This window comes from Perca fluviatilis, chromosome 5 (genome assembly GCF_010015445.1).
Source record: "Perca fluviatilis chromosome 5, GENO_Pfluv_1.0, whole genome shotgun sequence".
Taxonomy (NCBI): Eukaryota; Metazoa; Chordata; class Actinopteri; order Perciformes; family Percidae; genus Perca; species Perca fluviatilis.
The window spans coordinates 18,253,132-18,397,310 of NC_053116.1; the positions used below are offsets into that span (position 1 = coordinate 18,253,132).

General features: G+C 40.2%; 4 protein-coding genes across 6 annotated transcripts; 3 read left to right on the forward strand and 1 right to left on the reverse strand.

Annotated features, from left to right (window-relative positions):
* The first annotated feature begins 2,760 nt into the window (after positions 1 to 2,760).
* opn7b (opsin 7, group member b) lies at positions 2,761 to 47,202 on the forward strand. Of its 2 annotated transcripts, XM_039799290.1 has the most exons (7): positions 2,761 to 3,106; positions 35,278 to 35,365; positions 35,459 to 35,621; positions 38,294 to 38,421; positions 45,289 to 45,294; positions 45,438 to 45,772; positions 45,859 to 47,202. In XM_039799290.1, exons 2-7 carry the CDS (start codon positions 35,278 to 35,280, stop codon positions 46,357 to 46,359), a joined length of 1,221 nt encoding a protein of 406 aa, XP_039655224.1. In that variant the 5' UTR covers positions 2,761 to 3,106; the 3' UTR covers positions 46,360 to 47,202. The 2 variants fall into 2 exon arrangements, with proteins under 2 accessions (XP_039655224.1, XP_039655225.1); XM_039799291.1 differs by lacking the exon at positions 45,289 to 45,294.
* Positions 47,203 to 82,269: 35,067 nt separating this feature from the next.
* spata2 (spermatogenesis associated 2) lies at positions 82,270 to 87,460 on the reverse strand. 2 transcript variants are annotated; one of them, XM_039799288.1, is made up of 3 exons: positions 87,367 to 87,460; positions 85,495 to 86,308; positions 82,270 to 84,615 (listed from the first exon to the last, which is right to left on the reverse strand). In XM_039799288.1, exons 2-3 carry the CDS (start codon positions 85,843 to 85,845, stop codon positions 83,263 to 83,265), a joined length of 1,704 nt encoding a protein of 567 aa, XP_039655222.1. In that variant the 5' UTR covers positions 85,846 to 86,308; positions 87,367 to 87,460; the 3' UTR covers positions 82,270 to 83,262. The 2 variants fall into 2 exon arrangements, with proteins under 2 accessions (XP_039655222.1, XP_039655223.1); XM_039799289.1 differs by lacking the exon at positions 87,367 to 87,460 and adding an exon at positions 86,410 to 87,326.
* A 1,118-nt stretch (positions 87,461 to 88,578) lies between these two features.
* Positions 88,579 to 96,182, forward strand: rnf114 (ring finger protein 114). The gene is made up of 6 exons (XM_039799292.1): positions 88,579 to 88,770; positions 89,372 to 89,522; positions 91,626 to 91,732; positions 93,072 to 93,186; positions 93,311 to 93,418; positions 94,324 to 96,182. Exons 1-6 carry the CDS (start codon positions 88,634 to 88,636, stop codon positions 94,387 to 94,389), a joined length of 684 nt encoding a protein of 227 aa, XP_039655226.1. The 5' UTR covers positions 88,579 to 88,633; the 3' UTR covers positions 94,390 to 96,182.
* A 39,303-nt stretch (positions 96,183 to 135,485) lies between these two features.
* On the forward strand, positions 135,486 to 139,348 carry mafba (v-maf avian musculoaponeurotic fibrosarcoma oncogene homolog Ba). Its single transcript, XM_039801256.1, has one exon. The coding sequence runs from the start codon at positions 135,990 to 135,992 to the stop codon at positions 137,223 to 137,225; it is 1,236 nt and encodes a 411-aa protein (XP_039657190.1). The 5' UTR covers positions 135,486 to 135,989; the 3' UTR covers positions 137,226 to 139,348.
* The last annotated feature ends 4,831 nt before the right edge of the window (positions 139,349 to 144,179 follow it).

Below are 144,179 nucleotides of genomic sequence, written 5' to 3' on the forward strand. Positions count from 1 at the left end.
TCTGAGGACCCCCTAGGGGTCCCGGACCCCCTGTTGAAGATCTCTGCCCTAAATCATTTAAATTATTTAATTTAATTAATTATTTGGCATTTAGCGCAGAGCATTTTGTGAGATGTGCTTAGATTCAGTGTAAGATGAAGAAGGGAGAGTTTGCAAGTCATGTTCAATGAGTAAGCATTGAATGATGGAGTGAACATAAGCACAAGCAAAAGGTTAAACAAGTGAGATGAGACATGAGATGCTGCAACAAGGAGAAGAGGGGGAAGGAGTGATTAGAGCAGGCAAGTAGTGGAGGACATAATCAGGCATGGAAAAATGAAACATAGTCAATACAACATGAGTAAGGGTCAACTCAAAAGAAATATACATTAAGAAAAGATAAAAGGCATCCAGCTGCAAAACTGGGATTTATCACCTACCACACAAACATGCAAGCGCATGCACACATACAATTCAATACGTTATGCTTAATTAAAATACAGAGCCATATGAATCTCAGTCTTCAGTCACTGTATGGGTCACTACTTTGCATTTAGGAGGGGAAAAATATCAGAAGGTGATCTACATTATCTAAACTGTAGCCAATTAGCCAATTTAAATTAAGGTTGTGGAAGAAAAACAGAACCACTTTTCAGTGTTTAAAGCTGTTAGACGATTCATGAAATGTGCTTGATGTGTACAAAGTCAATATGGCCGTGAGGCTTGCATGGATGATGGAATTTATGTTACAAGAGACTGCAGATACTTTCAGAGATTGTCTATCAGAGCATATAGACATATAGTGTTCTGCCAAACAAGAAATGCGTTATGTATATACAGATTATAGACCTCTCTGTAGTATTTATGGTACAGGCTCATGTATTTACTGCATAAATTACTTTGATAGTGAGTGTATTTGTTTGTTCATACCAGAGGCAAATGCATTTTCCTTTTGCTTGTTTACTGCAGCCCAATGTCACTGTTATCATTTTGTTACTTTGTAAAACTCAATTGGTCATTAATTACTTTGTTTCAGTTGGCTGAGCAGATAAACATGCTTCTGTGGGAGTTGACTCATCACTGCCACGACAAATGTGGCACGAGGAAGAAATCAAGTCTCGATTTCCAGTTGATGTGAAAGCTCAGGCTTAAACAACTCTTCGCTTGATTGCCATGACATTCTGCAAAGACGTTATGTTCTCCAGAGGATGAATCCTACTGACTTTGGTAATATCCTAGTTTTTTTCTGTAATGTCACCAACCAGTTAATGTTTTCCCTTATCCAGTAAAATATCTGAACATATATTTGATGGGTTGGCACAGAATTTTGTGCAGGCATTCATAGTGCCCAGATGATCTTTATACATGGTCTGACTTTTCTGGCTTTGAGTGAAATGTCTCATCAATTATGGCAACTACGACCTTCCTCTTCAATTTGGATCACTTCAATAGACCTGGCAACAATGGTGTGTCCTTGTCAACCTCCCTTTTAGGAGTACTAGATTTGTCAATAGTGTGTGCACATGTGTATGCATGTGTTGTCCTGTGTGGTCACAGGCTGTGTGCAAAATGTTCATTTCAAATCCCTGTAAACATCACTAGTGTCTTATAAGGAGTCACACTGGGCCACAAGACACAGCAGAGAGGGCCAGAGGGGTTGGAGGGGTATGGAAGGAGGGTGGTCTATCTAAACTGGATTGCTCCTCACTGTAAAAGACACAAAACAATGCCAGAACCCCTGCTAAGTCATAAATGGCTTGTGCTTTGCCCCCACCTGTTTTTTTCTATCCCCCTCTCATTTATTCCACATTCACAGCTCTGCACTGAATTAAGGCATATTTCTACATTCAAATATATACATGTATATACATGAATGGATGCAATAATACTATCATTATATTATTATTATATTATTATTATTATTATTATAATATATTAATTTAATTTAATTAATTTTTTAGGGTCATACATTAATTAATTTATTGTGTGCAACCTATTTTTTATGGATAATGCTCCCAGTAGATTGTCTAGTGTGTTGCATTCAAACAGACTAGCGAGCAAAGGTGTACACACACCAGTGTGCCTTTGCTGGTGGCGAAAAACTGTGCTCACTAGCAAATATTAACCATGACATTTTGCTGTCATTTGCACTTCAAAGCCAAACCCCTGCCCCATTCTCAACACCACCCTGCAGATCTCTTCACATCCAGATATCCATTTGATATCATGTCATTTTCCCATTGCCTCTTGTTGTCACTGTTATCTTTCTGTCTTGGTCTTTTCCTCTTCAGTGTCTCTATATCTTCCTCCTGTATACTGTACAGTGTACATTTCAAATTAAAATGAGGGGTTCACTCAGGTTTTGTGCAGCAAGGAGAAATACTGTCAAGAGAGTGCATTTCTTTATGTTCAGGGGTTGAGTTAGAATTTGTGAATAAAATGAATAAAACAGGCAGTTTGAAAAATAAGTGTACTATAAAATATATAAACCCTTTGAAAGTAATTCTGAGAAAAAAAAAAAAAAAAAAAAAAAAAAAAAAAAAAAAAAAAAAAAAATATGTGTGTGTGTGTGTGTGTTTTTTTTTTGTTTTTTTTTTTTGTTTGTGTGTGAGGAAAAAAAAAAAAAAAAAAGAGAGAGAGAGGGAAGAATGTGTGTGAGTGTGAAAAAAAAAAAAAAAAAAAAAAAGAGAGGGGGGGGGGGGAAAAGGGGGGTAAGGGAGAAATGCAGTGTGGAGAATGCATGTGTGTTCAAGAAAGAGAGGGAGAGCGGAGCAACAGAGACTGGGGGAGAGAGTGGGAGCTGCAGGCTGTTAGAAACAGAGCGAGAAGGAGAGACCAGCAGCACTAGGCAGCATCACGTCTGTCTCTATCTGTCGTCTATTGGATCTTCCTCAGCACAGCTGTCTGAGTGCTGCTGCCTGCGAGTGGATCCTCTCGCTCAGTGATTTTGAGGGAGTGCCTGAGTGCGTAGCCCACACTAGAGTGTCCCAGCGACTACGTACAAGTCTGTTTTGAACTGTTCTGGTTATGGTGTTGCCACACATTGGTGAAGGTCTGACCAGTTTTTCTCTGGACTTGACTCAACACCAATGATCCCCAGCCATCTCTGGCATACCCTCTCATTAAGGTAAGCAGAAAAAAAAGTGTTTTATTTACTGCATGCTGTGTGGGACTTGCGCTGGATACTTTTGTTCTCTAAAGATAATTAACTGCAAACCCCAGTGACATGTTTTGTTATGTAAGCATGCTGTTGATTTTGAAAAAAACAAGCTTGGAACCCAACAGCACAGTATATCACGTTGCGCTTGTTCTAGGCTCAAGTTTCACTGTTTATTGTGTCTAATTTGACCTGATTTATGTGTACAAACGTCCAAATGGACTTGCCTCTATAAAGTGGTGAACGCTATGCTATTTCTTCCCGGCTCTTTTGTCCATGTGATAAATATATGTTACTTTATTACTAAACTATATTTGCCAAAAGGCAGTTGGCTGATTGTTTTCATGTGGCTTAAGCAGATTGTGGCGATGTGCTTTTATTAGTCTGTAGAATTCAACCTCTTTTAATCACACGTGCTGAAGGTTAATCAAAGACGTACAGTACAGTTTATTGAGTGAAATTTACTTGGAATTTGCCATGTGGATTGCGTTAGCCATTAGCAGTCCTATCACGACTAAACAAACTAAATTTGAGTCTGGCATACATTTTACAGAAAGTGTATGTTTAATATATCATATAGATGCAGTAGTAAGTGTCAAGTGTGAGTTAGCATAGGAAGTGTTTTTTTAACTATATAAACTGTTTAAAATCTTAATTAACAGGCAACAAAGTGGTTCCCTGTCCCACTTTCCTGTCGCTCCTTTTCTAAGTGGATGGGGGAAGTTGCATTGAAAGTGCTTGTAATGAAGACTTTCATGAAAAACAAATAGTGTTAATCAAAAGTCTCTCAGCAGCTTGTTTTACATATACATGTTTCCTTTTGAAATGTGAACCTTAACTTTCTGAAGCTCTGCGTTGCGTCTCTTTGTATCATGCTCTTGGGGTTTTGTTTTAGTCTGTTTTATTTTGCAACGTTTTACTTCCTGTGATTTTCACGGCTGTTTACTACCACACCTGTGTTCATGCATTATCACCTCATTCCCCTCACCTGAGTTTCTCTTCCCTTGTCAGACTAGTTTGTATATAAGTCATGGTTTTCAGTTCAGTCTGTTGGATCATTGGTTTTGTTATCTTGAGGCCAGTTTTGCCTTACCTGCACTAACCCTGTAATAAAGAGTGGTCTGTTTTCTGCAGTCTACCTCAACCGTGACACATACGTGTGTCTTCTGAATGGATCTGCTTTTAGATGTTAGTTATTATGAACATTGCATACATCAGTGATTTTCAACCACTGTGCCACTAGTGTGCCGTGAGAGATCGTCTTGTGTGCCGTGGGAAATTATCCGATTTTACTTAATTGGTCCAACAAATTTTTTTTATTGAGTTGCTGCAAATAATTTGCCATTGTTGCGCATCTGTGCCTGCAATGCGATTACTGGCAGAGAAATGAAATACTATTTTGTGTCAGTAGGTGGCAGTATAGCGTAATAATGACCTTGTTGATTTAAGACAATAGAATTACAGCGGGATGCACGCAAAAGGTGGCAGTGACCAAGGGGGTAAGCGAGCGTCTGGAATGCGTAGCTCCAATGGTGCCATTTTGATGCTAACAAGTGATCACCCGCCATTAGCATTCCATTAACTGCCATTCATTTTGACGTCACTTTGACAGCGAATAACTTTACATCTGAAGCGTTTAAAGACTCTATTTGTCCATTGTTTATTTCTAAAGAAACACGACAATGTATAAAAGGCTCCATTACCTTGTACCTCACGTTATGGCTCCTTAGCAGACGTTTTTGTAAAAATAGGCTAACGATTGTGTCATAACCAAGCGACTTACTGTCGCAGAGTAGAGGAATTACCGTATAGTACAGGAGAAGCTTGCACGCAGTTTGGACTTAGATGAGCTGTTTAGGTTTAATTACTGATGTTAACTAGCATTTTAGTTAGCAATAATTAGCCTGTGCCCATGTTATCTCCTTACATATACCTACGCTCGCTGTCTCTGTAAGATTGGGAATGATTGAGATTTCTCTTGGCACAGCTACCAGAAGACTTACAACTTTCAGACACGTTGCTCACGTCACATTTACGTTGTATCTCTCAGTTGGAGGCTGCGCAGTAAAGCTAGCGATCACAAGAAAAGTGCTTCTAATAGCCTTCACTGGTCTCCGTCCAGAGCAACGGGATCTGTTGGTCCATTATATATATGTCAATGGCAGTGACAGGATGTAAGCAGTAGGGCCGAGATCATCGATGTAAGCCTGCAACAGCGATGGATACATTTTTAAAAAGGAAAAATGAAAATTCTGATCTTATTAGGCTACAATGTGTCATTTTGTAACATTTTTGGTTGGTGGTGTGCCGCGGGAAAAAAGGTTAAAAAACATAACCATGGCCACTACTTAATATGCATTAACATGCCATTACAAATGGTATCATTTTCATTAAGCTAAAAAGTTTAGCAGCTTTTCTGAGCATTTTAGGGATTTTTTGTAGCCTGACATGGTCATACTCTAGTCAGAACATCCCGACCTCGAATGTTGTGGGGCGGGGCTAAGTTCGGCTGGCATCCAGGCTAGATTTTTTGGTCATTCTAAGGATAATTATTTTATTTTGGAAAATATACTAACTGATTAGCTAACTGAATTGCTGCCTGGAATCAATAGATGTTAACTTGATTTATCTAGTTGGTTCTGCTTAGTTCAATGTTGCACAGTTAAACTGTTGTATAACACAAAAGCATGGTTCTGTGTGCACATAACTGATTCAAATTTGATTTTTTTAAGGATTTTTGTTCTGATTGAATCAGGGCAGAAATAAATATTGATACAAGATATTTAGGGTTCAAGGTTTTATTAAAAAGAATTAAGACTACAAAATCAATCCACTTGTGTGACTGGAATTTTAATAGTCAGAGGATGAATGACAGGACTAGAGTTGCCTGTCATCCGTGTTACAGTTGCAGAGGATTTATGTCCCCATATTAGGTTGAGGACTAGACATCCAAACATCCTATGCTGCTGATATTCTACACTTGCCCTGCTAGCCGCAAAAATAATCAAGCAACCTACATCCAATATCCAACATTCAATTTTAATTCAATTTGATTTATAGTGTCAAATCACAACAGGAATTATGATAATACACAGAATATATAAGGTATACAAAAGTCGGTATAAAAACTATATATTTTTGTTCTCGCTTAAAATTGGAGGCAGGCTACTTAGTAGGCCAAACCTCCGGGACCTCTTAACCTGTGGCCCTTGCTGTCATCAGGTCATCTGCTAGCTGCTATCATCCTCCTCTTTCCTGCCGCAACGGCATCACTATTTTATGAATAAAACATGGCGGAGGCCATGGGGGGGCTCAGCTTTTCTTAGACATAAGTAGGGGGGGCGCCAAGGAAAAAAGGTTGGGAACCACTGGTCTAAACCACACTATCCACACTAACCACACTAAACAAAGACCCAAGAGCCCCCCCTCCCAAAAGTAAGCATTTGGTGCGACGAATATCAACATGAGAGGTCTGGGATCTGAGGGTATAGACTGTGATGTGAACCGCTGGTTTGGTCCTCTAAAGATCTGGTATTGGTGGCTCACTTCATACTAATCATGAGATTGTTTTCTCTGATTTGTGACTTCATAAGTTAGGATTGATGAAGCCGGTCTGTAAGGGGATGCATATTTAGAATCAAATACAGCTTTTAGTGTTATGAGGGTCAGAGCCAGTGTAGACCAAATACTTTCCTAAAATTTTGATATTTTGATTTAGTATCTTGTATCGAGCTCAAGAACTTTGCCAATAAAGGAGACAATAAGTGCTCTCACATTTAAACAGAGCAGTCATTGACTTTTTATCAGAAAACCTTCATCTTTGAGAGATATGGTTCCATGGTAAGTTGGCACCAACAATGTTCTTACTGTTATGAATCAACTGGAGTCACAAGACACGCCTCAGGGATGATGCGACAGTGAACTTGAAGAGCACAGTTCTGCACAGCTGAAGAATATTGTGTACACTTGGTTGCTTCTTTGAACATATAAAGCTACGCTAGTCAATTGTTGTATACATAAAAAAACCTACAACAAAGAGCCTTTGAGCATCCTTGGCAGAAAGCACATAATCTGTTTGACAAAAAGGAGTCATTACGTTTGAAAACCAATTTGTCCTCCAAGTGGAGGTGAAAAACATACCATTTACAGTCCTCGTCATTCTCAGTCCTCAGGTATGTCTTGCATGTACTTCCATTCATACTCTACTGTACCTCGTTGTAGTCCTAGACCTTTTGACCATGTAATGCAATGCCATGAATTGATGATGAATTATCTTATTACAAACTTTACAATCCATCGTTTTATGAGAGCATAACCTATTTGTACTACTTGTAGACGTTTGGTATCATTTCGGGCATTATTAGTGGGGTAACTTACAAGATACAAACGTGGGTCCATTAGCCCCTGCGGTAAGCTATTCAGCTGATAACGCTACTCTACACTAACTCTCCCAATGTTAGACCCAGGTGAAAAAAGCTTCTGGGGGGGTGTTTGGCTCGAGGTCATGGTGCAAAGGACCCTAGGGTGAATTACTCCGAACCATCACTTTAAAGAGACTGTCCAAACACAACTGTAATAATCCAATTAACATTTTACAAGTCACACAATGTCAGAACAACATTATTTGCTGAATTATGAAATAATCTTCTACTGCTTGTCTAAATGTTTGCAGGTACAACTGCAGTGATGTTGCTCACACTCATTCCCACTGTGTTGTGGCTGGTGTGGGGTAAATCTTTAGCCAGCTGACAGAGAGCTGACTTTACATTTTCAAAAGCTGTGACCACAACTGATGCCAACACTAAATGATTACACAAAAGCAAGTGAAACTATGTACAGTGTGATTGTTTCTCAACTGCAACTTTGTGGAATAAACTACTAATGAACTCTGATTATAGCAGTTATATATTACCATAATTACCCATTGCCTCTTGTACTTAAATTAGAATTTTTGACTGTCCCATGCTACACCGTTACACCAAGTTTAATAAAAATTGGGCCAGTAGTTTTTTTCCCGTAATCCTGCTGAGAGACAACCAAACCAACAAACAAAAAAAACAGACAAACCCAGCCGAAAACATAATTTCTTTGGCGGGGGTAATTAATCTCAGGTTCATTAAATCCTTGCTCATTCCAAAAGAATCAACAAGAGATTGAAAAATGTAACCGGACGATGATTGGGCAGCCCTCCAAATGCTTTGTTGTGACAAATTCCCATCATTCCCCTCACTTGTGTCTCCTCACTGAACAGCCAGTTTAAAAATAAAAGTGTGTTTCCAACAGCTGAGCAACTGCTTATCCATGACTCTGTGGGAGCGTTAAGTGTGTGTCTATACTATGCTGTGTGTGTTTCAGTAGACTACATGGATTTGTAAAATAGGCTGGTTGTGTGCTGAATAAGGTGAGAAATGTAGTGTTGTCATACTACCAAATTGTCTGGCTAATTTTAGTCGATCCATGCCTGCCTCCAGTTAAACAACGTCACACAAATTCTCAGATTAAATGTAAGATATTTGACTCTGAAATTACCATTGTAACAGCATGTAATAAAACTGTGAAACTTCTCTGAACCCATATTGTATAGTGTGTAATATGTTAGAGCATGGAAAGCTTAACAATTGTTTGTATGTTATACAGAGATTGGGGGATTTGCCTCAAAGCTTACAGTTTTTTCCAACACCTTACACACGTTTTCTAACTATGTCTCCTTTTTTCAAAACTCTACACACAATTCCCCAAACTGCACACAAAATCCAAAATGCCTCACATCTCCTTCAAAATTAAACACTGCATTCAAAATACCATAAACACATCTCAAAATGAAGCATTTACATCAAATGGCAAACACTTTTTTCATAATAGTAAATTTTTGTACACAGTGTTGTTCTAAATCTAAAGCTCTTTTGTCTTTCATAGGCTTATATCTACATTTACAATGTTCTAGAGAGAAAGTAATCTGCTGAAAGTGGTTGAAAAGTGAACTGTAAAAAACAATGTAATGTTACAATAACACAGAACATATTTATTGGGCAATTGCATTGTATGCAAAACAAAGTCTGATTGATTTATAATGCTGAAATAGTCATTAGATGCATGCCTGTTCTCATTTCTGAAGGTTTGAAGTATGGACGCCACTCTCTCATGGTAAATCTGTGGTTAATCACATGATGAATAAGTGTGGCCCTGAGCTCATCAGAGATGGCTCTCCTTCTTTCTCTCCTCCTCCTCCTCCTCATTGTCGTCCCCTGTCTCTCCCTCCTTCTCCCCTTGCTCTCTCTGTCTATTGTTGGCATCCATTGTTCAAAACAGGTAATCTGATCTTTGACCTATGTATAGGCCTATACTAAAGCAGTGATTGGTTAGTGTTCAGTTACTGTAAGCATGTGTCTGCACATGTGAGGAGTGTGTGTGTGTGTGTGTGTGTGTGTGTGTGTGTGTGTGTGTGTGTGTGTGTGTGTGTGTGTGTGTGTGTGTGTGTGTGTGTGTGTGTGTGTGTGTGTGTGTGTGTGTGCCCTAGTAAATAAGTGTACCATTTTGATTGGTTGTGTTTGGAAAAGGAAAGCAAGTCACTCCCTGTTAGATTTTTGTGACTTAGGTAGATAATTGTGTGTAGTGTTTTGAAAAAAGTGTTTTATGCAATTGAAAACTGAGTGAAAGACTGAGAAATAGCTTATGGTTTTGGAGCTTTGGTGTGTAGTTTTGCACTTTGAGTGAGAGGTTTCAAAAATCTTGTGACATGAAAAGATTTTGTTTGTCAGCAGTTGGAAAAAACTGTAATCAAGCCTTTGACTCTTTACAGTACACTGAAGACAAATCGATTTGGCTTTTGTACAGTATGTGTTTGTGCATAAATACCCGCGTGTGACTATCTGCAAGCATGGACATTTCCCCAGGGTAGATACAGTATATCCTGAATGACAAGCAACCAAATGTCAGCTATCCTTATCCCCATGTACTGTGTGTATTATGTATTAGGCTGTCACAGAGATGCTCACAAATCTCTGAGCTAGAGTCCAAGTCATGTCTTAAGTCTCTCATGGTTATGAGTGTAGTATTTTTTGCAACATTAATAATTAACGTGTTGGCAGCAAACAGGACATAAATAGACCACTACAAGTTTGGCAAACAAACGCTCATTCATCTTTTTATAATATCTAGCGAACAACAGTCAAAGTTAACCTCCAGTAGGTCATAGCTAAAGCAAAAGTGCTTACACCTTGTTCTGCTGCTCACAATTGGCCAAATACATGAATTAATATGATCTTAAGTGAATTTTTATGAGTTTTTCACAGTAAAGTTATGCATTTGGTGTACTTTTTTCAGTTATTCCTGGTTTTTTCTCATTTGTTCTGTGTGATTGCTGCAATCCACTGTAATAGTTGTGTAAATGCTTTCCCATCAGCATTACACCAGATGCTTTGCCATCATCAAAGCAGTTGTTCTAATGCAAACAATTTGCAATCATGAAAGTTGCTCCCAAGTTGAATCCATGGTAACAGTCGTATAGTCACCATGTATTCTCCTTTATAAACCTCCCCCAATTTATTCAAACATTACAAAAGACTTTCATGCAAACACATTTGCTAGATTAAACATACACAATGAAGATACCTTCAGTGCATACTGCAAACTCTCATGTATTATGCACACAAGCACTCCAATCCCATTAACTTCGAAATGACTAATTTCTGTGGATTTTGGTTTGAAGTTAGTGGAAAAAGCCACATGTCTTGCTGTCTCTTCTCATCTCATGACTTTCTTTCTATGTTGAAAAGATTATATCACAGTCTCCCTCTCACTGTTACTCTCCCTCTGGTCCTCTGCCTCTCATGTCTGTCTGACACAGATCCTAAGATACAGTATTCTCAACACATACAATTATGCCACTGTGTCAGGTCTTAGGGTGACATGATCTAATGAGAGGACAAGTCATTTAGGAGGTGGAGTAGAAAAAGGTGTTTAACAGTTCCAGCTCATCAAATGAATTTTAAGTAGGTAAAGCAAAATGTAAGGGTAAAAGGATGAGAAGATAATTATGAAAGATGGAGGGTAAAAATAGCGAGCCTGTTAAGGAAAACAAAGGTAGAGGGAGAAATGCAAGGAAGAGGTGTTGCAGTTTAACAAAGGACTAAGGCTGATCCTAATTAGGAAATAGTAGTTAAAAGCCTGAATGGCATACCATTAAGACACGAGAGTCCTACTGGTGCCTGGAGTAAGGTAAAGTCATCTATCATCAACCATATTGTATGGTGAATTCTTGACAGGGTGGTGCTGAATGCAACAAAATTGAATTATAATGCTTTGGAAAATGTAATAAATATCACCTTATAAACTCCCTATAAATTGCGTAGTGTAAAGTCTTATACTTATACTTATATGTGATACTGCAGAGATATCAGACAGCTTACTGACCTCTATGCCTGGTTGGCCTGTTTGGTTATCCATCCAAGCATTTGGTTTCTGAAATTCTCTCAAAGACCTGCAGGATATACCACAGAAATAAAAATAAATTGATGGCCAAGCCAACAATGATGTGTAAAAAATTATCTATCTCTACATAATGATAAAAGACTTTAGGAATTATCTGTTGTCTTTCCCTCTTACAATACAACAGACTGAATATGTTCAAATCCACACACAAATTCAAGTTATTACAGAGGCTCTTACACTTCATTTTAAGTTCATTTTCATCTAGCGGCATTGCTCTAGAGATGATAGTGTTCTTCTATCAGTCGGTCGGTTGATCCACCACTTTGGTCTAAATTGAAAATATCTCAAAAACTACAGGATGGTTTGACTACTGGCATTTAGCTCAAAGCACCACTGTGCCTCAGTACAGCCTCACATAGACTATTGGTCTTGTTAAATTACCTGTGAGGCTAATTGGTATATGTTATTGAACTTTCTGTTATTATCTACTGATAATCTACTGAATTGTGAGGGAAGCGTTGGTTTGGTTGGAGGGGTTGCTTTCATGATGGTAGAAAGAAAAATCTCTTCCCACAGTCCTCTGAAGTGGAAATGCTTTGAAATTCTCCCTCAGTAGGAAAAAACAACTTATTTTAACATCCCTACATGAAATCTGCTGAGGGCTGTTTTTCTCCAACACAGGAGTTATCTGTTTGTTCTAATCCAGTGACTGCAGATTGGTGTGCGGGCTGTATGACAATTGTAGGCTGAATGGAAAGATTGTGTCCTAATATGAGGATTTACCATAGAGTGTGAAAGACAAATTTAGTTCTATAGGTGCATGTATGCAAGATGGGGCTTCATTGACTTGATTGGCTTGATTGATCAAGCCTTTGGGCTGTGGTCAGGCAGCAGAACTGTATGACAGTTTAAACTCTTTTCACGTACAGTAGGGTTGTAATTGTATTGGTCTTGCATTGCCAGACCAGTGTGAGTGTGCGGTGTCAGCTCTGGAGTATTTTCTGGCTGCATGAGTTAATATTCTGGTATCGGGGGGAAAAAGCACTGGTTGCTTTGTATTTCTTCATAATCACAATTGTCTTTAGTGGTGCTAAGCCTCAGATGCAGCGACAAAATAGATAGCGGAGATAGCAGAAGTGGAGGAGAATGCCTGACATCCGGCGCAATGTCAGGGTTTATACCCACACTCTACATCGGTAAACCAGACTAGTATCAAACTGGCAATATTTTTTTCTATTTGCGTGGATACTTCATAGTAGGTCATAATACAAGTAACCTGCTCAGTGGTGTCATTGAAGTGAATGTTTTTTTTGCTGCAGTGTCATTGGGTATTACTTTCTGTATGCTACACCTGTTTGTCTAAATCCATCCAACACTTAATTGCGTTTTACTCTGGCTTCTAATCTTTTCCTTCAACCTTAAATGATTGCTTCAATTTATTTTCTAACAAGAATTGATCCAGGTTTCATCGGTCTATCAGTCACATTCTCAGTCAATACAACCACAGAAAAGCCTTTGATGTGGAACACTCAAGCTGATATCGTGAATGTATCCTGACTTGTAGAGTAATTGACACTTTGTTGCTTGCTCTTGGGGGAATTACTGGAATTGTTGGGTCCTTGTATATTATAGAGCATGGTCTAGACCTAGTGTCTGTAAAGTGTCTTGAGATAACTCTTGTTATGATTTGATACTATAAATAAAATTGAATTAAATTGTTGAGAAAGACCCTTTTCTCCTTGTCTAGACAGACCTAAAACACTAAATAAATGGATTTAGGGACTGCAATGTTGGTCTGTCCGTTGGTCGGTCCACAACTTTGATCCAGACTGAAGTGTTTGTTTATGACCAAATATCTGCAAAACTGGCATTCCCATCAGCTTCAGCTGCCTTTGCCTTAGCATGCTAACATGCTAGACTGACAGGGTAAACAATATACCAGTAAAACATCAACATGCTACCATTATCATTGTCAGCATGTTAGCATGCTAATATGAACACAACTGTGTAATGCTGTATTTCAGCCTTACACAGTGTGACTGTAGACTTTTAGTCTTGTTAAATTATCATTTTATCAGCTAATTATTTTTTCAAAATGATGGACTTTAGCATTCTTCCACCAAACATTCAGTTGGAGACAAGTAGAAACATTACATCCTATAATGCTGCACAATTCAGTACTCTTGCAATATAATTTTCTTATAGAGAAATAATGTTGAATCAGATAATTGAGGCTTTTTGTTGGAAGTTCTAAGTTCACCCTTTCACACCTTGTGACACAATACTGTTTAACAGATGTGCATCGTTAAACTGAAATCGGATTGCAATACATTAAATTATGGAGTATGTGGGAGTTTAACATAGTAGTCAATTAATAGTCCAGCAACATGCATGCTTCATGTGCAACTTTCTAAGCGTGGTGTTTTAAGGCTTGTTTTAATTCCTAGTTGAAATTTCTGTACTCCATGCTCTCCTTTTAGTGTTTTTTCTCTGTTTTACCCAGCCACTCAGTAATTCTCAAAATCTTGAGTTTGAGAAGTCATCTTTAATAACAAAGCAGTAAAACACACTTAAAGGGATACTTCACTGATTTAGCATTAAGCTTTGTATCAGTAGAAACACGGTAGTATTTTCAAATGACCGTGCTTCCCTCCCTCATGTCCCCCTAAGACAAGAGATCTCTGTATTGTGGGTCTGGAAAAAAATCTTCCGATGACGTAAAACGACGATTTTTGCGTCATCGGAAGATTTTTTGCCCAGAGCCAATGGACTACAGCCAGTAGTAAGAGCTACTTCCGCATGTTTTCAACCCGCCCATGGGGGGTTGGACTGTCGTCTTTACCCGAAGCTTGCCGAAAGCAAAACAAGCGTCAGCCATCTTGAAGCTTTGCTAAAGTGGCTTTCGTCTTTTCAGCAGAAAACTTTTACAACAATTATGTGCATTCAAACTACTGCACATGTGTACCACCGGGATACATTGGTACAGATCGGAGAATATGCAGGACACTTTATTAAAGACGGAATACTCGAAACACTACGTGAGCTTCGCCTGCTACGGAGACCAGCACCTCAGCCTGCGGTGTTGCCCGATGCTAGCTAGCTAACCTAAAACCAACCAGATGCAGAGGAGCATGCAGAGACAACTCAAATATGATCTGTAACAATGGTATTGTATTAACAATAAAATGACCATTGCAGTAATAATGATTTAATGTGTAAATTATAAACTTTTTTTAATGAATGACAGTGTTACGACATCATACATACTTTCTGTTTGCAATAACCATTTCATAGGGGTATGGTTTCCCCCCTACCCCTTACCACTTCGAGGGACAAGGACTAGGCGATGAATGGGTAGGGGTAAGGGGAAGGGATAAGAAGAGAAATGAGATTCAGCCTTAGTGTCAACGGTTTATAGTATTTCTGAAATGTTATAGCTTTATTAATGGTGTCAGTGTAACCGTTTTTTCATTACTGTCAGACAAAAGTCTTACACAAGGCTCTGTGTCTTATATGGCATTTACAGAATGTGATCAGTTTGTTTTTCCCTTAGTGTTGGTCAGCTCAGCAGTTCACAGTTAAAAGAGGAACAAAAGCTCCACTGTATGTATTGTTTTTATTCTTTCTCGATCACCTCCTCAGTGCATCATCTGCCTGATGACAAACCAAATGACCAACCAGATGACAAGAAGGCCCCTGGTCCCACCTGAGGATGTAAACTCAGTCACACTGCCACATTGAAGAATGAAGCCCATTAGGACATTATTCAATGTAATAGTATATCACAAAGCATATAAATACGAGAGAGTGATAAGGGAATGGTTGGTGGGAATGGGAAAGTTTTGCCCTGAGTTACACAGGTTGAGTGAATTTTGTTCATAAATTTAAGAAATAAATACAGGCATTTTTAACCTCCTGAAATGGTATAATTTCACCCTCAAGTCTTTATTTTACCATTTTCTCTGTATTCAACCCATCATTGCTCTTGCTGTATTTTCATCTTTTAGTTTAACATTGGAAAGCAGAAAGGGAGACAGAAAATATAATAAAAAGGAGCAAAAGCTCTGGAAGAATTAAGTGACCTTGACCGATGGTGACATATGGATCTCCAGAGACAACAACCTTGAGAGCTGTTTAAGTGTGATTGAATGGGTGAAAGTGGCATCAGCAGAGAGTGTGTAATAGTCCTTGCAGTGTGCCTCCTGGGACTTATTTCCTTTGTAAGGCCAATTGCAGTTACTAAGTGACTGACAGCTCGTTCTAATGTTAAGGTTTTTTGTCATTTTTGGACATTTTTGGACATGTAAAAGCCTGCATGTATTGGAAAATGCTCTGTATCTTTCTTCTTTTTTGGTGAGTCTGAATATCTACAGTACAGGCCAAATGTTTGGACACACCTTCTCATTCAATGCATTTTCTTTATCTTCATGACTATTTACATTGTAGATTCTCACTGAAGGCATCAAAACTATGACTGAACACATATGGAATTATGTACTTAACAAAAAAGTGTGAAATAACTGAAAACATGTCTTATATTTTAGATTCCTCAAAGTAGCCACCCTTTGCTTTTTTGATAGCGCTGCAAACCCTTGGTGTTCTCTCAATGAGCTTCATGAGGTAGTCACCTGAAATGTTTTTCACTTCACAGGTGTGCCTTGTCAGGGTTAATTGGTGGAATTGTTTCCCTTATTAATGGGGTTGGGACCATCAGTTGTGTTGTGCAGAAGTCAGGTTGATACACAGCCGACAGCCCTATTGTACAGCTGTAAGAATTCATATTATGGCAAGAACCAATCAGCTAAGTAAAGAGAAACGAGTGGCCATCATTACTTTAACAAATGAAGGTCAGTCAGTCCAGAAAATTGCGAAAACTTTGAATGTGTCCCCAAGTGCAGTCGCAAAAACCATCAAGCGCAAAAGGGCTTTGGTCTGATGAGTCCAAATTTGAGAGCTTTGGTTCCAACCACCGTGTCTTTGTGCGACTCAGAAAAGGTGAACGGATGGATTCTACATGCCTGGTTCCCACCGTGAAGCATGAAGGAGGAGGTGTGATGGTGTGGGGGTGCTTCGCTGGTGACACTGTTGGGGATTTATTCAAAATTGAAGGCATACTGAACCAGCATGGCTACCACAGCATCCTGCAGCGACATGCCATCCCATCCGGTTTGCATTTAGTTCGACCATCATTTATTTTTCCACAGGACAATGACCCCAAACACACCTCCAGGCTGTATAACTTAAAGGTAAAACAAAAAGTGTAATCACATTTTGTTGAGAAGCTGAAAAGGAAGATGATCACATTACTAGAAAAATTTGTAATACTAATCGTAATGGGTGAATTGGTTGTTTTTTTTTTGCCGTCTTGTTTTCCATTGCTTTTTGCTTATAAAAAAAGTGAGTGAGGAGAGATGATAGTTTGATAAATGACAAATGTGTTAATGTCAGAGTTTAAAGAATCTGGGTGTTTTGCATTTAAAATTGAACAGGCTATCAAAACCCACCCCTAGGGATTATCCACTTCTGATTCATTCAACAGTAAATGTGTCATGAAACTTTGAAGTGATAGTGATAATCTGACCAACACTCATGGTTAGAATCACACCATGGGCTCCTCTGTCATCCCCATTTTTTTTTTGTGTGTGTGTTGCCATTCTCCCCTTTATGCACTCTGGCCCATTGCTCCGAATAAAACATCACCTGAGACTCGCTCTTCTCTCGGCTCCAAATGCCACTGCTTGTTTTCTTTCCATCATGCAATAGCTGCATGGCAGAAATCCTAAATCCCATAACACGTACCATAAAACAACCACCGAAGCACGGACACATGCAACATGCAGGCATACACAAATAAACCCAGATAAAACTGAACATTAAATACACCTAACAGAGAATGATCATCATAATAATGATGACATTTCTTTAAAAAAAAAAAATATTTAAGTTAAGGCATCAGAGCACAGAATGGGACCGCAGACAGTCAAGGATCTACAAATTCCATTTCACATTGACATAAGTCTGAATCAACAGAAGTACATTGCCAGGATAAGCCTTCCCAGCTGCTATCTATGTATCAAAATCCCTTCGCCATAAGAAACAACAAGAACAACCTCCAAGCTAGCAAGCTACTGTTGCAAGTTTTGAAGAACATTCGGATTGCGCATTACGGCAGGCCTGCATGGTTCTTTCAGTGAATAATTGTAAAGATTTACATACAATATGTTTACGGCACTTACTATCTAACTGGGACGTTTTGGGAACGATTGGTGGGGATTGCTATGAACGAAGTACATGCGCTGATACACTGGTAAGAGCAAATTGGGTTCAACCACGTATCCAGCTAATTTAAATAGCTCACATTACTGGAATTGTGTGAACAGTTAACTTCATTTATTATATATTATGTGGTGTTCTTTTGCGAGGTGCATATGTTCCACCAAAACAAGTTCCTTCCCGAGACTATTTTCCAGAGCCACCTTCACTGCACCTAAGGCTTATTGTGATTGCAAAATGCAAACAACCCAGAGCGTTTTTCCTCCCATCCTAGAATGTATCTGTGGTGTAGCCAGACCTTACTCCACAGCGCTGTGAAGGTAGGTCTGGCAATGCGAGATTACATTGGCATTGACTTTAATTACCATTTCTTACATTATTTATATTGGCTGTTTATTTAATAATTACTCAAAACCATGATATTACGGTATGTACTGCAGGCGTTATCAAGTCTGTGTAGAAAACTAAGAAAACTAGACAAGGGAAAAAACGAAGTTGCGTTAAGCACAGAAGCATTTGTTCAGCAGGATGAACAGTGGATATTCATCGCTGCACTTTGAAGTAAAGAGGTTGCACTCAACAGGTTCTTTCTTCGTAAGTATGCAAATGGACTCAAGTGCAGCAAGAGCTAAATACAGCTTTTTGTTAATGCTGCCTGGTGTACCTTGGACCATCTTCATGAGCCCCACATTACCAACACACACTAATTCTCACTTGACTTTTCTTTGTGCTGTTTGGAGTAAAAGAGTAGCACACATAGTAGTGGTATGACTAAATTAAACAAGGATATACACATAAAGACACGGGTACAGTAGTAACGCTGTGTTGTGTCCTCATGGAAATTACAAAACCACAACACCATACACTGAAAAGAGTGTGCAGGGATAGATGCTGAAAGGTGCTCTAAGCGATGTTGGGTGACGGCACTTCTTGTTGACGTTCAAAGTATTTTCAAACAAAACGAGGCTAGCTTGCCCCTCCCTCCTCCTCATCCCATTCCCTCTCCCTCCCTTCCGTGCTTCCGCGCACTAACCCCCCAACCCCCACCCTCAAATCCTTCTTGTCGGTTATTGGCTGGAATGCTGGAAGACTCTTTGTTATGTTTCATGGTGCAGGTTGGCACAGTTTGTTTTTGTTGCCGTTTGTGGAGCCTGGGCTGTCTACAGAGACCGCGTTTATTTTTTACAGTGTGTTCAGGGGCCAGGCAGCTCGCGGCCAGTGAGAAGGTTTTTGCTGTATGTGACAAAAAATGTTGTAGCTTAAAAAATGCGTGACAGCGCTTAGAGCAGCTTTAAATGCAGAACAACTAAGAAAGGAAGAAAGCAAGGACAGAAGTATGACAGTACTGTATGCTTTGAGCCAGCAGGAGAGATTGGGTCACAAGATTTGAGCGACCCACTTTACTTGCTTGCAATGTCCAGAACTGCATGGTCTCAGTTTTGGCAGTTTACATACAAGCTTAAAATGGGAGAAAATATAGATGCTTTGTATTTGACCTGGAATTGAAGTGTCATCCTTTTCATATCTGTATTTTATTTAAAGTCAGATCAGCTCCCAATGTAGCTTTTTCATTCAGCTAAATTATCTAAAATTGATCTAAAAAAGTATTGTAAGAGCATGAGTCTGACAGCCAGGTGTGGACTGTCCAAACTGCCCAAACCCCCTTTAGGTAAGGTTAATTATACATTATATATACAGTTTATAAATATAAGGTATATTAATGGAAATATACAATTAGAATAGATTTAGAACAATAGAAAAAATCCCAGCATTTCAGTCTGTTTGCAGTTCATAAGTGAAAGCAACAGGATCAAATTCAGCTGCTTTAGGTGCAATAGCTTAAACAAACACTTCATAAGAATATACAAATACCCTCTTTATTACATCAGATGCTGCCGCTTCAGGCCATAGATCCCAGTGTAACTAACTGTAATGTTGAGTTACAGAGGAGCTGTGTCTGTAGCTTTAAAGGATGAATCCTACCAAATCCTGCTAATCCCCCAACCTTTCATCAATTTGTTTGGTTTATGACTAATTACCTGCAAAACGAATGCCATCAGTGTCAGCTTCAGCTGTACTTTGTGGTTAGTGTAAAAATGCAATGTTTTCTTAAACCTGCATTAGACAATATTTGTGATATTGACAATCAAATAGCTCTATGTAGGCTAATGTGAAAGGGGTGACTCATTTTGTCAAACCACAGAGAATCAACACCAAACTGCAGTTTTTGAACGTTAAGCTCTTTTAGCTCATAGTTTTGGTTTTCCATCACATACAGCACTTAGAGAAATTGAGAGAGAGATTTGGGGGATTAAACAATCTTGGGTAACACTCTTGAGTGCGTGATGATTGTTTTATGTCTGTGAAGGTCAGAAGTCTTTAGAGAGATTGTCAAGACCAATAGTTCTCCCACAAAAGAGACACTCGAATGAAATGACATTTAAGTATCCTGTTCCACCTCAAAATACTTCTGCTCTTCCACTCATCATGTCTGTCACAGTTTGAGTGCCCGGTTAATCAATGCGCTTGTGTGTCTGTCAATGTGTGTCTAAGTATATGCTCACAAAATTGTTATGGCCACTTCCTAAAATTAAAAGTCACAATTTCAATAACAATCTAGAATATATTCAGTTCATGTAGCTGTATCCCTCTACTGTAATGATACATATTTCAGAAAAAACACATGAGAATGGAAGTGAAATGGAAAATGAAAATGAAATTATGGCATGCATGTTTTACTGTTTTCTTACAATTTATAGACCAAACATTTAATTGATGAATCAAGAAAATAATCTTTGAATTGCCTTGTTGCTAAAATGTGCTATATAAATAAAGTTGCCTTGCCTTGCTGCTATCTGTATTCATTTTTGATGAAGATCAAGAGGCCCTTACATAAATCCATTTAACTGCCTGAGTCAGTGGTGTCTGGGAAATAGTATGCCCTGGAGTTGCTTTTGTAAGGTCTCAGCTGTGGTGACCCAGCTTTTTTATGTGAGTGATTGAGCTATATTATTTGAAAACAGCTATATATTTCAACTCAAAATCAACAAGAAAATAGCATATAAAACATACAAATGCTTTGTAAGCCATCATTGTGTACTGAAAAGGTTTATGAGACACGGCCAATATGTAAATCTATTTATTCACACTTGCATAATATGAAAGTATTGAGGGTAAGTAAGGCCTGCTGTGACTGCTGCATCATAGCAGCGTATGAGCAAACAAGAGCAAATATTGTTCAGGTACTCAAAGTTAATAGATCCACATTTCATCGGCAAAAAGACCATGACAAGTAAACAATCCCTTAGCCACATATCTGATTAGTAATGAGACGTGCTTTTGATTAGTAACAAGTCGTTCATGGATCCCAAATTCTGAATGGAAGATGATAGATACATCGCAACAGGACTCGCAACAGACTCTTACAATATTGCAAGTGCCTGCTGTCTAACAGTGTGCGTGTGAGTGTGTCTGTCCCTCTGTCTGTCTGCCCTCGGAGGTCCTGCACCTGTCTCTTGACTTGGCTCACTCTCGTCTAACTGTTGAACTTGCCAAGCTAATCTTACCTTGGCAGGCTGCTACAGTACATCAGTGTTGTTTATATACTGTCAGTAGTGGAACCCAGGTTGAGAGAGCTTAGTTTTCTCTGAGGTCTTAGCGTGCAAGACAAGAGAATAAGAGCCCTAGATGGGCTACCGTCAGCCACGTACCAAACAGGAGCACAGACAAGCTGTCATAACCTTCTTGTCTTTCTTTCTTTTCTTACCTTCTCTTTCTGTTTTCTACTCTATGTGGGGCTACTTAGAAGATCACCAACCTCAGTCATAGTTTTCCCATGAGCTGCAGTCATGGTGCATTTTAGTTCTCCACGCCGACCCTGTTTATTGATTATCGCTGCTCCAACAGCTGCTCTTTGGATGCACATACATGTGTGATGTCATGGCAATTGGCTTATGTCATTTGATTAAGACAAGTGAGGGTTAAGTGTATATAAATCATTGAAACTTAAACAAACTGTGGTTTTGCTTTGTGCCACTGCAGGACAGCGTGATGCAGCTGGAAAGCCCATCTGAGATTTTCTGACCATGTTTCTGCTGTAGGAATGGTAGAATTGGTCTGAGGCATACTACATCCAACAAACTAAATGCAGCCAACCTTTTTTCATCTAAACTGCAGTTTCCCAACTCAAAAATGTATATTTGGGAGAATTTTGTGTGGTGCAAAAAGCTCTTCTGGAAGGATTAGTGGTGGCCATGAGATGAGAATGGGAGGCAAGAACGATTTGAAGCTGTAGTCAGTGTGAGAGACAGAGTAGTGAGCAATATATCCTTTGCTGTATATGCACTTAGCTAGTATTGTAATTTAGCTATTTCCATCATTTGCATATGCCAACATGCATGTCTCTCATCCTGGAAGAAGGATGCTCTGTTGCTCTTCCTGAGGTTTCTCCCTTTTTAGTTGGGAGATTTTCCTTATCCAAGTTACAAGTCTATGGTAAGAGGGTGTTGTATGTTGTTCCGATTGTAAAACCCTCTGAGTTAGGTTGACTTTCTCCATATTCACTTTGCAATTACCACTAACAATTTTGTAGTTTTGTTGACTTGCACCTTTCCAGACATGTGTTGAGTTTTAAAAAGGGAAAACAAAGTTATATTTTACTATTACGATATTTGATACCAATGTACTTTTATGTTTTGAGGTATTCACAGATTTACTTTGCAGCTTGCAAGCGGCAGAGTGTTGTTGTGTTGATTAGGTCGTGTCTGTCATTTAGCATTCTGGAAAAGACTCATTGTCTTCACAGGAAAGATACCTACTCTCCCAGCCTTCTTGGGGCCAACCCCCCTGCAGGCGAAGACGAGATTAGGACAAATGAATGTGTATTTCTGTAAGCTAGAGGGGGATTGACAATCACACGTTACAAACCTTTCATCTTGACCAGGAGTAACCTGAGAATTCAGAGGTGCGCCTTGTCTTGGGGGGCAACAGACCAATAGAGAGAGTTTTCATTTGAGGAACCGCCCATGACTTCAAGGGAAAATAATTGTGATACTGAGAAATGTTTGGGACTGTTAAATGTGACCCCACAAGGGGGAAGCATGTTTTCAGTCCACTGCAGAGTGCAATTTCATCATTTTGTTTATTAAACCTTTTGTTAATTCTTCATTGGACCAAGCCTCACTCCTTCCTCATCAATTTAAGAAACATGTCTTAGATTTTTTTTCTAACACATGCCAATGCCGTCTAACTTCACTCTTGTAAAAAAATATATTTATAAAAATATAAAGATACCCTCCAGATGTTTTAATTCATTTCAAAATATTTTGCTTTGAATAATAATGTTTTCCACACAAAAAAAGTTGATTAGTTACAAATTCTTGAAATTACATTTAGTCCTCAAAAATCCAGAATATAGGAATATGCAAATATTGTTAATTTCAAAGGTTTAACTACTGGACACAATGTGTCCTACTTCACTGAAAAGTCTATTCTCAGTCTATGTGCACTAGAGGTTTCAGATTGGCATTCAAATTATTGTGATGTCACATAATCATTGAGTATGTACACATCTTAAATTCAGATTTCCCCCGTCATCAGATGAATGTGAAAACTAGTTTCTTCTAGTATTACATTTTGCACAGTCAAAGTTGAATTCTCAAGTGAAAGAACAATAAGAAACCCATTTTTGAGTGGATGTGGACTTTTAACATTACCTGTCGGTAGGTCACATTGTCACTGCATACCAACAACACGATGAAAATCCTTCTGAAACACAATGCTGTCATTACGTTTTATATCACACTGATACAGTATATACACATTACACATACAGTGTATTAGAGCTTGTTTTGTGCCAACACATATCTTTTAACCCATCCATCTCTGTCAGGTATCCTGCAGTCACAGCAGCAGGCAGGTCCTGTGGAGAGAGTAAAGGTCTGGCTTAGCTACTGGATCTCTTTGTTTCCCACATGGAACCCTCTGTTGGCCTCGTGGGAGTCCTCAGGCAGGGCAACGGCAGGGCATGGAGGAGTCAGATGGACTTACATAGCTCCACACTTATCATCATTCACCTACAAATGCACAAAAAGACACAAGTTTAGGAATAGATTATCCGCATTTCTGCTCGGTTTCTTCTTTCTTTAGAGACTGATAGATGACTGTTTATGCCCATAGATTGTATTTTGTAATAGCTGAAATATCAGATACATTTGTATCAAATAGAGATCTTGTGACGCACTTTGTGGGTGGGATGTACGTGCACGGCTAGCGAGCTTAACACACTTCCAGTAAAGGTTGAAGAAAGGAGTTGGCCTCTGAAGTTTGTACTAGAAGCTATTGTAAAACTGAAAATAGTGTTGGAAAAAGCACAACAAATTCAAGGATAATGACTACAAACACACATGGGAGAAGTTGGCTGTCAGGGCTTTCTGCTAGAAAGCCTTTTCTCCCAGGATAATTCTTAAAAAACAAAACTACTTGGTTACGTTGACTAAAAAGATAGTGGTTTGGGTTAAAATAAACCCTTTCTGGCAGAAAGCCCTGAAGGCTAACTTCTCTGGTGGGCCCTTTGTACTCCCACCATTCACCACCGACCACCTCCCTATGTCTTGTGTGCAGTTAAAAAAAGTAACACTTCCTTCAACAACGTTGTCACTGAACATAATCCATGCAGCATTTACATTTGCATCAAAACATATTTGACAGCAACAAGTCTATCTTTAAATATATATAACAACAGAATTAGAGAAGTCCCCATAGGATGAGCAATCAGCAGCCTATTTAGCTGTATTTTTAGATTGTGTTCTTTGTAGGGAAAACAAGTGTGCTGAAGTGTATTGTTTATTTTACTGCTCATCTTCAGTACATAATCAGATAAACCAAAGATGCTGAATACAGTTTGCGATACAGCTTTGCAGAGCTGAGAGCAACATGCACAAAAAGCTGAACAGTGGATTTCAGACGAGATTTGAGGATTAACAACAAACATGAAAACTTCTGCACTACAATTAGGGGACTAGGATACAAAAAGATACAAGAAAAAACTAAACCTTGCTTTGAACCCACAGTTGAAATTTGATTTTTTTTTTTTTTTATTATTTCATTTCTGGAACTGTTAACATATTTTTGAGACATGAACAGAAGCAAATTTCCCCTGTTGATCGAGTGTATGCACTTCTCTCTGCATGTTATGAGATTCAGGTTTGAGGTTAGCAATTTATCAAACACCTGCTTGTTGTTTGTGACACATGCTGAACATGAAAATTACCTATCAAAGTGAAATGTTTTCCCTTCTCCGTATTTCATGCAGTCATCATACTTAAATTGCCCTATTTAAATGTTAACACCGGAAATTATATACATACAACATTGCACTTCTAAAAGCTCCTACAGAGAGAAGCTGAAAAAGAATGGAGAGAGCAGGAAATTGTTAGCAAATGGGAAGGATAAGGCAGAGACATACAGTACATACAGTACATACATACATACTGTCATACATACATACATTCATACATACATACATGCAGTGTAGCAGATAATATATGGAGGAGGAAGGTGTGTTGTCCTTTCACCCCAAAGTCTTTAGCACACAAAGAGAACAAAAGTCCTGCATGATGTAGCTTGAACCCTGAACATTTTTCCAAATAAATAATTAAAACCTTGGCTGATTCCTTTGAGTAATGAAGCCCAAGTGCAACCTGTATGTTTGACACGCATATATACATATCATCGGTCTGTTTGTCACAAAGCTAAATCCCTCTATGAGATATGGAAATGTTGAAGGCTTGTGTTTGGAGAGGCAGCTGAGCTTGAGTTGAACAGATGAGTGAGGGATGAGGGATTTGAGTCGCTCTTAATGTTAAAGGCAAACCAAGAGATAATGTCTATGTTTGAGCATTTTGCTAAGATGCGAAGAGGTGAACAGATGGATGTATAAATGATAATGAGACAGGGCATGTGGGAATGCAAGAGACTACTGCAACATATGTAATTTGCATGAACCTGAGTAAATGTTTAGATTAAAAGGAGAGTTGTTGGATCATGGCTGTATGACTGGAAGATGGAGAGGAGTGTTTGGACATTGGAGCAGGGATAAATGAAGGGACGATATAAACTACTGTATAAAGGTCTTCCTCGTAATTCATTTTCAATGAGAGGCGAGCAGGCAGGTAGGGGGGCCCTGAAGATGTACGGACAGTTTACAGTATGTTATACAGTATAACCACAATCATCTCCATCTCCCTTTTATACTGACTGAGAGGGAACTGCAGTGACACCTCACTCTTCAATAATTTAAGGCCCATTTTGTCCTGTCATTTTCTACCTGTTTAACCTCTGAGGCAAGGATTGATTTTACTACATTAGTGTTCATGAGATTGACAGGCAGAATATTGCCACTTCTTTTCTTGAGGTGAATTATAGAAGGCCTGTCAGCAATTGTTAAGTGTCCCAGGGAACAGGTGCTTGTCTTCCAGGATTCATCTGCACTTTTAAGTGATTACAGAGCAATGTGTTCTCATTAACAGGTCCATATGATATCAAACAGCAGCAGTCATTGTGGTGCATAAAGAGAAAATAATGTGGAATGCTTACAAATTTCAGTGCTTAACTTTTCATAGCTACGTATATGTACGTAGTGGTTCATGAGAACAGCCTGTACAGAGACATGTTGATATGTTTCCACTTGGAAAGGTTGCTAATGCATGTATTACAGTTTTTTTCGATTGCTAAACGACAGTGGGCACAACTGGAGTCACATGTGCAAAACGCTAACTACAGCCTGCACAGCAGCAGTTCATGTGGACCAATCTCTAGTTCGTTTTTCATTGCTTGAACACAGTTTTCAAAACTCTACACACTTATCCCATGACTTTAACCACAATGTGCACAACACTGTAGATTTACAGCACTTTGTTCAAATGCTAACACACTGCTGTCAAAACTGTTAACCACACATTCAAAACAGAATAGATTTCAGTCTGGTGCCTATCAAACACTGCTGATTGCAATTTTAGCTGAAAGCCTAAGCAGGTGTCTTGTTTTAGACTAGTTAGTTAACATATATGGTATTTATACAGAGAAAGCTCAGAAAGTCTTTTTTGTAATACAAACACCAAATAAGAATGAAACAATTATACACTGTACTGTTTGAGAGAAACAGGTAAAAGAGCAAAGATACCAATATGTCCAGGTAAGATGTCTGAGGTTATATACACAGCTATAAAAAAAAGTGAAAAACATTATATCTTTACAATAGTAAAACCGCGTTCTTACTGTTTTTCAGAAAGTAATGGAGGTGAAAGCAATAGAAACACCACATTCATTTGTATTTAGAGATGATGCAGATATCCAATGTGATGAAGAAAACTTGCCACATGATGCTGGAGAGAAGCAGGATTAGTCACACTATTCGTTGGTACTGTTACGTATGTACCTTTAGTTTTTTTTCCCCAGTAATTCCATAAATTACTAGAGACAAAATACTTTATTGAAGAAAACTGCTGATTTTCATTCCTTCTTATTTACCTTATGTAAAAATTGGTATGCTATACAATCTATATTTTTTCCTTAAATAAACTGTTGAGTAGTGTCAAGTCACTCAAATTGTTCAAACTGTAAAGATGAGAAAGTTTGTAATTTCTGTATTGGTGTTTGATGCTAGTGTTTTTACCCTCAGTGTGTTCTGAGTGACAGTGTGTGTTATCTCAGTGAGGCCTGTGCATACTGTTTGAGACGTGTGTTAAGAGTTGTGTTGCTTTGAATGAGTTTTGCAGGTGATGTGAACTGTTTAGCTCAGGTGACTGTTGGTAGTGCAGACTGTAGTTTGAGTTTTGCACGTGACTCCAGTTGTGCCCACTGTCGTTTAGCAATCGGAAAAAACTGTAAATCATTTTATTATGCACAAATGAAAATCTGTCATATTCACATTACACTGACCTATTAAAGTGTTATTTTGTCCAGAATTATTGAATACCACTGTACATTTAAAACTATAGGAACGTTTCTTTTTTCTTTACCATAGTAAGTAATTCTGCATGTTTCATACTGTATGGAAGATACTGTATATGAAATGAAATGCCACTGGTGCAATTTAACAAACCAAAACATTTCAAAATAAAGAAATACAGCACGTAGACTGGCACTACTCAAGTGAGAATGTGTGTTTTAGAGATGTGGACACTTTGATGGTTTTAGGGTATGGTATTTCAATCTAAATCATTAAATAGATACAAAGGCTTTAAATGGATTGAACAATTTAAACTAATTTGGTGAAATGTGGCCTAACAACCTGTGTTTCTGAAAAATTAAATAAAGGATTTATTCATTCAACAAATGAATGAATACCCTGAGGGAGACCATGAGGATGAAATATGAGGACATGAGACAGTGGAGGGGAAGAAGAGAGATGGGGTGGATCTAAAAGCATTTTCACTTTTCCTCACTTTCGTTCTCTCGCTCACCAAGTAGCAACTAGCAGGAAGTGACAGGAGGTTGAGGAATGAAGGGAGCGAGCCATAATGGAGGCCATTTGGAGCAGTTTATTTTCCAGTTTATATTCCACTCCATCATCAAAAATAGACACGTGTTAATAATGAAGGGGCCCTGTCAGAACTGAGACCATACCTGGAATTTGACTCACAGCCAACATAGTATACTACTGATGCTAACTGCCAAGTTAGAAACTACCACTGAGTTATGATATTCATTATACTCATATTTTTGATTCTCCCACTGTTTTTTAAATTCTTCCAGTGATTTGCTGTTCACAGTGAGCTTGTGTCACTTTTAAAAACTGATATGACTTCCTGTGAAGGGTACTACCTGTATGTCCTACTGTAAAGGAGTGATGAGTCTTGATCGTAGAAGGGTAAGGGACACAAGATTGAGGAGGAAAATAAAAACGTGTGAGAGAGGGATTCTCATTCTTCTGTATCTCTTTCATCAGTAATATCTGGGGGAAACAAGATAATCACTCATGCCCTGTTTACATAATCATGGTTATTTAATAGAATTGGCTTACACTGTATAATCTCAGCTCTTGAAGATACATCCCTTTCTGGTCGTTTCTGTTCTATTTTTTTTTTTGCCCATTTTTCTTTCATAGCACTGTGGGAAAAAAATATTTCCTGTCTTCCCTGTCATAGTGTAGAGCATGCTTATGTTGGGGATCAATAAAGTATCTATCTATCTATCTATCTATCTATCTATCTATCTATCTATCTATCTATCCATCCATCCATCCATCCATCCATCCATCCATCCATCCATCCATCCAGAGAAAATCAGGCTCAGTTGCGGGTAATGTGTGTTCCCCCCTCCAGAGGGCTGGATCTTATATCATGCAGTTTAGGTTACTGACACAAGGTTTAGACTATAAATAGAGTAACTTGTTTTCACACTGTAATATTGGAGTGTGTGTTTGTGTTTACAGTACACACTTTAGATCAAAATTCAGTCTTTTCTATCATTTGTCGACCTTAAAAAGTGATCCAGGACGATATTTTATCACAGCTGGAATAACATAACACCTGCAATCGGGATTCAGAAAACCATTTCCCAGCTCCAGATAATTCAATATGCAGAAACTCAGCTTCATCGTAATCTGACAGCCGGGATCATGTTACATCTATCCTTGCCTGTGAACCTTTAAAAAATTATGTTAAGATATCACCGATAACATTCAAAGCGGTACAGGCCAGGTTACATTTTGGATTTGTTGGTTCTTAATGAGCCTGAGGGCCTTTAGTCAGGCCCTATTGGTTGTTTCTAAAACACACATCATTAGTGAGGATAAACTTCTGTTTGCTGTCTGGGTCTTCCACCTCTGAAACCACTTGATTTCAGGCTCAAAATGTTATGTCTTAAAATCTAATTTAATATGCACAGACATTTTCATAGTGGTATTATATACCAAATATATTCTTTATATTACTTGCAGTAACCATTGTGAATCTTTTTGCTTTTCCCGGCTATGCAGCAGCTACTAATATATATCTTCCTAGACATACATAATTATATAATTCCTTGAATATCTCTTTTTTCTTCTCTTTCTGTCTTTTTACAAAAATGTGCACCAGAAATTATACACTACAGATTTATGACAGTTGAAGATATGAGAAAACACTATTCCACAGATATAAACAGATTTAAAATGTGTGTCTCTTCTACTTTATTTCAAATTATCATGGAACTGATCTGTCATTGTTCCCCCTGACTGCACTCTAACTAGCATTATGCTTACTTTGTGTCTATCTGCATACTGGAAAAAGTGCTTCTGATGAATAACAGATATGATGAGTGATGCCTTGCGGAAATGAATGGGATGATAAGCATTACATTTACATAATCACACACAGTATCTTGGCTTAATGTAGCAGAGAAAAAGGTGGATGAGTGAATTAATTTATGAGATTTGTAGTCAAAATGTGTGCCAGTATAATAAAACTCCAGCTTTCTGTGTTCTTAAAGCTGTGCGTGCGTGCGTGCGTGCGTGCGTGCGTGCGTGCGTGCGTGCATGTATTTTTTATGGTGTGCTTGGAATATTCTGCAACCAGTGTTCATCATTGACCAGAACTTTAGTATCGGAAAATGTGATGATCTTTAATGATTTTCATATGATGCATGGGTACAATTGAATTACAGTTTTTTTCGATTGCTAAACGACATGGGCACATCTGGAGTCACATGTGCAAAACTCAAACTACAGTCTGCACTACCTACAGTCACCTGAGCTAAACAGTTCACATCACCTGCAAAACTCATTCAAAGCAACACAACTCTTAACACACGTCTCAAACAGTATGCACAGGCCTCACTGAGATAACACACACTGTCACTCAGAACACACTGAGGGTAAAAACACTAGCATCAAACACCAATACAGAAATTACAAACTTTCTCATCTTTACAGTTTGAAAAATTTGAGTGACTTGACACTACTCAACAGTTTATTTAAGGAAAAAATATAGATTGTATAGCATACCAATTTTTACATAAGGTAAACAAGAAGGAATGAAAATCAGCAGTTTTCTTCAATAAAGTATTTTGTCTCTAGTAATTTATGGAATTACTGGGGAAAAAAACTAAAGGTACATAACAGTACCAACGAATAGTGTGACTAATCCTGCCTCTCTCCAGCATCATGTGGCAAGTTTTCTTCATCACATTGGATGTCTGCATCATCTCTAAATACAAATGAATGTGGTGTTTCTATTGCTTTCACCTCCATTACTTTCTGAAAAACAGTAAGAACGCAGTTTTACTATTGTAAAGATATTGTGTTTTTCACTTTTTTTTATAGCTGTGTACATAACCTCAGACATCTTACCTGGACATATTGGTATCTTTGCTCTTTTACCCGTTTCTCTCAAACAGTACAGTGTATGATTGTTTCATTCTTATTTGGTGTTTGTATACAAAAAAAGACTTTCTGAGCTTTCTCTGTATAAATACCGTATATGTTCACTAACTAGTCTAAAACAAGACACCTGCTTAGGCTTTCAGCTAAAACTGCAATCAGCAGTGTTTGATAGGCACCAGACTGAAATCTATTCTGTTTTGAATGTGTGGTTTACAGTTTTGACAGCAGTGTGTTAGCATTTGAACAAAGTGCTGTAAATCGACAGTGTTTTGCACGTTGTGGTTAAAGTCATGGGATAAGTGTGTAGAGTTTTGAAAACTGTGTTCAAGCAATGAAAAATGAACTAGAGTTTGGTCCACATGAACTGCTGCTGTGCAGACTGTAGTTAGAGTTTTGCACATGTGACTCCAGTTGTGCCCACTGTCGTTTAGCAATCGAAAAAAACTGTAAATAAGCCATTTTGGAAACTATTTACTGCATATTTCCTTATTTTGATAACATTATTATTTTGCTGTTTTACCTCTGTTCATTGTTCATGTAGCAGTGTGCTCAGATAAATGTGATTTATTTAGTTCCTTGCTGTGGATCTTAATGGTGAGCTAAAGTTCTGATATAAATCATTATTTTTTACTAGCTCCAACTGTGATTCATCGACTGCTGCTTAACACTACAACTCCCAACCTGGAACCCTGTAAATTAAAATATGGGTTTTGCCAGTTTGATTCCATTGCTCCATAAACACTGAGGAGGAGGATGGAAAAATAAGAAGGCAGCTGCTTTTGTTGTGATAGAAGAAGATCAGTCTTTTTGTTTTTTTTATTTGTTTATTTATCAAGGACAATGCAGCGCACATTATTACATACGATTATCATAATCAAGCCATAACAATGTGAGTAGATGTGTTGCATAAAAGGTTTCTAGCCAGTTGGCTAATTTACAACCCCAGTCCTTGGTCAGGCCTTTCTAAAAAGTTAATCCAAATATAATTTTTAAAAAGAACTACATAGTGTGAGTTACACAATCATGCAGCTAATATGTTGTATACTAATATATTACATATATATACTGACAGTGAAGTTGGTGTCTAGTCTGTGTACTGTAGCATTGGAGACTCAAGGGATTAGCGTATGTGTAAATATCACTACAGTTATCTGTTTCCCAATTTTACTCTCACCTTGCATTTCCTAAGGGTATTCATTGATAAGTGTGGATGATTTCAGTTTTACTGAATTTTGACATTGTCCCTTTGTCCCATTCGGCTTATGAGTAATCACCATCATTCTGCTTTCAATCCCGACTTCTGACAGTTTTAGTTACATTATTTCCATCATCCTTCATTTGTCCTCGCTTATTCATTCCAGCCTCCTATTCATTTACACCAGTCTCTGTCTCCTTCACTCTCCTTGACAAGTTTGCCCTCTCTTTCTGTTTGTACTGATATAGGCAGATCCTCGAAGAGCATTTCTGGCGTAATGCATAACTTTTTAGTGGAACGTCGACTATAAGTTAAGAATATTTATAAAAAATAAGTAGTGATGGAGTAAAATATTATAGAAATATATCCTGGCGTAAGAACATGCGACACACCTTTTAAGTTAACAGTACCTTTACCTTCACTGTCGATCATTACCTTTCATGTTTGTTCGGAGATGTAATTGCCTGATGATCTGCACAAACACTTTAAAGTTACCTGGTTCGACATAGAGAAAGTTAAGTAGCGTTATCAGCTGATTAAGCGCAAATATCGTTAGTATTTGTAGGTTACCCCACTGGTTAATGCCCGAATGATACGCGCCCATAGGCAAAAGTTGTTCATAAAACTGCGTGGATTGAAGTTTGTAAAGCACACCAGAAGTTTATGTAAATAACACTTGCCTTCGCTGGCTTCGCTGTACGTGTTTTAGTTAAGTATCGCTCTAAATTAGCCACCGAAAAAGAGATGCAACAAAAATATTTTTAATTTAACTTTTTTAAAGTAAGTGCTGTAGTATAACTAGCAGGAGACAAGTTATAATTGAGGTAAGTTTGGAGACATTACCTTATTTAATCATTAAATTAATAAATATTTTTGTTGTATCTCTTTCGGTGTAGTAATTTGTAGACGGCCCTAAGCACTCGCGTCTAACTGCAGGTAGCAGCAGCAGCAGCAACAGAGAGCTGAAGAGAGCAGGCAAGTGGTTCATAAACTTCTGGGTACTTTTACAAACTTTCCAATCCATCGTTTTATGAGAGCATAACCTATTTGTACTACTTGTAGACGTTTGGTATCATTTCAGGCATTATTAGTGGGGTAACTTACAAGATACAAACGTGGGTCCATTAGCCCCTGCGCTAAGCTATTCAGCTGATAACGCTACTCTAGCTAACTCTCCCAATGTTCGACCCAGGTAAAAAAAGCTTCTGGGGAGGTGTTTGGCTCGAGGTCATGGTGCAAAGGACCCTAGGGTGAATTACTCCGAACCATCACTTTAAGAGTTACCATAGAGAATGAATGGTAAAAGTTAAGAGAGTTAAAGGTACTGTTAGCCTTAAATTTGGTGTATTATAAGTATTCTTGCATAGGATGTATTTCTCATTATATTGACACTTCCATCACTACTTGTACTACTTGTGTATTCTTTGTATAGTCTATATACACGACGTTCCACTTACAGGATTGCTACGGTACTGCCAGAAATTCCGCAGGATGTCACTCTTTTCGGCAGGATGTCCTTTACCTTCTGCTTTCTTTGTGTTGTTATTTTAAACTCTGGTCAATTTAAGAGGACTATTGTTAACTGCTCCTCAGAGGGTAAATCCAGACAGCTAGCTAGGCTATCTGTCCAATCTGAGTTTTCTGTTGCACAACTAAAACAACCTTTGAAAGTACACGTTCCACCAAAACAAGTTTCTTCCTGAGGCTATTTTGCAGCAACACCGTGGCTCTGTCCGTTGCTTAGCACCGCCCAAGAGAATTGTGATTGGTTTTAAGAAATGCCAATAAACCAAAGCACGTTTTTCTCCCATCTCGGAATGTTGTGTGGACTAGCCAGACTTTCCTCCGCAGCTTTGTTGAGGACATATACAAGGACAATGCAAGCAAATACTTGCATTTGCACAGAAACCTGTGCACGGAGGCCACATCAAATTGTAATAGAAGGTCCATATAGGAAAATATTAAAATAATTTCCTCACCTCTGGTTCTCTTTGAAGATGATCTCCTGAGTTTTGTGTAATAGGGATTTATCTACAAGCAGCTACACTCTGAACCCTCAGGTGATTTAATGTGTCTCTTCCTTTTGTTGGCTCCCTTTAATATGTAAGTAGAGGTGAAGTCATTGAGTAAATAGAAATGCTATGAATACATTTACATGTTATCTCCACCCATGAATTCCTTTAAAAAAAGATTGCCTCAGCAACTTGCCTCGGCCACAATGAAAACTGCATTGACCGCAGGCCATACTGTGTATGCAAATGACTCAATTTGAAGTGAAGGATGGTATTGGATTTGTACATGGGAGCAGCCTCTGCACTTTGATGAGACTGTTTATAGCTTCCAAATTTAAAAAAGAGAAGGAGGTGGAGATATTGTAAACATCCCTCATGGTTTGTTATGTCACCACTCACAAAACAATTGGTGATAGAGCTAACAAGTGACAGGAAGTGCTGTGTGATGTGATGCGGGTTATTATGCATTATCTCAAGTTGTACCTGGTAGTAAGAGATATAGGCTACATCACTGTGGGAGAAAACCTCAGCAGCATACATCCAATGTGGGCTCTGTCATTGTGAAAGCAGTACTAATGAGGCTGGTAAAGTGAAGCTAAACTGAGTTTATCATTGCAACTCGGTTATGGGGCATTGTAACAGTAGCTGTGGTCTGATCCACAAGTCACTTTGTGTTTTGTTCTGTCTGGGGTATCAGGATGTAAATCTGAATTCAATCCAATTCAAAATTGAATTGAATTGAATTGAAATGAAGAAATTGGTTTTGCTTTACATTTTTTGCTGCCTGAAGGCGAAAACTTAAGAACAATAGCAACAATTTTAACGTAAATAATTTTTCTCTCCCTATCTGTTTCGATGTTTGGTCAAGATGGGAAATGCCTCTGAAACATTTCTGCTTGTGTCCAGAATATCAAAAGACCTTGACTTCCTCATGGGAACTATCTACACCATTTTTGGTAAGTAATGTGATTTTGTTTTTCTCGGTTTACAGCCTTTATCTGTCAGAATGTGTGTTCAAAGTTCAAGTTTCCTGCCACTCTGTCTCCTAGGGATGCTATCGGTGGTGGGAAATGGTATCCTGATGTTTGTGGCCTATAGGAAGAAGTCCTCCCTGAAGCCGGCAGAGTTCTTTGTGGTTAACCTGGCTATCAGTGACCTGGGCATGACCATAACCCTGTTTCCACTGGCTAGCTCCTCAGCCTTTACTCACATGTAAGTGGCCATTTAAGTTATCACCACTCTTTCTTCTTTCATCTATCTAGAAGCAGGGCTGTAGCTGCCATCAAGGATACCAATGTCATGTCTTCAGCACTTTGGTCAACTGTTGTTGTTTTTAAATGTGCTCTATAAATAAATTTGGATTGGATTCATTGTTTTCGGAGAATCAGGGGGTTATAACAACCTGAGCCGGAGTTTACATTACCTAATACATTACAAATAAAAGATCAATATTAGACAATCTGAATTTGACTGTTTTTAGATTTAAGCAGATAATAAAGTACATTTATAAATCTGCATATTCAGGTGACAATTTTGAGTTCAGGTCCACACTATGAGCGACTGTCGTGGACCAAGCAGTCAAGAAACACAGGAACACAGGTTTAAAGTTCAAAAGGTTGGGTTTATTTCCCCCCAAACAAAGATTCACAAGCAGATAAGGCAAAGAGCTATAGGGCCCTTAAAAAGGTCAACAAAACATAACTCTGATAAAAAATTAGGCTAACATAATCAAGATGTTAAATTAACAGAGCTTTCAAATGAGACATGAGGGACACACATATATATACACACTGACCAAACCAATAAACAGAGGGGAGGACAACATGGATAATAACTCAAACATGCAGGAAGAAACCCTGATTCCCTACTGCTATCAGATCTTTTGGAAAGGTCCAAGACTGGGGCCTCTGCATAAAATGTCCCATCTTTTGTTCAACAGGAAGAGAACTGCAGCCAGGTAACTTAAATGCAAAGAGAAATTAATTAATACAAAATTAAATTGCAACATGACAGTGCTAATACATTAATTTTAAACCAAACAAACTAATGTCTTTAATGTACCATTAATGTGACGGTAACTAAAAATAACTGAACATGTGGTGTTGTTGCTGAGTGTGTACAACCTTAAACCTTCAATTGTGTGACTGTGACCACCACAGCGACCCCTTTCAAATGGTCACATTGCTTTCACATAGTCACTTGAAACATTGTATTAAAAAAATATTGATCACAGCAGCTTTAAGCTTTACAAGCAGTACTGTGTGATTTGGGGTTTTCCCTCTGCATATTGCTGATCAGATTTTATGAAGAGCACCCCACCTTGTAAAGGTGGTTAAGACCATGTGCAGTCGTCCTCTTAATTAGGGTTGGACATCGTTTGGATTTTAACGATTCTTCCGTAGTGAGTAGTATAAAGAAATGGTGGCAGATGGGTAAAACACAGGACTTTCACCCAGGAGAGCTGGGTTTGCGTACCGCGTGTGGCAAGTTTTTTTATTTTTTTATTTGTTTTTTTTCAAGCCTTACCCAATGTTTCTTTCCTACACCCAACCGTTTATTGTTTTCCTAAGCATGTTTTTGTCGTTATTTTCCATGTTTTTGTCACTGTTTAGTTACTAAAGCCTTTTCCTGTGTTCTTTTCCTGAACCCAACCTTTTTGTGTGACGTTCTTCTCGCCATAGTACATCGCGTTCTCGCGATAACACGCAACGTGGCGAGGCCACGTGGTGGGCGTGTTTACATCTGCTGTATACAGCGTAGACATACATGTGGATAGCTGAAAATGCGTACAATAACACGCCATTTAGGAAAGTGGCGTGTATGTTTACGCAAAGTCATGATGCCATGTTGCGATTCCGGTTCTTATCGATTCTCAATTCCGATTCTTTGAGGGGTGGAGTTGAAACGGGTCACATGCTTATTGCACCGCTTACTGTGCTCCATGGCTGCAACACAACAAGCACCTGGTCGCTACGGAAACCAAAACTTGCGCATGTTAAATTTGGAACCCATGATCAGATTTGAAACCAAATCCTCCAAACGATTCCAATAAAGAAACGATTCCAATGGAATCATAATTTTTTAACCGATTCCAAGTAGGAATCGGTTCTCGATGCCCAACCCTGCTCTTAATATAATAAAAAATCTTTCTAAAATACATTTTATATCATATTCAATATCTCCAGATCACTACAGTGTAAAGACGGACTTATTTTTTTGTGTAGGAGCAGAGAAAGGCACCATTTCAATGAGGTCTTCTGTGCGATTGTAGGCCTTTCAGAAGCTTTTTAAAGCACAATAACCAATTTCATCATAATTAGCTTTTTTCTAGATTGACATAAATGTTTATAAATGGAGGAAAACGCATTCACGTCTTTACTTCTTATATCATTGTCTTCCCTTCGCCTTTCACTCTCAACGTACATCCTTCATTACACAGTTACATGAATAAAGAGGATGAGAAGAAATGAAAATTTTAAAATTAAAAACAATTATTGTAGATAGTCCAAAAAATCTTTTGAAGGGTGGGGTTGTCAGTCCTGTAGGAGCATTATATCTCCATTAGATATTTAAAAAATGCAACGCAAATAAAGCATTCAAATGGTTGATGAAACGTTGAAATACATGGCACTTTGTCCCTCATATTTCTCCTGCTTCATCCCGTGGCCTTCCCTGCTTGCTCTAATCCCTCGAGCTGATAGATGTCATATGTGCCATGATTGGGTCAAAATGCATCACTGCTCACTACAGTTGTATTTGACCCAGGGAAAGGTCAGCAAATGTATCACCTATTTCAGCTACTGGGTGTAAATCACCAGAAGGATCTTGCAGAGAAATCAGTCAGTAACAAATTAATGTTCTCTTCTGTTTCTCTCTCCATCCAGGTGGCTGTTTAATGAGAAGACCTGTATTGCCTATGCCTTCTGTGGTGTTTTGTTTGGACTGTGCAGTCTGACCAATCTCACGGTGCTCTCCTGTGTCTGCTGGCTCAAGGTCTGCTGCCCAAACTATGGTAAGACAACCACTCTTTATGCTTTAATTAGTTAATTAATTAATTAATTAAATTTTTTTTATAGTGTGTTCAGGGGACAGGCAGCTAGCGGATAGTGAGGAGATGTTTGCTGTATGTGACAAAAAATGTTGTAGCCTAAAAAACACGTCAAATCACTTAGAGCACCTTTAACTACTTCAGTTTCACGTTAAAACTGAGCCTTTTTAAACAGAATGCTCACATGATTACGGTCACATGATTAAACCACCACCTTGCAACAGTAACCAGAACAGTCATATGTGTCGTTTTGGGAGTCTTTGGAAATGGACCTTCCGTGACGTTTAGGTATGAGGTGTGTGTTTTTTGACAATCATTTATTGATAATAAAGAGATTTGATTCTCCCCTGAAACCAACAAACCTTGAATCTAGAGAGAAATATTATTGCAGTTAGGCCAGCACCTTAAGAGCTTGTTACTTGTTGTTAACCTCTTAAAACAGCAGGATCTGTAAATGAGGAGATGTTTACAAGGCCTTATAATGTACTCCCTTCCATTTTAATGTATTCCCCTGCAGGGTTGCATTTGAAAAACTTACAAACCATCCAATTATTGGAATTGCATGTTTCCATAGCTGCATGTTTCGGCTACATCCACACTGTCAGTGTTTACTAATGAATTTCAATTGGTCTGCATTATCAAGAGCAGAGTAAAAAGAGTAATTTATTTAGCTAATCTCACGATAGCCACAAATAATCTGTAAGGGACTGTATGACGAGACACTTAATTCAATTTAATTGTATTTGTTGTGTCAAATCTTCATCAGAGAGAGAGATAATACCTAACTACCATAAATAATATTACCTAACTACAATAAATACATACAACTTATTAAAATGATTATTATTATTAAATGATATTGGTGGCTTTTTTGGCTTTAAGGTCATCTACTCTTCTCCTTATGTCCATCCCTTCTTCTTCTGGTAACACTGCTAACATGTGACTATTAGTCAGGAAGAATGTATGCTTCTTAATAATTTCTTAACATTTACTTTAAATTCCCATATTAAAATTTTTTTTACATTTTTAAGCAGTATTCAAACATGTAATACTGGTGTTATAACACAGTATAATTAGTTGTATGCAGCTATAAGAACATGTTAAACTGTTAATTAATGTATAATTATTTGTCAACAATTATAACTTCTCTTATGAAGACATATTTCACATTATTATAAACTGTGATTTACTATATATTTTTTTGTTTTCTGTTTATACATCAGCCTCCACTTATGGGTGCCCCAAGGATAGTTGTTGACAAATACATTAATAAATTACAACTACATTATACTGTGTTAATCACTCGTGTAAATAATTTATTCGCAAACAGGTTTTTGTTTAGGTTTAGTTTTCATTATAATCCAGTGGAGATACATGTAAACTTTTCTCAATTTACATTTCAAATATAACATTTAAAGCTTTGGTGCGTAACTTTTTGTAACGTCCGTTACATTAAAGCCATTGCCAAATGAGTTGCTACAAGGCTAATTAAGACTATCAGCTCCACACAACTCTCTCTGTATTTCTCAGTATGGCTGTGTTCAGAAGATTGTATCGTCAGGCGACTTTCGCACGCAGAAACTCGAGTGAATATAATTACCTCTTCTGAAGAGTCATCGTGTTTTTTAAATCTTCTGTGTCCTCCTTGGCTACTAGCAACTGTGTGGAGGAGGGGTGGGGGCGCATGCACGATCACGGAAGGCTTGTATCATGTGGACGCGCCGACAGTGTTGTTGTCATTACTTAGAATTCCTCATGGGGGAGACAGAAACTATGCACTGTAGCTTTAAATCCACCATCAGAGCTCAGTAGAAGAAAAACAAAGATGAATAAATGACAAGGATGAATCTGATCAAACACAGCTGGAGATTAAATAGATCTGATGCTAAACATGTATATGCCATTAACTAATTTAGGCTTTGAATAGAATAAGAGGTCTATACCAGACTTCCAGTAGGTTCAACAATTGCTGCTAATAGGCACAGTGTATTTGAAGTCAGGGCTATGTTTTTAAAGAGCTCCTATTCTCGGTTTTCCAGAGGAACAGTCTCAAAATGCAGAGCATAAAACCCAAGAGACTGCAAGCATTTCAAATAAAAGTGTGCAATGCAAATGAGCATAAATAATTACGCCTTTATGAGACTTCCCTACAAGGAACCTTGTCCAAATGTATGCAGCTTACAGCAAACTGCTGTCCTCTTGTTTCTAAACTAGCTTATACACTCTAGTGGACAGCTCCCCTATTCAGACACACAGACATGCTCATTCTCACAAATACAAAATCAACAGGGACACACGCCATCATTGATGCAAAGATCCAGACAGTAATTTCAGACCTGCAGCGCCAGCGTGTTCAGACAAACTCCAACTGAAAAACACGATCAGCAGCAGGTTAGACATGATTTAGACACGCTAATGTACACCATCAATAAGGAAAACAATTACTATGCAATAATTATGCAATATTTACATGTGTGACACAAACAGGCAATGAGGCACAGTTCTGAATTTTTTTTATAGCTGTTGTGTGAGCTGTTTTGCATTTTCTCACTGGTTTGTCACTATTGCTGCATCTCCACTGCATGGTATGGCACTGCATGACTCTACTGAACTCAACTCGCTTGAAACCCTTCTTTTTTTGGTTTTCCATTAGCAAATGTTTTGGATAATACCTGGTACTTTTTGCGGTACCACTTCGGTCAAGGATCGTAGCGAGCTGATGCTAGAAGGTGTAGTTAAAACACTGCAAACCACTGATTGGTCAAAGAGAATCGTCACTAGCACGACACGGGACATCCTGCACAAACTCGCCATTTTAAAAAGATAAGCTACCATCAATAACGACCAGAATTATTTTATTCACTTCAACAAGATTTAAAAAAAATGTCAGCCTGCAAAACTACGCCGTACACTACACCGAACAATTGACGAATTTCAGACGTTCCTCTGTTTGGTTGCTGAACAAAGGATCTGTGGTGTCGCGCTGAAGAGGATGTCACGGCAGTTCCGCATGCCGTTGTTTTGATGATAAGCTAAGAATACGGCCTACACAGAGGGGGTACCAACTGCAGTGGAAAATGAAATTGAGAAAAGTACTGGTACCAGAAGTGAATTGAGTTGAGTCAAACTATATGTATTTGTCCCCTGTCATCAAACATTGTTTCTGGGTACTCTGGAGAGGTACCAATGGATGGGGCATGGGATACAGATTTCCCCTTGTGAAGAATCTGCCAAACATGAATGAGTGGGTTTGTGAGCAACCAGTTCCATGGAGTACTTCGCATAAATATGAGAAAAGAAACAAAAGATATAAGAGCTGTGTTTATGGAGTAACACCAAAAATGTCCGGGGATTGGGTTACTGGGGGGAAGGAGAGTACAGCAACAACAACATTTATGGGCTGATGACACAAGGTTCAGATTCCACTTTGAGTTATTACAGAGCAGTTATCTCTTTAAATTCAAAATGGGCAACTGTTTCAGTTGTCAAGGGACAATAAACTCTGGTTTAATTGGATTGAACATGTGTGAACAAACTCATTGAAATCAGAATTAGAAACATTCAAATTGTTTTGAAACAAATTGTTTCTATGCTGCTGTGAAAAGAGGAAAAATGTTAAAGAAACTGACTATGTAAAAATATATCCTACTGGGAATATTATTTAGAGCATGGAGTCTACAGATATCTTCAAAGAAATGATGAGACAGCAAACTGTTTCTACAAAGATTTCTATTCCAATTTGTAAAAGAAATTGCTGAGTCTAAATATTCAAACTACCAAATGAGAAGAGAAAACAAGACTTTGCAGTTTTGGTGCATGGTTCAGGGGCAGGTTTATCTGTACAGGTTAAAATGCTTCACACACCTACTAACTGCTACTAAACACATGCATGTTTAAAAAACATATAAACCCTTGTAAAAAACTAACTTAAACCATTTGTTCATATAGTGTAGGGTGGCCTCATTGTAAACGCTCATCTAATGGAAACTTTATGCCATATTCAAATTAAAATATCCTTGAGCAAAGCACTATAGACTGTGCTTTAATGTGCAACTGATGAAATAAACACTTAAGAGATGGAGAATGGGTGATGGAGAGTGCTTCTTCCTTCCTGTCTTTTATTAGTTTTTTTTTAGAGACAACTTAGGTCCATCAACCAATTAGTGATCCAACAGCAGCACGTGAATCTACAGCCACTGACGCCTGCTGATGAACTTGTTTGTTATAGATCAAAGTCAATTAAACAAAAGTCTGAGGGTGGATGACTCTTCCTCATTAACAAAATAAGAGGGGTCCAGAGGTGTCAAGTAATAAAGTACAAATACTTCGTTACCTTACTTAAGTAGAAATTTTGGGTATCTATACTTTACTGGAGTAATTATTTTACAGCAGACTTTTTACTTCTACTCCTTACATTTTCACGCAATTATCTGTACTTTCTACTCCTTACATTTTAAAAATAGCCTCGTTACTCCTATTTCAGTTCAGCTTGTTTTCATTCCGGCTTGTCATCGTTCAAAAAAACACAAAAAAAAAACCTATCCAGATAAATTGCGCCATCCAGAGAGAGTGAAGTCTTTTCAAACCCTAGTATCTATACTTCTACTTGAGTAATGAATGTGACTACTTTTGACACCTCTGGAGGGGTCTAATGAGAAAAGTGGAGAGATGAGGTATGAATAGAGGAGAATGAAGGGTGGCTCTGAGGATTTGCTTTACAGTTAAAGAGGACTGACACTGGTGGCAACACAATCAGTGTGGGCTATCTCACTTAATGTTAAGTTGTGTTGGCTGTGAAAATTGACACATTTCATCATTTCCGGCACAATTGAGCCTTAATAGATCTCAATCACAGTCAAAGACGACATCGCTCACGATATATAGAAGAACTTGTACATTTAAATTTGGGGACAAAAGGGAGAGCTGGTATTGGATCGGTAGTCATACCATCAAATACCCTGAGTTGAGGTATCGGAATCGGTATCAGGAGCAAAAAGGGTTGGTACATCTCTAAATACAATGTAAGAACACATGCTTGAAGGCTTTTGTTTAAAATTGAGTTCAGCTATGTGAAAAAAGAGCCCAGGTTGAATCATTTAAAGCAACACTATGTAACTTTTCCCTCTTCGGTCCCCCTACAGATTGTCTCATTGGGACTAAAAAGTTGCACGGCTCGCTGCTTCGGTCAGGGCACCAAAGTGGGAAAAGTTACATAGTGTTGCTTTAAGTGTTAATCACCCCCCTTCACCCTCAGCTTGAAGGGTAAGAGGGGCTGACATCCAACTGAAGAGGCTGTGTTGTATCGTAGCTTAGGTTCCCTGTTCTCCTTCTTACTTATTCTACACTAAAGAAGCCCTCGTCTAAATCAATTACAGTAGACAGTTCAGTGTTTCCCATGGGTCCCCTTATTCACATTCACGAGTGTAATGACAAGCGAGTGCTCCACCACTAATCGTGCTATAAACAAATGTCTCATAAATGTAGTATACTCACATTTAAAGCTATAGTGCGTGGATATTTTATATTAATGAACATCCGTTACATTCAAGCAATTGCCAAATGAGTTGACACAAAGCTAATTAAGCCCATCAGCTCCACAAAACTCTCTCTGTATTGCTCAGTATGGCTATGTTTACAAAACTGTGCAGTCCGGTGACTTTCGCGAGCAGCAGCTCGACTAATGCGTTTTACATCACCACTGAAAAAGGACAACAACAGCGTTCAGCTTTGGAGACGAAGACGACTGCTGCAACAGTTGAAGGTATAGCTGAAATCCCAAAGAAGCGCCCATAAAATGCTTCAGTTAGTAATTGAACTGCTAAGAAAACACCTACACAAAAGAAAGTGACAGACGGACCAACCGCATTTCTGTTGCATACAAATTAAAAGATAATTACCTCTTCTGAAGAGTCCATGTTTTTTTTTTTAATCCTCCGTGTCCTCCTTGACTTGATGGGATAAACGCTCTAAGCAACTGCGTGGAGGAGGGGTGGGGGTGGTGCGCAATCACCGAAGGCTTGCGTCTTGCGGATGTGCTGACTTGTTGTCATAACTTAGAATTCCTCATGGGGGTGACAGAAACTATGCACTATAGCTTTAATATAAGTTCTGATATGGATAAAATACAAAACCAATCACAGAAATTAGACTGTACAAACATTACACAAGGTACTGAAACAATGGCATCTTGTACAAAGAAAAAATGGCTATTGACTATAGATTTTATTTGCCACATTATCACTAAGAGAAGTGGTGAGTGGAGTCAATATAATATCATTATTACGCAAGTTATTGAGTGAATGTGAAAAATAGTGGAGGGAACTGAAGGTACTGTAATTAGGATAATAGTATTACTTACAGAAACAAAATCACACATTACAATCCACACATTTTCCATTCAGATCCTTGTATGCAGAAAATAAACAGCCAGATACTGAAAAATAGTTGTGATTGTATTTTCTAATATGAGGTCTTGTATGCACTTCTCAATTTATTTTCTTTGGCCTCTAAGTAATCATGCAGAGCAGCTACTCTCCATACACAAAGAATCATATGTTTGGGTCCCTGGCATTATGAAAATTGCTAACTTCACATGTGCATTCACGTGAGCCGTGGGATCTCTTATCTGAACATGCCTGAGGTCACATTAAAATATGCATTCATTGGAAAAAAAATCTTAATTTGTATCCGTGTTCTTGTTACAGTAAACAACGTACTAATTCATCCGAGGGGAATTTCCTATCAAGTTGTTCATCTTATTGTACGATATCATCCCGCTTCCTCCTCCTTCTGTCCTCCTCTTTCTCCTCCTCAATCATTGCCTGTTATCAGCATCAGGTAACCAGACTTAATATGCTTTAGTAGCATATTGTTACTATGCTGTTGTGTCTGTATCCTTCCTCTATGTCTTCGCCTGTCAGTAATCACCCCCCAATCTCCCTCCTCTGCCTCTGTCTCTACCCTGCTATGTTTTTCCTTAGGTAACAAGTTCTCCTACTGCCACGCATGCCTTCTGGTTGCTGGGGTCTGGTGCTACGCTGGAATTTTTGCTGTAGGTCCCCTGTCGGGCTGGGGAGAGTACGGGGCCGAGCCTTACGGTACAGCATGCTGCATCAACTGGTATGCTCCAAGACAAGACTCTGCAGCTATGAGTTACATCATCTGCCTCTTCATCTTCTGCTACATTGTGCCCTGCACTGTCATCTTTCTGTCCTACACATTCATTCTGCTGACCGTCCGGGGCTCCCGCCAGGCAGTGCAGCAGCACATGTCCCCACAGAACAAAATCACCAATGCACAGGCATTTATCATTAAGGTAAATGCCTAGGTTCATTTCCTAACATATTATATAGACCTATGTAAATAAGGCAAATTTATTTTATATGTTGTGTCTCTTTTCAGCTTTCGGTGGCAGTTTGCATTGGTTTCCTGACAGCATGGAGTCCATATGCCATTGTGTCCATGTGGGCAGCATTTGTTAACCCAACAACTGTACCACCCATGGCTTTTGCTCTGGCAGCTATCTTTGCCAAGTCTTCCACCCTTTACAACCCTATTGTCTATCTGGTCTTCAAGCCCAACTTTCGCAAGTCCCTGTGTCGGGATGTGGCCAAGTGCAGGACGACACTCTTTGGATGTCTGTGTCAGGACAGCTCTGCACAGAAGGGAACTTGCAGACAATCCAGTCACAAAGAAGAGTGTAACTCGACAAGGTTCTCAAATGGGCTACCGGAGAACCACGGGACCTGCAGACACTGTCCTTACCCTGAAACAGCTACTGGTACCAGAGAAAACTTTACAGAATACAGCCCCCAGCAGACTGTGAGAATACTTAAAGGATCAATACATAATGAGGTTGCTGTCAGTCAGCTCTCCAATGAGTTGCAGAGTGACTTCCTGTAGAGAATCAAACAAAGTCAGACAATGAGAAGGTAAATAAAAAGAGTAGTGGAGAAAAAGATGGCAAGAATGAAGGTTTAAAGACACTAATTGCAAGGAAAAATGGAGTGAAAGAGAAAAAGATAATAATTGAATGAAGGAAAAGAGTTTCTAACTTTAAAGGTCAAAGTTTTAAAACTCAAATAGGTGATACTGCCAAAAAAAGGCCAAGAAGTTAGAAGCCAATAAAGGAGGATAAGCGAGCCGAACAGCCAACATGCAACCACAATATTCATCAGGTCAAATTAACACACTTTAATAGCTATCTGATCACTTTGACTGATCAACATTAAGCTTTTATGTATTTATTACGACTACTGTATTTGATGATGTGTTTAATTTGAAAGGTATTTATCAATGCATGCCTAAAATTAAAGGACAGCTCTGTCTTCTCATTGCTGAGGGTAGATGAATGTCTCAAAGGCCCACTTTGAACATGGACCTCCTATAATTTACCCAGGGTATAGTATTGATACCTCTACAAAGAGGTGTTGCCATGTCAATTTTGTCTAATCAGCTGTGTCCAGGACAGAAGGCATGACTGAATTATAAAAGCAGAAGGATTGGGGCAGTACTAAAGATAATCAAATCTGTAACACCGAAAAAGCTCTATTCTCTCTCAATATACTCTGTGGAGTCCTCTAGACAACAATATTCAAGTTAGCGACACAAAACCTGTTTTAGGATAAATCATAGAATCGGGGAGAACCATCAGGTAAAATAAGCTACAAATTTAAAATGTGCCAAACATATGTTGCATAGGAACATATGCTGGATGCAGTTTTTTTTTTCGATTGCTAAACGACACTGGGCACAACTGAAGCCACATGTGCAAAACTCAAACTACAGTCTGCACTACCAACAGTCACCTGAACTAAACAGTTCACATCACCTGCAAAAGTCATTCCAAGCAACACAACTCTTAACACACGTCTCAAAACAGGCTCAGTGCAGCCAAACACTATGAACAATCCTCATCTAGATAACACACACTGTCACTCAGAACACACTGAGTAAAAACACCAATACAGAAATTACAAACTTTCTCATCTTTACAGTTTGAACAATTGAAGTGACTTCACACTACTCAATAGTTTCTTTAAAGAAAAGATATAGATTTTATGTAATATACCAATTTTTACGTAAGATAAACAAGAAGGAATGAAAATAAGCAGTTTTCTTCAATATAGTATTTTGTCTCTAGTAATTTATGGAATTACTGGAAAAAACTAAAAGGTACATAACAGTAACAAAGAATAGTGTGACTAATCCTGCCTCTCATCATGCGGCACGTTTTCTTCATCACATTGGATGTCTGCATCATCTCTAAATACAAATGAATGTGGTGTTTCCATTGCTTTCACCTCATTACTTTCTGAAAAACAGTAAGAACACAGTTTTACTATTGTAAAGATATAGTGTTTTTCACTTTTTTATAGCTGTGTATATAACCTCAGACATCTTAACTGGAAATATTGGTATCTCTGCTCTTTTACCTGTTTCTCTCAAATGATACAGTGTATAATTGTTTCATTCTTTGTATACAAAAAAAATCTTTCTGAGCTTTCTCTGTATAAATATCGTATATGTTCACTAAGTAGTCTAAAACAAGACACCTGCGTAGGCTTTCAGCTAAAATTGCAATCAGCAGTGTTTGAAATGCACCAGACTGAAATCTATTCTGTTTTGAATGTGTGCTTAACAGTTTTGACAGCAGTGTGTTAGCATTTGAACAAAGTGCTGTAAATCCACAGTGTTGTGCACGTTGTGGTTAAAGTCATGGGATAAGTGTGTAGAGTTTTGAAAACTGTGTGCAAGCAATGAAAAACGAACTAGAGTTTGGACCGCATGAACTGCTGCTGTGCAGACTGTAGTTTGAGTTTTGCACATGTGGCTTCAGTTGTGCCCACTGACGTTTAGCAATCGGAAAAAAAATATATTTACCGTAAATGTCAGAGTTTTGTACAACAGTCTGGGGTGGTGATGGCGCAGTGGATATGACACGTTCCTTTGGTGTGGGAGATCCGGGTTCAATTCCCACTCCAATACATCAACCAATGTGTCCCTGAGCAAGACACTTAACTCTTGGTTACTCCAGAGGTGTGCAACCTCTGACATATATAGCAATTGTAAGTCTCTTTGGATAAAAGCGTCAGCTAAATGACATGTAACGTAATGTACAAATGACACAAATAGGTCATGTAATTTCTGAGATCTGGAAACACAGTGACAGATTATACAACAAAGTCAGACAGGGCAAGGAACAAACAGGCCAATCATTTAGTCATAAATAATGTATTGCAGTAAAGTTACAATCCTTAATTGCAGAGAAAAACTGTGTGTGCATAATCATGGCAAATATAGGTCAACATTTCCAGGAAGTCTGTCTGTAAACTGTAATGGATGTTTACAGCGGACACATATGGAGATTTATTTTCAAACTTCCATCAGACTACTCTTTAGTAATGTTGTTGCTTTCCCAGATTTCATAAATATACCTAGTCAGTATGTAATTAGCACCAACAGGAACGATGTCCAAACCTATGAAAATGCATCCCAAAACAGGAATCAACTGGAATGCTCTTTTTAAACTGGTCAGATAACCTTTAGTGAAGCGTGTGTGCGTGCATGCACACAGGCGTGGTTTAGTGTGGTTTATTTATACTGTGTGTGTGTGTGTGTGTGTGTGTGTGTGTGTGTGTGTGTGTGTGTGTGTGTGTGTGTGTGTGTTTGTAATGTGCATGTGCTTTCATGGGCAGAAGTACTATTGTGCAGCTCCTGAGGGAAGATAACAGCATATCAGCAAATTCTTTTGGGTCTGACGCACAAACAACAAAAAAGAACATTGAAATGGACATATTAAACATGTTCCACAAGCCATTATAACAAAAGAGGACAAATTAACTTTTATGTGTATGCATGTATATAGGCCACTTGCATTAGTGCTCCTCTTGCAAAATAGAGGGCCTGGATTTGTAACATGAGAGACATAAGGCTTTGCTTTAGCCCCTTCCAACATTGTTCCAATAAAAAAATGCCCAGCGGGCATAGTAGAGCTTAACCACAGTGTTTGTCCAACTAACAGTTTTGTACTTTTCCTCTGGCAGCATAACTCATCAAATGGAAGTACAAAAATACCTGCCATGGACAAGATTAATAAGATCTGCTAGAGCGCATGTTGTGGTTGAATTAAGTGACTTTCATGCTATGTCATTATTACTTTCATTACTATGGTGAGAGGGAACATTTTTCAGTCCGGTTTTACAGAATACCTAAAACTATAAATGCGTTTCCAATTCCGATCTCTCACTGTCGCTTTGTCATGAAATAATTTGCTTTAAGTAATGCAAAACAAGCATGTCAGTACTTGTGATGTATTCTGCTGCTGGCTGCACTCCTCAAAGTACTGGTCTGACATTGGTAGTAATAAGACAATGTACAGTACAGGCCAAAAGTTTGGACACACCTTCTCATTCAATGAGTTTTCTTTATTTTCGTGACTATTTACATTGTAGATTCTCACTGAAGGCATCAAAACTATGAGTGAACACATATGGAATTATGTACTTAACAAAAAAAGTGTGAAATAACTGAAAACATGTCTTATATTTTAGATTCCTCAAAGTATCCACCCTTTGCTTTTTTGATAACGCTGCAAACCCTTGGTGTTCTCTCAATGAGCTTCATGAGGTAGTCACCTGAAATGGTTTTCACTTCACAGGTGTGCCTTGTCAGGATAATTAGTGGAATATTTTCCCTTATTACAGTTTTTTCCAACTGCTTACACACAAAATCTTTTCATGTCACACGATTTTTGAAACCTCTCACTCAAAGTGCAAAACTACACAGCAAATCTCCAAAACCATAAGCTATTTCTCAGCCTTTCACTCAGCTTTCAATTGCATAAAACACTTTTTTCAAAACATTAAACACAATTCTCTACCTAAGACACAAAAATCTAACAAGAAGTGACTTGCTATCCATTTCTAAACACAACCAATCAAAATGCTACACTTATTTACCAGGGCACACACACACACTCCTCACATGTGCAAACACATTATGTCATAACTGAACACTAACTAATCATTGCTTTAGTATAGGCCTATACAGAGGCCAAAGGTCAGATTACCTGTTTGGAACAATGGATGCCAACAATAGACAGAGAGCAAGAGGAGGAGGAGGGAGAGACAGGGGATAACAGGGAGGAGGAGGAGGAGGGAAGAAGAGTAAGAAGGAGAGCCATTTCTGATGAGATCAGGGAGAGAAGCCCATCTTGAGTAGCTTTACAGTGGCGTCCATACTGCATGCAACTATCTAATGACTATTTCAGCATTACAAATCAATCAGACTTTGTTGTGCACAAAGTGCATACAATTCCGTGTCCCCCACACACACACAAGCATGCTCAAACACTCACAACACACACACACACACACACACACAACAAAAAAAACACACACACACACACACACACACACATATTCTTTATTCTAAAAATGATACCTTTGGTTTACATATGTTTATACTTTTTTTTTTCTTGTTTCATGCTACTGTATACAACACTGGGCTACTCTTACAGACGTAATGTTTTGCCCAATACATATTTTCTGTTTTACTGTAACATTACATTGTTTTTTACAGTGCACTTTTCAACCCTTCACCAGAGACTACTTTCTCTCTAGAACATTGTAGATATAAGCCTATGAAAGACAAAAGAGCTTTAGATTTAGAACAACAGTGTGTACATGGTATATCCAAAAGTTTACTATTATGAAAAAAGTGTTTGCCATTTGATGCAAATGCTTCATTTTGAGATGTGTTTATGGTATTTTGAATGCAGTGTTTCATTTTGAAGGAGATGTGAGGCATTTTGCATTTTGTGTGTGCAGTTTTGGGAATTGTGTGTAGAGTTTTGAAAAAAGGAGACATAGTTTTGAAAACGTGTGTAAGCAGTTGGAAAAAACTGTAAGCAAGGACCAGTAATGAGCTGCTACCCTGTACATCCATGAAGTTGTATACAATATAGCTGAATTAGTTACACAGACGAAACCAGCATTTGATTGATTTGTAATGCTGAAATAGTCATTAGATAGTTGCATGCAGAATGGACGCCACTGTAAAGCTATCAAGATTGGCTTCTCTCCCTGATCTAATCAGAAATGGCTCTCCTTCCTCTTCTTCCCTCCTCCTCCTCATTGTTATCCCCTGTCTCTCCCTCCTCCTCCTCTTGCTCTCTGTCTATTGTTGGCATCCATTGTTCCAAACAGGTAATCTGACCTTTGGCCTCTGTATAGGCCTATACTAAAGCAATGACTGGTTAGTGTTCAGTTATGACATAATGTGTTTGCACATGTGAGGAGTGTGTGTGTGTGCCCTGGTAAATAAGTGTAGCATTTTGATTGGTTGTGTTTAGAAATGGATAGCAAGTCACTTCTTGTTAGATTTTTGTGTCTTAGGTAGAGAATTGTGTTTAATGTTTTGAAAAAAGTGTTTTATGCAATTGAAAACTGAGTGAAAGGCTGAGAAATAGCTTATGGTTTTGGAGATTTGCTGTGTAGTTTTGCACTTTGAGTGAGAGGTTTCAAAAATCGTGTGACATGAAAAGATTTTGTGTGTAAGCAGTTGGAAAAAACTGTAATAACCTCCAGGTTGAACATAACCGTGTATGATACATTTTTTGCCCAGGAAAAACTATACAATTATACTTACTACTTCAATCTGTGAAAGATGTTGCTGGTTTCATGTTGGCTATATAAGATTTAGGAGGAAAATGATGTACAAGCTGAAGGATCTGTGAAATACAAGTGTCATGCTGGAACCAAAGGTTGTAGTCACCTTTACACTCACTGTCAAAGCCTAAATGTTGTTTTTAGTCACTGGTATTTTTCTACCAATTTTCAGGTTACCAAAGACTTGGCTTCCAGTCTTGTGCTTGGCGGGCTTTGTTCAGCTAACTCTCTTGAGTAAAGATGGATGTACAAAGCAGGAAACATAACTGTGAAAATCTGATTCTGATGTCTCTTTTTTCTATTCTGTGTTACTCAAGGAACAAACTCTGCACGTACCTGGGTGTAGATTCTTGAGTCACTAGCCATTCCTACCTGGGTCATCTCCACTGACTTTACTCATATGCACATATATATTTATATCAGATGTCAGGGATTTCATGTAGACATTGGTTTGCATGTATGTACATATGCGTATGTACAGATGCCAAATTTAATTAATATATTATTGAATATAAGCCTCAACGTGTAAATAGGGGATGGAGAAACCCTTTCAGTGTCTTAAAGTGGGGGGTCCATTTAATTTAATAATAATTTATAATTTATACTGTTTATTGATCCCCAGTGGGGAAATTACAATTTACATTTATGATGTTATTGTATATGCAGCTTCTATAAAAGTGATTGTTTCTACCTCCCAATGAATCATGGAATGTATTTGTGGATCTTTTGTGGTCTAAATTTGAATTGGATATATGAAGCATTTAATATTTAGAAATCCATGTAGCAGAACTCATTGATGCCATTACAGCAGCTTAAACGAGTAGTTTCCTTTTATGATTTTTATTATAGAGAAATTAAAGTGCTGATATGTCAGAACTTGGAAATGTGCATGAAACAGCTTGAAATGGATGCAATTATCATTTGCCCTTGCACCAAGAAATCCTTGTTGTCACCAGTACAGTGTAAGGCATCAATACTTTTGTTAGACGTGGTTATTTAAACGCTCTTTACTTTCTGAATTTTACAAAGAAAGCAGCCTGGAAACATGACAAAAAACGTTGTTAATCCCATTTGAGACATGAGCAGAAATATTTCAAATGCAGTATTTATAATGGTTTATTATGCCGTTACTGAATTCTCGAATAGTACACTGATTCTGAATTATGTGCTAAATCATATACGTACTCTCAATATGTCTGTGCTAATCCACTATAAATAAAGTTAAATGCAATCAGGAGGATGCAACTAGAATCTAAATCGTCTGTCTGCAACTGTGGAGCAAAGTCTTCGTATGAATCCCTATTTTCCTTTTGTCTTCTGAAAAGCAAACACTATGTCCTCAGTATATTTGCAATTTTAGACTGCACTGTATTATGCTGGCATACATAAATGCAAATTCATACATGTCAAAGGTTTTTCAATTCCCCAGTTTCTAAGACACAAACAAGGCTGAATGTGATGTGTTATGTAAGTTGAGGTATTGAAGAAAAACTATCAATATAAATTGTATTGTTACATTATAATTATTAAAATTATTATTGTTGTCAGTGAAGTTTCAGATTAATTGTGAAAAATGTTTACATCTTTTGGTATTCTTTTTTTGTTTAGAAAATCAGGTTGTGGTGATGGCGCAGTGGATGTGACACATGCCCTTGGTGTGGCAGACCTGGGTTCAATTCCCACTGCAATACATCAACCAATGTGTCCCTGAGCAAGACACTTAACTCCTAGTTACTCCGGAGGCGTGCAACCTCTGACATATATAGTAATGTAAGTCGCTTTGGATAAAAGCATCAGCTAAGTGACATGTAATGTAAAATATTGACGATTGTATAAAAAGTCTTAAATATCACATAATTTCTTCTGGGGTAAAATAGAATGATAAATAAATGTAATTCAGGATTCCATGAATGAATAGCCGACAACTTTTATGTTTACTTTCCTTAATGGTTTTTAATTGTTACACTAGAGCATGACGAAACAGTATGTGCTTGTTCAGCTACAATCTTGAAAACCGTGGTGATGTGGTGAGCAGAAGCTTTGTAGTGGAAATGGCTTTGCTCGATGTATTACTGAAGAGGAGAAGATAACTGCCCAGGCTCACTAATCACATTTCCTGCAGTTGCAACGTGTTCTCTCTGTCACACCACTGTAGCCCTGACGTGTAGTTATATTTTGGAGGAGGCACATGGCTACAGCATAGCCTACTACATCAATTCAAAAGCCTAAGCAAGTAGCCGCCATAACTACATCATAACACCTTAACACACAAGTATGAATCCTGCCTCTTATGGCAATCCATCCAAAAGTTGTCAAAACATTTCACTAAATAACAAAAATGTCAACACATTCTCAGTCCCATCACGTCAAAAAGTGACGCTTGGTCAGGTGCCTTTGGCGCAAAAGTCTCCTTTGGTGCAAAAAGTCTCCTTTAGCATCATATTTATGATTTTTGCGTTGGTATGTGACGCTGAGAGACACTGACCAAGCATCACTATTTTACAAGTTGGGGATGAGAATGGGTTTAAATTGTCAATCGGGTGGTAGCACAAGAGCAAGCCAGGGGATCACTTAAGTCAGTACACAAATGAATATATGTAAGCAATTTCATTGCAATTTAAATGAAAAAAATCAGCAAAGGGGAAAAATATTTAAAAATGCCACACAACAAAAGGCTTGCTGTCCATAATCAAATGGGTGTTTGTTCTGTATAGATTCACTTGAAAAAAAAAAGTAACGTCCACAATAGACTATACTCCAAGAAAACTCTACTTTGCTGTAATCATTCCACCTGTTCATACTGGCCATTAAGAGATCCTTTTTTTATGTAACCGATGGGGTACAAAGTCCTCGTTATGTGCAAAAATGTGCTCAAAACCTTATCTTAAGATAATATGAGGCTTCAGCAGTCTGACTTAGTCAAAACAAGTGGATATATTCCAAATTTACTGTCAGTTTAGAATAAAAGTCCCCCTTTGTGTTTCCCCAGACAGTGTTTTTGTATTCCGCTGCAGTGGAGGGATAGTAAAACAGAGAGGGATTTTTGGACTAAACCAGCTTTGCATGATACCCACTCTATTTGTAAATTATTCTTTGAAGCCAAATTAGTTTCAGATAAACTTTGGAATGTGTTTTCTTTCACAGAACAAGGCCTGTGGGTTTTAATCACTTACATTAAAATCTTACTAGGAAGCAGGGCTGGACTGGGACAAAAAATTGGCCCTGGCATTTTTTGTCCAGGCGGCCCACACCCACCGTGATTGGTCAGACACATTCCCTGCAGACAGTCCTCTTAAAATATGCGTGCATTCTATGGTGTGAGTTGCCTAGTGTTCTGCCTCCATGTGATCGTTTTGGATCCTTCAAGAGGGGTCTCAAGACTTATCTGTTGATCTTACACTTAAATAGTTAATTAATTCTTAGAGTTATGATTTGTATATTTATTATTATTTTTTTTAATTATTGTTATTTGTATTGCCATTATTGTTATTATTACTATTTTGCTTAATATTGGCTTAGCAACTTTAAAAACAGTTTACTGTTAATTTTAACTATTGTAAGATTCAAATTTTGTCGCTTTGGACACAAGTGTCTGCTAAATACAATAACCATAACTATAACCCTTCCCAAAAGCTACAATAAAGCTGAGAGTAGTATATGCCCTGGAAAAGAGCACCAATACAAGAGAAGCTAATTAGGCCATTCAAGGAACACTGATGCTTGTATCAACACTGATTTTATAGATCACACAGACTTTTCAGCTACCCAATAGGCTAACAGTTAGCATTTTCAATGTAAGCTTAAACAGTTAGGTTACCTGACAGCCACTAACTTTAATGTTACAGCCAAACTGCTTGTTATCGTTATGCCGTGACACACACAAACACGCATACACGCATACACACACACACACACACACACACACACACACACACACACACACACACACACACACACACACACACACACACACACACACACACACACACACACACACACACACAGCCTCCTTCCCTTCCTGAGAGTCCCTGTCAATGTGCCTACTCCTTACCACATCGTCATCTACTCTCTCTTCCATCTTTTCCTCACTCGCTCCATGGCCCTGTCATGGTCACTCGCCTCCTCCTCGGCTTCTTCCCTATGATGCTGTTTCTGCTTCTCTGTATAGCTGGCCACCTCTCCTCCTTGGCTTCAGGTAATGCTGATGTTGAAGCAACTACTAGCCTACAGTCCCAAACATGAAATGTTGGCACATTTTGAGGAATCCGCCTGTAGATTCTTAATCTTTTTCTCCTGTCATTTTTCTGCACCTCCCTTGCGCTTTGGTGGTCGTTTGTCCATTTTAATGTGGATGCTAAACTTCCAGCATAACTATTACAGCTTGTGTCTCAGTGGCCATAGTGGGATTCGTAAATTTGCGGCCCAGAGTGGGGTAGGGGGTTCCTGGATTTGATTGGGTCAGGCCCGTGCCAATAAAGAAAAATTAACCAATGGGCCGCTGTGAGTTCTTTATGGGCCAACCCGGCCAAAAAATAAAAAAAGCCCTATTTATATCGGGGATTCGGCCCAAAAGTGCATCGGCCCACCAGAATGCCCGGTATGCCAGATGGCCAGTCCAGCCCTGTTAGGAAGGGATCTTTTTGTTGTATCTTTGGCCAGTACAAACAGGATGAATGATTACAGCAAGCAAAACATGTTTCAATTTCAATGTTCATATGGGCACCTGACCATTGTTTTAAGAAAAAAATTGTGAAACTTAGGAGCCTAGGAGACGTTAAGGCATAAAAAGCAGTATGTATTGAGGTGGTGGTCAGCCTATCATCAGCTGATGTGACCCCCACACGTTTTTCCCGTTCAACTATCCATGTTTTTGAGCGTATGAGCGTAGGCTGCGATAAAATCTCACGTCTGGTCTGAACTTGCGTACGCAACTTTTCAAGTCAGTGTGGACTTGCGGTGCAGCATATAACCAGTTTAACAAGAGAAGGAGAAGTCATTAGTTGATCACTTATCAGCAATGGCAGCTCTGGCTCTTTTAGAAGACCTCTATGCGCCAGTACAACAGTGCACACGTACGCGCACGTACCACGAGCGCTCCATCGGATTGTTTAAGGGCAGACGGCTTGCATCAGCGGGGAGGGGGGGGGGGAGCCCTACTATACACAGCAGAAAAAGTCTGCAACATTGTTTTAGCCTGTGGGGTTCTGCACAACATCTCGCAGGAAAACAGGGTGCCATAAATGTAGTGATGGAACCAGACGACCCGATGCCCAGAGAGCAGTGTCCAGCACAGCCCCAACTGGGGGCCATACAAAGGAGACAGGATATTATTCCTCGCTTTTAAACGGTAGCCTATAGTGTTATGTTTGGCAATGATATTCAATACATGCCGATGCACAACATTTTTATGTATTCTTCAGGTTTTCATTTCTCTGTTGTGAATTATTTATTTCTGCCATTAACCGAGTTATTTCGGCTTGTTGTTCCACCCCCTCTGTTGTCAGGAGACAGGGTTGAGGTGGTGGTCCAGCACGGGGGTGGTGTTCTGACTCATGAAAAAAAACACAAGTAAAATAAAAGACACTGCATAAACTCCGCTACCGTGTTTATTTAAATATAGGTACACCTACATGTAGGCCTAAGAGATTGCAATAGAAGCCTGTATATTACTATTAGGACTATAGCATACATATGTCAAGGATGTATAAATTTACTAAACTTGGCTAGGCTAAACTTCAGCTGGATAGTGATGTGACAACCGGCTCTTTTACGCGAGTCGGTTCAACCGGACGGTTGTTGGTTGGCGAACCGAGTCTATAGATTCGGTCAACGGTTCACGTGCCTGCGGCTGCGGCATCCGGCTACTCCCGGTCTCGGCAGTAGCCGGTTGCCCGCCCGGTCTGCTCGTGACAGCCTGTAACATTCACTTCTCTAACATTTAACTTAACATAACTAAGATAACGTGTATTTGTATGTGATGCACTTCCCAATCAATAATGTGTGAATTTCCGAACACAATCACCTAAGATGCATCAGAAACGAGGCTTGGTTAATAACTCAAACTTGCCGAGAACCGTTAGACAAACCGTTTGCTTATATACTCGAGCGGTTGTTAACGGTTACATTCGGTCTCGACTCCCGGTCTCGGCAGTAGCCGGGTGCCCGCCCGGTCTGCTCGTGACAGCCTGTAACATTCACTTCTCTAACATTTAACTTAACATAACTAAGATAACGTGTATTTGTATGTGATGCACTTCCCAATCAATAATGTGTGAATTTCCGAACACAGTCACCTAAGATGCATCAGAAACAAGGCTTGGTTAATAACTCAAACTTGCCGAGAACCGTTAGACAAACCGTTTGCTTATATACTCGAGCGGTTGTTAACGGTTACGGTCTCGACTCCGGCAGTGCAGACTCTCGCAGTAGCCGGGTGCACGGTCTCTACAACTCTCTTAACAACTCTTTCGGTCCAATGAATCGTGCTGCTCGAGGTAGCCCATTTCCTGATTGATTCTACCACCACTCCAGTGGAGGCGCTAATGAGGTAAAAAACAGGAGTGAGTCGGTTCATTGACGTATGGCACTCGATTCTCCCGGCTCAGTGACACGAATCGGGTTAATAACCGGCTCTTCGGTCAGTTCGTCATCACTACAGCTGGAGTCCGATTTACTACGGCAACACTGTTGACTGCATCAGTGATCTCTTTTCATCCCACATTCTTTCTACAGCCTTTAATACCAGTTTTCAGGCTGCCAAAAAGTACACACGTTAGTGCAAATGAACCTGAGATATCAGGGTTTCCATCTACACCTCTGAAAAGTGCCGCTTCTCAGCCGGATTACGTCTCGTCATGTCGTAAATTGTAGGGGCGAAGCCTCAAAACCGAGAATATATTGGGGCGTGATATCTAAATTACGATCGTTTCCAGCCACTGCATTTATCAATGTACGACCATTCTTACGCTCTGATTGGTGTGATAGGAACGTTTCATGAATCACACGTGAAGCCGGTCGTAAGATGATTTCTGCGCTCATATCTGCACTGGTTTCTACTTTAGGTTGATAAATGAGGGCTAGTATCTCTTAGCAGGCTGGCATCGATTTTAAGCTCTAATTGGTTTTGTCACACTGTTCTGCATCTCCAAAACAAAACTTTTGATTGAGAGTCATGTTTGCTGTTGCCGGTGAAAGCCAACTAGCCAAGCTTCACTCAACACAGCTGCTTTTAACACCTTACCTTTATGTGTATGTGTGCATATTAAGTGGAAACAGGTGAAAAGTAATATGACTCCCTTCATTTTCAATTATGTGGCTGGGTGGTTAAATCAATAATCTATAATGAGAAGCGTAACACTTAGTATGACATAATAGGCTTTAGTGCAACATGACCTTAAATAATGTACTCACTTAACCTAATTGCCAATTCATAAACATCTCTGACCTTGAACCAACTGAGGAGAGAAAACTTGTTTTGAGAGAATGTGTTAAGAAAAACTATCTGCTGTAATTTCTATTTCTGCTCTATACCTTTTCCACTCGCTTTGTCCTTGCACACCTGGCCTGTTGCATTACCCCTGCAGATTCAGGTGTAGTCGAGATGGAAATTATCTGGCTGATACACCTTGAGAAGATTTCCCTGCTGAACACCATCTGTATCGATGCTCTGCTAGGTCTGCAGCAGAGCAGGATTTTATAATGGGGAGGACTGTGGCAATGTGAGCGGCACCGCAGCAGCTAAGCTGAGTTAATGTCAATCATGAATTAGTGTGATCAACATTCAAGCTTAACTGGTGTTTCTACTGATGTGAAAAGATGGTAAAAGGTGTTATAGAAGCTGCCTCGTTTATCAACTGTTTCATGTTTTTGGTAGGGTGAAAAAAGCTAAAACAATTTTTAGCTTCCTGTCTACATGAGAATCGGGAATGTGTTGCGGTGTAGATTAATATCTGCTGCTAGACCCTGTTTTACATGGTGTTACCACCTGGCTCAAGGCCGGCAACAAAATGGAGGTCACACACAGATATATCAGTCAAAAGGTAGTTTATTTAAACTAACTAAACATAAGCTTAATAGTGGGGTGTGTAAATGTGAAAGACATCAGTCATGTTTGAACAGTTTGAAGTGTGTGGATGGGTGAATGTATGGTGTGATGTGGTTGGATGGTGGAGCAAACCAAAGGACAAAATGTTGATGGATGCAGTATAGGCCCAGCTGAGAGTGAGACTCCCAGGAGGGCAGTCTTTTATACCTTCTGTAAGCCGCGCCAGATGGCCGGGTACAGACGACCCTCCCAGCTTCACCTACACTCCCAGTACCTGCAGAACAAAGGAGCAGAACATGACTGGCAGGCAGAGTGAGAGGGGTCGTCACAATGGTAACATACGCGCGGAGAGCTGCCAGAGCTGGAAGACAATGGCTAATTAAATCAGTTTCTCTCATACAGTGCTGGGATCAGCTGGTCACATTATTGATTTATTGATTTAATAGTCATGGTGACTGGTCAAAATGTGTTGGTATTTGCTTGTCATTGTGTTTATACCAATATGATATAACAGAAGTTGTCTGATTGTGGCCATTTAAAACATGTGCTAATATAATGTCTTCATCCATAACACAAAGTCAGACTCATTAGTTACACTATTACACATAGTCCACTTTTTAATGACATGGGATTATAATTGTGTAACAAGCTAATTATTCCAAATTATATAATCAATAAAATTTTGTATATTGTATGTTACATAGTTTGGTAAAAAGATGTGTTTTAGAAGAGCAGTGTGTAGGATTTAGGCAGAAATGGAATATAATATACGTAATTATGTTTTCATTAGTGTATATTTACCTAAAACTAAGAATTGTGTTTCCGTAAGCTTAAAATGAGCCCTTCATATAGGGAGCGGGTCCTCCTTTAACAGATCCCGACATGTTTCTACAGTAGCCCAGAACGGACGAACCAAACACGCGAGAGAGCCTTTCACGTTTTTACGTTACCTGAAGGCCAACTAAGTTCTACTACACACTTGGAAAGGGAGGGTTAAGGGAAGGATTCAGTTAGTTACAATATGCAACCTAACTGCTGATGCCACTAAATCCTACACACTGCCATTTAAAATGATCTGGTTTAGTGAGCGTTTGTGAAGAATGCAAATAATGGTAATAACTTAACCTGCAGCATCATACGGCTAGGTTAGCATCAGAGACTTTTTACTTGTATTCATTATAGCCAGCAATCACAACCGGAACTTAAGAAACAAAACTGGAAATATGAGAAAAATGTGAGGGTTAATATGAATATTCTGTGTAAAACGACAGGTCCTTCAAATTAAACAAAATACACTTTTTGTAATTATAATTTATAAATCAAATAAAAAATTATTTGGCACTGGTAGGGTTTGGTAAGGTTTAGGCACAAAGGCAACTTGGTTAATGGTTAAGGAACAATTATGGTTTGGGTTAAAAGAGCACTTAATCGATCATGGTCGAGGTTAAAAAAAAAGGTTAAAACCTAAGTTGACTGTTGGTAAAAAAAAACCTGAAAGCAAACGGCGGTCATTATAAGCACAATGCATAAATTCCAGCACTCTAATAGCTGGAGAAGGACAATAATCCCATCATTCAATGTCTGCATTGTCAGCATATTCGATTGAGAGAGCAAATATGTACTCAGATGAGGCAGATAATGACTGAACTTGCTGTGTTAACACAGCTGTGTTCATTTGATAAATACCAATTTCCTTGTGTACACTGGCAGTTCAAACACTGACAAAATGTATTCAAGAGATCGGTTACAAAGGATGTTTTGTATTACCATAAATAAAATAATCAAGATAAGTCACTATGGTTTTAGTAGCAGGGATGCTCATGTTTAACTGTTAAACATTAAAATATAATTCATTAAATAATTCATTATCACTGATTGTACGTATTATTTTTCATGGATTAGCCTTTGTTTTCTTGTTATACTTGGTCTAATGTTTCATCTTGCTTAATAATATCCCCTGCATTCTGTTTTTTCATGGACCTAAGAAAGGTCTTTCGTTGCCCATGGGTATACATCCTAAAAACAAACAATAAGTTGCTCCCACAGTCTGCATGTTATATTGGACAAAATTGCACTACCCAGTAGTTTTATCTTTAAACATTAAGATCCTATCTCCCAATTTATGAATGCGCCTCACACAGGATATTAGTCTAATTTGATTCTGTGTCTGGCAGAGCAGTAACATTACAACCCAACACAACAGGCTATTTTAGGGTGACCAAACGTCCTCTTTTGCCCGAACATGTCAACTTTTTACCTACTGTCCGGGGCATCCAGGGGGGTTTTATAAATTCTTGAAAATGTCCGGTTTTCACTGTTTTTCATGGGACCATTAAGCGTGTACTTAAATTGACTGGCACTTTGCACACAATACTATGGTAGGCTACTTTGTTGTGTGACCTAATTCCCGAGAGGCTGCCTTGTGGGTGGCTCTGCGACGCGCACATACACAGGGACCAGAGCAGACAGCGGAGCAGCATTGCACACAAAATGCCGAAGCGTTTCCTGCTAAAGATTTCCCACCGTGGTCAGAAAACACAGGGGAGACACTTTGTTTCTCTCACTATGACTCTAGAGTCGGTAGGACTCGCTCGCTGTCACTCTCACTTCTCCCTCACTCTATATCACCCACTCCCCACACACACACACACACACGCCGGCTCGACGCACTCACTAGCGCACAAGTATAAACATCAGGCCACTTACAACCATAAAACAAGACTAGTGCAGCTTCACAGTTGAACTGCAAAAAAAATGTCCCATGTACCGTCCCGGTCGGGACCGGACAAGTGGGAGGCGGAGTGCACCGTGTGCAAAGCTGGCACATATGTTTCAGTGTCTTTATTATTTATCTTATTACATTGAAAAGGTATTAAGAGATATTTTGTTGAAGCTGGATTTTCTAACACAGAAGAGGTCATATTTAGAACATTATTTCATATTATTTATTTATTTTAAAAGAGAGCTTATTTTGTTACAGGTTGTTACAGATTTTATTTTATTACAGAAGTTATTTTTGCACCATTGAGGCATAATAAAGCATGTTTATTACCCTCTGAGAAGCCTGTCTGGATTTGTCTCGAGGCCGGGCAAAGTGTCCTCTTTTTTGGAAATCAAGATATGGTCACCCTAGACTATTTACACATGTGAATGCAAAAGTAAAAGCCTGCAAATGCCGGTCGGGCCTGCTAGCACAGCTAAGGGAACTCCCACACAGATCGACACTCCCAAGCCTCCTACTCACCAACACCAGATCGATCACACACAAAATGGATGAGCTACAAATACACACCGAACTGCAGGTAGGACTTTTAGCAGACTTTTAGTCAGTCAGTTTAGGTTTTACCATTGGCTCTATCATGAAATTACCCAAATGCCCAGGAACATGGTTAACCAAACGAGGAAAAAATACAAAGTGGGGTCATCTCATATACACATACTGTTCGTCATGTTGTTCAATCTAGCTAAACTCTATAAAGAAAATATATTTGTTTATAGACATCAAGCTAAGCTATATGCTAGCGCCATATGCTAGTACTGCATTCTAGTATTAGAATGTATGCTGCAAAAATTTCCTTAGAGCAGCCAATTGCAGACCTAATGTCATAAGCTGCCCTAAGAGCAGCATAAGAAAATCTGCAACAAAAATGCCCTAAGAGCAGCCAATGAATGTTGCATGGAGATACGGTAAGGTGCCCTGAGAGCAGTATTAGAATATATGCAGCGAAGGTGCCCTAAGAGCAGCCAATGAATGTTGCATGGAGATAGGGTAAGGTGCACTGAGAACAGTATTAGAATATATGCAGCAAAGTTGCCCTAAGAGCAGCCAATTCATGTTGCATGCAGATACGACAAGGTGCCCTGAGAGCAGTATTAGAATATATGCAGGGAAGTTGCCCTAAGAGCAGCCAATTCATGTTGCATACAGAAACTACAAGGTGCCCTGAGAGCAGCCAGTATTAGAATATAACCAGGGAAGTTGCCCTAAGCGCAGCCAATGAATGTTGCATGCAGATACTACAAGGTGCCCTGAGAGCAGCCAGTATTAGAATATATGCAGCAAAGTTTATTAAGAGCAGCCAATTCATGGTGCATGCAGATACAAGGTGCTCTAAGAGCAGTATTAGAATTTATGCAGCAAAAATGCACTGAGAGCAGCCAATAATTTAGTTGCATGTAGCTAGCATGTAGCTATGACAAGATGCCCTGAGAGAAGCAAGAATACCGCAGCAAAAATGTCCCTAGACCTAACATAAGGTGCAATGAGAGCAGTGTAACTTGCTATCATAGCCATTAAAACTTACACATTTCATCAGCTAACATTAGCTATGATCCTGTCATTTCTTAGAGCTAGCTAGCTAATGTTGCAAGCTAGCTTACTTACATTAGTTAGCTAGCTAGTTAAATAACAGGTTGATAGAAAAACAAAGCTTTACTTTAATACAAATACTTTAATATCTTGACATTGTCTAATATAGTACAACATAAAACATACAATTACCTTGACTGCAACGATCTCCTTCAAATAATCCAAGCCCCCGCCTCCTAAAAAATTCAAATAATCCATGTCCCACCTCTTCCTGGCACTGATTGGACGGCTGAGAGAACCAATAAGATGCAATGCTGCCCTGAGAACATATTTCTGTATTACATATATATATATTTATATGACTAAAAGTCCTACCTGCCACGGAACTACTGCGTGATAATTATCACAGATGGCAGCTACCAGCTAGCAGCTAGCAGCTAACAGAGCGAGCTACCTACCGGCATGATCGAGACAGGGTAGGTGAATTTAAACAATGTCTGAGTAGAAATCGCATCTTGTTGTCAAGTAAGGGCCCTGTTCATGTTGCACAGACATTTTAATTGCATTTTGTGTCTGCTAAGAGGCACAACGGCACTCTAAAACGTGCCCCGACAACTACCGTTTTAGCTTAGTGGAAGCTCGTACACGTAGCTGCAGCTACTCCGTGTTGCCTGCACCGATTCGGGTCGGATTTTTTTCAGTCGAAAGTACACGCATATTTATAGCGATCAAGATTAATGTAAAAATTGGCCGAACTTCTCATTTAATTACGTGTTATACTTACTGGAAAAATCTGTATTTTGTGGAATTTGTCTGTGTTGTGTATATTGTGAATTGAGTTTTTAGTGTCTGTATATTCTCTGTATGTTTAATGTTATTGGACCCCCTCCGAAAAGCTTTTAGTATATACAGTACAGGCCCAAAGTTTGGACACACCTTCTCATTCAATGAGTTTCCTTTATTTTCATTTACATTGTAGATTCTCACTGAAGGTATCAAAACTCTGAATGAACACGTGGAATTATGTACTTAGCAAAAAAGTGTGAAATAACTGAAAACATGTCTTATATTCTAGTTTCTTCAAAGTAGCCACCCTTTGCTCTGATTACTGCTTTGCACACTCTTGGCATTCTCTTGATGAGCTTCAAGAGGTAGTCACCTGAAATGGTTTTCCAACAGTCTTGAAGGAGATGCTCAGCACTTGTTGGCCCTTTTGCCTTCACTCTGCGGTCCAGCTCACCCCAAACCATTTCAATTGGGTTCAGGTCCGGTGACTGTGGATGCCAGGTCATCTGGCACAGCACTCCATCACTCTCCTTCTTGGTCAAATAGCCCTTACACAGCCTGGAGGTGTGTTTGGGGTCATTGTCCTGTTGAAAAATAAATGATGGTCCAACTAAACGCAAACCGGATGGGATGGCATGTCGCTGCAAGATGCTGTGGTAGCCATGCTGGTTCAGTATGTCTTCAATTTTGAATAAATCCCCAACAGTGTCACCAGCAAAGCACCCCCACACCATCACACCTCCTCCTCCATGCTTCACGTGGGAACCAGGCATGTAGAATCCATCCGTTCACCTTTTCTGCGTCGCACAAAGACACGGTGGTTGGAACCAAAGCTCTCAAATTTGGACTCATCAGACCAAAGCACAGCTTTCCACTGGTCTGAGCTGCTGTTAACTTGCGATTTCTGAGGCTGGTGACACAGATGAACTTATCCTCAGCAGCAGAGGTGACTCTTGGTGTTCCTTTCCTGGGGCGGTCCTCATGTGAGCCAGTTTCGTTGTAGCGCTTGATGGTTTTTGCGACTGCACTTGGGGACACATTCAAAGTTTTCGCAATTTTCCGGACTGACTGACCTTCATTTGTTAAAGTAATGATGGCCACTCGTTTCTCTTTACTTAGCTGATTGGTTCTTGCCATAATATGAATTCTAACAGTTGTCCAATAGGGCTGTCGGCTGTGTATCAACCTGACTTCTGCACAACACAACTGATGGTCCCAACCCCATTAATAAGGGAAACTATTCCACCAATTAACCCTGACAAGGCACACCTGTGAAGTGAAAACCATTTCAGGTGACTACCTCATGAAGCTCATTGAGAGAACACCAAGGGTTTGCAGCGCTATCAAAAAAAGCAAAGGGTGGCTACTTTGAGGAATCTAAAATATAAGACATGTTTTCAGTTAAGTACATAATTCCATATGTGTTCATTCATAGTTTTGATGCCTTCAGTAAGAATCTACAATGTAAATAGTCATGAAAATAAAGGAAATGCATTGAATGAGAAGGTGTGTCCAAACTTTCGGCTTGTACTGTACTTATTTGGGGTTCCCCATTTTGTGCGTCCTTTATATGAACATTGTACCTTTCAAAATAGTGTCTTAATGATATGATATTAAAGTGTGAATACAATGAAATGAAAAAAGAAATACACAAAGGGACAGTTGAAGAAACTGGATACAGAAAGTAGTTCTTTGCTTGAGTTCCTCAAGAGAAAAGTAAGAGAAAAAGTGTGTGACTGTCATTAAATAATCACATGTTGACCTTTACTTACCTTGTACACTAAACTGACATTCCTCACTGTGAATTAAATAATCTGAAAAGTTTAACTGGATTAAACATTTAAGCCTCAGGAACATCTTAAAATAGAGACTCTAACAGACATTAACAGATCCTTTTCACTAAACCTGTATCCTTGAAAAAGTCAAATTACATACTTACATACATTACACCTACATTCCCCTTAGTCTCGCATTGTCAGACCTTCCTCCACAGCGCTGCGGAGGATGGTCTGGCTAGTCCACACAGCATTCCGGGATGGGGGAAAAACGGCCACTGGTTTATTGGCATTTCTTTAAACCAATCACAATCGTCTTGGGCGGCACTAAGCGCCACACGGAGCAACGGCACCTCTGCAAAACAGCCTCGAGAAGAAACTTATTTGGGTGGAACGTGTATGTTCAAAGGCTGTTTTAAGTCGTGCAACAGAAAACTCAGATTCAGCATATAGTCTCGATTTACCCTGCAGAGATCTGAGGAGCAGTTAACCATAGCCTAGTCCTCATAAATCGACCAGAGTTTAGAATGCCAACACAAAGAAAGCGGAAGGTAACGGAAATCCGGCTGAAATTACAGACATCTGGCGGAATTTCTGCGGCACCTGAACAATCCCGGAAGTGGAACGTCGTACGCCGTTAGCAACATATGTTGAGGTTAGCACAATAAGCAGATTGCGAGTCAGTCACACTATAGCAGGCATAAATGAACGGCCAGAGCTGGAAGCAACGGAGAGAGAGCTGTGTATTAGATGAGGATGGTATGTCTACATTGCTCTACTGTTGTAGGGTCTGTGAATGGAAACACATCCATGCTAATGCACATTCATGAAAATAGTTTACCCAAGTTGCCAGTGGGCAAAATGTTCCATCCCCAGCAGGAAGATGTTGTCTGTCTTTGAACTTGCACTACTGTCTGTTCAAAATAAATGAAAAAAAAGAAAAGAATCCTTATGCATTTGTTTGTTTTTACGCTGTACCAAACTCGCACCGAACCTCCTAAACCAGGGTATTGCCCAAACTGACTTTTGTGCATCGTTACACCTCTATAATCAAGTTATAAGCCCCTGTCTTCTGTTTCTGCCAAATGCCCTGACTGTATTTATACTGATGATGATTTAAATGCTTTTGTTTGTCCATTCAATATACCTGCCGCTTAATAACACTTAAGCACCCCCCACTGTGTCAACAGAATGGCCCTATTCAAATGACTGAGAAGGCTGCGTTTCATCACGCAGAGCTACGGTCATTCTGAACACGGCCTAACAAAAAGCCTGTCAAATTATCAAGTTGCATTGTGGGAAGTGTAGAATCCTATGTCTTTTAAAGCTTTACTCATACTCAGGACTAAAGGTCAGGACATTGAGGCTGCACACTCTGCTGCATTGATTGTGATTTTTAAAAAAAAAATGTATACACTACAATTTGCTGTGAAGGAATAGTAATGCCACCCAGATTATGTTTGTATCTACATATTGAGGAAACGCTAAATGTCAATAATGAACTCATCAGTAAAATGTTAACTGAAAACTTTTTTATTTGTTTTCCTACAATATCCGCTCATAGTGACAGCATTTTTCAAAATTTTTGTGTTACATTTAGGCATTCAGGACTTTAGGTCTAGGTTTACATTTAAGATTGTCTAAACCTAATGTAGTCATTCTGCACTGAACATTTCATAATGAGGCAATTTATTTTGTAGCCAGGTATTCATGAAATTAACTAAAGGTAATGCAGTTTAGCTAAGCTGACAAAATAGGCCATATTTACATGCTGGAGGATGTACAAGGAACAGCTTATGCTGATAAAGTGGCATTTTCATTTCAAGTTATTCAAAGAAATCATCAAAATAAGTCGTTGGTCCATGCCCTCCAGAGTGACACATTTAAGTGTTTTCTTACACTGCTATGGTTAGGTTTGGTTAGGTTTAGGCACATAAACAACTTGGTTAGGATTAGATAAAGATGATGATGGTTTGGGTTAAAACAACTACTTGGTTAAGATTAGGAGCCCTTTGTCGTCACAGTTACAATAATAACCACATGGCCATTGTTAAAAGAAACTAGGTAATAATAAATGAACAGTGATCTCCTGTGTTAAAATCTTTTTAAGTTTTTATAGTAACCTTCTTTGCTCCAGAAGTTACTTACTACTGCTGCTAGAGGGCTTTGTCATTTTAACTTATTGTTTTTTGGCAATAGCTGCTACAACAATTGAAAAAATTTTTTGAAAAGAGTGTCTTATCAGGTCTTACAGCTCTCTAGCCACAGGAAGGTTCAATCTCTATTGTGGTATTGTAATGTGTAGATTATCATTCAATCTGGGATTGAGGTGCTCACATAGGAAGGTCTGACAGTGATTCTGATTGCATTGTAATAATGCCACAGGGTAAATGCATTCTGCTTCCTGGTAACAGACAAAGTGCAATCACAGGCTCCAAATGTATCAATGACATACATGTCTGGCAGCTGTCGGCGCTGTGATGCCTGAAGTGGATTCTTTGTAGTAGTGCTGGCTGTGATGCCTCCTGCTGTGGCGTGACACTGACACACGTGCACATTAGGTTTCCCACCGGTAATGTCAGCTGAAGCACTTCTTCCTCCTGGGTGTGAAAAGAAGGGACGGGAGGCTGGTGACTGAGCTGACCTAACGTCTGGTTGTTGATTATCACTTTGTGATACTTTTGTTTTTATCTACCAAATGTTTTGGACAATACTTCCTCTGTGTTGACCAGATCAGTCCAAAGAAAGGCATGTTTATCCTAGGGAGGGAAAGGCAAACTCAAAATGCTGTACCTGTGGGGTGAGGGAGTAGGGGACAGTTCAAATGTTTTCATATAATGTAGCATGACTTTTGCCCTGGTAGTGATATCAATGCATGGGCTTTAGCTAAGACTAGAGATCCTGTGGTCAGAGATGTTCCAGACACAAAAAAGACTGCAGCAAACTAGAGAGGAGTTTGTGACATCCTTTGGGCACTTTGGAAACACAGTTCAAACTGTTCCATAGAGACCTAGAAGCCAGACTTGCATACTATCTGACAGGTCCTGAGACTCTTACTCTTAGGTCAATTTTGGGTCTCCAGAAAGTCTAGATTAGGGGTTTTCAAAGTCTGACACAGTGGGCCCCCACTCAGACAAATTTGAGACAACTGCATCTAGTTTTTATGATGTCTAAGCAGATTTATGGACGTATATTTGCGATGGACATCAGAGAAAATATTATCCTCTGGAAGTGTAAGTCACACTGAATCTAAAAAATATGTGTATCATGTATTTGTGTGATTTATGACTCAAAGAAGGAGTGCAATGTTTGATGCAAATCGGCGGGCCAAACTACAATAACTAACCCATTTTTTTTTCTTTCAGAACACCAGCATGCACTTGTCCCTTTTACTTCAGGCAGTATCTTTGCCTCATGTGTCTCCCTCCTCACAGTTTGAAAACCTCTGGGCTACACCAAAAATCTTTGCCCACGCAGACATACACGTGTGTTGAATATGTCTTTCTATTGTTTTGCAACATTATTTGTAATTGCAAACTTGTGATTTGAGATTTGATACTAGATTAACTGTATATTAAACATTTAAACTGCCAGTCTACATGCATCGTCAGAAGCTTTTGTTTTGTTTGCTTTTGTAAAGAGAGTGCAGATGAGACGGTAATGCAACACATTTTTTGCACGATTGAACGGTCTTATCAGAAGACAAGAAGCATCCTGCCAAATTATGCTTTTATACAAGTAAATCCGAATCAGTGGGAGCATTTCTTATACTGTATGAATGCATTAGCTTTTTTAAGTGTATGTGTATGTGTATGTGTGTGTGTGTGTGTGTGTGTGCATCCGTGCCTTCACATGTTACAGCACTACCACGTCCCTACTCTCTGTCTCTCTCTTTAACGCCACATCTAATTTCACCCCACATTCCCAACACCCATGGTACCTCATAACCCTGAGTGCTACTGAATTTCTAAATTACCTACTTTCACTGAGGCATCATAGAATTAGATTATAAATTGCATCCTGTTTTTGATCATATTTGAGATATGTTTACAATGCATGGAGCATAGAGTAAAGTACTTATTTATCATGTTCCTGTATACATGATTATACTATTATCCAGGTTTGTGATCCGGGTCTTTAAATCCTTGACATATCCACCAACCGCTATGATTTTGTGTACTGACTGAACGGTATCTTACTGTAACAGTGCTTCTTCATTTGGTTTCTCAAAACCAGCATACTTCTCCAAAAAAAACTTATCATCAGCAGGATAGTAGTGTGCATGTGCTCTTTTGTCCATCGACCTGTCCTTAGTAGGTCAAATCTGAGTATTGTCTAATAACAGGAGCCTTAGATTCTTTTCACTGAAATGACAACTATCTTGAGGACATTTTGAAACATTGATGACGGTATTGTAGTATTCAGTAACAAATTGCAATAACAATATACAGACATCAAGAACAAAACTAAAAACTGTAATGATTACTAATAGTGCAAAATAGAACAGCGTGCAAATAGAAATGAAAAGATGTGCAGGTAATATGCCATCCTCAGGATTAACAATTAGCAGCAGTTTTTTTTGCAGTGTTCTGTTTAAAGTGGCTAGTTTTTAATGTATATGTATGAAATAATAAAATTCTTAAGGCTGGTGCTGTGCGGGATGGGTAGGTTACAGTTACAGTCCAGACTTTTTGGAGGCAGAGGGGAAAGAGTTCAGTGTCCTGACATATGTAGCCGTTTCCCAGTCTGGAGGAGCCAGCTCGGAGGCTCCAGTATCTTCTCCCAGATGGCAGGGGACTGAAGAGGCTGCGTGATGAATGGGAGGGGTCCCTCACACAGTCTTTGCAGGCTAGACGGGTGTTATAAATGTCCAGAAGGAAGGGGAGTAAGGTGCCAGTGATCTTCCCAGCCACGTTCACTGTGCGCTGCTGGGTATTGCAGTTGGGAGGCGGTGCAGCCCCCGAACCACACAGTAATGGTGCGTTCTTTTTGTCTTGTAATCGCAACTAGTAGCTCGAGTGTGACATCACATCCATGTCGGAAAACGAGTTACCGTGGGTTGTTGCGTTCTTTTTGTCACACAATACTACGAGTTGGAGAAAAGATGGATTTTTGTAAAATTTTTAGTAACATTTAGGATTCTATTCACCCAGTTATTGACATATTACACAACTATATTTCACAGTTTGATGCATGAAAATTACGTTTTGATTAACGTTAACGTTAGGCTACTGCTCTGCTTTCTGCTCAAGGCTCGGCTTAAAGCCGTTGTTGTCATATAGCAACCGAGCGTCTCAGCTGCACAAGCTACAAAATAACTAATCAGGCGGTATTTAACTCCTAATAAGACTGTAGCGACATGCCTATAGGTAGCAGTATACAGTGCTATGTGTACGACTTCTTCATTTGGTTACAACAAAGACAAAAGTGCTTAAAACTGTAGAAAACCACAATGTTTACTACGTGTGATGCACGACGTAGCCACCTTTGAAAGTGAGCTCGGGGTCCTCTGAGTTCAGACGACTTGACGAGTTGTAAATACGACCTCGGGGGCGTTCTTTTTGCAACTTCCGGGTCGTAACTCCGTCGTAACAAAAAGATCGCACCATAATGCAGCTGGTTATTATAATGGTATAGCGCCTTTTGGTGAGTAACACTGAAAGTACTGTGTGCATGCTGGCTCACCATCACTTACATGGGACACTTGAATAGAACGGAGCCATTGTTGATGTTACTGGTAACACCTGTGCTTTTCATAATATGACAAGTCAAAATGTCTGCTGTAAAAAAGGCCTGTTGTTCTCTCTCTCTCTCTCTCTCTCTCTCTCTCTCTCTCTCTCTCTCTCTCTCTCTCTCTCTCTCTCTCTCTCTCTCTCTCTCTCTCTTTATTTATATATATATATATATATATATATATATATATTGTAAACTCTGTGTTGAGAAAGGGCTTGTGCTGGTGCCTCCTCCCTCCTAATCACCTGGAGGCTTTGTCCAGAATGAGTCCTGCACCTCATTAAACCAGATTTACCTGCAGAGTACTCACTGAGCATGACCGGCAGTCACACAGGATTGCCTCTGTACTGACGGGCCAATAATGGTTTAGCGCAAGCACACGTTAACAAGTTTAAGAATAGTTAATTGAGACAGCTAAAAAACTACTCCAAACTAATTTAAAATTGCATGACTGTTTGCCCAGTCCCATCTGCATTGATGAAAAGGTTTAATTAAAATATAGATGAGATCTAAAAGATTAATCTGCTGTATCACAAAAAGTTTGTTATATTTTGTTATTAAAATGTAGGCACACCTTTTCCATCTGTTGCAAAAATAGGAGCCAAATATGATCGAATTCAGCAGCTGTTCCTCGCAAATAATAGTTTATCCTTTCTCACTTCATAGAATACAATGCATCCTGAATCCAGTGTGAGAGGGGGGATCATAATTCTTCCAGTAAAGCATTATCAAATGTTTCCAATTCAAATTCTACATAATTTAAGTCACTAGTAAGCAAGTAATCTGCACTCAGGTAAGTTTATCCTCCTTAATGGCAGTTGTTAACAAACAAAACTTAACATTAACTTCTTTTGTTGTATTTAACTTTTTTTTTTGCCCTAAAAATATATAAGCTACAATTATTTTTAATTATTTAAAAAGTATAGGGAACACAATAAAGTGGAAGAAGCTTAAGACACAAATATCGTACTCCCAGTGTCATGGGGTATGAAGAGATCCAGGCTATTTCTCTTTTTTCATGCTCCATGACTCAGCTACAAGTCCAATGGGCCACAAGGTCTATCTTTCCTTCACCCTCCCTTTCTGCCATTCTCATCCGACCACACTATTTCCTGCCGACCCTCAATATCTCAGTCACTCTCCTCCTCTCCCCGTCTTATCCTCTTGCGCTGTCACCCCTCGTCTCACTCTCTGTCGACACGTCTGTCGTCACTTACTCCCTCTTAGCTCTTCTGCTGACTGCTTCCATTAATCTTCATCTCCTCCAAGTTCTCTCAGTTCCCTCTCATTTTCCATTATATTCCTCAAAATCCATTTCCTCTCTGCTGCATCACTGCACTTTTTCTCAATCAATCAATCAATTAATCAACATGTATTTATATAGCACTTTACAGCAACCAGCAGGTATCTAAAGTGCTTTACATCAGGAACCACGAATAAAACAACATATCATATAACAAAAAGAATGAAACATAGAAAACTGCAAAATCAGAAAAGGTTACATAGAAACAGGAGGAGTAGAGGGAAATTGTCACACCTACGTATAAAAAGCCATTATCTGTCTCATCACTTCATTTTATCAGCGTCAGTCCCCCACATGCTCATTGCTCCTCATCTGTGAAGACCCTCAAAACCCAACTTTCTCTCTCTCCCTTGTTCTTAAACACACAGGCACACATAAGCCCACACTCACTCTTGTGTTCACACACCGATCCTTTAACACTTCAAGGCTTTCCACTCTGGTGTGTCCTCAGAGGGAAGTACTAACATAGCATGTATGCTCTCCCTTAGCACTTACATAACATACATCTTATATAACCAATTACAAAACATTTCTCTTCTTTATGTGTGAATTCCATAGTGATTGTACATATGCTTTTCTTGATGGCAGCCCACATGGCACGGCAAGCTATGCATGCTCCATGACTTCTTCATCCTTACATGGGTGCTAATTCCCTTAATTAAGCTCAGGACAAGGGGGACGGGAACATGCGTTGAGATATAAATCTTACTGTCATCCACCACTATAACATATACTGTATATTCTCACACAAGGGCAGAGGTTTAATTATGCCATTACATGTATTTTTCTTCTCCACATCTAAAAATCAAATCAGCTTCACCTCCAGACACCAAACACATCCACTGCACTTTAATATTGAAAATATGTTGCCTTTTCTCTTCCTTAGAGGTTGTCAGTGAACTGTGCGGTGCTGAAGCAAATGAACAGCGATGAGCTGATCACACAGCCTGTCAAACAGGCAGGAAGATCAATGTTTCAGCAAGAATGATGAAAAACGAAGGCTGAGACTGCCTGTGAGGTTGTCTGTGTGCGTGTTTTTTTTCTGTCTTAACAGCATTAAATTAGCTTTTCTTATTTTTAAGGGGCATTGTTTTTTTGCTTCTAACAGGTTTTTGCCAAATATTGTTTAGTTAGTTTAAAGCATCGTTTTAACCCAGGTTTTATGTCCCCCGTGACCTGAGTGGTTCTGTTTCCAGCTGCAAGAGGACACTGATCATCGCAGTTTACAGTAAGGCAAACATGGGAAAAACATGCAAATCAGCTACTGATTATGTACCAGCGCCCCCGTAAGGAAGGAAGTAAAAAATAAATGGTTAAACTGCAGAGTTGTTGCAATGTAAATGGGTTTTTTTTTCTACGCAATTTTACTTGGTTTTGATCTTAAAAAATAAAGATTATTTTTAATTAGTTGCTGAAAGCAATAAGCCATACCTTTTTGTGTTGAGTGAGAGATGTAACACAAATACTATGGAGAGATGTACAGAGTCATATGCCTTTAGAGATAGAGAAGGGGAAGGGGGGGATAAAATTAGCAATACAATCAGTCTGCTTGTAGTCAGTGATGCTCATCATGCCACTCCACACATCTTTTGGTTTGTTCTGCTGGAGTTTTTGTTCTATCTTCCTCCTGAACCTTGCCCTGCTGAATCCTCTCCTTTACGTTCTCCCTGGCCCCTCCTCTGAATGCCCTATTCTTCTCATTCAAGAGGACCTTGATGTCTCCGTTGACCCAGGGTTTGTGGTTGCGAAAACAGTGTGCAGTCTCTGTTGGAACAACATTTTCCACACAGAAATTGATTGTACCCAGTTGTGCAATCCGTGAGATCATCAACGTCCTCTCCGTGTGAGTTACAGAGCACTGGATTAGGTTGTGATCAGATTTTTCTAGGGAAGGGAGGGTTAAGGAGTTGTATGCCTCCTTAACATGGCATACAGCAGGTCAGTGTCTTATAATCACTCACTGATCACTCAACATATTCTAAAACAGTTTTAGGTTGTAAAACATATTGTTTCCCTATTTATCCACAGAAATACAGCAGAAGAAAAGCCAGAAATAAAACTACTTTTGTTCCCAACAGTCACTTAGACACAAAAACAGTCAAAAAAACAAAGTTACCCTTTAACTGTGACATGCTTGTTTTGTCTGTGTCTCTCTCTCTCTCTCTCTCTCTCTCTCTCTTATAAATGTAATTTAGAGTCCACTGAATGTAATTGTGTATTAAATGTGTCAGATGTAAAATGTATGACTAGTTAGTGTTAGGACTGTTATGTTCATTTTCAAATCAAGACAATGAGATACAGTAAAGGCAAACATAAAGCAATAAGCTGCTTCCACTGTCAAGTTTGTGTGTGGTTGGCATTAAGACAATGAAATAGTATCTAGCAGGAAATACTATCTAGCAGAATGTTAAGTGTAAGTAAAGTGTAAAGTTATGCAAGTTATTTTACTTACAACGTAGCAGCATTTATCACTATCAGTCACTATCAGTCAATCTCAATCTTCATCAGCAGTGATGAATTGAGGCTTTGTAATGGCAATGGGAGGTGATAACACCTAGAATTATAAATCACAAAACACACATTAGCTGCAGGCAATTACGTATTGTGTGTAGTAAAATATTTCTGAGACTGGAAAAAAGACCTCTATTATAATATTTCCTTGAGAAGACAAGAGCAAGAGTAAGCACTGATAATAGGCAGTTAAGTGCTAGCCTTTGCATGCATACAGTGTGTGTGTGTGTGTGTGTGTGTGTACAGTCATGTATTTGTTGATGCTCACTGAACACGCACCAACTCTAACAGAGGGAATAACTCATCCCATAACACAGGTTTTATGGCTAGCTTCTATAACAAGTGGTTGTCAAGGTAACGTTGACCTCATTGACACAAATGCATGTGTGTAGGTGTAAATGCATCAATGTATGAATTATACTGGGTGTAGGTGCAGCGATAGGTAACATGCCATGGTATGCGGGTGGAACACAATCGTAGTGTCATGTGTATGTCATTACCCTGATTAGGAGTGACATGCTTTCAGATTCTAAATGTAGTCCATTCAAATATGTGCTCACCTCCCTTGGCTAATGATCAGCTGCTGTTGGATGCAAACCGTGGACGTTTCTGCTGCTGGAACCACAAGATGCACATTTCTCGGTCCATTTTCTCCAGCAGTTATGGTAGAATGTAACTATGAAAATGGGAAAAATGGTAATAAATTGGAGGCAGATACAGGAAAACCGTGACCTAATGCAATGGAGAATAGAGCACATGCACAATATATTTCTTAATGCATTCTGTGCTGTGAAAATAAACATGCAAATACTCCTACATAAGTAAGATGTTAACTGTTCAGATGAACGGTTATCTAAATGCCTGTGCTGTAACAGTTTCTCTGGCAGTTTCTCTTCAATGAAACCATTAACTAAAATGGTGCTAGTGCTGCTGCTGGATTTATTCAAAGGCTAAGCAGTGTGCCATCAGTCATTACCTTTCTCTCTGCTGAACAGTAATGTGTGTTACTCAGTATGTCTCGGGCTCCCTCAAGGCCGATAAAGGCTGTTAGTCAGCATAGTTGTGTCCCAGAGGAGAGGATAGTGCAGGGACTGGCACTTAGCATTTTGGACACTGCAGAGTTCCCGCTGATGTCCATCTTTGCTAATTCCCCTTTTGTGGATAATCTCAGTTACAGCTATATCATATCTTACATGAGTTTGTTGGAGCTAGGCGCAGGTCCAGACACTTATGCAGTTAATGTACACAACATGGAAGCTTATTTAGGCTCCAGATGTCATTTGTTAAAGCACAGTGAGCCAAAACAAGCATATGCGAGTTTATCCGACCGTAAGCAGGTGTCCATTTAAAAATATTACTCTTTATAACTCATAGTTAATGAAGCATGCCATGCGGATCTGAGGTAACAGCTTAATGAGGTTTGTCGTGTAGAGTTATTAATATAAAAAGCAATTCCACCTTAGCTTCAATCGGTGCAAATAAGGAATCCTACTTAATTTGGGAACAGCGAGTCATATCATCATAGACATCACAAGTCACAAATTTAAGGAAAGGCAGCATCAGAAGAAAACTCACTTCGTTTCATCTCAGGAAGTTACCATTATTGTTTTCTCAGGTGGTCATTTTAAATCCTGCTCACGTGGTCTCACCATTGTCCTGTATTAACCCCTTCAATAATTTCCTCACATATTGTTCCATGTCACTCAAGCTATAGGTTTTCTCTCTCTATGCAAGTGCTGTTTAGTTTCTTCATAATAGAGATAACCATTCAAAAACTTAACACACAACCTCTCTCTTAACAGTTTTGTTGCAGCATGTAATGTTGAGACATCTTGTCTACTCATAGAATAGCAAATACACATGCAAAATAGCGGACTTGGCTAATCTTAAATTGTATTCTGCTATACAGAAATACAGTATTGCATTTGCACTTTCATCTCCTTCTTGGCTTGAGCATAGTTTTTCTTTGACCCTAGACTATTTTACTACGCTATGTCATGCAACAGTCAGCCAATGTCTAAAACAGAGGGGCATGACATACAGAGGAAAGGGGCTGCATCCAGTTTGTCTTTTCACGCTGTAGCCTTTTTTGAGATGTTCATGTTAATCTCAGATAAGAACAACAATGGCAAAAAAGTCATTCAACAATGATTTTACAGCAAACCCACACTGCTGCTAATAAAAAATAATTCATATTGAAATACTAATTTAGACCCAACTAAGGACTTGGATATAGTTATTCAATGTATAGAACAATATATTTTAAGTTGAAAAGGAAGTATTTATTCAAAAAGATTAGTGTATTTCATGCAGCCTGTCTCTCCATGTATGGGTATTTATCACCATCTACTGGTCATATAGGAAAAAAGCAGACCAATGCAGAACTGGGCAGCCTGGAAACTCAAAACGTGCTAGTACAATTGTCCACAGTTTGAGTTAGAAGGGAGATACAAACACATCAGTTGATAACAGACAAAGTGAACATATCTATATGTTCACTTTGTTAAATACAAAATGTTAAGTTAAATACAAAAGTGGATGTAAATCCTCTTCACTAGCTCAGTGCGTCAGACACAACAGCTGTGTGAACCCTCAGTGGAGATATTAGATGGATTACAGTTCTAAATTATCATATTGTTGGGAAACATGAATGTGTAAACCTGTAGAAAGTAAAAAAAAATAAAAAGAATTACCCATAGTGGTTCAAAAACACTGACTGTGCACACATTGCATTCAACAGTTAAATAATGCTACATACCAAGTTTCAATCACCCAAAAACTCGAGGCAATTTTTTTTTCTCCAGAATTTTATTCTTTAAATTATTTTATAAAATCTCATTTACGTTTCAATATATATATATTTTTTCACTGATTAACAATTTTGGCTATTTTCCCTTTCCACCCCAATGTATGCCCACATATTGATCGTAAGGTCCATACCCCTTCATATAGATATTGTGCAGTGATCCTCCTTGCCAAGGTGGAAGGGGTGGGAAGGGACAGTGGGTGAGGGTCAAGGGAGAAGAAGTATGGGTTTGGGCCTTGTACAGAGCATGCCAAGAACGGGTTGGGGGAAATAGGGAACGGTAAAGGGGCTGCCTAACTACACCACCACTGTTAACATCAGTAAGATAACCACACAAAGAGGTAAAGGGAGTATTGACTTCCACAATGACTTGAGTGTGTCCGGTGTGGGTTAAACCAATCATGTTCAAATGGCTCAATGTATTCCATGACACAAAAAAAAAAAAATAGCTCTTTGTTTTTTCCAACATCAGTAATTCACATCCACTGATGAATGTAAAGTCAGCTCCACATTAGATATTCACCTACTTTATGACAAGGCGGTTGTTCACTAAAAGATTAAAACAGTGCCCACAAACTTAGCAGCAGCCCTGAAGACTGTTTAGCCCTTTGTAGTGACCTACACAAATTATCAGTCCACTGATCAGAGTAAAAATCCACGTTCCATGGTGTGCGAGTAGGTATCTATGTTGATGATTCTCTTTCTAGGCTTCTTAAAAAGGCCCAAATCTACGGACACAAGGCTAAACTTTAGCAAAACCACAGATTTATCTTACATGAACTGTACATCCGGGGACGCAACAGGATTTCGTTTTCGACTCCAATAAGATATTTGTTCTTCATTTGGCAATATGATCACTCTTGCAACCTGGCTCGATACTTCTAAAACTCGTCTTTGTTGCTGGTATGATTTGCGATAAACAAGACGTGCAATTGAAATATATATATATATATATATATATGATAAATATTCAAACTATTTAGAAAGGCTTCATAAGATGAAAAGAAAGCAATTGCACACCTCCCCTAAGGTCACTCAAGATTTTTGTGATACCCAAGTTAGCTAACCTTGACCCAAAAACATCTCTCAAAAGAACCCTTAAGGTAGATCCAAACGGTATCAAAAGATCCCTTTTTCATGTTGTTAACATTACGAAGACACAGAACTCCATTTTAAAAAGGAAAGAAATGAACAGAAGTATAACATCACTCCCTGTAACCAACCATGTGTTCAGGTAATATCTCTGAAAACAGACATTAACCCCAGCAAGCACGTTGTGTGTGTGTGTATGTGTGTGTATGTGTGTGTATGTATGTATGTATGTATGTATGTATGTATGTGTGTATGTATGTGTGTGTGTGTGTGTGTGTGTGTGTGTGTGTGCATACACAAAGTGTGAATTGCTGCATAATTCTGTTAATATGCATGGTTCAATATGCTTCGTCTTAAGACACTGCGTTTTAAGTAATCCATACTTGTGTGTTTTTGAATTACTCCGATTTCCTTCCTTAGCGGTCATAGATCTAGCTGTGCATTTAGTTCATGTCGGCTGGTAAAACACAAAACCATGTCAATGACAACAGTGGAAACTTAAAATACTCGATAAGACAGCTGAATGAGCTTAAGGCATTTAGAGGTTATTCCTGACAGAACATTAAGGCTACGGTGGCCTAAACGGTCTGTCAAAATAACCCAGACTCAGACTTTTTTTGAATGAAATGTGATTTAAAATTAGCCCTTGGTGACTCTCAGCTTCAAAATACAGCATGAATTATCCCAATATAGAACCAAAGCCTAACCACTAAAGATACCTTCCAAATTTAAGACACTCAGTTAACATGTTAGCAGAGTTTATTCACCCATGATGACCCCACCCCTTTGAAGTATATTAATAAAAGAGTTTAATGAAATGTCCACAGCAAACGGCAGTGGCTTGCTTGAGGAAACGCCTGCTAACCTCATGCACCAAATTTACCTAAAACAAGGGGCTTAGAGAGGGCTTTCGGGGTCTTAAAATATGAAAAATAACACTACACATTGGCAATTGCTGTGCTGTACAAGAGGGTAGACACAGCAACATGAATCCCTGTTATAATTTAGTGCAATAGTCATGTGATAAATACTACCTTTGCAAAGCTAAAATGTTAAATGGTATTAACTCGTGTCAGAGAGGCGTAGATTCAACTCTAAAGTAATTTTTGAGTCCTCAGTCTGTTGTGGTGTTGTCTTGAATTGCAACATATTATAAGTGGTTTCTGTCTTTTGTCCATGGGAAAAAAAAACAGAGAAAACTTATAGTGCAATGCATTTCAATGCACTTTCACAAAATACAGGCTCAAAAGTGACCAATAAACTAAATAGCACCTCTCTGACCATTTCAAGCAACCATAACAGTTAAAGCTTCACAAGTTGCAGGGCTATTGTATTGAATTGCATTATGATTTACAAATGTTCATGTTTTTATGTCCACTCCATACAGAAACTGTAAACGGCTGCAAGACAGAAAACCTTGTGCTATGTCATTCAGATGAAAAAGCCAAGGATTATCTCACAAGATAAATAACCTCTGCTAACCTTTAAAAGTGACTAAATAGGCTGATAGTAAAATATGTTTTCTATTCAGCTAAAACACCAGTCGGGCTAGTTTGAAACCACAATGTCAAACAGGGTGTATAAGCTGAAGCCATTTGAGGTAGACAGAAACCGTGTCAGAGTATACACTTTCATACTGTCTAAAACCAATCAATAGGCTCACACACTGTCAAAAAACCGTAATCACTTGATTTGTGGCCCAGCTTGAGACTTTCTGTGACTGACAGGGAATGACTGATCTGGTAAGGGTGCACTTCAACATCATGGACCATGGGGGCTTAAGGAGTGTAATGAAAGGGAATGGGGTGCTTGGAACTGACACAACTCAACAGGCTATTTACCAGAAAGAAGTCAACGCCACACATCTTCAAGTCAACAGCAGCATTTAAACCTCAGTCATATCACCAGAAACAATTGAGGGTTAATTTACAAGGCATAATCTTTTAAATAGAATATATGGCATCTAACCATTGTCTCAATATGTCCCTTTGAGATATCATCCACCCGAGCCCGCGGACATAAGTTTATACCCCAAAACTCCCAATGCCAGACCTCATGCCCATTTAACAGTCTCACATTGTTCTAGAGAATAGAGATTAAAAATATATACTATTGACTAATTGACTTCCAGTGTTATGTTTTCTCCTACTATTTTTCAAGTTTAAAAAGATCTCCTGTGTCAGTATGCAAGCTCAGAGGTCTTTTCTACATACATACACACACTCACTCACTCTCTCTCTCACACACACACACACACACACACACACACATATATATACTGTATATATATATATATATATATATTTATATATTAGAGGAATTTTTAGCTGAGAAGTTAGGCAAAGTATATATGTTCATTTGGACATAATTCATTCAAAATGAGAAGGAATTAAACTATCTTCTTCAGTTTCCCTTTTGAGGAGGACAAAATTTAAGGAATTGGGGAAGCGCTACAACATCACATGACTACTCAAGAGCAGGTAGCAAGGTAAAAAGAAGAAGAAATAGATAAAAGGCCTGAACTTGTACAAGGCAGAGAGATGGACAGACGATATTGCTCTCTGTGGCAAGTGCATTCCAGGGCCCTACTGACTGTAAGAGAAAATGTACAAAGTTCAAGAGAGGGTTCCATAGGGCCAAAAGACCATCAGTTAAGGGGAAGATAGTGAATGAGTTATTTAAACCGGAACAGAGCTAAAGCAATAGTGCAAGACTATGCAGCAGGTTAAGGGAGGGGAATAGAAGGGAGAAACAAATATTTTGATCCATGCCTGATTCATCGGTACACCAGGTGAGATATGGTGCCAGATTTGAAGTTGAGCTGATGGTTGGGCACAAAGCTGTGTTGGGGATTTTTTCGCGTGCAAATATCTTTTGCATACAAGCCCATGCATGAGTCACATGACACCTTAGAGCAGTTCACACAGGTGTGGGATGCCCCTGGCTTGTTGCAAAACCCGCATCGCGATCCCCCCATGCTTATTCGCTCAGTGCTGCCTCCCTTTGGGGTGGTCAAGGCAATAGACTTGCTTGCAAACAGCTTTGTGGACATGAGGGGTTTCTCCACCATCTGGGGGTGGGGGTGGGGGTGAGAGTGTGAGTGGGTCAGTGTGAGGGGGTGCGGATGGAGATGGGAGTGGGAGTGAGTGTTAGAGTAGACTGAGAGCTTTTCCTTAACAGGAATGTATCCATCGAGGGGTCGTGGGGATTTTGGGTGGTAGTCCTGGAGGCCGCAACAAGGGGAGGGGTCCACATCATGACAGGCAGAACAGAGGATCATGTCACATCTCTGGCAGGAGGCCATAGAGGAGCAGCCAAGCCCACAGCCCTGACACTTCACACTACCATGAGGTTTGAGTAGCCACCCATCCCTTACATCCCGAGGCTCTCTGGATGGAGGTCGCGAGGGGGTCTGCCTTCCTCCTGTCCCAACACCCCTCTCTGTGTACAAGTCAATCTCATCCAAAGAAGACAGGTGGTAGGATGTGTAAGCATCGGCCAGGGGAGGCGACTGAATTGGAAAGAAATCCGCAATAGGGCTATAGGAAGGCGGAGCTGCCACAGAGAACAGAGATGCTGAGGTACTGGGCCTGATGATCTCATCCTTCATATCCTCCTCCGCATCCACAAACAGAGGCTCCTTCCTCAGACTCAATGAGGCCTTCAAGACAGGCTTGCTAACTGCTGCGTGCCAGTGACCAGCCCCATCTGTAACATCCACAGACTTAGACGGTCGGCTACCTCGCCTCAGGTGGTGGGCATGAGGCCTCTCTATATCTAACGGCCGCACAGACAGCCGAGCCATATCTGCCCCAAGGCTGTCGCGTCTGCGGAGCGCCTCAGCACAGCCAGCTGCATCATCCCTGCAGCCTCTTCGGAGTTCCAGGGCCTCCAGCTCTGAAGCCGAACCACGGGCCAGAGCCACTACTTCTCTCAGAAGACGACACTCTGCCTGGGCCAGGAAGAGCTCAAACGCCAACTGCCGGAGATGATTTGTGCCTCCTGGGTGCTCCTGCAAATGGAACTGCGAATCATGGTCACAGGCATAGCCAATGGTGCGCATAAGAGTTCGGAGTTCAGCATCACAAATGGCAGACTGCAGATGGTACACATATGGGCCAGTGAAGGTCTAAAAAGAGAAATGGGTTAATTAGCAATGCTGTCAGTCAATTCAAACGGCTTGACACGATAAAAGCTCAAATCTACACGCTACTCCTCTGATATCATATAATTCAAAGTATAGTTTGGTTTGGCTACTGTGTTTACAACAGCATTAGAAAACATTACCTCACGCACAGATGTACAGAAATAAAGTGTTAAAAAAACAGGACTATTTGCGGATTCCAATCCGGTGTTTCAAATTTTGGTTTACATATAAACACAGTATGGTGTTATGATTAGGCAATAAATACCCTAGAAAACTAAATTAGACAACAATTATAAGGAGTATTTGTATGTTAACTATATTATGTACTATATTATGTAGTATTATATACTATAGGATGTATGTTGTTGTTGTTAGTAAGTCAGTTGCTAATGTTGGGTAACCTTAGGTCACTGTATTCTTTCTAGCAGTTACTAGGTATCGGATCAATTATGGAGTCAAAGAGCTGACATATTTAAAAGAAAAGCCTCTGTATACCGTTGCTCAAAGATCAGTGCAATATTTGTGACCAGATAACCTGTATCTCTTTCTGCCTGTGCATATGCCACTTGTCTTATTCAAATCTAAAAGTTGCACTCCAAACTTCTACAAATTAAATTAGATAAACAAATACATTTATTTTGCAAGTGGCTGTATTTTTCAGGTGTTCACTTGGATAGTGTTTCTGAAACTTAATACAGAGATTGGGAAATCTATATGGTGAATTCACACTCCGTGAGGGAAGTGATATTCAAAGCTGATGAGTATTGCTGTTATAACCAACATTTTAATAACAAAGTATTTGTTTTCAGCTTTAAACACAGCTTCAAGTAAGTGACAACCTTAACAATAAACCCAACTCACCTTTATACATCTGAACTCCTTCTTCCAGGGATAGAGCAAGAGGTTGGTGCAGATGGTTTCCAATGTGTGGAAGGCTCTCTCCAGGCTCTTGATGTTGCCGCCTCTCTGGCAGCGGAGAGCATTTTCCACCACTTCATAAAAACGCACCATCCGGAAACGTTGTCCCGGATCAGGCTGGTAGGCCCCTAGCAGAGCTGTAGCTGTGGAGAGTAGTGCCTCACTGTCCTTGTGTCTCCCTCTGTCCTCCTCTGGTGTTGTTCCTGTCCCTGTGTATTCCCCTCCATCCTCCAGACGCCTCTCCAGTGCTGTCACATACCTTCGAAACAGGTCCTCTTTCAACTTGGCATCCATTATCGGCAGCAGACTATCAGTCGGCTGTTACACTTTTCTGAAAGAGCCTCACCCCTTTTAGCATACTCTGCACCAGGATGCCACATTCAAGCACCATTTTTGGTCACCATAATTCACTGTAAACGCTGGCACAGACTCAACGTTAATGTTTTGGAGAGGTGGAAGAAGAATGAGATTCTGCATCCAATCAGCAGTGCATCCTTTAAACATTATATGCAGTTGCATGGAGCTTTCAGTTGGCGTAGCTAGGCTGCAGCCTGTAGGGATGCCTTCTTATGGGCATCTTTGGTACTGGCTCAAAGCCTGACTTGTTTTCAGACGAACAGGAGGAGCGTTTGCTTCATGCTCTGTTAATGCAGAGTTGTATCTATCCCATTCCTTGGTTTCAACATGTGCAGAGTTCAAGGTCACTCATCATGAAGACACATTCACGATTATGTGATTCTTCTGAGCCGTCTCCAAGCTGTAATGACATAGGAGAGCTTTGTGAAAATGGAAATCTCGCATTCTGACACGCACAAAAATACAGTAGAAGGAAACTTGGGCCAAATATATTCTACTTACTCAGTAGTGTTAATTCAGTCCAAAAGAAAATGCATTTGCAACGATCATTAACAAGAGTATTCTTTAAATCTGCAATGACTCAAACAAGAAAGAGGGTGTGTAGACATCACTATTTTGAAAAACAGTGTGTTCTCTGATGGGTTCATCGTGTGGGCTATTTTTAGGTCGCTCGTACAGCTAATAGGTTTGACTGATTATCAAGATATACGCAACCAAGAAAAACACTAGAGGAATAACAGTGTACATAACCAGGATTGGGACTCACGGTTGACAGACATATCCCTTATTCTTGCGCAAGTGAATATGTGAGCCAGCAGTAAAACCTATGGGTACAACATGCGTGTAAACCATGGTAGCCTGCACTTAGCTTTAGCTTTAGTTAGCTCAAATTAAGAACGCAATATTTATACGGATGTGAGAATATGGATGGTTGTAAGCTTGAAGCTTGAACCACATCAGCTGAGTGTTTCTGCTCCTCGTTCCCAGGCAAGTTGACCAGCTATTCCAGTTACCTCACACACCAACCGAGTGAGCATCCGTTTAGCGAGCTAGCGAGCAACATGCCTTAACGTTAGCTAACAACATCACCGTGCATTAATATTGCGCATTAACTGCAACAGAATCGCTCCCTCATGACCGATGTTAATAATATGATAGACGCCCGTAGGACAGCGTATACATTAAGTCTTCATTAATCTCAAACCCACAGAACCCGATCCTGTCACGGGCCCACACCTGAGTATCGGCTAAGCAGTGAACGCCCATTTCAGCGCAGCTGGCTAGCTAACAATTGCTTTGGCTAGCAGGGCGGTCCATCGCTAGATAGACATCTTTGGCAAATTTTGTAAACATAACGTTATACCGTCATAGTGGCATGACTCTTGAACGACCAAGTCTAATTCTGATTCAGCTTAGAGACCACACCGTTTTCTCAATACCACTAGCAGCACATCTTACCTTTAACAAGTGCTAGCCATGGCTAGCTACGCCTCCTCAGCATAGACTCAGCTGTTGGAAATTCCCATCATCATAACACGCATGCGCACAGTTCTGACAGTTCATCAGCGGGGGCCCACGTGCTGTTTGAGAGAAGGAGGAGGAGGGTGCGCGAAGCCCGCCGGACTTCATCACCACCATTGTTCAGTGTGTACAATATTTTTCGGAAAACAAAAATATGAGCTCACGTGTGCAGTTGTAGTTCATTCAGCGGTACGTGTGTTCACATAGAAACTATTTGTCTTCAGCTACAATTTCTACAATTTACAAATAACTTCCAAACTTACTTTAACCACATTTATTTTGGATTTATGTTAACCTTCCCTTTTAATATGTCCCAAGTCATTATGATACTTTTAATAAAACGTTTAATATACATTGTACTGTTATGAGAAAATGAAGTAATTAGTCGCAGTGTCATTCTCCAGTTCCACCATGTGGTTCCAAATAAGGTTGGATGGATTTTATTTCTATGGTTCCAGCTTTTCCAATGTGAGGATTGCTGCCTTTCTATGGTGTAGGCCTATAGACTGTATAAAACAGGGTGTAACGTTATATTGTTAATATTTGTTAATATTTTTGGTTTTTGGACTGTCACACTATATCGTGTATATATATATATATATGTATGTATATATATATATATACATATATGTATGTATATATGTATGTATGTATGTATGTATGTATGTATGTATGTATGTATATATATATATATATATATATATATATATATATATATATATATATATATATATATGTATGTATATGTATATATCTATACATTTAGTGGATTATTCGAGAAAACATATTATTATTGTTATATGCAGCCCTAACTTATTATTATATTATATGTATGTATATATGTATGTATGTATGTATGTATGTATGTATATATATATATATATATATATATATATATATATATATATATATATGTATGTATGTATATGTATGTATCTATACATTTAGTGGATTATTCGAGAAAACATATTATTAATGTTATATGCAGCCCTAACTTATTTGTCTATTTGAAACGATGGTTGTATTGTCACTAATACTTTACAGTTAAATGGTGGTCCACCGTTTTTATACAATAACTTGAAAATTATATCATCTGTTGTACTTTCAGCAATAACTCCGCCCTCGCGTTTAAAAAAAGAACCAGAACCTGATGACGTCGAACAGGAACAAGAGGTGGGGGGGGCTGACTCAGTGAAGAAAAGAAATGGCGATGCTCGGAGGGTTTAGTGCAGCACAGCACAAGAAAAACGTCTCTGACGGGAGCAACGACGTGTCAGAATTCGTCTGTCCAGTTTGTCTCGAAATTTTCGACAGTCCAGTAACAACACAATGCGGCCATACGTGAGTCTTTTGCCTTTGTTTTCGATCGCCCTCCCCTCAACCCACCTCTACCACCAGCGATGCATTGGTTAGAGGCAAACATAATAGGGGGAAAGGCTTGTTTTAAAACATGTCGTGCCACCAGAGTCGCAAAAATTCGACGATGCATGTGTGTGTGTGTGTGTGTGTGTGTTTGTTGTGACCCTGTTATTCTATTTAGCTCACTTGGATATTTGGTAAAAAACAATTCCACCTTGCTAAATCAGTTTCAGTTTTGTTTACATCAAAGAGGCGGCATCATCTGGGAGTTGTAGTTTAGATATCTATTGCTTGGACTCAAGACACCACTTTAAAGGACTACAAGTCCCTGCGCCCTCTTGAGGTGGGGACTTTCCATAGGATTTACAGGACTCTCTAGTTAGGAGCTTTACAGGATCTTCCAGTAAATGACCGCATCTCTTTGTTTTTTTGTATTTTACTTTAATGGCGGCTTATAAATAGCAGGAATACTTGTAAATGGCTTTTTCCTTCTGGTCACAAGATGCCAAATTAAAATTGATCACAGTTTCAGTATGATGTTTCCCTTGTTCATCATTACATTTCTTCATCCATCTCTTGTCAGGTTCTGCCAGAGTTGTTTGCAGGAGTGCTTGCGTCCACAGAAACCTGTTTGTGCTGTATGTCGGGCAGGGCTGGGCCACTGGACTAAAGCTACTGATCTTGAGACTGTCATCCAATCATCTGTGGCTGCTTGCAAGGGATGTGGAACACAGGTATGTTTTATGACACTGTGAAAAGAATAATAACATAAGGCATATATGGCATCTGCTGGTTTGTTTTTTATTGGATTTGGGAACATGCAAGGGTTTAAACGGAACATATCACTACAGTATCCTACCTAGTGGACGACTGACGACTTCAATGGCCGATGACGATATTTAGAAAGCAGGGCGACTAGTGGCCGGCCAATATATAATACCAATATCATGTTGTTGTTGTTGTTGTTGTTGTTTTTACAGCCGATAAAATACAACAATAACATATGAGACACAAAATTATGTTATTGTCTGCTTAAAGGTACACTAAGCAGCAATTGTCAATTGGTGTTTGGAAACATAGTGTTCAAGGTTGACTGAAAGCAGCGGTAGTTGAGCAACTAGAGAGTGAACCAAGAGAGGGAGCCAAGAACAAAGCCATGAATCGGAGAAATAAAACATTATTTTCTGATGGTTTCGCAGCAGTTACGTTTTAAGTACAAATAAACACATCTTCCCCCACAACCCTGTGGGAAGGTACCACATTGACGGATTTTGTGTGAATGCAGATCTTCATCCGGTCGCTGCATATATGTGTTTTGCTGATTAATCAAAAGGCTTTACAGTTACACTTGCTGACCAGCCTACAACCATCTCAAATGACAAATCTGATCAATGTTTTAGTTAACGGGAGTAGGAGCGGGGGCTGGGGACGCCCGTACATTAGTTTTTCTAGCCCTGTAAGCTAGTTTAGCTAGTTGAAGGCTTGCTAATATTACAATTCCCAACTAAGGTTATTCGCAACTACCATTATTGGCATTGCCAAGACCGAAATGAAATCATACAGACAATAAACATTATGTTGAGTGACCAGTTAAATATATTGAGCTTTAAAAGCTAGGAATATAAGTCTTACCATTTTCTCTCTGGTAACGTTACATACAGCATTGCCACGTTTCCAACTGTTTTCACAGCACCTGACGTCTGCCCGGAGAATGGCGTAATTGACAAAAGGGGGAGCGCTAACTTTGTATCACACATAGATCGTAAAATGAATGGACTTAACATCAGTGATGTCACCATTGGTTTCTGGACTGCCATTTTGAAACCAGGAGTTTGCAATTTGCCTGTCGCCATCTTGGTATTTTGGAGCCAGAAGTGACCATATTTGGGGGAAAAGGGCGTAGCTGGGGAGGATGATGCAGCTAAGCCAGTGTCTCTATGGTTTCAATGGCGCTAAGCACTAAAGAGGGAAAGTCGCTGATTTTCAACCCTTCTGACGCAAGTCATTCAGCAGAGTTTTGCCGGTCGTCAAACACCAACCTCCGGATACTGGCACTGTTTATATGCATGTACGGCGGTACAGAAAATTGGCAGACTTTCCCATAAGTTACCAGCTAATGCTAGCGGTAGCTAGCCCGCTTCGGATGGCAAGGTGCTACCGAACGCTAAGCAAGATATTTTAGGTGACCAAAATGTTCCAAAAAACTTTGACGAAGTGAAAACGTACAGTGAGAGGGGCAAAGTTTAAGATAAAAACATGGACAACACCCTCAAAACAGGTTCACTGCTATTCTAATGTACACAGGGCCATGGATAGCATTGCTAGGCTCTGTCATGATTGACAGGTCGGCATGTAGCCTCACCCTAAAGCATAGCCTACTTTATCATCTATTTTATAGTAAATGGAGCCATAATCAACAAAATGAACATCATGCTCTATTGAAAAAGACTTGAAACTAACGGTTGAGGCCATAAACTTGTTAGGAAAATGTTTACTGAGGTTATAAATCAATTGAGAAGTAGGGTAATTTTTTCATAGACTTCTATACAAACTGAAGTTGCTGCTTGGTTTCACAGCAGCTACACTGACAAGGCTTCCTGCAGATGTGTCTGCAGGATGTTTTGTAAGTGCAGACATCGTCTGATGCTAATTATCTCAAAATGGTTATTATTGGCCCGATTAATCAAATCATAACTACACATATGCACAAACTTAATCTGATTCTGAACTTAAACTTTAGTCTTTATATTGAGACAGTAGCAGAGTTGAAATTTGAAACAAATGATCTAATTTTGGTTATGCACTAGCAGTTACTGATGTGTTTTCTCACTATTCAGGTTGGCCTTTCTCAGATGAGAAGCCACACAGCTGCCTGCTCAAAATACCAGGAGTACATTGAGGAGGGAGTGAGGACCACTGCCCAGAGTCAGGCTGCCATCATCAGGTGAAATAGAGAGCAATAAGAAAAACAAGGACTGTCTGAAGTTGCATACTCATTCACTATTACCTACATACAAATCTACAGTACATACATGTTACCTACATAATAAACACTCAATAGTTTAAACTATAGTGTGAAAGAGAGATTTTGTGCAATCACTGATATATGTAGTGTCGCAAAATTCTTACTGTTGCATCTTTATCCAGAATATGTATAGGACAGCTGAATGTTCTCACTGCCATCACAATCCAGCCTTAAACTGGTTCTTTGTACCATTTAAACCATCTGCATGACTTGTGATTAGGTTTGACTTGCCAGTCGTCTTAGCATATCCCACATCCCGTTGTAAACAGAACAATCAACCTGCAGGGTGAACACATAGGAAAGTAGCTTTGCCATGCAAAAGACAGTCCATTATAACCACCAGGTCATTATAACATTTTGGAGTTGTTCGAAGATTGGCCTGTGTTCTGTCAAGTGCTTGTGTTTCCTTAGCCTGATAATCAGACTGTACCTTTTGCCATTTTGTTTTCACTTCATCGATGAAAGAATCCATTGGGGTGCACACACTTGCATGTACGGTGATGGGGGATGATTTCCTTGACTGTTACAATTATCTGAAGTTAAATTGGCTAAAACTACAGCAAGACCCAGGTTGTAAGACGTGGAATTGCTTTTAATATTGTGACCATAATGTTAACTTGTTGTAATGACTGTGAGATAATTATAAATAAGAAAAGTCTGAGAAACAGTCATGTGGATATGAGGACTAATCAGTGGCCTTCAGGCTAAATTTTCAGATGATGTCTTCTCTCATATCATGATATCAATATTATATTGCTATCTTTGAAAAGTTGGGTAAAAATCAAGACCTTGGACGTTTTGGAAAATAGACATGAGTAGATCATTAAAAGTGCTTGAATTTATATATTGTGTGCAAGAATAGAAATTTAACTTATTTTTGATGTTTTCTTTACTTAATGTTTAGTCTTGTGTTGCCAGACCTATCTCCACAGTGTGTGTCAGCGCTGAAGTATGGTCTGGCTGCATGAGTTAACATTCTGGTATAGGGGAAAAACGCTCTGGGTTGTTTTATTTCTTTAAACCAATCACAATTGGGCCGCGCTAAGTTTCGGATGCAGCTACAGTGTTCTTGCAAAATAGATAGCAGAAGCGGAGGAGAACTACCAACAACAACACGTGCTGGCTGTCGGGCTTCATACCCGCACTGTACAGTGTGGGGACCCTTAAATTGATAAAAAAAGAGAAACCAATCTCTTCTCTATGTTTAAATACAGAATTGTTAGTTTAACACATTTTATTGTTTGTTTCTTTTCCACAGTCCAGTACCAAATCGCTTCACATTCACCTGCCCATACTGCAACTGCCAGAACCTCGATCAGGATGGCCTGGTCGAACATTGCACTTCCCAGCATGCTCGTGATACAAGACAAGTGGTAGGAAATCTACACTACACAGTGACCCCAAGAGTCGCTCTTTCAAAAATAAGGTTCCACCCATTGGATTTAGCTAGGGTTAATTTGGTCATAGATGCATTACTTTCACTTTGTGTCTGTCCAGGTGTGTCCCATCTGTGCCTCAATGCCCTGGGGGGACCCGAACTACAGGAGTGCTGACTTTTTCCAGCACCTGAAGATCAGACACACATTCTCCTATGATACTTTTGTTGTAAGTTGAGGCCCTAAACGGTATCTGTAGTTTCTTTTTTGTGATGTTAATGTTTAGTTAGTCTCGCTTTGCCAGACCTTCCTCTACAGCGCTGCGGAGGAGGAGGGTCTGGCTAGTCCAGTGATTTTCAACCACTGTGCCGTGGGAAATTATCCAATTTTACTTAATTGGTCCAACAAAATGTTTTTATTGAGTTACTGCAAATAATTTGCCATTGTTGCGCATCTGTGCCTGCAATGTGATGACTGGCAGAGAAATTAAATACTATTCTGTGTCAGTAGGTGGCAGTATAGGGCAATAATTACCTTGTTGATTTAAGACAATATAATTACCGCGGGATGCGCGCAAAAGTTGGCAGTGACAGGATGTAAGCAGTAGGGTCGAGATCATCGATTAAAGCCTGCAACAGCGATGGATACATTTTTAAAAAGGAAAAATTAAAATTCTGATCTTATTAGGCTACAATGTGTCATTTTGTAACATTTTTGGTTGGTGGTGTGCCGTGGGATTTTTTTTTTATGTAAAAAATGTGCCGTGGCTCAAAAAAGGTTGAAAAACACTGGGCTACTCCACAGAGCGGAACGGGAGAAAAACGTGCTCTGGTTTATTGGCATTTCTTTAAACCAATCACAATCGTCATGGGCGGCACTAAGCGCTGCACGGAGCCCCAGTGCGGTTGCAGAATAGCCTCGGGAAGGAACTTGTTTTGGTGGAACGTGTGTACTTTCAAAAGTTTTTTTAAGTCGTGCAACAGAAATCTGAGATTGGACAGATCTAGTTTAGCTAGCTGTCTGGATTTACCCTGCAGAGATCTGAGGAGCAGTTAACCATAGTCCTCCATAAATCCACCGGAGTTTAGAGTGTTCAGTCTGTTTCCTTGTCTCTTTACGTCCATGTCGTTGCAGGATTACTCCACAGATGAGCACACAATGATCCAGGAGGCTCTACAGCGCTCCCTTTTGGACAACTGAAGTGTGAAGAACAATGCATCAGAGGAGGAATCCAGTGAAGGGAAGATGGTGACGTGAAGTCTTTAGAAGGCATAACAACACACTATAACATCATTCATCTATCACGATGATGGTGGTACTGTATTACTATGGGTAATCAGTTTCACAGGGAAATTGGTATTGTTATTATGGATCTTTAGGTTTATTATTCAGAAAATAAATCATGCAATATGGTTAAAAAAGCATATTGTACTGTCTGATTTAGGAGTGATAATGTGTTTCTGGTGTGATAAACTCTTATCTTACCCCCCAGTTGAGTCTGTAGACTTAATAGTTTGTTGAATATCTACTAAACTATGTTTGTTCAAGCTGTTTGTTCATTGATGACAAGGTGTCATATAGCCAAAAACTTCCGAAGTTGTAATAAAATGTCCCTGTCGTCAATACTTGATGTTATAAGAGGGTTCGACCACTAGGTGGCTAACTATTGCCAGCAAATGATAGATTTCACTCAGTGAGGTGGTCGAGTAATGTTAACAATAATATATAATAATCTACTCGAGTGACACTGCATGTTTACTCTTAAAAGTGGAGAGGAGGGAGGGGGGTTGTTTTTATTTTTGAGTTCATTAGCAGATGGAAGCTCTGTCTTTTTTTTTATGCTGTTTCTGGCTGAAGTGTGTGTTTGTGTGAGAGAGTGTATGTTCATCCTGTGTTCAGAGATCTACTGGAAAGAATAAATAATACGAGGGTCAAACAAAGCCAGAGGTTGGCTGTTTGCTTTATTGTAATGTTTCTCCCTTATGTCTTTGTGCCTGCTGGTAGATCTTGTTTCTGACTTCCAAAACTCATAGGGCTAATAGTTCATCCAGTGAACCAAAAGATGCTGGTAGGAGACCTTCAGTGTGTCATAATCGTTTAGTTCTGTGATTTTTATTTTTTATTTTATTTTAATTTTTTTTTCATTTGAGTGAGAATTTATTTGCATGTTAATAGCCATAAGGGGGCAGTAGAGTTCTACCGTTCTCTGGCCATCCTCGTGGTTCTGTTGCAAGACATAATTCAACACAGATTTAATTACTATAAATGTGCTTTTCTCAATGTTTTGTTCTGTTTTGATGCACAGATCTTTAGAGGATTTAGTGGGGCTATTTGTTAAAGTTTTAACTAACCATAACTTTGCTTTTAGACCGTTAATGATGTGACATGTAACTTACTGTAGTGGGTTTTTCCATGCCCAGAGTCTTGGATCCTCCATCACAAACAACTCCAGTTTGTTTAACTGGATTTCATAGTTCTAAAAATCACTGGCAACCGTTCTGGGGAAAAAAAGAAGAGAAAATCAACATGGTTATTATTTGTATGCCTCTAAAATTGACAGCAGGTGAAGTAACAAGATAATTCAGTTTGGATGTTTTTCATTTTAATTCTTAAAATGTGGATTGTGTCTGTCTCTTATATCAGTGTTGTTTTCCAATGACTTGTAATTCTCACAAATCAACCATATACAGTGGTGCAAATCTTCACACACGGTTGCATTGCATTGTCTTCTACCAACAGGTAAATAAAACTTACTACACCCAGATCAAGTAGCTCTAGAGCAGAGCCTTAATGCCTTTTCACGTTGTCTTTGGTGCCACTTAGCCCTTGATATTCGTTTTTCTCTGCAGTAAAATGTGTAATAATTTGATGTTTCTCATGTATAATTACCTTTTTTTTTTCTCTCTCAATATATCTCATTCTCTTTTGTCAGCCCTACTGTTCGGGGGTGCTAAATCCTGATAAATTAAAGCTCTTTAATTATTTAAACCCTGGCCCCAGAAATCAGGCGTAGTGATTTATACCTGTGTATGAGACGTGTGGGGGAAGAAACAACACTCGCTACTTTGATGGATGACCTGTGTGTGTGTCTGTAAGAGAGAGAGAGAAAGAAAGCGAGCAGTTCAAAGGGAGTTAATATGCAGGATGCATCAATTGAAAATGGATTTGCTCAGTTATAATAACCAGGCACAGGGCAAAAGGTGTTGGTTGGTGAAACGAAGTAGTTGTGGACTACATGGAAAAAAGCCATTTGCCTTTCTGCAAACCTTTGTTCATATATTAGGTATCAGGGCAGTGATATATCACACCAACAATGCTATTGCAATGTGCTTTTCCATGTACTTGTATCTGTGCTAAGTTTATGATGAAACTTAGGCCCTTTGGTGTACATTGCCCCAGGGAGAGAAAACCCTCTCATATCTTTTCTTTCCTTTGTGTGCTTCTTGTAAGTGTAATTACTGTAGCTAAATGATATTACAGTTTCTCACCTAGCTCTATGGAGAATCTCCAAACTTCCCCCCCCACGATCAGTTTTTTTTTTTGCTCCTGGCAGATAGAGGAGAGATGTTAGCTGTGAGAGAACTAACGAGATACTTGAGTGCTTCTGGGCAGGAAGGAAGTCGAGCTGAATAACATGGCAGAGAGAAGTCTTTCTTGTATGTTTGGTGGCGGAGCAAAAAAGGAAGAGGGGGGCCAAGGTGGGGAATTGGAAAAGGAAGAAAGAGAGGAAAAAGGGAAGAGAAGTGAACACACTGAATAAAAATTTCATAAAGTTCAGCATGTGGTTTCTTTGATGCGAGCAATAGATAGTGTGTGCAGTCTGCAGGCTCAGTGGAGGCAGCAATTAATGCTACATGTGCCCACAGGCACAATGTGAGAGGCGTGGGGACGGTGACTTGTTTTAGAAGTGTGTCGTACCATCACTCTACCCTCGACACCCTTTTAGCAGCCTTTTGTTTTCTTTCAATGAATTGTAAACCTTGTAAGTCTCTTGAAATCCAGCATCCCTGAACTAGCTGTCTAAACTGGTTATCGCAAAGACGTTTGAACAGTCACAGGTGAACGCACTACAAGTTCAGTCAATGTTTTACCATTTTTGTTGAAATTGCGTAGGCCTACTTCTGATTCAGAATAGAAAGGAGACTCCTCTCTGTCTGTCTGCTTGACTTTTGGCAGCTGTCTGAAAAGATTTGGTTTTGGACCTGGTTCAAAAAGATGGTTTTCTTCCTGGTTTAGGCTCTTTCACACCCATCATCATCATCACACATTGCATTCTGCCTAAATGTTTGGTCAGAGAGAAAAGAAGTGTATATTAAAGTGAGTCAGGTAAAAACCAGGAGGATGGACTCCATTACCTGGTGCTTTTAGTGGAAGAATAATGTAAAAAGAGTGAAAATGTATCTGTGATATTAAAATTAGTGTGATACACAGAAAGGGTGACAAGAGATGGGAACTCCTGAAATGCCTGGAAAGTTCTCTCTCTTGGTCTATCTCTCTCTAGTTATGCTGAGGCAGGTATCTGTGATGAGGTGTGGGGCGTGTGAGAGGAGCACTGGGAGTTTGTTCACCGTAAAATTCCTCAAAGTCAGGAGAAACAGGAAGAGCGGGAATCCTGCCGCCCGGGCGCTGCAGCACGGGCAGGTCGGTCCTCTCAAATGTTTGAACAGAAAGTGCCAGCGGGCTTCCCCGACATCAATACTGCTTCTACACCAACTCCTCTTCCGCTTTTAAACTCTTAACAACCGACCCCCTACCCCAGCCAGACACACACACAGCCTGAGAGCAACAAGACTTAACTTTGATTTAATAATGCCTGCAACCAGTTTGGCCCTGTATCAGCTAAGTGAAACTTGCACATTTTGCGTGTGCATGTGTGTGCATCTATTTTTGTGCCCTATGCCAAAATTATGCCAGAGGTACTCAGATCTGCAAGGATGACACAGTTTATCTTTGCTCCTGTCTCTAAAAGCATAATGTGTACTTTGTCACAGTAAATCAAATACAATATATTGAAGGAGAAGAATCATTATTTGATCTGTTTGGTGTAAATCCAAGCAAGGGACTTTGAATTCATGTTGAAGCTTCTTTTTGTGAGTCCCCCAATCGCTGCAAAACAAAAAAATGTGGGGAAAACACCAGTTTTAAGAGTCCCTCTTAAAGCTTGGAAAGTTGGAAAGTTACTGTTTCTGCAGAAATATTCTCCTGGAAGTGAAAATGAATATGAAAGACATCGGTGTAACTGTCAGGAGAATTGCTAATCATCGCTTCCTCATTTATTTATTTATTTGAAATCCGCACAGCCACTGTACTAATATTTGAAAGTTAAGCCCTCTAAGGTGTAAATTAAGGGGGTGGAGGAGGCGTCCCTGGTGTATGTGTGTGCTCATGCACTGTGTGTGTGCCTGTGTCACAATGGAACAGTCGGCCATGTGAGGCGAATGGATTTAAATTTGACTCCCCCTCTCTGTACCCCTGTAGACCAACTAGGGTGTGTGTGTGTGTGTGTGTGTGTGTGTGTGGAGGAGAGCGAGGCCCAAGGCTAATTTTCTCCCATTAATTTTTCCATTTGAAATCAAACCTCAGAGGGCGTGCATGAGGGAATCAGAAGAGGGGGAGAGGACTCGAGTGGCGATAACCTTAGCAGGGTGGGGGGGGGACAAATGTTGGTTGTAGCAGCGTTAATGTCCAACAGGGGAGGCAATTTCACTTTCAAAGGAATCCTTATTTGTCAGACTGTCTCCTCTCTGCTTCCTTAGTCTTCCCGGTCCAGCATGCCCCAGGGAAACACTGCCTGCCATCAAGACATTGTTTGATCATAACTAAGCAGTTATGAAAACGGATGAGAAAAGTCATACATGATCTGCTTTGACTGTTTAGAGACACCCTGTCCCTGATGTTTTTATCTGCCCATCTAACTGACACAGTCCACTCATATCTGTTGAGTCCTGTAAATTTTACCCATCTATTCCACTTTCTCCCACTGCAAAAACTTTCTGTACATACTGGACCATCTTACAGCTTTATATTCCTCAGCACACATACAATAGAAGAGAAGACCTGTTAACCTTCATTCCTCCACCCTACCTACCCACACAAACACACACCTCTACCTCACACTTCCTTTTCGAGTCTCCTTCAATTCCAATCACTACTCTCCACCCTGTTTTCCCCCAGTCTTTCTTTAAAAAAGTGGCAGTGCTTGCTAATCTGTCAATCAGATGCTGTCCTGTTGTGGCAATGATGGGGGTCCGTGACTGTGGGCTGTGCACCTCCAGCAGCTCAGAGCGGCTCGATGATTAACCAGGCAGGTAGTGAGTTAAACTGCTGACAGTAGAAACGTACTGACAGCTGATTTGGAAGACAATGGTCCCGCTCCCTCTACTTAACTTGTCACGGCAGTCAAAGCAAATTCTCCATTAACTTCTGACATATCTGGAAAGATGGAGGGAAACACTTGTTTACTACATTGTACATAGATATTTGGACATGTTCACATAGGCACAAATGCTTCTAATCATTTTGGAAGATTGCATAACCAAAGTTATGTTATCAATAAGTCATTAGTTGCAAATATAAAGTGCATGAAAAAATGCAGCACACAATGTAAAAATAGATTTGATTCGAAACTTCAGAAAGCTTGTTCTGAGAAGTTCTGATTTATGGCGTCAGTCTTTCATTAGAGGTCCATCAGAGCTTGAAATTGAATAACAGTATAATGGCATTATTAAAGCACTGCAAGCTGTTATTGTGGTTGTGATATTACTGTGAATGGCTTATGGGAAGCATGAGATCCTGTAGCTGTATTCAGAAGTGAAGGCCGTACAGTTTGGTGTCAGAGATCTACAGCAGCGCACACCCAACATCGCCTTGTCTCTCAGATTAATAGTCCAACACTTCCCAATTATTAACCGCCCCTGCAGTGTACCATTCATATTCAAAGCTATTTACCTCCCTCTACTTCCTGTGCTTTGTGTCTTCTGTCTTTACAGGCGGGAATGGACGACGCAGGCAGATCTGTCAATCAAACAGCAGCCCCCAACCACCAGTGGCTGCCCATAGACAGCCGTCCATACACCTCCATCGGCTCCGGTCCCTCCTCAGCTCAATGAGTAACTAACCTGCAGGTATTGAATCAAACTGCTGACAAGCACGTGGAGGGGTGGGGAGATGGGGGCTGTGTAGGTGGAGGATGGATAGAGAAATAGAAAGGGGAGGATAGATATGACAATAGCATCATTTTATAGCCCACCTTGGTGACGTAACCTTTAACTTTGCAAAGAAAGATGGGATTCTTCCCTGTCCGTCCATCCACCCCCCTTATCGCCCCTCTTTATTCCTTCTTACTTTTTAAGTGGCATCCTTTGATGGGCTGTCCCTCTCTCTCATCTTGTCTTCTTAGACAGATGAGTGCTGTCAGCACTGCCATCACTGCCCAGCTAAACATTAATGACTCTCTTGCCTGACAAGTGTTGGCGGGGCAGAGGAGAGGTGAAAGGGGGACGCCTCTGGACAAAAACCAGGGATGAAAAGGAGAAGTGATGGCTTTATCTGCTTGACAGATTCTCTTTTGTCTCTCTGAACTTGCGTATATGTATGTGTGCCATCAGCAGATTCTTGGCTTGACATGACGGTTTTATTGCCCTGTTTTTCCTCCCCTCTGAGGAGATGGACCTCTTTGTATTCCCATTGCCCCTCATCCTTCCTACTGGCATTTCTGACATTCCTTCAAGTATCTGTGCAAATGTGTGTGTGTGTGTGTGTGTGTGTGTGTATGTATATATATGCAGGCTTTTGTGTTTATCTGTGCCACTGCTTATTTGTAGGTCCACGTGTGTTTCCTTCATAACCTCATGTGCGTTTCTTGGAGAGAGCATCCTGGACTTTGATGTTGGCAACAGTGATGGTGGTGGCGGCAGGTCACAGGGAAGAGTCCTCCCAGAGGGCAGTGAGAGGAGAAGAGGATGGAGAGGAGGGGGAAGCTGAATGGCGGGACATGTCTCTGCTGTTGTTGTCGATGGGTCAGTTTAGATGTTAACAATACACAACTTAATGTCATGTCAGTTGCCTTCTGGAATATTTCTTTGTCCCATATTTCTCCATGGTTCTTCTCCATTCCTACAGTGGTCTCTTTATCCATACTCATACTGGTCTCTGTCTCTCTCTGGATCCCCATGTTGTCACTCAGGCCTATGGCCTATTACCCCATCTCTCTTTTGAATTATTAACTCCCCAGCTCAGTGAAGTGAATGGGTACTGCTGAGTAGACAGCACAGATCCGGCTTCACATTGCCCACATTTCGGAGGTCCGTCCATTTAAGGGGATTACGTTGCTGGTCCCATCAGCCTCCACCTCATGCATACTCACACCAGCATATAAACTTGTGCTGAACCTCTATGAACATCTTATAGTTGGACAGCGAGATAAACAGACAAGTGGTTATGTCCTCCTGCCAGCATTCCTTTACTGTAGAGCTGCAGGCTTCCTGTGGTGAAGCCGCCCACTCTCCTGGCTTACTTCTCCCCAGGCAGCCTCTATCTCCTCTGGGTTCCCAGAGCAATGATTAACCTCGGTTCTGATCAATGCTTCTGCTGACTCTGATACATCACTGGAGCCTTGCAGCTGCCATGTAAAGGAAGCGTCAACTCTGCGCTGCTCATGACAGAGCATACCCACTCCATCACTTACACAAGGGCACGCACACACACATGCACACACACACACACACACACACACACACACACACACACACACACACACACACACACAGGGGTGGTCAAAATAACAGAACACCTGACAATACCATGCAATCTAGTATAGTCTTGCTATAACTACTACTGCTGTAAAGCTTGTGATTGTGGAGACTTTTAGAGGTGTTTATTCACTTTTCATGCAGGGTTGTACTGGACTTTATTATACATTTAAGTGTTCCTGTTATTTTGTCCACCCTCCGCATATAGTATATATTATCCTTATTTTCCACTTATTTAAAAATGTAGAAAAAAGTCTAATTTTAATAATTATTTTAGGCATTTGTGTGTGGCTCTCTTGAATCTCGGGAATTTGAACTGGTATTGGATAATTTACAAAAGGATATTTTCTTTGTGTGCAAGCAGTTTTTGTAGAGGAACATAAAGAGAGGTAAAGAGAATGAGATAAACATAGAAACAGAAGAACAAAATAAAAGGAGGTACGAAGAGAAAGATTGGCATCGCTCATCACCCAGTGGTGCTTTACCTCGACAGCAGGGGGAAACCCCGATTTCCTGAAGATGACAGGAAGCACAATAGCAGAGTGTTCTGTCAGCACATCCTACTCACAGAGCCAGGTTAATGATTCTGTAGCCACAGCTGAGCTGGAGAGAGGGATGAGCAGAGGGAGGAACAGAGATGGGAAAACAGGTGGAAGGGGGCTGGCATTCAGCTACACTTAGGCCACCATTACTGCTGCATTAGGAGCGATGGTGTGTTTTTGTCATTTTAATTACCTTTAATCTGATCTGTTCATACTCGGGCCGTTTGTTAATGAGGCTGAACAAAAACTACATGTCAAACATGTTTAGCATGCATCCACGCTATCAGTCATACAGCTAACATGGCACAGTCGTTACTGTGAGGAAAAACCCCTGACTTCAATAAGAGTCCTGCATCTCAGCAGAAAAATATAAACGATAACATCACTTGGTGGGGAACGGCGTTGTACTTTTTCTTGTTTAATGAAATATAAATATTAAAGGCGGCATTCTACGATGTTGCAGGTCTATTGGAGGCAAAAATGACAGCAAGACATTACATTTAATATGAAAGTTTAGCATTAATATTAACAATATTTGTCTTCTGTAGCCAAACTTGTAAACAGCTAAATATTTATCCTTCATTTCTGATTATGTTTTATGATACTGCATGTGATAAAAGTAATTGTATTTATATACATTCCATTACTATATTTCTGTATATTTATTGATAGTAATATTTTTCTATTATTTCTTTCTTTCATTTAATGGCTTTCTTACTTACATTTTACATGTTGTCTTTACCTTTTATATATATTGTTATGTTTGTATATTTTTTGTTATCATCTCTTGGTAACTTTAAAGACAATGACAATGCATCTAACTGAATAATTTTAATAGAATACAGTAAATATAAATATCAGGATAAACTACTGTCTGAGTAGAGAGAGGGGGGTGGGGGGAGTCTCCTCACCCTCCTCTATTCGTCTCCATACCAGGACTCGGTTAAAGTATTAACCAACTGCTGCTTAACAATATTGCTGACTGGTGTGTGGAAACAGGAGGGATCAAAGTTATCATGTAGAGGAGAAAGGCGCCTTTCACTGGGCCCATACAGCCTGTCCACTCCATCTTACCAGCCCATTCACAGCAGCTACCCAGAGCACCACTCAAGACACTCCCATCCTCCCACTCCTCACCTTCCTCATTCTACTCTCATTTTTATTCCTCATCCTTTATTTTAACACTTCCTCTTTCTATTTTTCCCACTCTCATCATTCCTTCGTGTACATAATATGAAATAATTATTTGTTTCCACTAGAAATGCATCTGCATCTGCAAACCCCCCCCCCCACACATTGCATTCCCTCCCTTCCATCACTTCTGTCCATTCATCTCTCTATCTGTCACCTGGCAAAGTAATCACATCCACATTTGATAAGGCTGGTTAGGTGGGTCATAAAAAGTTTATGCTTGTAATGCCGGAGTCTCATTTATTATCCCTGCTAATGTAGCAGTAGGGAGTGGGAGTGTGTGTATGAGGGGGGGGGGGACACACAGAGAGAGTGTGAGAGGTTGAGAGAGAGAGGCCACCACATTAAGGGATCATTACTCCTCTATAGGCTATGTCCCTAGCTTTCAAAGCTAGATAAGTCCTCTTTATGCTTTATGGTCTCGGTAGCCAGTACTCTCTGTATTTAAGTGTTCCATGGCCACAAAGAGTCCAAGATGCTTATGGCACAGGAGGTAGTTACTGTTCTCTAACCACAGAACTATTGGCTGAAGCCCTAATGCGTGTATCTATTTCCCCTACTTTTATTTCACCAGTAAATGTGAAAATGTGCTGGCCTTTAATTGACATTGGGTAGCATTTATCTAACACAACTTTCTACTAATCTAAACTTGTACACAAAACACCAATGTTTGGCATGTCGGCCCTGTCGTTTCTTTTGAGTTGATCCAACATACACCATCCTGTTGCTGTAGTAACGAATCCGCTGCTGAAAATAATCCCAAACATATACACAATTTACTCCAAATCCAGTAACATTTTCTGGGATTTGTTAACAATGACAGAAGTATAGAATATCTCCAGACTTATCCTTTAAAGATAAATAAACATGCTCTTATGTGGAAATACTGCTTTGTTTATTATTGATTGCTTCTATATGCTACAACATTCAAACAACAGATATAGAAATGTATGGTTTTGTAAAAGAAAAGAGAAAAAAGCATGATAGGAACGTGCAGATGGGACGTTGAGGGAGTAGGAGCATGTATGAGTGTGTTAGTGTTGGGGGGAGGCTACCCAGAGGCATAGTGATAGATTGGCCTGGGAGAACTGTGATGCAGATCCACTCATCAAGATTGATGTTCTGCCATTCTGCTTTAAGTGCAATTAAATTGGCCCCTGTGTTAAAAAGCCCAGCCGATAACGCGGCTGAGACTGAGATTACGCTACATTTCCCTTGCGCTTTCCTCCACCTGCATCCCTGCCACAGCCACTCAGACATTTACTTTACATTCTCAGTCTCTATTGGATGGGAACTTTCCCGGCATCCTGACCCGTTCCTCAACCCCTGATTTACAACTTTATGTACAGCTCGTGTTTTTTCCACATAGCCCGCAAAGTAGTTTTTAAATCAATGCTCCCTAAAAGTTTTTAATCACTTTCTGGTTGTTGTCTTACCACAGAATTGATGACTTGTACATTAGTGCATGTTTAATGTGTAATAATGCACGGTAATTACTGAGAGGAAGGAAGTTTAATGTCTTCATGAACAATTCCAACATAACTCATCTCTGGCAGCCAAGTTGACAAGCTTGTCTATTTAGTCCTAAAGCAATACTCTGAAGTAAGGTCATGAGGAGATACATTGCTGCTTGTTTTCACTTCTGGTGCATTGAACAGTCGCAGATATGGATACACTTTGTGTGCAAACTGTTTTGATCAAAGCGTGTCCGTGTACAACACTCTGGAAAATCACTCTCACTTGTCCAGCGGCATGTACACTTAATAATGTACTCAATTTTCTGCTAAATGGAAATATTTGCAATAATTCAAATTGAATGTCGATCAAAGTCCAATCCATCTCTCTCTCTCTGTCTCAGTCTCCATTTTGCCGCGGGCCTCGCCCACCTCTGTCAGTGTCAAGTTGTTAACCCCGTGTCAACAGTGGCGCAGGGCGTATTTGGGCCCGGTTGATGGATGGGTCTTGGTGGACTTGTCCCACGCAAACATATTCTCAGAGTCAGCTGAGAGAGGTTCAGCGCGTGTGTGTCAACCCCTCCACCCACACACATGCACACATGTCCATCCGTGATCAAGTCCCCTGATTCAGGCAATATGGAGCCCCTCTCCGTCACCTACTGACACCCAATGTCTCTAGTTTAGACCCAGATTGGTGGAGCTCTGACCCCATTGTCACTGGACGAAGGAAAACAGATTTATGTTTTATTTTCCTGCAAATGGTAAACTTGACCCATGTCCTCCGCATCATTACATTTCCTTGTGAGGGCTTGACATCCTGTTCCCTTAACAAACCAGTAAAATTAACTTTGCCAGCTCACCCCACGGGAACATGTAATAATCAAGGGGAGGACCATTACAAATAAGCATGATTTTCTTGCTTTTGTCTGAGTAGTCTTTGACATTTCACTCTTTGTATATTAAAGCCATTATCTGTTTTTTATTCACTTGTCTTAAAAAAAAAGTAATAATAATTTTGCTTCCTTACTTTGAGATTAATTTTGTGTTAAAGATTCAAATGTGGAGTTTTCGCTGCTTTTGTTGATGAGGATGTTAATGCATTTAAAAAATGCTTCTTGGAAAGCTTCATCAAACCTGATTAATTGGGAAAAGACAGATAATTAATATAAATCCATATGATGAACTTAATTTGAAAACTAGGTTGATTATATATAACCCACAATACTTTGTCTTCTTACACTGAATTGTTCTGTTTGGTCTCTAAACCCCTTTGTAATAGGCAAATGTTTATTTTTTTTACATGACAACGGTTTGATGCATCTTTTGTTTACAATCAACACAGAAAAAAATAGCAGCAACACCCTGTGCAAGTGAACACATGGTTTGGGACAGAGATGGCATCAGTACATGACTGATCACTCGTCAATATCATAGGTTCATCCAGCACCATTAGTCATCTGCACTGCGTCCTGTCACTCCACACAGCTGCTCGCCGTCTCTCTCCTCCACCTCTCATTTTTCTCTACTGACCAACTTTCTCTGTTCTTTTTATACTCCTCACCAAATGCGAGTGAAAATAGGCTAAATATAAAGGAAAAGAGGAGAGGGCCTTGGCTCATATGTAGGCGGGCAAGTTTAGTTACATGCCATGTGTTCTCTTTTTGCTTTTTGGAAAGGGGGGGCGGGGGTTGTCATAATGTGTTGCGTTGTCCACTCTGGCTTAGAGGGTCAGATTAACAAGGAGTCCGGTCCCTCTTTGCAGTGGTCCCCTCACAGTGCACAATGACAGGGGCGATCCATCACTTCTGTCCCTAACAGGGTGGGGGTCAGTGGGGGTGGAGGCTGTGGGGCCGGGCCCCGCTCTGGCTGGCTGATGGAGGGTTGCGAAGAACAGGATGGGGCTGGTTAAACTTTAACCAGCTCTCTTCCTACACACTGAAGACCACATTCAGCCACCATTCTCTGCTGTGGGAGATTCTGATGTTTCGTCAACACGAGATCCATGACCTGCCGCCCACTGGGACCCCCTCTCGCCCACTCAGGGGCCCGCACCCACCTGCTTCCAATTGGATCACTATGGCAGAGCGCAAAAACCTTTGGTGGTAGCGTGGGAAGAAAATGACTTTTAGGTCTCCTCTCCATCTGTGCATAGAGCAAGTGGCTATATTAACCCAGCCCTCTGCATGCGCCATACAGCCCTCTGATATACTAACGATGACTTCATATTCAAAACTGTCTCGCCTCTGTTTGTCCGTGGCACTGTCACATCCAGTGTTGAAGCATTATCACAGCAGATCAATAGCAATAGCTTTCTTTGTGATTGTAGAAGTGTTAGTCCTTGGGCACATCATGGTTACGGCATGAGAAATGATGGCTGGCTTTTTGATAGTCATTTAATACACAGTTGCACACTTTGATAGAATTTGGCAAAAGCCTCTCCCCGGTGAGTTAACAATGCGTACTGAAAATCATATTTCCATGGTGGCCCATTCAATCTTATCCCCCTGTTCCAGGAAAAACTGCAGTGACAAATGGGATGTGAGCACATGCTGGGTGGCTGTGGGTCACATCAGGTGCAGAGCAAGTTGGAGGTGTTAACCCAATGTGTTCCTGTTCACTGGTCCAATCATCTTCATTGATTGAGCCAATGATTGAGAGGGTCCTACCTTTCTTTACAATGCCAGCGGGAAGAGGTGAGGGCTGAAGAAAGGGGATAAACCATAAAGGAAATACTCAGCAATAATTTGCTCTGTTTATTTGTATTTTGTATACATATAAGTCTATATACTGATTGTTTAAGTTATAGAATAATATAAAACAAGGAGGCAGAAACAGGATAGCCTAATTCTCAGTCATTGACTCCATATTTATGCATAAGGGTCTATAAGAGTAGGAGTCACTCTACAGCCCGATTAAATTAGATTTGATGAGACGCAATGCTCCACGCAGACTTAATAATGCAGTAATTTCTGCCCATTTGACATGGGGAGAGCGAGGGAGTGACACTCTTAGGGGAAAGGGTAAGGGCAAGGCATTTGGAGAGTGGTTTAGTGGAGGGGGGGTGGAGGGATAAGGTGCTTCTGGGTGGCGGAGAGAAGAGGTGAGAGGTTTGAAGTGAGAAAGAGGGGAGTTGGGGAGCTGTCCATTTGTACAAACCTAAGAATCTGTCATGTGTCGGGTCGTGTTTTCTTCGCTGCAGCGTTGAGGTGGTTTTGACAGCCAGGACTTTCTCTCCTTCATCCATGCTGCAAATGACATTACGGAAATTGTGTTTGTGGTGTTGCCTAGGCCAGGGACTCCTGGGAAACTGTGAGGGTCACGGGGGTCGGGTAGAGAGAGAAACCAAGACAGAATAAACAACAGACTTGATTAAAGCCTGAAAAAAATTAATTGAAAGATAATTAATCTAAAAATAATTAAAATAATGATAATGCAATTTTTTTTTTTAGATAAAAACAAGATGTGACAGTATTTAAATTATACCAAGATACACGTGTGCCATAATGTAATTTTTTTTATCATCAGCAAAACTCACCTTGGCTGGGAAGTGCAGGGATTACTTCTTCCAGCATATATACAGGTCTGTGTCTACAATGTGCTACTTGTAGTCTCTTAGGGCATCCTCAGACTCCTAAATATTTCAGCAGTAGAAATGAACTGCTCTCTCAGGGGGGCAATCCTGTGCCTGATTGACCTGGCTTGGCGTTTATAGCCTGGGTAGGTCCGGCTTAACCTGGGCCAGGCCATGGTCCCCACCATGCAGGTCTATTCATCCCTAACTTTCCCTACGAGGACCGAGGGAGCAGCAGAACCAAAGCTCCTCCATAAAGCACAATTACAAGCTAAATGAAGGGGTTTGTGCTCATATATGTGTGTGATTTTCCCCTTTACAGCTCACAATCAATCTTTAATGAGCCATTGAATATTAACTGGATTTGTAGGAGCTGAGTGTCAACTCTCATGAGTGTAAGCTGGAGGCCCAAGGTTTAGCAGACGGTGAAGATGGAGGAAAGAAGGGGAACAAGGAGCATTTGCAAGGTGGGGGGATGAGTGTTTTACATGGGGTTTATATGCAAAAAGTAGTTATAGTCAATTACAATTACAATCATTCACCATGGGAAGGACAACCAGGGTAATTGAAGTCTTCGTACCCCCCTTGAAGCCACTACAGTAACTGCATTACAATGGAGCAAACACTGGTTCAGGAAGGATGAGGACAAACGTAACGGGTTCACAGTACTTAAGAGATTTTAGAGTTCTGATAAATCTGTTAAATGACAACTCAGTGACAACAATTGTTGATTAATAACTTTGACCACAACAGTGCCCTTTGTCTGGACCTTCATGCGGACATCCACAGGCCTGGAGCACAGCCTGGGCCCTGCAGCAGGAACAGGCTAACTCCCCGGACTCTAACCCCCTGCTAGGCAATCTCTTTGTCACTGTGCTGCCTGCTAACTGATTAATGGACGTAGTCTTGTGATCAGAAGGCTCGGACGTGGCTGAGGTCCTGATCTCTCTGTGTCTCAGAGCTACAGATAGATCTAGCGGACTGAGACAGATTAGGCCTTGATGCTGACCCCTATGGAGAGACCTCTGGGGTGGAGGAGCAGGCCAGGGGGTCCGGGGATAATGGGACCCCTCTCACACCTTTTAAAAGAGAACATGTTTATGGCTACTTAGAGGAAATTGATTTGATTGTGCCAGAAACGCATGTGTGAACACCCCTGGCACTTTTATTGGCTATTTGTCTTTTAAGTCACAGCTGGAGAAATTTATGCCCACGTTGGGGTTTAGGAGAGTGGGTGCATGGCTGTGTGTGTTTGTGTGTTTAAGAGAGTAAATATTAATATGTGTGTGCACGCATACAGGCGTGTGTGTATGTGTGTGGGGTGCACAAGAGCAGGTCATGATAAGCGATCCACTGAAGGTGCACTTTAACTGGGTGTCAATCATTAAGTATCAGCACTAATGACTAAGAGTGCATAATGGAGGCCCTGGCGGAAATAAAACAACAAGATTTGTTAGGACACATTAATTCTCTGAATTGATGTCAACAGGCAGCTACTTTCCCCCGCTTGTGTTTTCTTGCTCATGCATCTTAACTCTATTAAATGAGAAATGTTTGAACATGAATTTCAGCTTATGATTTCATTGGGCCATTGAAAGAAAACATTTACTTTGTGCCTTAAGAGATTTCACAGAATCTTTAGTTTATAGTGTCAAAATGTAAGGGATTATGAATCTATGAAGTGCTGATTGATAACATGGTCCAGTCCTAGAATAACATAGTTAGTCATTATAGACGAAGTATCAGTGAAGTATGTGGCTGTTTTCAAACCATATAGGTGCATGTCATATTAACCCCGTATCTCATCTCACCCAATCTCTATCTCTGTTCTCTCCTCAGCTGTTTTTCTTGTTGTTGTTTTTTACCAAAGAGTGATGTTCCCTTCTTGGATGGAGGCCAGAACAGAAACAAGCTATCAAATATTCCACAATAACAATGCAAATATATGAGAAAAGCAAGAAATATATTGTTAATCATCTCATATCCCTCAGATTTATTTTACATCTCCTTGGGAGGTCCCAGCCCCCAGGTTAGGAACCACTGCTGTACAGTCATGGGAAGTATTTGTTTATTGTAATTTTGATAATCTAGTAATTTAAATTATTCAACTTTTGCTCTGTGTGGAAAAGAGCCAGCAGGGGTATGTTTATCTCAAGTTGTGAAATATTCAATATAACATGACTGACCGTTGCAGATTTCTGTCTGTCCCCAGAGCACATCATATTCTTTTGTAAGCAATGTCACATCAAAGTCGGGGGCGATGGAGGGATGATGGACTGAAAGAGTGAAGATGAAGGTGAAGAGCATGTTCGCTCTGTCTGAAACAGAAGAAACAAGAGGGAGGGAGAGAGGCTTCATGCACTGATTCATGCAAATTGAAGAATCGTATTGATTGGTAATTGATTTACTTTGATACATGCATTCACAGCTGTAGTTGCAATGCACTGATGTAGGACCCTGCCACCTTGCAGTTCGCCTGCATTAAGACAAATCAAATTCATCTGTCCATCTTTTCTCTCTCTGCTGCCATCCATCAGCCTCATTGCATCACTGCTGACAAAACCAACGTGTGTGTGTGTGTGTGTGTGTGTGTGTGTGTGTGTGTGTGTGTGTGTGTGTGTGTGTGTGTGTGTGTGTGTGTGTGTGTGTGTGTGAGTGAGCGAGCGTGTGGCTGGCTGGCTGTGTGTTTGTGCATTTGTAGATTTAGCATGTGCAAATTTGAGCTCATCATATGTAACCTCTACCTATCTTTTCATAGGGCACAGATACCTAACAGCAGATCAACTCAAACATGAAAACAATGGAAAGACAAAGAGCGACACATGGGATAACCTCAGACAGTGTAACAAACAGACAAATCAAAAGCACAGGTAGAAAGGTTATTCACAAAGTCTTTGTGATATTATGTCTTTCAGACGCTTTATTATGGATGTATTTAGTTGCCATTTATTTACATGCAATATTGATTCTATTATCCTGATGGTAAAAAGGGTTCATAGAAGCCTGTGTTCATCTTAATGATGAAGCGTGTTTGTGTGTACGTCTGCACACTAAAGCTCATATCTATTTAAGCCACAAAGTGTATGTTAATGTTTGTGTGTGTGTGTGAGATCTAGAGGGAGAGAGAGTTATTTGGCTATCCCCAGGGGGACAGGGCTTCTGCTCCTCTCTCTTAGGTAATGGAAGCAATGTGTCCATAATCCCAGTGAATGACTAATAAAAGAGAGTAGCGCCTTGGGCCTGTTCCCTCAGCAATATTATGGCTGGGTATTAAACTGAGTGCCTGTGTAATACTGTCAAGTCACTGTTTTCTCGAACACATTTCACAAACGCTTTTTTTATTTCTTCTTCTTGCATATCTCCATATTCGCAAATGAAATCAAAAGTGCTCTTTATGAGGGGAGATTGTTTTCATCTGTGTAAGAGCTGTTTATAAAGTCCAGGATGCGTGAATCATCACATCACTGGAGTTGGATCCATCGAGACACCTGAGGTGCTCGTGAATGCTGCCTTAATGGAAACCAAACGCTGCTTGAATACTAATAAGCCATGACACCATAACCCGCAGCCCTCCACCCGATACCCCTGTACTCTCTTTAAACGCTCTTTAATGGCCGTGTTAGTGTTATACAAGACTCTCATTAGACACTTTAATTGGTTTGGCCGATGTTGACAGCAGTGTGGATTGGCCGAGCCAGACTACGGAGTTAGCGTGGTGGTTTGTGGGGGTCAGTAGTAGGGTGCTGTTGGTGACTAATGTAGTCATAGTGGACCAAGTGTCCCGGCTGAGGAACTGATTAGGACGGGCGGCAGGCGGGGGGCCTCCCTGTGGCAACATGAGGTCATACTGTCCTGCTCCAACTTAGTGAGGTCTATTAAAATCAAGGCCAGGGCCGCGGGTCAGTGTGCACTAATTAGAGGACAGTTGAGTTTTAAAATGATCGGCCTCCTGTTTTGTATTGATTATGCCAATTTTGTGGGTATGATGTCACTTTGCCTGGATCTGTTGTCATGGCTGATATTGGTGATCGGAGAGGAGGTGTGGTATTGCTGCTCTCTGACATCAGTGCAATCTGTTTCTCTTGTGGCTTATATACCAAAGTTAAAGGAGATCTCCACTGATTTTACACATCAAAGCCTGTTTACAGGTTTTGGGAAGTACCACTGCATATGTTTAATAAGTTGTATAAAGCCTTTTGTGGCTCCAGAGAGAGCTGCACAAAGTCTGATAAATTGGCAAGGTCGGTTGGAGCTAAAGACTACAAGTTTTTCAAAATGAAAAAAATAATAATCTGGGGGTGTGGAGTTAGCAAGAACTAAGGTTACCAGACCTCTGTAGCCCGCTCCTCAATTCAGCTTGAGGCTAGCAGCTCGAGGCTACATTAGCAGCTACTAGCATAACAAACCCAAATGTCCAAACCTATGGTGCGTTCTTCTTGTCCACCGAAGTCGATCTACGAGTCGTTTTCAGGAGTTACGAACCGGAAGTTACAAAAAGAACGCCACGAGGTCATATATACGACTCGTCAAGTCGTTGTTGTAACCAAATGAAGAAGTCGTACACATAGCACTGTATACTGCTACATATAGGCATGTCGCTACAGTCTTATTATGAGTTAAATACCGCCTAATTAGTTATTTTGTAGCTTGTGCAGCTGAAATTGGCTAGAGACGCTCGGTTGCTATATGACAACAATGGCTTTAAGCCGAGTCATAGGCAGAAAGCAGAGCAGTAGCCTAACGTTAACGTTAACGTTAATCAAAACGTAATTTTCATGTATCAAACTGTGAAATATATTTGTGTAATATGTCAATAACTGGGTGAATAGAATCCTAAATGTTACTAAAAATGTTACAAAAATCCATCTTTTCTCCGACTCGTAGTATTGTGTGACAAAAAGAACGCAACAACCTGCGGTTATTCGTTTTTCGACATGGATGTGACGTCACACTCGAGCTACTAGTCGCGATTACAAGACAAAAAGAACGCACCACTACTGTCAGCAGTAGAGTTGCATTGTGGGTAATGTAGGCACCAGTTTTGACAAGGAATTAGAATGCATGGAATAAAAAGACGACAGGCCTATCATAGATGTCGTTCCTGTCATCACATTGTTAAAGAATTGCAATGCTAAATCTGTGAAGTTCTCTTTTAAAGGAACAGTCTGGTATTTGTTACCCTGGGTGTCATTCTGGTATGCCTGTCCACAATGACTATTGATCATGCATTTAACTCACCACATCCTTTGTAGAGATTTTGGGAGACACAAGAACCCCGGCAAGAACAATATCTGTTAGGAGCATAAGAAAGAAAGAAATCAAAAAGGTTATAAAGTCATTAAACATTTTGACATCATGTCACATTAGAAAAAAACACATCTGTAGATAATAAAATCAATGATGGCAGAATTTCAACATCCTGGTATTGGGCATGATGGCTCACCATCACACTGGCATGGCGTAGTGAGGCACTTGAATAGAACTGAGCCATTGTTTTTTCCAATTGCTTGAACACAATTTTGCAAACTAGCGTGGTTTTATCAAAATACTTAACACAATTCACAAAACCACACACCCAAACTGCAAAATACCTCATATATCCTGCAAAATGAAGCACTGCAACCTAAACTACATATAGCATTATCTAAATCAAACTTTTGCACCACATGGCACACTCTTCATTCATATTACCAGATTTTTGTCTAACCAACTACACACTGTTGGGCATAATGAAAAGCACTCTCATCTTTAGTATGCTGTGTCATAATACTAAAATAGTTCAAATTGTAGAAAATTCGTCAGATTGTTCACATGCACAGATCTTATCATGGTCATTGCATTTCTGTGCGTGATTTTTATTTTTATTCTTATGTATGTGTGATATATGTGTGTATATGTGTTTGTTGTGTTACTGTAAGGTTGTGTAAGCTACTGGATCCTAAAATTTCCTTCGGGATGAATAAAGTATCTATCTATCTATCTATCTATCTATCTATCTATCTATCTAAATATTTGCAGATATACACACATGCTGTTGAAACATTTATTTTTTTATTTTTCACCGAACAAGTCAGTGCAAGATATGCACAGCAGATATATTTACATAGGACTGAACAGAAATATGCTCACAACAAACAGTAAACTGAAAAAGAAAATTGCAGACAAAAAATATAGAAAAAAAGAGGTGCTCACATGTGGTCTTTTTATAGTGCTTACTTCCTGATTGAAGTGGTAACAATTAAGCATTGAGGTGTTTGGCCTGGTGGCGCATATGTTGGCCAATAAGCTCATGTAGTGTCATTTTGAATGGCAGTGTTTTGAAATGGCAAACATGTGACTTTATGTCAGATTGTTGTGTCTTATGCAGAGAACCGTGTTCAGTGCATTTAAAAAGTGCCATTTCGAATTGCAAAATGTGTGTAAAGCAGAAAATGTGTTTAGAGTTTTGGAGACTTGAGAAGAGGTTTTGCTCTCTGTGTGTCAGTTTAAATAATTGTGCTATGCATGTCATTTTAGTTTGTTAGCAACTGGAAAAAAACTATAATGTTATTAGTAACACCTGTGCTTTTTCTACCATGACAAGTCAAAATGTTGGCTGTGAAAAAGGCCTGACCATCTTGAGTACATGTATATGGAGCCCAGGAGGTGAAATGGACACCTTTTTTTATAATAAAGCGCACATACGCTTTAATAAGCGGCACGAACACTTCACTATCGCTGGCAATTCAGTCCCCCTGCCCAACGGCATTTGTGTGGATTTTAATGCGCATCTATTCATGCTGTTACGGTATTAGTGCTTGGAGCAGCAATCTTTTCTTACATCAAATTACACATCATATATCAAAGTCTTGTTGAATATGTGACGCCACCAAAGAAGTCCTAATTTGATAAAAACATTTTCCTAATAGGTTTCCTGAGAAGCTGTGCATTACTGTACAGGGAAAATCACCTAAAAATGCATTGTAACACATTCTTATTTTCTTTATATTTGAACTCTCATAAAAATGTTCCTTAAGAGGCTTGATGACAGTTCAAATATATAGGTAAATTAAGAATGTGTTACAATGTCTCAATGCCGGTTTAATGAAATTAGGTGCATGCAACTTACTAAAGAGCGCTTGTGACTTATAAAACACACATGTTCTTTATAAAAACATTTTGTCCATGTCACTTCCTGGGCTCCATACATGTAAGTACAGTGTAGATGCTCTTCAGAGGGCGTCTGATATGCAATTCTCTTTTTACTATTCATTGCTGATCAAACTATAAAAGGAGTGAATGGAGTCCACCCCTCAGTCCACTCACTGCACTGTCCCAGTCTGGCCCTCCTGTAATTATGATTGATTTGGGTCTGGGACATACATTGCTTGGCGGGCCTATTCTGACTGTACTTCATCTCAAGGCACAGCTAATGCTTAAAAAGCATTGATTTGCCTGAATTACAACCTGGCATCAGACCTATCACTTGTCTGTGGGAGGTTGTGTGTGTGTGTGTGTGTGTGTGTGTGTGTGTTGTGTGTGTGTGTGTGTGTGTGTGTGTGTGTGTGTGTGTGTGGTTACGTGTGCGTGCGTTTGTGTGTGTGTAAAGAGAAAAAGGGAGTAAAGACAGATCTCACCTCCACATATCATAACACTCGACTCTCCTCTCCCTTTATCCCTGTCATCCCCCCATCATCTCCATCCCATCGATTTGCCCCATAAAAGGTGTTTAATTCAATCAAGAGGAAAGTGAGTGCCTGTTTTTCTGGGTCCCTGTCGATAGCGGTATAATCAATTAGAGTGGGCCTAGACCTCCCTCTCTCTCTCTTGCACACACACTCACTGTTACACTGGCTCAGTTTCTAAAAACTCTGGTACATTGTTTTTGTTCTGCATGTCCTACACAACTTCCTCAACATCTAATATGCAAACACCAACATGTGCCATAGATCCACATGGGATAGACATTAGGATTCTCAAAAACGAGGCGTCTCTGGACCATTTAATCCTAAAATAATGCATGTTGAGAAGTCTGCTAATATGCTGATCTTGTTTTTTGAGAAAGGTAATTTAATAAGTTGAGTCAACTCTCAGTAGTACATTAATGCAATTCAAAAGACTTCAAGTCAGGTTAACTCATGTTTCTAAGTTTCTAAAAAAGATTAGTGGACTTCTACGGCTGCGTATTGCTGCCCCTATGATGTTATTAACTTTTTATTGGTTCTTGTTATAACAACATACCAACTCATGTTTTAACAAGAAAAGTATGTTTGATACATTGATTTTGTAAAATTACAAGTATGTTTTAAGATAAGATGAGATAAAGTGACATGTTTTTATTACAACAAACGTTTCTTGTAAGATCGTAATAATTTGTTAGTAATAATGAGGAAAAAAGTCATAACAATATGAAAAATATATCACCTGACAAGGATCTTGTAAAAAAAGAAAATATTGTTCTAAAAAGAAACTGAAGAAATATTTCTTGTCATGGTGGCCGCAATATGCTGCTGTAGATTCCACTAAATTCCTGTATGATTTTTTACACTGTACATTTGTCAAAAGCACAGGTCCTTTGAGCAAAGCATCTCTTACAGTGCCTCATACACTAAGCTTCCATGTATCTAATATTGCCAAACAATAAACACACATTTCTATCAGTGTGGGTGTAACACTGTTCTATTCATATGGGTACCAAGAGAGCACTCATAACACTCGCGCGTGCAAACACACAATATCTAACCACCAGACAATAAAGGGAATGAAGAAATAAAAGGTCCGATTCATCAAAATCACACAAGACTCTACTACCCAGTAAATTAAACAATATTTCATAATCACTCTGACAATGAGACAAGAGACAGCAATTTGGGCTGAGAGCTCCTCAGCGGAGGAGCACACACAAATACACACATGCATGGACACACATAATTATCAGAGTGGACATGCTCTGGAGACCCCAGACACTCCCCTAGTACCTGCCCAATCAACTGTCCAACAACAGACACCCACCCAGCCTTCATTTATCTTGTCTGTGAGTGTATGAGTGTGTCAAGCTAATTACCACCACAAACCATCCCACACACAGACCTAACCCAGACATTGTGGCGCTGTCCAGGGACATGGGAGGTAGGTAATTAGCCTTCCATTATTACAACACACACAGACACACACACACACACACACACACACACACACACACACACACACACACACACACACACACACACACACACACACACACGCCTAAGAGTCAGTAGAGGGGCAGTAGGACGGTTGGGAGGTTGTGTTTTGTGTCTAAGGACACTGTAGGAGGTCAAAGTTAACAATCTGTGTTTAATATTGGTTGCCATTAAACAAAGCATGAGATTTGGTCATTTTTCTTCACCTTCGCTTAACAGACAACAGCTGGGCCAGCGGTGGGATGAAGTAATTTTAGCTTTGTGCTGAGATTTTTTTATACCTTTAACCCAACTGACACTTCAAAGCAGTAATAATGTTAACTTTTTTTTTTTTAAGATTATTTTTTGGGGCATTTTAGTCCTTTATTTTTATAGGACAGCTTGGACTTGAAAGGGGAGAAAGAGGGGGAATGAAATGCAGCAAAGGGCCGCAGGTAGGAGTCAAACCCGCGGTCGCTGCGTCGAGGAGTGAACCTCTATATATGGGTGCGTGTTCTACCAGGTGAGCTACCCAGGCTGGGGAAAAAGTGTCCCTGTCCAGTTGTTTAATTTCTGTTTCTTTTGTTTTCTTACATGTGTAACAATGTCCATTTACCTCATTGAGAAATAGAAGACATTTTAAAAGTAGTCATGACCACTACATTGAATGTGGAGATACCAATATGTATTTCATTGTGATGTTTCTCAGGTGAGATTTTAAATATCTTACACTATAAGGAACTGAATCTCAAAAAGTCTCCTTAAATCTTGTATCACATTTGGTAGAAAAGTCATTGCAAAATGGATAACTTATTATATAAATATATCAGTAGTGCACATAATCATTTTCTACTTTTCATTTGTTTGAATGGAGAGCAGATAGAAGAGGATGTAGAGAATGAGACATTAGTCATGTTCGATGAAACAGCCAACAAAAACACAACTCTTCCGGTCTCCAAGAAATGTCCACGTTGCCGAAGCTAACTCCACCTTGGGGCCATATGTGGTGTGCAGGGAAAAGGTGCATGTGGGTTGAAGGTGCAAAAAATCTCATAACTCTAAGCTGGCCCAAAAAGTACTCCATCCCACCACTGGCCCAGCTGTTGTCTGGGGGGTGTAATTGTGTCAAAACCTTCTATTCCCCTCCAAGAGCGCCCCCCTAAAGCAGTTAGACGCCTCCCCCCACATGGTCCTGGGCATCATCATTTTCCCGCAACCATCCATCTTCGGCCGGCGATTAATTCTCTTCATTTCCGAGCACAGGCCATAAATCCTGGCACACTTAATTAATTTCACAGCCAACGCGGGGCTCCCGTAAAGCGGGGATTGTTCTCGCAAAAGCCCATATTAATTATGCTATTTTACAGCCATCTCATTGAAGGCTGTGTTTCATCTTTCATAATTACATTTTCAACAACAACCGGGGCAACAAAAGGAGTCTAATTATGGATTTGGCGGCACGCTCCCTTGTAATAAGTCAATGTTAGCATCGAGCCCACGACATGGTGCTAAGGCGTTATGACATACAGCGTAAAGTAGCCCGGTAGAATCAATGTGAGCTTCCATGTTTTATTATTGTTACTGTAACTATGATTTTAGCTGAGAGGACCATCATAACGCAGAACATATTGTAAGCATTTGGTGGCCTGCTGGCATAAATTGTGTTGATGAAGTTAGAGGAGATTATTGTCACATTGAGGGTCTGGTGATCATTACTCTTGTGACGGAGCTCATTGGGTCTCTGTAGTGGAGCTCATCAGCTGCTCTCCTGATGTTCAGGCAGAAGCATCTCCCTCCTGTCAACACATCATGCAACACACAAGTGTCTCTCATGTGTCCTAAATGTGCTTATACAACCACAGAGAGGCCCCACAGATTCAACAGATGAAACAGAGCTAAAATACAATGGTAGCCCATTTTTTTATAACATGCTTTTAAACTACGTGAAACCTTAAAAAGATCGACAGCGTGATTTTCATCCCTAGGCCTTATGTCACGTTCCCGGCTGTTGCACTCTCCCGCTTGTCTGTGCCACAGGTCACCACCCAGTTAAGATGGGTGACGGAGCCTGTGTTAACAGCCACCTACACACTTTGTCCGGCATCCAGCCTTCCACCCACACACTCCTGAAACTGAGCAGTAATAATATACCTTCACACACACGCTCATACAACAAAGAGCTGCCATAAGTATGCTGTGATGCATGGGCTGTCATGGCTGCCTGGTTGGTAGTGAGGTTGAGGCAGAAGGCCTGCACTTGTTAAGTCATGATGACGTGGCGTCCCCTTTAAAAGGAATCTATTTTTGATAATTTGCTAATAATAGTGCTGGAATTATGATAATCGATTAGTTGACTGACAGACAACTACAATTTGCTTAATCAATTAATAATTTAAAAATGCAAAGCATTCACTGGTCCCAGCTTCTCCGATGTGAAGATTGCTGGTTTTCTCTGTTTTATATAATTTTGCATTTGGGTTTTTTTGAGTGTTGGTCAGAAGGTAGCAATCTGAAGGAATCACTTTAAAGAATATGCTCATTATTTTCACAAGTCTCTCTCAGGTGCCTATATGAACGTTGTAACATATTTTTTATTGCAGTAGTCATTTCTCTTCTTCATACTGGCTATTAAAAGATCCTTCCTAATGCGCCTCCGGTTTAAGTGATGGGGGACAAAATCTAATCTAAAAACTAATATGAGTCAGTTTGTCAAATTAACTGTTTGTCTTCCAAATTTACAGCCTTTTTAGTCTTAGTGTTACTATTCCTCTAACACAGCTCAACAAGGAAACACAAAGAAAAAAAATATATACTACAAAAGTGGTTGGAAGCTTCAGATGCACTTTTAAATACATTTTTGCACCGTACGAGAACTATGAATTTTGTCCCCCATCACTTACTTAAAGCAGATTAGGAAGGGGTCTTTTAATGGCCAGTATGAACAGGAAGGTGATTACAGCAAGCACAAACAAAGTTCATATGGGCACCTTACTATTGTTTTAATACTTGGAAAATTCTGTTAAGCTATGGGAAACTGTGTTGGGAGTTTCCCACTTCAGTATTTTCACATTTTATAGACTTAACTGAAAAACAAACATACCTTGAGGAAACCCATGTGTGGTTGGTAGGTATGACAAAATCATTCCAAGGGGCTATGTTCATTCACCTTCTCTTCTTCTAGAAAAGACAGAGGACACATCAAGCTATAAAGATCATTGGTTAGATATTGAGAACCAAACCGTGTGTTGTGCACGTTATCAGAAGGAAGACAATAACCCTCAAAGTGAATTTGTGATAGGAATGGTGGTAATAATGGCCGCCTGGCTGACCTGAGAGTGCAGCTATGTCACCTCTGATCAGTGGTGTTACAGTCCACTGCCAGATAGTCCTTTCACTTCCTATTAGACTCCTCACACAGAGTCTGCGTGCAGTGGCAAGGGCCATAAGTCCTTTGATAGCGACCTTGAACATATGTGTGTGTGTGTTCATCCATGTGCAACAAAGACCAGCATCTCCGCCTGTGTGTTTGTGTGCTAGTGTATGTGTGTGTGTGTGATATCTCTTCCTCTTCTATCCGCTCCTTCGTTGTGAAGGCCATCGGTGATCAGTGGAGGTTAAAAGTTACAAATCACCCCTCCTCCCCCACTCTGCCCTCCAACCCACCTCCCCCTGATCTCCATCTCCCTCCACGCCCCACCTGTCCTCACACTGGCCCAGACGAGGGCCTCTAGGGGCCCACGTCTCATTCGTATTTGGGGCCGTGGCTCCTGTTGTGGGTCTGCAGGGGATCAGAGGCAGCGGAGGGCAATTACTCCTCTGCTTTAATTGGCATTATCATTTTAGCGGGCTGACAGAGATGGATCACCCGGCAGGACCCTGCTACTGTCGGGACAGGAGCAGGGGGGGCAAGGAAAGGGAGAAGGTGTTGGCTTGGTGGGCACAATGAGAGAGAGGATAAGGGGAGAAGAAAATGTAGGTAGAAGAGAGGAGCACAAAATGACAGGCAGAAGCGGGGAAATAAATCTGATACTTACATCAGCTGAACCAACTTGAACAAATAACCCCCATTATACAAAAAAAGTGTGTGGAGGAATTGTGTGGGCCAGTAGCTCTCTAGGTATGTGAGGATGTGCTAGCCCGCATAAATGTGTGTGTATGGCTGATTTTATATCCGTGTGTGTATGCAGGGGGAAAGGGCAGGGGAGGCGGAAGGTGTATTAGTGTAACCCAGTGTGAAGCATGGCGAGGGCCTAACGAGCAGCATGGCTGTGGCACCATAACTCAGGTCCTGTAAAGCTGTCAGTGGAATTAAGAGGCACCCATTATAGGTGCCCATAAGAGTGTCTCAATGCAAAATACCAGTCTTCTCCCTGGGGCCGGCAGCGGCAGATAATTTTAGCTACTTAGTGAATCATCTTCAAAGCCGGAGCCAAGCTTTTTCAGCTCTGTGGCTACAGCTTCTACGGTAAGTACACATTTGTATATTCTCTTCAGCAGCTTCATTTGTGCTTTTTGAGTTCAAGTTAGCTTTGTTTTATTTGCTTCTTTCGTCACAGACACCCAGGTCTCCCATCTAAGAATACCCCAAGATCTCCAGAATCCCCAGAGGCTGAACCAAACAACATGCCAGAGAAAAACAGTGATGGATTGATGAAAAATTATTATGAAGCTGTCCAACCTGAAATATTGTGCTGTCTGTTGATAATCCAACAAAATCTGTCAGTCCGACTAAAAAAAGCTAGGGACGGTTGATGGAAGATGATGAAGTGAGTGGAGGGGGGGGGGGCTCACTTCCCGCCTCTTTTAGGGAAAGAACATACTTGAAGGGAATGCTGTGTGCTCTCTCTCTCTTTCTCTCCCTCTCTCCCTGATATGAAAAATGAAAACTATAAGGGAGACAATAATAAAAATAGCAGAATGAGTGGACAGGCCGGAGCAGTCCATTACTCACAGCTGCTTTGGGCTGCGTGGTAAAAATGTGCTGCTTGCTGCAAAAGCATGCATCACCGCCAGCACAAAACAAATGGGCTGTCTCCAACGTATTTACCTCCAATTGTTCAAGCATTTGAGGAGAGAGCTACGGCCTGTCCAGACAACTCAGGCCTGTCCATCTGAGGGACAAGAGAGTGGGTTACTGGGAGACATGATGAGAGAGATGCCGGATGCACTGGATGACAACAACACAGGAGAAGGATTGAGATGCAACGAAAAACAGGAAGCAAGGAAAGATCGGAGTTTCTGAAAATCTAAAACAATATTAGGTTTAAACTGGAAATGATAGAGGTGGTAATCATGGTTTTATATATATATATATATATATATATATAATATTTATAATTGTTTGTAATTGATCAAGCACAAAATGCCCAACATACGCTGCTTCCAGCTTACTTTGCTGCATTTTACCGTTAAAATGTAATTGTAGATTGGCTATCTTGGACTGCTGGTCAGACAAAAAAGCAAAACAAGTCTGTGGACTTGTTTTGTACTATATGACAATAACAAAGGAAAAAAATATTGAGATGAGAGAAAGGCAGGAAGCAAGGAGAGAACATTTGAAAATGTTGAGTTACACAAAGAATTAAAGGATTAATCGTATTTGAGCCTTCAATGCGGCTTTAAAAGTCCCTAACAGGTTATAAAATTTGCGTTGTAAAACGTTTAATTGTGAAAGTCTTACTAGGTTTAACAAAACTGTAAAGGTTGCTTAATTAGTAGGAATTAGGGAAAGGAGATGACAGTGAATAAGCTTAAGATATTACATTCTACATACATTTATCTCATTGACCTGGAAAGGCAAGCAAAACCTTGTTTAAGTTGTGTTAGCCTGTGTCACAGCACAGTATCATTCTCATAAACAGATCTATGTATTTGTTTTCTCCCTGAAGCCACTGATGATTTTGGAATGGGAGACGAGTAGAAAAGGGAGTGTTGTGTATAAACAGAGCGGAGGAGACAGAAGGAGCAAGGGAGTGGGATTCCCATAAACTACAAATGCAACTCATCTCACCCCCCTCATGCTATTGACTGAAGCTTGTGAGCGTCCCTGGGAGGCTGTTACTAGAGACCTTTAATAGTGGGTAATAATTTAATTTGGCTGGATGTTTTAGACGCGTATCTTTCTATTCTTTATTTTGGATTTAAAGGGGCAATCAGAACAACATTGATCCTCTGCGGAGCTCGAGGCTTGGGCCTGAGCCGGCTTCACAGTACAGCTTTACAGCTCAACATCTCCCATATCCTGGCGTGATACAGCTGTGCGTAATGACAGAGCCCCACTCTTAAACGGCCCTCCTGATTAAGATGGCTCTCCACATCGCCCCTGTTTATCTCTGGTGTGGTCGTTAGCCGGGATGGGCCCACTAATGATGAGTAGTTTACAATATGGCACTCTGGCATAATCGGCCTCCTGTCATCATCTTGTGGCAGAGAGGAACCCGCCCAGCTCCAGCCTGTAGCTCTTTACCCGCCGTCCATCTGAAAGACAGTAAATTTAGAGAACATCACAGTGATAAACAGGAACAAGTAAACACATTTTCAGTTATGATGATCTGTCCATACCTACGTGAAATGTCGCCTGATAAGGAGCACATCAAATAATATGCTGGAGGCAAAATGCCCATCAGTGAAAAGCACCTCTATTGTCTCCATCATTGCGATTGAGATGCATTATTATTACAACATCAACGCTGACTGCTGTAGGTTTGATGTGTTGGCATGCGTGTGTTTGTGAGACGAGGTAACGGATATCAAATGTACAAAATGTAATAAAAAAAATAAAGCTAAAAGGAGTAATTAAAAGGGAATTGGGAAGCGTGGAGGAGCAGATGAGAGAACAAGTGAGAGGTAGAAGAGAGGGAGGGAGAGAGAGCTAGTTATTTAATTTATGTGGGGAGTGGGAAAGAGTGGCAGTGATACATGGGTTTGTTAGTCAATTGATAAAGGAGAGGAAATTTCTAAAAAACATTCAGTACAGAGAGATATGGCCACCATACATCACCTATTTGCAAACAACGAGGGCTAATATTTTTCCCTGGGAGGGACAGAAAGACCCTCACACACACAAACCCGACTCACAGCTCACCATGACCTAATTAAGCCAAGAGAATAGACCTTAATTGGAAAAGGAAAAACTGAATTCTAAAGAAAAACAACAAAATGGAAAACATCTCATCCATTTATTATAAAAGTGAACGCCTTTATGCTGTTGTTGTGTGGTTATTTCTTTTATTAAATACAGATACATATTGCCACACGTGTGAGCTTTTAGTGCTTTTTAATGTAGCAATGGAAGTGTCTGGGAGAATAGGCCCAGATAAGGAAAGTGAAGAAGAGTCTAGTGGGTCTACATGGTTAGTTGAATATACTTACATACAGTATCGCCTATATGTCAGGAAAAGACAGTAGAGAGTGTGTGTCTGTGTGTGTTTGTGTGCGTGTGTGTGTGTGTGTGTGTGTGTGTGCATGCACGTAAGCCAAACACAGTACACCCCTACGCTAAAGCCCCCTGTAATGTATTAGATGTTGAATCCTTCTGATACATTGCTGCAGGCAAAATCTTTCATCTTTCCCTCTTTCCTCATTCAGTCAAATATGTGTGGGGAGACTTTTAAATTGTCAAGGCTGAAATTTAATTATTTAATCCCCCGTGATCGATCATTAGTTAAAACGCCTAACCCCCACACACACACACACACACACACACACCCACAACACCCACTATTCATCTTCACCCCTCCAAACCACCCATTAAGACACAGACATCATTTCAAGGAGAAGTTGTGGTGGTGGTGGTGGGGGGAATTATGTTTCATTCACAAAAAAAAAACAATGAATACACTTTCCAATGCCATTCCATTTAATTCAACAAACAAATAAATAAATGTGTAAATAAATACGGCTGCTGTGTGGAATGGGAGTATAGTGCTTTTTAATGTAGCAATGGAAGTGTCTGGGAGAATAGGCCCAGATAAGGAAAGTGAAGAAGAGTCTAGTGGGTCTACATGGTTAGTTGAATATACTTACATACAGTATCGCCTATATGTCGGGAAAAGACAGTAGAGAGTGTGTGTCTGTGTGTTTGTGTGTGTGTGTGTGTGTGTGTGTGTGTGTGTGTATGTGTGTGTGTTGGGGATGTATTGGGGGCGTCTTTGTTGCAACTCATAGTCCAGATGGATGACTTGTACGGGGGAGTGTATTTATTTTGCGGCGAGGCGACATCAGGAGATTTGTTATTCCCTGGCGTTGCCGAGTTTTTCACATTGCTCCACATCTCTGGGACCATATTTCATCCCCGCACCCCCAATCCCCAAACAGATTTATTTACAGGCTCACTTCCTGTACATACAGTATATAGCCCCCTTCCAACACATGCATACATACTGCTACGGACACATATATTCATGTATATACGCTATAAACAGCAGACGTGTTCAAGCACTGAAAGCCTCAAACACACCTTTTCTAAAATCAAATGTATGAACACACACAACACACTTATGTGCAAACACACACATTTTTATCTCTGTGCTGCTCTATGAGTTACCAATGAGGATATTCAAATATATTGCCATTTTACCATTCTGTTTAGGTTCACAGTCTCTTTATGATGGGACTATAATTGCTCTCATATATTCCACCAAGCAAGGACGCTTCCTCAACCTAGAAAGAGACAAAATCAGGAACTAAATACAGGTGCAAATGGGAAAGAATTTCAATAAATTCTAAAGGATTATTAAAAATATGCCAAGTAAACTGCCAGCTTTAATTGTATCAATCTACACTAACAAATGCAGCTATGATTCACAAGAATGTTTTACCTTCCCTAAAGTGATCTCACTAAATATCATGAGCATGGCAGCATTGATTTTGATATGGGAGCATGGTGAACCTGTGCTTATTATTATTATAATTAACTGTGCTTATTATTAGAGGGCATCTCCACTAGTACACCCAGACAGAAGTACCAGACTCTACTCCCGAGTTCACAGACTTTTCCTGGAACTCCCCAAATGTCCATCATCAGTGTGAATTCTGTATTGATTCGGTAAATCAGTGTTGTGAACTTTTACTACAACTCTGCAGGCTTGTAGCTGCTGATAATCAATGTTAAGAGACTCAACGTACATGTAGAAACACATACTATAAGTCAGCAGAGGTATTTTTTCATAGCAGCAAGTAGCTGTCTGGGGGGCGGACAGTTTCCCTAGAAAGAAAGAAAGAAAGAAAAAGAGAGAACACGACAGAGAGAGAGGGAGAAGGAGATGGAAATGAACGATTAAGAGAAATGACGAGAGAACAGGCAAAGAGGAAGGGTGCAAACAAAGAGTATAAGGCCCAATCGAAAACCATCCCTCACTCCCCCTTTCCAAGAGGAACCCAGAGTTTCAGTCTCTTAATAAGGGGGGGGGGGGTGTGGATGTGGTGAAATGCCAGGCTCTCTGCTTAGAAATGAATAACCTGGGGATATATGTGTGTGTGTGTGTGTGTGTGTGTGTGTGTGTGTGTGTGTGTGTGTGTGTGTGTGTGTGTGTGTGTGTGTGTGTGTGTGTGTGTGTGTGTGTGTGTGTGTGCCCTACGCAGGAAGGAGGAGGATGTTAGGGGTTCCTCGGCCCTGGGTCTCTCCCTATCTTTGTGAGTAATGATTCAGACTGCCAGTGTGGTGGTGTCGCCCCATCTATAACCATTTACACACACAGGCACACACAGGCACACACAGGCACACACAGGCGCGCACGCACGCACACATGCACACATGCACACACACGCGTGCACACACACACACACACACACACAGATTAATCAGACAGGAAACAGGGCAGGTGGATGGACATGGCAGCAGGCTGGGTTCATCCATTCAGTCCTAAAACAGACACGCTGTAAACACACACAGGGAGAGTTTTAGGTGAAAGCAAACGCTGACCGACCAGCAGCCTCGCTGACAGCTTCACTAACACAACACAAGAGAAATACTGTATTTTCACACACAGTTTCTTTCACTGCTGCCCCACATGCTTCACCATAGAAGACTATTCCAGAGATGAAACAGATCCTGTTAGCATGTACCACTGATGACAGATTAGACTATGAAATATCTATAGTATATATTTAAGACAGATCAAAGATTGAGGCATTTGTAAAGTCCAGACCAATCTCTAATATTCCAGATTTTCATTATGTTAAAAGGAAGAGCTTAAATGTCATCAGCAAATGTTTTGTTCACATTACTTACACGTTGATGTAAACAGTGAAATAAAAAAGAAATAACAATTCCCCCTGTCCATATTGGCTGTGAAGACAACCCTTCCTAACGTGCCTCCAATTTAAGTGATGGGAGGCTAATTCCACAGCCCTCTTTTTGTAGCAAAATTATATTTCAACATACGGCTGAAGCTAAAATTAGTTGTTAATTAGTCAAATCAGGTGGTATTTTCCAAAGTTGCTGTCAGTTCAGTACAGAATTCCCCCTTTGGTTTCCCCAGAGTGTTTCTGCTTCAGAGGGATACTAAACAAACAGGTAATGGAATATTTGCACTTGTTTCAAATGCATTTTGCACATAATGAGGGATGTGGATTTTGTCATCCATCACTTAAATTGAAATTGTGTTTAGAAGGGATCTCTTCATGGCCAGGGTAGACCGGAAAAGCAAATACAGCAAACAACCAGAATATTTTTTATTAAAAAATGTGAACCAATCCTGTAATGTTCATGACAGGAACACAAAATAAGTGGAAAAGGTTGTTCAAAAAGGGACAGAGGATGTGTATTTAAATATAAATCTTCCTAAATGGCATTAACTTGAGAAAATATAATCCAACAGGCATATAAACTATCTTGGTACAAATTATTTAACCTTAAATACCAAACAACTCATCTTAAAGTTTAAGAAAAACATTTTTTAACAACTTTTTACATTGTAGAATGTTGAAAAAAATGTTTTTATAGACCTCAAGTGGATAAAATGGTGCCAGTGTAAGGCTGTGTTTCTGGAAGTACTCAGACAGTAAGTAAAACAACCTTTACGTTACGTGATGTAAGTGAACATGAGTCCTTCGTAAACAGTGCTTGTCCTGTGGGTTTAGAGTAGGTCGGGGTGTGGTCCAGTGGTCAGAGAAATGGCCGGACGACCTGAACTGTGCTGAGTCATGTCCCAGGTGAGAGATAGAGCTGCCTCCACTGGGCTCCGGGACGTGCACTTAACCTGCAGTAATTACTGGAAAACAACACTGAGAACACGGCAACATGGAACTCGTGGAAGTGGCTTGAAGATTTCAAATTACTCTGAGCCTCTAGAGGCACACTGCGGGGAAGCCTGCCAGGACTGTAATGTGAATACTCGAGTTTCTTAACATCCTCTGGATTTATCAGGCAGGAACCCTTCACTCTGAAACAAACAACTGAGATAACATATTTAGCAACTGCAATGTACATCCTTTGTATCATAAAATCTGTAATACAGAGACAATTATTATATAAATATGGGACTGCCATTGGAGGCAATCACACTTGTATGGGTAATGACTTCACAAAGGGAAGACAGTAAACATTAATTGGGGTAACAGTGAAAGGGAGGAGCAGAGAAGTAAACCAGAAAGCGAAAAGCGAGAAATCGGAAGGTAGAGTCGTAGAAGAAATAGGTTAAAGAAAAAAAGAGGACAGAATGAGTGGATCAAAGTGGAAAAGGAGCAAAGAGAAAGAAAGAGAGAAGGACCCTGCGAATGAGACCCAAATGGCTGCTAAAAATCATTAATCTTGTGGGGATCTGTGTCAGCGAACGGCGGCGACACAAAGAGCTCTCGGAGCAGCAAGGAGAGCAGCTCAGTGACCCGAACCCAATTGGCTGAGAAAGGCCCACCAGGCTTTAATAGACTTTTGCTGATCCGACACTTGTTTGCTAGGAGCCACAAAGAGGCGATTGCAGGGGCTGACAGGGGCCTGCAGGCCCAGGGGCTCCCCTCCTGGCCCATGATAAATGACCCAGGGTGGGCAGGGCCAGGGCCAGAGGAGAGGGGTGAGAGAGCCAGGAGGCAAGGAGGTCACTCAACGAGGGAGGGTGGACAGAGGAGAAGAGAGGGAGAATAAAAGGGGATACGAAAAGAGGGGAGAGTAGAGATGTTTGATAAAAGCAATATCTACTGATCCACAGTGAATGACAACAGGTCCAGGAGATTATGACATGCGGTGTTGGGTAGGAGCATCCCAATCATCCTGAGTGGAGAAAAATGAGAGAAGGTGAAAGGAGGAGTAAGGAGTGAACAATCAAAGAGAGGAGAGGACTTTAGACAATGTCTGAAGAAAAAAAAATGTTGGCTATTATCCCTAAAAATGCCCGCTGCAGCACCCACCCACTCACCCACCCACCTCCAGATCAATCATACCCACACGCTCATACACTGGCATAAAACTGACCTGGGGTCAGCTAGCTGCTGTTGCTCACTAGTGATCAGATTGGAAATATGTCTTGAACAAACTCTTATCATAAACATGAATACATTACACACTTGACAGGAAAATAAAAAGTCTTCTTAGATATTACACAGAGCCATTTGAGGCCTATTCAAACCCTTTCTTTACTCTTAACTTAATACCACAGTAGTGTTGTATATACTATGATGTGTATTTTCCAGATTATTATATGAACTGGAAGCTTAATATAAGCCAGACATGTGGTCTGACAGCTCCATATGCAGACAATAAGAGAAGGCCATGCACAACAAAGGATGCTTCTCAACAGTGACATGTTAATGCCAGAGTTTCAGAGAGCCCTGATTCTGTGCAAAGAAAAATAATACAATAAAGAAAAATACTTTTTTATGGGCAACATGGGGCATACGTCAATTATTTTTACAAGAAACAGGTGCTCCTCATGAGTACAAAATATAATAATTATGTATTCAATACACCATAAGAATTTAGTTACTAGTATGTTTCTTTAGAGTTACAGTTGGCTTAGAAAATACAGATGTAAATTGTGGTTATGACCAGAGAATATGGGCTTTAATTATGTTATGCCTGCACTCTGATATTTGGTTCTCGTGGTGTCCCCTACATTCTGTGGTTACACAGCCCCAGTTTATGATAAGACCCAATGTTATGCATAAGCCTCAGCAAAGAGCCAACTGGAAGAAAGCCAAACTATTGTACATAGCATTGCAATTTACATTAATGAAATGACCACAGCAAAAGGCAGATTTATTGTTCTTTTTCTTCTGGGATTAAGCCAGTACAGTGCGTACTGACATTTATTTGTTGTTATATTTACAACATGTCAATCAGAGACATCTAATCTCAGAAAAGGCCTACAATTATACCCTGCCCTCTGCATCATATTTTTATATCCTCTGTCATTTAAAAAAAGACTAAATAACTGAAGTTGGGAAGTTGGAGCTGTCTGCATGGGGTTAGTGTCAAAAGAAAAAGCTGCATGTCACGGATGATACACATCAAACTATTAGCAATAAGTAAATGCGCCACCAGAGGCGCCCTGTCACAAGAAATAAACTCTAATATTCCCTGCAAACACAACTACCTTCTCACGGGGTAAATGGTGAGAGTGTGACTGCTGCGATAACAACGCTGAAGAATTATGAGACTGTCAAAAGTAAACCTATGCACGAGGGCAGACAGCTTGCAGCTTGCAAACTTTTTTTTTTTTTTTTAAAGATAAACAATTGATGGTTACTGTTAAATCGATATGTTTTCATATTAATGAGATTGACAGATTTTGCTCTTATCTCACCTCTTGTTGTTTTCACCTCAGTCGATTATCCCTAATGGGAATGTTAGCTTTCTTCAGTGGCTGGCCTCTGCCTGTTTGTCTTAATAATACATGTTTTCTCAGAGATAATCGATCAGTCTGGAGTAAACAAGAATACCAGAGTAACTGTAAACGGAAGAAATTAGATTAGGGATGCAAAAGCAAAAACTGAAATTGCGAGCTACCTTAAACTTATGTCCTAAGTCATTCTCTTCCTGGCATTATTAGAGCAAGCACTATGATTCAAGGTGGGGAAATGGACAGTTGAAGTGATAAAATGCATTTTTAATAAGTTGCAGCTATAAACTTTTAGTAGGCCACATAATTGAACATGAGTCGGCGCAAGGACAATTACGAATTATGAAAAACTGACAACTTTTTTCGGCAGTTTTATTCTGTATAATCAAATAAATACAACACAGATCATATGGCCAAGTGAAAACTCACTTAGCCTGTAATACATTTTAACATCAATAGTTGCTGCACAATGCAAGCGGTTACGGGTTAAACTTTTGAACGTTGAAGCCGAGGCTGCACGAGCTCTGCGCGTCTCTTTTCTTCCCTCCTGCGTCAAAGCTCATCAAAGCAGCACTTCCGAAAGCACCGCACCTCTCCATCTCCATCCCTCACTCTCCCTGTCATTGGCCTTCCAACTCGGCTACCTTCCGTTTTGTTCTGCAACATTTCCAGGAATGGTCGAGGGGGAACATAAGAGTTAATCATTACGCACGCCAAACGGCCAAAAGACGAGCAAATAAAACCAACTGTTTACCTTAGAGTGAGACACAGATTCTGATTCTGACTGTAAAAAAAAAAAAAAAGTATTCCTTATAGTCACTGCATCTCCCATACAGAGCTTAGACAGATCCAAGCGGTCTTGGCAATACATCCCGGCCTCCGGACAGCAAGTGCACGTGCATGGATAGGTCCTGGAGCAGAAAACAAATCCATATTTGTGAGGGGGATCATGTCTCTTCCTATAGACAACACCATGGGCCTCCTGTGTGAAACCAGCGGGCCTGTTGCAGGTGTGAGATGTGAGCTGTGGGAAGCTCTGCTGCCACTGCAGCCTCCATGCGTCAACTGTTAAATGTATCATTTTAAAGGTGATTTTATTTCTGTTATTCATTCCTAAAATCCGTAGGATGGGACTCTCATTAGGGGCGAATAAGCAAGCATCAACACTTTTTTTCGCTGTCCATAAGCACACGGATCACTTAATAGATCATTAACCACCGATATGCTGCTGACATGGACGCTTTTTTACATCTCGTCTCTCCATTACAGCCCGCTATTACCGAAGGGGGAGAGCCACCGGCAGGTCTGCCTGGATCTATTAGACGGTGGACTCGGGCTATATTAGAGAGCATTACGACCTAATGGGGCTGCCGTCGGCTCGGCCTCGTTGGGAAGGGGTTTTAGAGCAGCTCGGCTCGGCACGACTCGCTCAGGGCGCTTTTGAAGTTGGAGCTGAGAATTGAGAAGCTCGCCTGCAGTTAAAGGGAATAAAAAGAGGATGACTTTAACGCTACCTCCACGTTTAAAAAAAAAAAAAAAGTGGCTTGAATGAGTTTTTCAGTACATTAGTGTGGGGTTATATCCAGGCGCTCTGAGGCTAAACAGGCTTAAGATGTTAGAAAGGTTCAGGATAAATCACCACTCTCCCTCTCTTGATAAAAGCTAAAAATCACGTGAGGAATAAATACACTCGAGAATCGCTTTAAAGTGCACTTTTATTATCCTTGAATTAAAATAGCCAATTATTATAATTTGCTTTTGGTTCAAATAATGACAGCCTCATAACATCTCTACACTAGACTAATACTAGACTTAAAATCATAGCAACAATAATTACTATCATCATAATTATAATAATAATAATACACGATGACAAATAGGTAAGTGATAATCTTTCGTTTCTGTTAAATTTCTCATTAATGCTTTATGAAGATGTTGATATTCTCTTTCAAATTTGTAAAGACTGTGTAATTTCAATGTTATTTTTGAGCTTTTTCACCTTCATATAGTTGTAAAAATAGGTCAGACTTTTGTCTAAACTAAAATATCCTTATATAACCTAAACTATGACTTGAATTGCGTTTAAAAAATATAAAGTAAACCATAATAGTGAGTATGGGCTATGATTTATGACTGGATTCAGGGATCATCGCTGCTGCACAACTGATTAAGAATTGAAACCAAACAAATACGCCCTTCATTATCGGATCTCATCTTTGGCAGCCTCCTCTTGCATCCAGCCTGATCAATACGCTCTGGTCGCGGCTGTACTCAACCGTGCATATGAGGTGGAAACGAAATGATAATCCAATCGATCCTTTAAATTGACTCATTTACAAGCAGTTTCTTTCTGCAAGGAAGCGAGACATTTGCTCACACTACTTTTTTTTTTTTTTGGCGGGCAATTAAAATACAAATCAAATCAATACGCACACACATGCTGGAGGATCTGATCCTATATTGGCCAAACTACCTGTTAGACAGTGTCAGCGAGATGACTAAACATGTGACACTGAGTGTTTATGAGACTCAAATGACAGAGATTAATTGTTGTCAGTCATAATTGGAGGGATGTTTAAAGGATGTGACCTTTAAAACGAGCAATTAGCGCGTAGGTAAAAAAGAAAAATCCAAGCGCAAAGTGAAAGGAAATCTATCTAGGCAGCGTCTCAGCAGCTTGTGTTGGCCACGCAGGGGCAGCCTTGAGCCTGTTTTCTGGTGAATACCCTGTTGTGATGCTGCACGGTGTAAAACAAACTCGCGAGCCAAGAGGAGCCTGATGTGGGAATCCGGGAGTAATAACAGGCTTGGAACAAAGTCAACTTTACTTTCACCAGAAAAAAAATACACTTAACCCATAATGATTCTAACACAGGGTTATACAAATACACACAGGAGTGCAGCTGTGGTCATATTATTGCTTAAATTCTCATCTATGAAGTTCAGTGTAGGAAGGTCTCCATATGTAGTCAATATTGAGGATCACAGACATAGGCCTATAAATTATACAAAGATTTGTATAGGATTATATTATGATTCTCCATTGTGGCCTATATAACATAGGCCTATTCTAAACTTCCAAATCTGACTGTAAGCCACGTGTTTGTGACTGCAACATTAAGTGCGGAGTAACACAATAACGTTATGTGTCCTTGTTTGCGAGAAAGGTCAAAATTTCACTTTTCAACACTGTTAAAAACTGGCAACCTATCACCTCGATCTTTATCTTGTGACAGATAGCATATGGTGATTGTTTTTGAAATCACATGTCAACTTGAAAGCATTGAAACATATTACTGCAAAAAGCGATTGAATAAGTAAAAGTCCATTTAAAATCAAGATGTTTAAAGCTCTCTCATTGCAAATAACATTATCGCGAAATTATGGGATTCATGTGCACTGCCTTTGTTTCTTTTAGATTTCTGGAAAATGATACAAGTCAAGGTGCATTTTGGAAACAACTGTTATCACCAGAAAGCTAGGATTTCCAATTTACATCAACTTTTACACTTAAATACCATTAACATTTTGTTAATATCTTAAGTTTTCTAAGGGGGGTTTGTGCCCTAAACGTGGTATTAGATCGTTGTCATTGAACTCACAGCATTGTAGCCTGTAAATCACTCACATTACACTACAAACTGTCACGAGGAAAGACAAGGAGCAGTGCGTTACACCACAGTCGTGTCCATGAAGTATAAAGGCATTTCTCTCTACCTTCTGCTCTTAGGGAAGTCGGTCAGCTGACTGTAGCTGTCAAGACTGTATCGTGTGCCCTCCTCCTCCGTTTTCCTCCTCTTCCTCTATTTCTGCGCAGAGTCCTGCTCCCATTGGAGAGCTGAGCGCAACGGAGCCAGCCTTTCAGCTCGACGTCACGGTGCGCTATAGGGATAAAGCGCTGGCTGGCTCCAAGCGCAGTCTGCTGGATACCACTGAGTGGGAGAGAGAAAGAGAGGCGAGCCTTTAAATCTCTGCGGTGCAGAGCTGGAAAAGCTGCGTCTCAGCGAAAATCAGACGCCCTATTTACTCTGCTTATTTGCTCCTATTATTTTCCTGGAGAAAAAAAGGACTTACAACCAAGAAGTCGCAACGTGGACTGGTGCCCGTATCAGCGAACAGACGTGGTATTTCCTTTATTATTATTTATGTTGTTTTTGTATGCGAGTACACTTCTACTGAAGGGACTGAGCTTTTACTTTTGCACTGAGACGCATTGCTTTCTACCTCCCGTCTGGTCTCTCTGCCAGATTATCCCAGCAGAAGTAGGCTATATGACGCAAACCGTGTGCAGAGCATAGTGTGAAAGTTTTCCTCCACTACTTTTTTTTTTTCTTCATTTTCCTTTTTTTTCCCCAACCGATCACACGCTGTTTCATGCTACAGCAAGTCTGTGCACAGCAGTGGAGGAGCCAAAAGAACTATTGCATGAAACAAGAAAGGAGAGAAGAGACACTATTTAACAAGCCAGTTTTTGCAACGCTCGCAAGCACCTTTGCGTATCTGCAAAAGAGTCGCGACGGCAGCATGAGTGCAGAGCTGAGCATGGGCCCGGAGCTACCCAGCAGCCCTCTGGCTCTGGAATATGTCAATGATTTTGACCTGATGAAGTTTGACGTGAAGAAGGAAGGCCTGGCCGGGCTGGAGCGCAACGGGGTGCGCCAGTGTAACCGCCTCCAACCCCAAGGCTCTGTGTCGTCCACCCCCATCAGTACACCCTGCAGCTCGGTGCCCTCCTCACCCAGCTTCAGCCCCACAGAACAGAAAAGCCACCTAGAGGAGCTGTACTGGATGCCGAACACCGGGTACCACCAGCAGATAGATCCGCAGACGCTAAGCATGACCCCAGAGGACGCAGTGGAGGCCCTGATTGGAGCCACAGCTCACGGCCACCCTCCGCCTCCGCATGTCCAACAGCAGCTGCAGCAGCAAGGCGCTTTCGAGGGCTACAGGGGCCCGCATCATCATCACAGCCACCACGGCCACGGCCAGCAGCACCATCACCCATATGCGGGGGGCATCCCGCACCACGCCGATGAACTGTCCGGACACCCGGGCGGACACAACCACCCACACAGCCAGCAGCACCACCATCACCACAGCCAGGACCCCGACAGCCCGTCCCCGGTCTCCCCAGACTCCCACCAGTCGCTCCATCACCACCGCCACCACCATCACCACCATCCGCACGGCCACCTGAGCCAGTCGGCGGGGCACCACGGCTCCGGGAGCGGACTCAACGTGGAGGATCGCTTCTCCGACGATCAGCTGGTGTCCATGTCGGTGAGGGAGCTCAACAGACACCTACGGGGCTTCACCAAGGACGAGGTCATCCGCCTCAAGCAGAAGCGGAGGACCCTGAAGAACCGGGGCTACGCGCAGTCCTGCCGGTATAAGCGGGTGCAGCAGAAGCACGTGTTGGAGAACGAGAAGACGCAGCTGATTAACCAGGTGGAGCAGCTGAAGGCAGAGATCAGCCGGCTGGCGAGAGAGAGGGACGCCTACAAACTCAAGTGTGAGAAACTGACCGGGTCAGGGGCCAGTAGGCCTAACGGGTTCCGCGAGGCTGGCTCAACCAGTGACAACCCTTCATCACCAGAGTTTTTCATGTGAGTTGTCGTAGCCTTTTCTTGTGAACCCCCTCACAACAAACTTTCCCCTCCACCTTTCCTTTCTCCACAAATGACTGACTGGCCGATGAACAAACGATAATAATCCACACCTCCCATACTGTTTATGATTATACTAATAACGGTAACAATTATATTCATATTAGAAGAATAATCCATCCAAATAGTATTCTCATATATAATCATCTCTCCATCAGCGTGTCAACTGAGATACAAAGAGCAATGTAGAGTGTCTGACCAGTCGCAGCATCTTTGTAGATTAGTTGCTTTGTAGTGAAGAGACTTTTTTCTTTCTTCTTCAACGAAGAGGATCGTCTGATGAACTTTTACTTTTCTTCCTTTGAGGCTATACAGCTTTGAAATAATCTGTAAGTATGTGGGATGGCGTCGAGGCCGTTGTCTTGTAATTTTGTTCTCCAAAATGATGGCATTGTTATGAAACAACTAGCAGGCCTGGCCTCGCAGCCTGCAACACACACGAGACTCACATTCGACAAGTGGGCCCGTAATCTGAGAAAAAAAATCCAAAAGCAAGACTCCACTTTATGCAAATTTAACTTCTGTCTACTAACCCAAGACGGGAGGGACATTTTATGCAACATCTCATTGATTTATTGCCTGCTTGGTTATATTCGAATATATATTGAAACAAAAAATCTGCATTAAATATTAATCCTGCATGCTGGACATGTACGGTAATAATTTCTATTTTGTACTTTCATCTTCTCGTGTATATTAAGAGCATGTTGTTGATCTGCGCTTCTCCATAGTTTTGGGGGGTTAGAGAAATGCAGCGGGGACAGAACAGCAGGACTGCCGGTGCAGTATCAGATGGTGTGGGTTTCTTTGAGCTTGTAAATATTAGGCAACCGCAAAACTGCACAACAAGATTGAGGAGGCTGGTTTGAACTTCTTTCTTTCTTTGTTTTGTGTTTTTTTTCCATTTATTTTTTATGTTGTTTTTTTTTATCATGTGGGGTATTGATTGAGAGGAGTGCGTTTTTTCTGTTGCATTTAAATACAACAAACTTTGTGTGTCAAGTGCACTTTTTGGATGATGATTTGCAAGTTTTCATTTTGAAGTTTGTGCAGACCTCCCTCCAGGAAGACATACTAGGATACTATATTGTGATATTATTCCGCACAGTGCAAAGTTTTAAGAGTGATATTTGGACACATGTTCTGTGAGGCTCAGGAGACAAACACGTGGCCACAATATTATTGGACCCAGATTGCACAGAATTAAGGCGAGGTTACACGTTTTCTACATACTGTTTAGCAGCACACACAATGTGGGTTGGTGCTCTGTGTCATTGTAATTCAACGTGGCTTTTGTGCCACTAATTCAGTTAAGTTATGTTCTGCCTTTCTATTAACTCTTTAACAGACCACATCAAACCCAGACTAAACCTCTCATTCCGATTGGCGGCCACCTGTAGCATATTACACTGAGCCCAATATTAATGATTTTATATTTTTAACAATATTTAGAAACAACAACTTACTTGTCAGGGGTTTTGTGTAGAGTTAATATGTAAATAGCGCGAGCATTTTAATACAAAGTTTGACTATTAATGTTCTGTGTTTTCCTGATTTTTTTTTTTCCTGCCGGTCAGTAAAAAAGGGGATTCAGGTTGTGCAAATTCTCAAAATGAAAACAATGTTTATGTTATGTAATACGTTTTTTGTCTATTCTATTATTATTTGATGATTCTGGTTCTGCTGGCCAGATGCATAGTTAAAAGTTTTTTATTTTAATGATTTAAATTAACAAACTGTCAGATCATATCGAATAAGCATGGTGCTTGCATTTGAACCTATTGTTGAAAAGTCATGCATTTAACAATCTTTGGTTTGTCTCTGATTCAACTGTGTTGAAATCGAACTGAAACTGCAGCAGCGGGTTGTTGTTTTGTTTTCACCTATTCCATGTACTACTTTGCGATGATGAGGATCAATTTTCAATCCTGTTTATATAAATAATAGTTAAACACTTAAAATTGAACTGTTCCATTCAGGCTGGTTTCTGTTTTGTCTTATTTTTGGTTGTTTTTTGGAAGAAATTGTTTCCTATTTTGCTTATTAAAGTCATTGAAATGGCAATAATCACCTCTCAGACTTGTTTTCTGCCGCCATAGGAAATATCTGTGATATAATAACAAAGTTAGGCGTGGAGTGACATATTACCAGTAATTAATAATCCCACACACACACACACACACTACAGCGATAGTAGCGCCTGAACACACTCACTTCCTGCCAAGGAAAAATAGAGCCAGAGCTATAGGACAATTTCTTTTTCATCAAGAACTTATTCGCTAAATTGCGTGAATGCCATTAGTCCTTTGCCTTTATTTTATTTTCAGACTTAAGAATGATGAGGAAACTTTTGGATCAAAGCCCACTGGCCTACTGTGATTAAATCACCGGGTCTGGTCGTTTATGTGGCGCTGCAGGGAGATTCCTATACATGCTGCTGGCCTCTGCTGGCATGCTGACTTCTGCAGAAACCCCGCCGTCACAAGAGCGCACGGTAAAAGGAGATCTTTGACCTTGCAACATGCCGGAGAAGAGATGAAAATCTCAGATTTACATTAAGTGGTAAAACTATTTTGCATTTTCTGGGTGCATGGCTTTGAATACAATAAACGGTTCAATCCGACTGGTTGTTACACAATTTGAGTCTTACATAAAGTCCGACCCTGTCGCGTGATGATCAGCGGAGCCAGACCTCAGCTTTAATATAATCCCTTGTGCGCGCCTGCGGGTGTGATATTTTTATGGTTAACATTAATGGAATTTATGATAGCCATGTGTCAACACGCGTGCAGAAGTCTGTATTCCTTCTTAATTATTACTGTATGCAAATATGCGCACACAGTAGGCTATCAAGTTCAAGCATGATTTCAATTAAATGTGCTTTTCAAATAAGAGTTAAAACACATTTGTGATTTCGATACACAAAAATATCAACAAACACTGTCGTTCTTCTATCTGCATGTCCGGGATAGTATGACATAGAAGCAGAGAAGTAGAAGAAGCATAAGAGAGTAAGTGTTGATCTGGTCCCGGTCTAGAGTTTCTGGTGTCAGAACATTATCTGCCCCGTGTCTGCACATTCTCAAGGACAAAACCGCTAGGCAGAGAATCAACCAACGAGACCCAAGGAAGGCGAGTCTAGTTTACATTCTCTCTCTCTCTCTCTCTCTCTCTCTCTCTCTCTCTCTCTCTCTCTCTCTCTCTCTCTCTCTGGACAGCCACTGCAGCCTGGGGGCATGAGTGCAGCTGGGGTGAACCAGGAAAAAGAGGCCTATATTTACAGTTATGATAATAACCCAAAATAACAAAAACAACTGTGTTTAGTTGCTATAGGGGATGATTTTCACCTTCTTCGTCTTCTTCGGTTTGTATATAAAAGCTGCAGTGTGAGCGAGCAAGTCAAACGCACAGAAGGGGAAACCAAGCTTTGTGCATTATGTACAGTACATATGGTCTATTATTATGATGAGCAGCACTCAACACATGTGTTGACACTCAGCTGGACTCACAGAGCTCAAAGAGCAGAGCCTGAAAGCGATCATCAGATAAATCAAACAAATAAGCAAACAATAATTTCTATTAAATTGCAAAAAAGCTGTCTTACTATGAACTCAAGAGAGGCTCAAATTAAATGCCTCCTTTATGATAACTATCTAAAAGCAATACATTAATATAGAACCACTTGAAAAAAAGGGAATCTAATAATGTATTGACAATCTGATTTATAAATCAATACACATAAATTGATCCACTGAGGTGCATTTGTGTAATATTTTGTTGCATTATCACTGATTGCGTCATTATTTACTTTTATGGATTATATTTGCATGATTAAACGTTGCAGAGATGACAACTTTTTGACAGATTCTTACCTGCAGGAAGCATTTTAAAATGCTGGTGTGAGGAATAGCATGTTTTTGTTATGAGCCAATGATGTGTAGTGCTTCATAGAGAAACGTATGGTGGAAAATTGTAAAAGAAAATAAATAAAAATAAAGAAGTAATAAAATAAAATGAATAAATAAATGGGACATAGAAAGAAGAGGAGAAAAGGCAGTGGAGGAAAGTAGAGGAAAACGTCAGCCTCAGCTCAGCGGAAGAGCCAAGGACACAATGACCAGGCGTACTGTAATGATTTTAGTCTCCGATCACACATTCACGCCCCCCCACAGAGATCCTATCTGCATTCAGCCTACTCTGCCAGCCTCCACCTCCAGCTCTTTGCAGCAGCAGCAGCAGCAGCAGCAGCAGCGAAGAGCCCAGGCTCGGCAGCCCAAAACCTGGCCTGCTTCTGTTCATCGCACTGGACCATCGTTTTTAAGCTGCTCTCAGCTACAGCAGGTCAACGGTTTATAGAAACTCTCCAAGCGTTAGTCTCAGCCCTGCTGCAGGTATTTCAATATGTATTTGAAAGCCTCTTAAGTGTGTGTGCACGTTTCTTGAATGCTCTATACATTCAGACCTGAAACACAATTTGCATCTTGCAAAATTTGTAAGAGTGAGGTGATTCTTTTTTGCTTATACTACTGTATTTACTCCATTCACAGGGCCATATATGGTTATTTTAATTAACCACCAGCTTCTATGCAGCTTAAACTCCATCTGTGTTATCATGTTGATTTAATTACATTCAGATACAATTCCATTTAGGTATATTGCGCACGCACACACACACACACACACTCACTCACAGATGAGATACACACACATGCACACATACAAGTAGTCCAGTCCACTGCCACACCAGCGATCTATTGACTTTCATTGGAAGTGACTTCCCTGCTACTCTAAATCCCAAAGATTTCCCAGGGAATTAAAGCAGGCTTTCCCCAAGGGATGGACTGACGGACGGACGGACGGACACACACACACACACACACACACACACACACACACACACACACACACACACACATAGAACATTAACCTGTTACTGAGAGGGGTTCTCACAGTGTGTGTTGTGTGTGGGTACCTACCAATGCAAACACAATGAGAATAGGGGATGAAAGAAATATGTTGCTCTAATTAGTCTTCATCTATTTGCGTTTTTACTTTATACTGCTCAAGTGTCAGTAAAAGTTTGCTTATGTTTTCCAACTACTTACCATATCTCAGAGGTGTGTGTGCATGTGTTTCAGGCTGGCTATTGGAATCTCACAGTTGTCAAGACGCTGGACCCGAGTCAATGGCAATTAATCTTCACCATCTTCTTGTCCTCATCTCTCCCTCATCTCACTCTCCATCCTTCCCTTCATCTTCTCTCCTTCAATCTTCAGCTGAGCCCAGCCCTGTCTGGAGTTCAGATCAAGATGGCATCACTGCGTCTGTTATTTATCTTCAGCCGGGTTACAAACACACACACGCGCACACACACGCGCACACACACACACACACACACACACACACACACACACACACACACACACACACACACAGATGCACTCTCTTAAACAATTGCACACAAATCAAATCTTCTTACAGTATGTGGTCATTACATGCTGCTATACACACAGATACACACGCATATAAACAAAAACACACTGACCTGTACTTTAATTTAAAGTTTGTGGTTCATTATTTTGTTTTGCATACTAAATTTTGATGTGGGAAATTGAACCATATCGTAAAATATGATTTTCCACATAAAAATGCTAGTAACTCTACAAAGAAAACTTTTTCTAACTGTACGTTCGTGTTATACTGTAATTACATCATCAATAATGAAAATATCTCAAAAGGCTCCATTTCCACATGGCTGCTGACGAGAAGTAGCCGCTGCTTTCCGCTGACCACGTCCACCGCAGCCTCTCTTTGTGATGAATTTGTACCTTCATGGTCACAACCAGTCAATGGTCTGTATGATGGATACCTATGGCCATGGCCGCAGCGAGTCGATGAAAGTGACCCATGTGTACATCTCTGCTTCCGGGATGTGAAACCCAATTCCGGGTGGGATTGATCCATGTCTGGCCGCTGCGAGGATAAGGCCAGGGGGAGAAGATAAGAGCAGACACCGAGCAGTCAATGATACGTTTGAACCATCAACCTCTACTGCAAACAGGACTTTATAATGTCCCCCCCACCCCCCAGACTTTTAAAAGGTATACAGACCATATTTCATCAGGACATGTGAAAGACGCTTGCTGCCGTTTAAGCACTGCTGACTGTCACTGAAAAACAGTTGTGAAGGAAGTATTCAGATTTAGACTATAAGTAGATTTAAGTAAAAGTAGCAATATTAGCTAATTAAAGTACTTAAAGTTACTTAAAGGCAGAGTTGGTAGCTATTTCCAATATACTGTACATTTTTTTATATAATGTTTGAAAGGGTCTTACGCCCGGACAGCAATAAATAACTTATGAGCTCACGAAAAAGGAGCGCTAAAGATCTGTCATCTGTAGCTGCTGTAATCCTGTAAAAACGCCCACCAATCACTGCCTCGCGCTCCGCTTGGAAATAACCAATGAAATGCCCCCTTGCCTCGCCACGCGTACTCTACCCCTCCTGTGTACGAGCCTGAGCTCAATGTGCGTCGTCGCCGCATTGCTAACAGTAGTCATGTTTGTTTTAAACTTTCGGTATTATAATGTTAGGTGTTTGCTTATCGGTGAACGAGACATGAATCACAATTGCGGTCCTTTCTCCGCTCTGCTCTGAAGCAGCAGTGCTTGTGGGTCGGAACCCCGTGGGCAGGGGGAGGGGTCAGACGGAGCCCTGAGGAGATGCTACTTTCAAATCTTGCTAGCTTTTCTACATTACCAACCCTGCCTTTAAGTACAAGAACATATGCATTATAAGTATTACTTAAAATAAAGTACATAAAAGTACTCATAATGCAGGAAAATGGATCCTGTGAGTGGTATACTATTAAATATTATCTCATTGGATTATCATTAC

Bases quoted from the DNA above. Each gene is read 5' to 3' on its own strand.
- opn7b (XM_039799290.1), top strand. From the start codon at position 35,278: ATGGGAAATGCCTCTGAAACATTTCTGCTTGTGTCCAGAATATCAAAA. The intron at 35,622-38,293 runs GTAAGTGGCCAT...CTCTCCATCCAG, and splicing joins TCCTCAGCCTTTACTCACAT to GTGGCTGTTTAATGAGAAGA. The intron at 45,773-45,858 runs GTAAATGCCTAG...GTCTCTTTTCAG, and splicing joins CACAGGCATTTATCATTAAG to CTTTCGGTGGCAGTTTGCAT.
- rnf114 (XM_039799292.1), top strand. From the start codon at position 88,634: ATGGCGATGCTCGGAGGGTTTAGTGCAGCACAGCACAAGAAAAACGTC. The intron at 93,187-93,310 runs GTAGGAAATCTA...GTGTCTGTCCAG, and splicing joins CTCGTGATACAAGACAAGTG to GTGTGTCCCATCTGTGCCTC. The intron at 93,419-94,323 runs GTAAGTTGAGGC...ATGTCGTTGCAG, and splicing joins TCTCCTATGATACTTTTGTT to GATTACTCCACAGATGAGCA.
- spata2 (XM_039799288.1), bottom strand. From the start codon at position 85,845: ATGGATGCCAAGTTGAAAGAGGACCTGTTTCGAAGGTATGTGACAGCA. The intron at 84,616-85,494 runs GTGAGTTGGGTT...TTCTCTTTTTAG, and splicing joins AGGAGTTCAGATGTATAAAG to ACCTTCACTGGCCCATATGT.
- mafba (XM_039801256.1), top strand. From the start codon at position 135,990: ATGCTACAGCAAGTCTGTGCACAGCAGTGGAGGAGCCAAAAGAACTAT.